Source organism: Podarcis vaucheri, assembly GCF_965113315.1.
Source record: "Podarcis vaucheri genome assembly, chromosome: 1".
Classification (NCBI taxonomy): domain Eukaryota; kingdom Metazoa; phylum Chordata; class Lepidosauria; order Squamata; family Lacertidae; genus Podarcis; species Podarcis vaucheri.
Genome location: NC_138759.1, coordinates 84,856,366 through 84,972,356, shown reverse-complemented (window position 1 = coordinate 84,972,356; position 115,991 = coordinate 84,856,366). Strand labels below are relative to the sequence as shown.

The 115,991-nt window shown below is 46.4% G+C and overlaps 3 protein-coding genes across 22 annotated transcripts; 2 read left to right on the top strand and 1 right to left on the bottom strand.

Annotated features, from left to right (window-relative positions):
- The first annotated feature begins 393 nt into the window (after positions 1-393).
- Positions 394-28,579, top strand: P2RX3 (purinergic receptor P2X 3). 8 transcript variants are annotated; one of them, XM_082211905.1, is made up of 12 exons: positions 394-698; positions 12,600-12,735; positions 19,893-19,964; positions 20,583-20,646; positions 21,398-21,491; positions 22,396-22,473; positions 23,621-23,762; positions 24,349-24,485; positions 25,684-25,777; positions 26,945-27,010; positions 27,555-27,632; positions 28,311-28,579. In XM_082211905.1, the coding sequence occupies exons 1-12, from the start codon at positions 580-582 to the stop codon at positions 28,434-28,436; spliced, it is 1,206 nt and encodes a 401-aa protein (XP_082068031.1). In that variant the 5' UTR covers positions 394-579; the 3' UTR covers positions 28,437-28,579. The 8 variants fall into 8 exon arrangements, with proteins under 8 accessions (XP_082068031.1, XP_082068035.1, XP_082068032.1 ...); XM_082211909.1 differs by lacking the exon at positions 394-698 and adding an exon at positions 11,295-11,372; XM_082211906.1 differs by lacking the exon at positions 394-698 and adding an exon at positions 12,169-12,365.
- A 3,362-nt stretch (positions 28,580-31,941) lies between these two features.
- Positions 31,942-76,773, bottom strand: SLC43A3 (solute carrier family 43 member 3). 12 transcript variants are annotated; one of them, XM_082211555.1, is made up of 14 exons: positions 75,781-75,861; positions 74,278-74,345; positions 51,314-51,538; positions 49,806-49,935; positions 46,601-46,647; positions 44,706-44,782; positions 44,409-44,501; positions 40,703-40,842; positions 39,054-39,208; positions 37,748-37,930; positions 35,610-35,729; positions 35,309-35,495; positions 33,578-33,701; positions 31,942-32,900 (listed from the first exon to the last, which is right to left on the bottom strand). In XM_082211555.1, the coding sequence occupies exons 3-14, from the start codon at positions 51,495-51,497 to the stop codon at positions 32,748-32,750; spliced, it is 1,593 nt and encodes a 530-aa protein (XP_082067681.1). In that variant the 5' UTR covers positions 51,498-51,538; positions 74,278-74,345; positions 75,781-75,861; the 3' UTR covers positions 31,942-32,747. The 12 variants fall into 12 exon arrangements, with proteins under 12 accessions (XP_082067681.1, XP_082067682.1, XP_082067676.1 ...); XM_082211556.1 differs by lacking the exon at positions 75,781-75,861 and adding an exon at positions 75,391-75,502; XM_082211550.1 differs by lacking the exons at positions 74,278-74,345; positions 75,781-75,861 and adding exons at positions 56,894-57,038; positions 59,066-59,187.
- A 12,158-nt stretch (positions 76,774-88,931) lies between these two features.
- Positions 88,932-99,569, top strand: RTN4RL2 (reticulon 4 receptor like 2). 2 transcript variants are annotated; one of them, XM_082211849.1, is made up of 3 exons: positions 88,932-89,632; positions 96,418-96,893; positions 97,802-99,569. In XM_082211849.1, the coding sequence occupies exons 1-3, from the start codon at positions 89,602-89,604 to the stop codon at positions 98,597-98,599; spliced, it is 1,305 nt and encodes a 434-aa protein (XP_082067975.1). In that variant the 5' UTR covers positions 88,932-89,601; the 3' UTR covers positions 98,600-99,569. The 2 variants fall into 2 exon arrangements, with proteins under 2 accessions (XP_082067975.1, XP_082067976.1); XM_082211850.1 differs by lacking the exon at positions 88,932-89,632 and adding an exon at positions 93,678-94,010.
- Positions 99,570-115,991: the final 16,422 nt, after the last annotated feature.

Genomic DNA, 115,991 nt, shown 5'->3' with positions numbered 1-115,991 from the left:
GATTTGGGACTAGGATCCCTCTGTTTTCAAAGCAGGCAGCATCTTGTCAGAATGATTTCCCATTTTCCAATGTCGTCTCAGGAGGGGAATATTATTCAGCTTTCCCCTCCCCCTCTCCTTCCTTCCCCTTTGACTGATGTGGCGAAGGTCTGACACAGCAGGGGCACTATCTGTAGAGCTGGAACACCACTCAGAGGAAATGCAGCAATTGCAGATTCATTATTTAATGCTCAGATCTCTTCCATCTAGGCACTCGCTAGAATCCAATTTGTAATTGATGAGCTGGAAAGCCCCACCTTTCTCTGACTGCATCACCGGGTGTTGGGTAGGGGTGGGGGTGGGGAAAGAGATCTTATAAAAAGGGGTCCCAGCGTCTCAAGCATGCCCAGAGTAGCAGGAGACAACAGCAGGAGGGAGCCAGCAGAACTTCTTCTTTTCAAAAAGCTTCTGAATGTTTTCCCTGCGCAGATTACACCTCCGTGTCTACCACTCATAGACCCATCACAACATCCTTGACATTCCAGTCCTGTCTGCAGAACATCTTGGATTTGCTCCTCTGCGCCCGGGCTTTCCTTCGGCATGAACTGTGTGGCAAACTTCTTCACCTATGAAACCACCAAATCGGTGGTGGTAAAAAGTTGGACCATCGGCGTGATCAACCGGGCCGTCCAGCTGCTGATCATTTCCTACTTCATTGGGTGAGGGATGGCATGTGAATGGGGGAAATATATTCTCACTTGGGGGGGTGGCTGTGGGAGAAGCAAGGTAAGGGCTTACACCCCACAAATCATCATCGCTCAAGAGGTGACAACTTTTTACACAAAGGTATTGGTAGAGGACAGTAGAACAAGGAAAGTGTTGGGGAAGTTACCGAGAACAGCTTGGCTACCTTAAAAATCTTGCCTTATTTTTGATGGGTGTGAGAAACCAGGTAGACAAGGCTGCTAAGTCAGGGCTTTTTTTCAGTCAGAAATCACCGAAACTCAGGTCCAGCACCTCTCAGGTGGGTACCATTGCCATTGTAAGAGAAAACAAGGAAGGTGTTCATGGTGAGTTCTGGTATTTCTTTTTCTAGAAAAATAGCACTGTGCCAAGTGAATGGTTCTAAATGTAACTTGTTCCTGTAAGGGAGACTTGAAATACATAGAGATTTTCACTTGGATTCTCCAAACTTGCAAAGATCTCTAAGGAAATAATAACTCACATAGGCATGCCTGTCAGCTCTGGAAAAGGAATGTGCAGTTGCAGGTGGCAGGAAGGCTTATGTGGTTCCACGAGGCTGCAGACAGTGTTGTCTCTGGCTTGTGGGGTTTGGGTAGCGGATAGAAAATGATTACCATCTCTCACAAGTCTGGAGTTGAGGAGCTGTTTGGAGAGCCAGGAGACTTGGATTCAGGGCCACAGCAAATTTTATTTGTGAAAACCCTGTTTCATCATCCTAAGGGGTTGTTGTACAAATTCATGGGCTTCTGCCCTTTGATAGCCCCAAGGAAATCATAGACAAAAAGGAGCTGCTGTTGCTGCTGCTTTTTAACTGAAGAAGTGCTCACGATTATTTGCCTATTGTGCCATGTGTTTACCTGAGACCAAGTAGCTGAATTCATGTTGTCCCTTCAGAGACTTTGTTTGGACGTGTGATTATGTAGGCAAGCTTGTCCACACATACTGTATAGTCGTTTCTTCCAGCAAAAGAAGGATTCTGCTAACTCTTTGCACTATGTTGTGCCATTGCAAACTTGCTCCCCGAGCCAGAGCATCCAGCCCCACAGAGACTTTACCACATGCCATGATAAAATTTGCTTTACCAGATGGCAAGAGGCTCCTGGTAGTTGTTTTAATTCATTCTACTCGTGGCTTTTATGGGTTGGGTGTTCATTTGAATGTGAGCAAAGAAGAGGGACACGAGCACGTTTGAACAGACATAGATGGGGGAGCTGCGTGTCGTTCCTGGAAAAGTAAATCTATCAGTGTGCTGAATGTGGGAGATCTGTATGAATAACTGAAGCAAGGACGTGATTCATAGGTTAGTGGCAGACAGCACATGATTTGACTGCAGAAAGCCCCCTGCTCCTTCTCTCCACATCTTCAGGGAAAAGGATTAGGGAGCAGGTGATGTGAAAGAGTTCAGCTTGAGACGCTGGAGAGCCACTGTTAGTCAGAGTGGGTAGTGCTGGGCTTGATAGCGAAAAGGTCTGACCTGGTAGAAGGCATCTTCCCACAGTTCTCAGGGGAGCTAGGACGGTTTGGGAAGGAGGCGATTAACAGTTCACTTAGCTGCTTTGGGATGGGTTCTGTGTTCTGTTTTTCCTGAGACTGTTTATACCGGAGTAGTCTCACTGACATCTTAAAGTTGTTTCTGGGAGAAAAATATATATTGGGGGGTGGAGTAAAGGAGGGAAGCCTTTTGGGGGATGACTGCATGGGATGGTAACTCTATAAGAAGGTACATTAGTAGATTGTGAGCAGGCTGACCAACTTTAAACTACTTCAGCAGGAAAGGTGTGTGTGTGTGTGTGTGTGTGTGAGAGAGAGAGAGAGAGAGAGAGAGAGAGAGAGATTGTGCACATGGAGATCATAGCTACAGGAGACAACTACTATATAGGGGCAGAGGTTATGAGTACTGTAGTTGGAAATTATGGAAGCCAGCAGCTACCTAGGGAACAGTGACTGTGAAGGCCATCTGGTGGCAAAAAAAAGAAGTAATATGGAAACAGCTTTTGCTGCACACAGAGAGATGTGGGGAGGGGGCGGGGGGAATCACTGCTGGGTATCCTAGTGCCCTGGGCTTACTCTTATTGATTACAGTTAAATAGGTCCATGATATGGTTTTGCCTTACATGCGAAAGAATGTTAATGTCTCCTAATGGCCCGTGAAGGTCTCTTTATGGGAGATAATTGTTAGGAGATGGTTTCTTCTAGTTAACAGAGAGCTTTCTGGAATGAGTAGAAACGGGAAAGCCAGCGGAATGAGGGGAAGACCATAAATCCTCAGTTTCCCCAGGCAAGGGGTGGGGACTGATGTGAGATGTGTGCCTGTGTATAACAGAATAAGCACTTTTGAAACTGATATTGTTGTGAATAGGCAGCACCTATACTCTGGAGCTTCCCGCCAATTCACATCAGGCAGGCACCTTCACTGTATTTTTTCTGTAAGCAAGCTGACCCAAACAGGTAGATATCAATATGTTTTAATCTCTTTTTAGCTTACTCCTGATTCTAATTTTTTTAACGTTTTTAACTACTTGTTTATTTTTTACTGAGAATGAACATATATTGTCAACCCCTTAGTTTCGTTACAATCAAGCAGTACATAATATTTTTGTAAAATAAATATTTGCAGGTAAGAGGGGCAGGATTAAGCTAACAACAGAAACAAAACACCACTGCTATGAGTCAAGCAATGAAATGGAGGGCCTTGAATTTGGAGCTTTGGGGTTCAAGACTTCTAGTCTGGCCCCACATAGGTCCCTGACTGCAGGCCTCAGTCCCTGATCTGTTAAATGGAATGATGGGTTGCTTGTGAGGGTAAACTCTACAAAGTCTGCAAAGCAGATTAGTGTTGTCTAATTACCAGGAAGTCCCATGGAGATACGGTAAGTGGGACTATCCCTGTATACAGATAGGTAGCCGTGTTGGTCTGCCATAGTCAAAATAAAAAAATTCATTCCAGTAGCACCTTAAAGACCAACTAAGTTAGTTCTTGGTATGAGCTTTCGTGTGCATGCACACTTCTTCAGATATCTGAAGAAGTATGTATCTGAAGAAGTGTATCTGAAGAAGTGTGCATGCACACGAAAGCTCATACCAAGAACTAACTTAGTTGGTCTTTAAAGTGCTACTGGAAGGAATTTTTTTTATTTATCCCTGTATAAACAGTGTTGGGAAGAGGCTATAAAAGTACAATATGAAATAATAATTATGAGCTTTATTCTGGGTTGTGAAAGGGATGGTGAGAGAGGGCAGCTATATCAGCAAGTGTCCTGGTTATATGCAGAGGTGGTAGTAATACGGTATATGGGCGTTGCAACAGTGGACACTTCCAGAGGAGCATTGAACCTGAATTGTTTGTAGGACGATTAGGTGATGTCTGTTCATTGGGTATTCACTTTGATTTGTTTATCAGGACCTTAAGACAACCATTGCATCAAGTGCATTTTCCCTGTCACTTTCCTTATCTCAAAAAGTCCAAACTTTGGGGGTTGGGAGTGGATTTGTCATGCAGGACACCAAATCCACTTTAACTGCACAACCTGAATTTGCTGGTGTGTGATGGAATCCCACCTGAAAATAGATAGCCTGCAAGCACTCAGTGCCAGAAGAATGGTGGGAGTTCATTTGCTTGATGAGGCACAGACTTGTTTCCTGGGCATCCTTCCAGAGGAATATGAACGGAGGGGCTGATGGCAGGAAATAGGTGGAGGCCAAGCCCCCCCCCCCACCCTCTGCCATATCAGCTTGAGTGCTTGGACTGAATTGTTCCCCACCCCAACCCTGATGTTGTTAACCAGAGTTCCATTAGCATGGATAGCCGCTTGGGCCTTGCCCATTACTTTCTCTCTCCCCTATGCATACTCCCCTCTTCCGGGGGCAACACAATTTCTTATCCGCTACTGCATTGCTGGGGGAAACTCGGCTGTAAATCCTGTCTTCCCTCTCCACTCCCAGGGGTCTAACAGACTAAAGAACATTGTTCTTCTTGAGACAATTATTTAGCAGTGCAATAAATGCACAGGCTCTAATCCAGCATTAGTTCCCTATGACTAAGGCTGCAGTCCTAAGCACATTTACTAGGGAGTGAAAACCGTCAAAATATAGTTACAGGCAGGGAGCTGTGTTGGTCTGCTGTAGTCAAAACAAAATAAAAAAATTCCTTCCAGTAGCACCTTAGAGACCAATTAAGTTTGTTATTGGTTTGAGCTTTTGTGTGCATGCTCACGTCTTCAGATACCTGAAGAATCTGAAGTATCTGAAGAAGTGTGCATGCACACGAAAGCTCATACCAATAACAAACTTAGTTGGTCTCTAAGGTGCTACTGGAAGGATTTTTTTTATTTTGTTTCGACAAAGCATAGTGCAACTTACCGTATTTTTCCGTGTATAACACGCACCCGTGTATAAGACACCCCCTATTTTGGGGGACCCAAAATAAAGAAAATAGGCGGAGATTGCCTGGAGTTCTTGAGCTTTTTCGTTCAGAGTCGTTCAGCTTTTGTGGGGGGATTGCTGAAAATCACTTGCCCACCTGAGCAACGCTTCCTATTGCACATGACACAAAAGCCACCAAACATCTGACCGCCAGCAGCTGCCTATCACCTGCCCAATTGAATTGTCGCTGCAGCAGCCAATTTTAAAAAGCCCTTGCCGCAGCCAACAATCACCCGAAATACCACCGCAGACAATCTCCAGCTCCCAGCAGCAACCAATCCCCGATCACCCCTCTGTACTACCCATGTATAAGAACCCAATTTTTCAACATTAACATAATAATAAATAATAATAATAATTTTTTATTTATACCCTGCCCTCCCCAGCCAGAACCGGGCTCAGGGCAGCTAACACCAATAAAATTACAATAAAATGTTTTTAAAAAAACAGTTAATTAAAATATGGGTTAAAATACGGGTTAAAATACAATTTAAAATGCAGCCTCATTTTAGTAGTAGCCCATAAATCAAAACCATAAGGGGAGGGAAACATAAGGGTCAGACTGAGTCCAAACCAAAGGCCAGGTGGAACAGCTCCATCTTACAGGCCCTGCGGAAAGATGTCAAATCCCGCAGGGCCCTGGTCTCTTGTGACAGAGCGTTCCACCAAGTCGGGGCCAGTACTGAAAAGGCCCTAGCCCTAGTTGAGACCAATTCAACCACCTTGCGGCTCGGGACCTCCAAAGTATTGTTATTTGTGGACCTTAAGGTCCTCCGCGGGGCATACCAGGAGAGGTGGTCCCATAGGTATGAGGGTCCTAGGCCACATAGGGCTTTAAAGGTCAAAACCAGCACCTTAAACCTGACCCTGTATTCCACCGGGAGCCAGTGCAGCGGGTAAAGCACTGAATGAATGTGATCCCACGGCAAGGACCCCAAAGGAGCATTCTGCACCCGCTGGAGTTTCTGGGTCAGCTTCAAGGGCAGCCCCGCGTAGAGCGAGTTACAATAATCAAGCCTGGATATGACTGTCACATGGATCACTGTGGCCAGATCAAGGCGAGAAAGGTAAGGGACCAACTGCTTGATACGGTGGAGATGGAAAAATGCCACCTTTGCTGTGGCTGAAACCTGCGCCTCCATGGAAAGGGAGGCGCCGAAGGTTACACCCAAGCTCTTGATGGAAGGCATGGCACTAATTGAGCTTCTGCAAAAGATGGGAGTTGGCCCCCCAACCCCATGTCGTCCCGACCCAGCCAGAGGACCTCTGTCTTCAAAGGATTTAACTTCAACGCAGCCATCCGTAAAAAATCCTCATCTTATAAATGGAAAAGCATGGTACTTCTGCATAAATATGCATAAGGTTGAGCCATCCATCTTATTGAATGCAATGTGACCTCAGTCACAAGTTGCTTCTTATAGTAGTTTCAATGGGACCCATGCTACAATGCTATGGAGACTTCCTTGGGAGTAAGCCCCCTTGAACTTACTAGGATTTACTTCCAATAAACATGCATAGGAATGGGCTATTAGTCACCACACACTGTAGCTAGATCAGGACTACAGTGTTTTACCCATCTGATGTGTGGGGTCCTTAAGGTAGTCCATATTTCAGATACTTAAACTGCAGTATGTTGTCACTGGTAAAAATTCCCCGCATCTGTGCACACACAGCACAATTGTGGGACTTGTTAGATAGCACTTGAAATCTCTCAACCGGCAAGCGAAATAACCATCCTGATTCATTTCTGTGTGATGCTATGAGCAGGGACGATTTGCAGTGGTGTTTCCCAGAGAGTTGTGGGTAGTCTGAAAGATAAGTTGCTGCTTGCGATGAGATTCTCATCACACTTTCACAGCTAGAAATGGGTTTGGGAGGGTTTTGTATAGTACTGCAAAGTTCCTTGATCTTGACACTTTGATTTGCCTGATCTGCTTCCTGACACCACCTTCTTTGAGGCTTCTCACTACACCTGTAGCTGGCCTGCCCTTTTAAACGGGTGTTCAGCTTATCCACTTTGTGCTGCCTTCTGAGCCAGAAAGCTCAAGGGCATTGCTTCCTTACTGGAAGAAGAACGCATCAGCAACACAAACTCAAAAGTGATGCTGCCTTTGGCTAATCTTTTGCCTAATTAATGTACAGAACGGATATACCCTTGGCCACAAGAATAAAGTGCAGTTTGGTAGCAGTCTCACTTAGCGCTGTCTCAGAATTCTGTTGCATCCCATGCAAAATAAAAGGTTAACTATTTCACTAGCCTACTTGGGATGTTTGGCAATAGGTAATTGCTGCCTTGCTATCCAAAAATAATAAATAGAATGTGTGTTTATTATTGATTGATTGATTGATTGATTGATCAATTGATTGATTGCATTTAAATCTCATCTATCCTCCAAGGAACTTAAGAGTGGTATACATGGTTCTCTACAGTCACATTTTGTCCTCACAACAATCTTTTGGGGTAGGTTAGGCCGAAAGATAACAACTGGCCCAAGGTCACTCAGTGAACTTCCTGACTGTGTAGGGATTTGAACCCTGGTCTTCCAGGTCCTATTACAACACTCTAACCAGTAGGTAATATATCTTACCTCTGTGGAAGGAGAATGTGCACGTCTGGCTATGTGTAGTTCTCCATCAGGCCCCAGGATCAGCAGCGCAGTAGAAGGGGAACTCAGGGGAGCACAGTTCCATGATATTTATTCCGAGTAGGATGAGGGCTATCAGGTGCCAGAGTAATTGACAGACTTTCCTTGTTTTGGCAAGTGACTGAGATGACAGTGAGGTTTTCCAGTTTTCGTGTGGCAGAATAACAGAAGTCAGAGAATTAGGGAAATAAGTAAAGAACAGATACTCCTTTCCTTTTCTCTAAAGGATGCCAACTTCATGCTAGTGCTTTGAACTTCTTTGCAATAATGTTTGCATTTCTTTTCTCCCCCCCCCCCTGGTTAAATCATATCTCTTCTGCCAGGCATCTGACAGCTGGATGATGACCTATTCAGGGTGTTTTTTTTCCAGCTGGAGCCAGTGATTTTTTTCCTGGGGGGATGCATACCCCTAAACATTTTGTGAATCTAAGTTTGGCCTCATTGAGGGGCAGTATTTCAATATGAGTAGGAAAATGAGAGTACCCCTAAACATTTTTTAAGGAAAAAAACAGTGGCCAGAACTCACCAGAACTCAGTTCCAGCACCTGTCAGGTGAGTGCCATTGCCATTATAAGAGAACAAGGGAGGCGTTCATTGTGAGGTCTAGCACCTCTTTTCCTAGAAAAATAGCACTGGACCTATTGGATTAAACGTTCCTCTGCTGAGTTTGTGCCTACATTTTTGGGCTCCACTTAAGGGTTTGGTTGTGAACTTCCTGCAGGTATTGCTGCGTGAGCCATCACGACAAGCTCCCACACTTCAGCCTGTGATGCCTTATTAGATTCTGCACAGCTCAAAAGGATATATGATACTCCTGTACAAACCACAATTAGTTGCAGGCTCTATGCAGGCTCTCAAGTTAACACATGTAGATTGGGGATGCTGCATGTCACAGCAATTCTTTACTCACTTAGCATGGAAGGCCTTTAAAAGAGAATTGGACATATTCATGGAGGATAAGGCTGTCCATGAGCAGTAGCCGTGTTGTTGGCTCTGCACTTCCTCCACCGTCGGAGACAGCATTTCTCTGAATACCAAGTGGGGAGAATTACAAGTGGGGAGAGTGCTATTTTCATTCTGGTCCTGCTTTTGGGGGCTTCCCATGGGCATCTGGTTGGTCACTGAGAAAACAGGATGCAGGACAAGACGTACCTTTGACCTGACCCAGAAGGGTGTCTCTTCTTACCGTCTTATGTTCTTACATAGTAAACATGGATTGAAAAGGCTCTTGAGTCACATGATGCAGGTACTGCTAAGCCCCCCTTCGCAGGGTTTCATTTGGCTCACAGCCTAGCGAAGCATTTGTAGTCTGTGTAATCGACATGCTGCTCAAAGCTGGTGCATGGAGTCTAGGAATTGGCATGACATTGATTGTACCACAAAGCATGAAATATGTTCGTGGTCATGGATTCCATTAGCTTCTGAGGAACCTTCAGGAACTTTTACTAAAAGGCAGGTTTGTAACTCGTGATTGTGGGGGAAACTCCATGCTTATGTTCTAAATTAGGGCAAGAAAAAGAAAAGGGGGGCTGGGTAAGTATTTGGGGAGGGGGACTTCTCAGATCCAGCTACTGAACTTTTCCCTACGCAAACAGATCAATCCCATCCCAAGGAAAGGGGATCAAATCATTCCCCCCCCGCTAAATATTTAAATCAGGAGACCCCCCCCCAATGGACAGTTTAAGTAGGTAGACACTTGTAGCACTATGCTCTTGTTAGCCCTCATCCCACACCTTGTTGGTGTCTGTCTGTCTCGGGAGACAGTGGAGGAGTGTGCCTTTGGGGGTGAAGTCAAACTGATAGAAGGTTGCAATCATAGGCGCCGACTCCATGGGGCTTCAGGGGGCCCGAGCCCCCTCAAAAATTCATTTGGGGGGCTCCGCCCCCCCAATAATCTCCGGCACCCCTCCAGCAGAGCGCCATCGCCGCCCCTCCCCCAGCCCAAAATGCACAGGGTCGGGCTGCCTGCATGCCTCCTGCCCTCCCTCCCGAGCAAAAGCTCCACCCAATTTCCTTCGGAGCTGATTAGTAGGCGCAGCACGCTCTCCCCTATTCGCTCACGAGGAGGCGGCGCCACTTTATTTGCATATTCATGAGCTTATTTATTATTCATGAGCTTTCCCACCCCACCCCCCAATATTTTTTATAAGTCCGCGTCCCTGGTTGCAATGCCTGCTGTGGCTGTGGAGAATGATGTGGGATAGACATGTTTTGTTGCAGCTGAGGCAGATGAAGGCGTTTTGTTGGTTGTGCTGCTGCAGATGCACCGTGGCATAAATCAGGAGACACCCCCCCAAACAGAGAGTTTAGGTACGCACGCACTTGAAAGCACTATGCTCATGTTAGCCATCATCCTACAGCAGTAGGAGGATATCCCATCACCCCCCTAATGGAGACAGGATCCATTGCCATAGAAGGGATACAATTGGCTACATTCGCTGGATGGGTATGGTATGGTTCAGATGCCAGGGTGAGGGAAAGTACATGGCCTTCCTAAAATGAAAGGTTCATAAAATGGCAAGATTATTATTGCAGGGTGATAGTATATACCCAGCTTTTACCAATCTGGCCCCCAAATGTTTTGGACTACAACTCCCATGAGCTCTAGCAAGCATAGGCTGATGGTAGTTGTAGCCCAGAACTTTGAATGGGGGCCAGGCTGGTATAACCCATCTAGTGTCTGACTCTCTCTTGCCTGCTGCCGCACTGGAGTGATGTGCTGGGGTTGTTTTTAGCCTCCCTAGTTTGTAACTACCAAGTAGTCAATATAAAACGGTGTTGACCCAGCAAAGAAGTTGTTGTCACCATTTCTGAGCCTCTTGCTGGCAAAGTCCATTCCACACAACAGTTGCAAATATCAGCATCTTTGCTAGATGGACAGGGCATTTTCCCCAGTGACAAAACTGGGGTGGTCTGAGTGCTGGGGAAATGTGTGACATCCCTTCAATAAAAGCTCTTCCTCAAGAGGAGGGGACTGGATCCTGTGCGTATGTTACCTACAACAGCAAAACTCCAGTCTTTGGCAAAGGCAGTAGGAAAGGAGTGGTGTAAGATAGGATAAACCCTTCTACTTCTTCTGAGTTGATCAAACAGAGGGAAATAAATGGACCATTTAACTGAACTGCCAGCTTCATTTCAAAATGACCGTGTGCTTAATGTTGTTAGCATTTTACCAAGTTCTAAGTGGGTATGGAAGGGGGGAAATATCTAATTTAATTTGATCCATTAGTGGCTTCCAACCTTGAATGTTGGCATCTGATACTTCATGAGGGTTTTTTTTTTTTTTTTGTTCTCCTTTGTGATGTTCAAAGGCTGTCATTCTGGTATGGATGGGATGGCATCAGCTGTGCCTGGCTCACATGGTCTTCTTGAGCAAGGGAAGGGATGAACAAGGAAGTGATGTCTCATAGCGGAGGCCATTTTTTAATCTCTAGGCAACCAAAGAGGGATCCAGCAGGGAGATTGAATCCCTCAGACTGGAAATTAGCTGCAAACATTTAGCCGGGAAGATAATTGGCAGTTGGAACAGTTTGCCAATGGATGTGCTTGATTCAGCGCTAGATGTCTGATATCCCATAAAAGGTACAGACACTATCTAAGAATTACTGGAGGAATAATATATGCACCCTGCTGTATGCCAGAAATCAGACTGATGATAGAAAGGCCCTTTACAATCTGTGATTCACTGAAACCCAAATTAGACAAATTGCATTACAGATTGCATTCTTAAGCACATGCTCTTATTGGGGAGCAGGCTTAATTGAAATCAGTGGGATATGCTGTTGAGTAAATGTGTTCAGGTGACATTTTTCCATTTGGCCAGTGCTGATATGCTCCCTGGCTTCCTTCTTGGTAAAGTCACCGTTGTCAGAGCCATCAGCTGCATACATGGATGGCATTTCTATCTATCGCTGTGATAAATCAATATAAGTCTGAGCGCTAGAGGGCAGCACCCAACAAAAAATGAGATGCGAAGTAAAAATTGCCTTACAATTTGGTTTGGACAAAAACATTCTTTTAAACGCCCTCCTACAGGGCTTATCGTCATTTATTGCCCAGCAGGGAGGCCTGTTGTGGGAAACAGCATTTTTTTTGGAAGCAATAACTGGGAGGGATCTACTATTATGGGGCAGGGGGCTAATGGTATAGATAGGACAACGTCTGAACTGGAAAATAGTATGTTTATGGTTCAAACTTCATTTTAAAAGGACCTGAAAGCCTCACATCATCAATTACCCCTGCACTCCAGCAGATCACCTCATCACTCCTTCTCTGAAGAAAGCCCCCAACCCCCCAATTCTCATAACAAGGCAACCAGAAGAGGCTTTTGAAATGCCAAACAAATTCATAACACCTGTACTGACTGCAATAGAAATGGATTACGCCCACAGGGAGGGAGCTGGAGACCCCAAAATGAGATAACCGTCTGGCAACAGCTGGGAGAATATGGAAGATGTGACCTCGCTACCACAGGGCTATGCAGAAGCATGAGGAGAAACTACTTGGCCCCAAGATCTAGTAGTCATAGGAAGCTATTCCATTCACAATGCTAATGCTTAGGACACCAAAACAGGGGTCAGCCGTGTGCTGGACTCCAGCTCCCATTATCTCTGACCATTGGCCATGCTGAATGCAGCTGGAGCCCAACAGCAGTGGGAGCACACGAAGTTAGCGAACCTTGCAGTAAAAGATCAGGGTGGTTTTTGCTCATGTAAATTAGTCCACCATTATTTTCTGTGTCTTGTCATTTCATACAAGGCATTCCTAGCCCCAGAGGGCTTGCTAACTGGTTTATCCCCCCTTCTACAGATGGGTGTTCTTGCACGAGAAGGCCTACCAAATAAGAGACACCTCCATTGAGTCCTCTGTGGTGACCAAGGTGAAAGGCTTTGGCAAGTACAGTAACCAGGTCATGGACACGGCTGATTATGTTACGCCTCCACAGGTAAGCCTTTACGAAGTTCTCGGGGAGGGAGTTGGGTTGAAAGGGTATGGAGCTCTCCTGAGGCTGAAAGATGGGTAGGCCATTTGGTTTGTTGATGTCTGGATAAATTGATCATTTTTATTTTTGTCATCATGATTTCAATTTAATAGTCGCTTGCTATGTAAGGAGTCTCTAAGTTACTTGAGAGCGTAAAGTATAATATAAAATCAGAAAAAAGCAATACAAGCTATACAATAACCCATAGCACAGACCCAATAAAGCAGCAGCAAAACCCTTCAGCAGCAGAGTATGGCTTCAACAATAACTTGGGGTGGGTGGTAATGTGGCTCCCCTCTCAGAAAAATATTCCCTGGTATAGTTTGTGCATGACTGTGCATCACTTTCTGTAAGAGAGATTACTATATACCTGATTACTAGCAAGGGAATGCATATGCTGACTGACTCCATGTAATAACATTGTTTGTGAAGTGATAAGAATGTTCTAGAACTGTGGTTACCAAAATGGGGCACATGCCCCACAGGGGGGCAATTTGATTTTTAAGGGGGGCAATTCGAGAATGAGTTATTAACAGTGAATGGCCTTTTAGGCTTCCTCCACGTGAATATGAGTTCACTTTTTGAATAATAATAATTATATGTCACGGGGGGGGGGTGGTGTCAGGATTTTAGAGATGCTTAGGTGGGGCATGGCCAAAAACAGGTTGGGAACCACTGTTCTAGAATGACCCATTCAGCATGGTCGGCCTGCCCATGAGGCTGGTTGAAGTAGCTGCCTCAGGTGGTGGAAGTTGAAAAGACAGTACCCCATGGGTGCCCCCGGCCATGCCGCCAGAAGAGAAGTAGCAATAGCAGCAGCATCGCTTCTCTACCAGTGGCTGTCCTTCAGCTTCCCAGGTATGGGTGACACGTTCCCATTTCATCTCAGGAGGCAAAACAGGACACACTGCCCCTGTCATTCAGTCATACGAATCACCCCTTGATGTTGCAGCCATCAAGTGATAAATGTGCAGGCATGAACCAGATATACATACTTAATATTTTAATGGTGCAAATGAGCCATTTGTGTTTGCACATAAATAGTAAATGGGAAAGGATCAGGGCCTACGGTGTCTGTATTTTAAAAGAACAAACATGGCTGCACAATTTCAGATGCTCAGTTGTGAGTATTTCTTGCCCTGGGGAATCACACCTGAGTGCAAACCTTGTTTAAAGCACTTCTAAAGGCCTTCTTGGAAAATAAGTGTCTTAATGATTTCATGCTTGCTCACTTGCCACGGCAAACGGTGCCATAAAGGAAGATTGTTGGTAGCAATACAGTACAGATGAAGGTATGAAGAGCCTTTCTTGTGGCTCCAAGGCAGCAAGTAACTGGCATCAGCAGAACTGTAGATAAAAGTTTATTGGAGTCTTGAGTCGGAATATTCTATGGATATGCGTTCAGATTTCATTGTACCTTCAGCATCAAATCTGAGACAGGTCAGTGAGCACAAGCAATTTGTGTTCTAAATATATACACACTGTACTTCTCAGGACCGCAGATAACCCTTCTATGCTGTCCCCCCCCAACCCCATTGGAACTGTAACAGAGTTCTAACGTTGCTCTCATGTTCCCCAACTGAGCAGGAAATTCCCAAAACATGCTCAGGCCCATTAGGAATACAAAGAATGCAGAAGAAGAGTTCCATGAACAGAAAACATTGTGGGTAAGAACATGAGCTGTTCCCACTCCCCACCCCCCAAAGATTATAGGAGCAACTGCTCCGAATTCTGGAGCCACCAACTTCGTCCCAGTTGTTTCTGATTTTTGCTGCATGTTGCAGTGAAACTGATGGATGGGGTGGAATCCAAGAGTAAGGCTTAGTCAAGGATATGGTGTCCTGAGGTCCCTGCCAGCTTTTGCAAGTGGACTGAACCCGGGCAGCTGAATGTGGATCTCTGCCGGGGAGTTGGGGGCAATAGGATAGGATTGTCAAATCGTTTGACTTGGTCAACGCAAACTGAGTTTTCATGGGACGTAATAAAAGAGCGTTCATGTTCATTTATTTGATTTTAAAATCTTTAAACTGCCCTTTGTCCAGACAAATCCCTGGGTAGTGTAGAATAAGAATAATACACTGTTGTGTGCCACCCCAATATCCAATTGGTGTGAGATTTCCGGGGTTCCAGGCGCTTACCCAAGGTTTGTGCTTCCTTTGGAATAAGGGACAGCGGAGACTGTGGTGTTGTTATGATATATGGCTTATTTACACATATATACAACCTGAGCCTACGATGGAACATTAACAGCATTAACACTCCAAGAGGGCCTTGTTTATCCCATAGCCACAGCCTTGCATTCACACACAAATCAAGCATCACTCTGACTTTCTGGCTTCCCAGCATGCAGCATTTTTCCAGCTTCTAGCTCAGACCCTGCAATTCTTCACTCTCACCTTTGTCTTTCTAACTACCAGCAAGTTTGGCATCTGGCACAGATCCACTTCCTTTGTTCTCTTAATGTCTCCATCACCTCACCAGGAAGCTAGCCTGACTCTTCTAGGAATTTTAATCCCTGCTTATATTACACTTGCTGGACAGGGGATAGAAGAGTTTCAGCATACAGCCTACTCCCCGACCTCCCACCACCGGCCAACTCATAACAATACAGTAGAATCAAAACAGAATTCATCATAATAAAGATACACACACCCATTCCTGTTACACCCCACTCGACTCCCTGCAAATACCACATAGTCTTTTTTAAAAAATAAATGTTATTTTCCAATTTTTCCCCAATAGTATTTTGACATAAATACAATCCAATTTCAACAAATATATGCAAATACCACAGTCTTAAACTGGCATCAAATAAATTGTGAAGTCAAGCTTTTGGGGGGTGACGGGGGGGATTGCCATGTCAAATGGGTCCTGTGCTGTTTATGGCCTTAAAAGTATGCACCAGGACCCATCCGTATTTCTTAATGACTTTTTATGGTCTCCTGAATGGGCAGTTTGTCAGCAGGGCTGGAATATGGGACGGTTCTCAGCAGTTGTGTACATGAGAAACAGCACTGGCAATTTAAATAGGCAACAAAAACAGACTGGCAGGATGGGGAGAAAGTCAGACTCTTGTGGTTGGCTGGAGTTAGCTGGAACTGGAACTGGGGTGTTCAGCAGCTGCTACCTACATGTGGGATGTCCGTTTGCCTCCAGTCTGCTTGCCTATTTGAAGGGGGAGGGGGACAAATATTGCAAAGAAAACCAGAACTCAGTTGCTTTTGTACACAAGGAGAACTCATCCCGGCAGCACAGCACCTGAAGCTCTTTACCACTCAGGGAAACAGCAAATGTGTAATCTCCTAGCACACACCTTCCTCAATTAGGGGTGGGGATCAACTGTCTCCCTCCCCCCTTTGCTTGGTGCTAGACCAGGGGTCAGCAAACTTTTTCAGCAGGGGGCCGGTCCACTGTCCCTCAGACCTTGGGGGGGGGCAGACTATATTTTTGGAGGGAAATGAACAAATTCCTATGCCCCACAAATAACCCAGAGATGCATTTTAAATAAAAGCACACATTCTACTCGTGTAAAAACACGATGAATCCCGGACCATACACGGGCTGGACTTAGAAGGCGATTGGGCTGGATCCAGCCCCCGGGCTTTAGTTTGCTTGCCCATGTGCTAGACTGAGCAGTTTGCATTCCTTCATCCTTAAGCATTTTTAGAAAATTATCTGAAGGCATTTCCTGTTCTGCATGGCAGGTCATGGGTCAGGAATGTTGGGTGGCTGTGAAGGGGCCGCCCATCTCCTGGGCCCAGTGCTCCTGATGCTGAAGGAGCTGCAGCCAACATTTCAACTCCCCGCCCAGTTTCTATGGGGGAATTAGGGGGAGGGATTTAAATGGCGGCTCCCAGCCACAGGCAGTGCTTGCCAGCTAGAGCACTGTGTCATGTTACACCCCCAGCATCTGTCACCAAGATGGGGGGGGGTTAAGGTGAAATACACCAGCATGCAAGTTATTGTATTTGAACATCATTAATGGATTATAGTATGCTTTGCTGTTTGTCTTATGGTTCAGTCTTCCTGCACCCCGCCCCCCCCCCCCCACGAAAATGGGTAACACATATATTTGATACATTAACTTAATTTTGTTTTGTTTTTTTAAATAAAAAAAAAGACGGCACCTGAACAGGGTAGAAAATCATTCTGGCTTGCTGCTGTGCCTTTTAACAGCATCTTAATCAGCAGAGATCAGCAAATGAAACCTTTTATGTCCTGGAGATAAGCATAATAATCTGCTAATGTCTTTACAGCTATAGTGGTACCTTGGTTCTCAAACTTAATCTGTTCCAGGAGTCCATTCGACTCCCAAAACTGTTTGAAAACCAAGGCGCAGCTTCCAATTGGCTGCAGGAGCTTCCTGCACTCGAGCGGAAGCCACACTGGACGTTTGGCTTCCGAAAAGCGATTGCGAATCGGAACACTTACTTATGGGTTTTCAGCATTCAGGAGCCAATTTGCTCGACAACTAAACCATTTGAGGAACCAAGGTACCACTGTATTCATAAAGGTACCACTGTATTAAAATAAAGGACGGAGATGATGTACACAACATCACTTTTTGGCTGTGGAAACATCCACTGCGCTCCCACTGGTGTTCAGAACACAGTGTGCACACAGCATTAGCCGCAATCCATATCTTTCCTGCACCCTATCTCTCCCCCCCCCCTAAATAGTGTGTTTTGATGTGTTTCCTCCCAAACCAAATTCGATCCAATATCGATTCAACAAAAAGGACAACCTTGCTGCTTTTTAAGCTGGTAACATGTACACAGTTCTTTTCTCATTTTGGATCGAAGCTGGTTTGGGTAAAATACATCAAAACTCAAGATTTCGTAAGGAACGGCAGGACTGATACAAGATAAATATGGATTGTGGCTAATGTGTGTATCCTGCTTTTCAAACCAGCAGTGGGAGTGCACTCTAAACGGAGTAAAGGGAATGTGCGGGTCAGTGAAGGCTCAGACATGGAGGGGACACCTCCAAACTCCAGCATCATCCAGAGCCGAGCAGCTTTTCAGAGAGCTGCAAGGGGGAGGAAGAATCGGCAAAAAATGCTTTCCCCCTTCCTTCAGCAGAAACACCCCAACAGTGGAACTGTGCTCATAGGAGCTCAAGTTCTAAGCCACATGTTTCAATTTTGCTTGCCGAAAACTGCAACAGGGGAGAGGAACTGCCATAAAATGTTTTGGAAACTCTGAGTAACCTTTTTTCATTGGCAGACGTGGGAAAGTTGTGGTGCAGAAGAGAACTTTCCTTCTTAACTTATTGGAAAATTCAGAGTAATTCCAAGCACAGAAACCAGCTCTGTTTTTGTTTTCCTGCCCAGTCCCGAGGCAGATGCTTGAAAAAGGGAAACTCATTTTCTCCTAAGAGTTGCGGCTTCTTATTTCCAGACTTGACATTCCAGAACATAAGGGCTGCTCTGTGCTGTTTGTTTCAAGGTGGGACCTTGTTTCAGGATCACTTTACGTGGAAATTTAGTTATTTCATTTTATGAACCAGGGATTCCAGGTAAGCTGTGCGGGAGAGGGGGAGATTTGAACTTGCGTCTCCCCAGTTTCATGCCAATACTCTAACCACTACACCACATTGCCTCTCTTTTGTTTGTCCATCTATGTATGCATTGTGAGGAGCCAGGGTCAAGCTCAATTCCTATTGCCTGTGTGAAAAATGCAGCTGCAAGCATTTAGTTTTTTTAATCGTGTGAACACCTTTAGGTATTTAGGCACCCCTAGGTGTGGAACATTTTACAAGTGTGCCATGCAAATCCTTAGATTATATTGATATTACACAGCTTTAAAAAAGTTATTCTTTATTGAAAAATTAAAAGGATTTTTGTACCCAGTATAAAGTTACAAGTGAAAAGAATAACAATTCTTAAAATACACCTGTGAAAAAAGATTGTACTTATCCTAAACTTAACCTAATACTGTGTTTGTACAGATGATTTCTAAATATTGTTAATTTTGTCCTTGGCAAGTCTAGATTTGTACTTGTTTATCTATTCCCAGTAACAAGGGCTGGTGGACTGGCTGGCTGGACTCCCTCGCCCACTTGCTTACTCCAAGGCCACTTCAGCTCCTGGCAACCAGTACCCCCTGGCCAGCCCCAGAGGCACCATTCGCCTGGGGAGCTTGTGGCCAGGGCTGGTGCAATAAACAGCTGTGCAAGCCTTTGGGAGGCAGAGATGCAAAAGGGCAACAGAGGAGGGAGGGAAGAAAAGTCAGAAGAGTGCCACGGCACACTGGTTGAAAACCACTGGTGTACAGGATGCAGGTTCTCTGCACAAGTTCCCTTTCAAATGTTAAATGCAAAAGTGACTGTGCATATGGCTGAGTAGCTGCAGAAGAACAGCCAGAGAAAAGGGAGGGGGTTATTGTTAATAATGATAATGATAATAATAATAATAATAATAATAATAATAATAATAATAATATATATCCCGCCCATCTGGCTGAGCTTCCCCAGCCACTCTGGGTGGCTTCCAATCAAGTGTTAAAAACAATACAGCATTAAAGCTTAACCCTTTCTGATGAAAAAAAATCCTCCCCAGCAACTTTTCTCCCTGGGAAGGAAGGGTACCCCCCAAACCTTTTCCTCCCCAGTGGTGGAAAAGCTTGAGTGAGTGCTCAAGGGAGGGAGAGGGAGGGTTTTTTACAAAGAAAAAGAAAAGTGTTGTTGTTTTTAAAATATATATGCACAATTGCATCTCCTTTCCAATTCGTTGCCTCAGGGTCTTATTTTTAAAATTCTAATCCATTGCAAAAATAGTCACAGGTCTGGTATGGTGAATTTTTGCAAACTTATTGAGAGTTGGTTGCAGCTGACTAACATTGGTCGATGTGGACAGGCAGGCTCATAAAAAAATGTTTGCTTGTCCCGGTCTCTTAGTCTGTGCTTTGATCCTTGCCTGGGTGTTCTCTGATTCTTTCCCACCCATTGCTTCACTTGGCATACTCTTCTTCAACTTGTCATTTGGGTTTAATTTTGCATTTTATTTTCTTGGTCTGTGACCGCGGTAACTCATTTGTTCACCATTCTTCTGTCTTTGTGCCCTTCCTTGCAACAACGTGAACTTTTCCCTCCTTTCCCTCCCTGCTCCCACCTGCTCCTAGGGAACATCGGTCTTTGTGATCATCACCAAACTCATTGTGACGAAGAACCAGTTCCAAGGCGTCTGCCCTGATGTAAGCAGGTCAGGCAAGAGAGGGTGAAGGGAGGTGGCCTGGGGCTGTGGTTTCTCCTGTCATGTCTTCCGTGCTCTAGACAAAAAGGGGCTTAGCCTTTGGTGCTTCCCTCCTTAGCTATTCCTTTGAGAAGACTATCCTGGTGGCAGAGGAAGCTTTGCAGCAGAAGCTGTCAGTGTGGTGGGGCAGAGTTGCATGATGCCATGTAGCTTGCTTGAAGTGGATGTGCTGGGGCACAGTGGCAGCAACGTGGGCACAGCCAATCCAGTGTTCTTGCTGGTGGCAGCTCTGACGTTCCGCACTGGCCTGTTCATTTTGGAGTATAAAAAGCTGCCTTCACCGTCTAGCTCAGAACTGCTCACACTAATTGGCTACATTGGTGGCAGAGAAAGGGGCGGGGTGGAGTTCATGGATTTTATTAATGGGCTCCTTCCCTCCAAAAAAGAAATTTAAGGACTGATGGTGAATGAGACAGGGATCGGGAGCTAAGATATTCTTAGCTCCCTCAGGAGTCTGAGCATCTCGGAACAGGGGGACAAGGTAACTGGGAACTAATATTGGAAACATTAGAGGTTTCTTCTCTCTGCCCATCTCTTCTCTTTCCTGTTTCATAAATAGCCGGGGTACAAGTGCAAGGGGGACAAAGACTGCAAGAAGCCCGTCCCCACCGCCACAGGAGCAGGTAAGCAACAGACAATAGACAAGGAAGGAGCGATGTACAAATGAAAGGCTTGTCTTTACCTTTCATTGTCACTGTGAAATGTAATGGCTTTGGCTCATCATTGGCAGAATGATCTATACACCATTGACCTACTTTTTTTCATACTGAATGGTCTGAGGGCACATGAATGATGCTGTGACAGTAGGGGGGAGGGAGCCAAGCAGGGGCTGGTTGGTACTTGGATTGCTCTGTACAGAATTTTATTTTTAGAACAATTTCTGGGATGACGGGAAGGATAAATAGTTGGAATGTGTGGAACTTATTTTCCCCACCATACGTTCTTGAGTTGTGTTGAAACAAGTCTGGTGGACAGGCATCCAGCACAGGAAAAACTGTGGTTTAAAAAGAATAATGTGGCTTTAGATATTATTTTGATTAAGACTGTCCACAGGCTCCAGCTGAATCAGCTCCCAAACCAAATCAGGCCAATTCAGGTTGACCTGGGGTTCAGCCAGGTTGAGGCAGTCATGGATTGCCCCACAGTGGATTGGATGTGCTTGATTAAAAGGCAGGTGGTTGGGTGGCGGCTGAGGAGTGTGTGGAGACTGCAATGGGCCCCTTATAATGAGCTGGAGAGTTCCATCCAGTTTTGCTATTTGAGGTGAACTACAAATTCTCAAGTAATCTTTGAATGAAGACATGGCTTCCTGACATGCTGAGCTTTGCTTTTTTTTACCATGACATTTCCCTGATGGAGTGTTTCCTTCTGCAGGGATCCTGACAGGCCGATGTGTTAATTACAATTCCACTTTCCAGACCTGTCAGATCCAGGGTTGGTGCCCAGCAGAGGTGGACAATGTAAATGTGTAAGTGCTTGGACCATGATTATTTCAAAGAGAAGGAACATTAACCCCACTGTGAACCTTCAATCAGAGCTGGCGCCCTAGTCAACTGACTAGTCAAATAATGCCCAGCAGACCCGCCAACTCTTGCCTGTAGTCAAATATTTCTTGAGGCCAAAAATGTCCTTGCGTAGGTGGTGGCTTAGCTTTTCCATTTGTTTTAATCTGACATGGAAGGACAGGATGGTTCTTTGACAGTTATCCCAGTACTGATCCAATGCCTACTTAAGACTTCCAGCTTCAGGTGACGTGAGCATCATAACCAGGCCCCAACTGGTGGATGCATGAAATGTCTTAGTGCCTCACAGACAAGTATAGGCTTGTTCCTGATTTAAAATGAAGAAATCCCCCATATACGGCAATTAAAAAAAAAAAATCTTGCACAGAAACCTGAAACCTCAACATGAACTATATTGCCACTATCAGAGATCATGGAATCATAGAATTGTAGATTTGGAAGGAGTCCCAAGGGTCATCTAGTCCAACCCCCTGCAATGCGGGGAAACTCAGCTCAAGCATCCGTGACAGCTGGCCACCCAATCTCTGCTTAAAAACCTCCAAGGAAGGAGTTATTTCATCTTATTTCACCTGGTTATTTCATTTGATTAAAAGGTGGTGATGTGGTCATATCCTTTACCACATCTGAGGCAGCAATCTTCTTCAGGAGGTCAGAACATGCCCCACCAAAAGCACAGACAAAAAGCCCTTGTCCTCCAACAGAGGGAAATGGCTAGCAGGGCTTAGGAGGAATAGCCAGGAGACATTTGCCACTTGAGGCAGTCCCCTCACTTTGCCTAATGGCTGGGCCAGCCCTGCAGTACTCCGCCCTGTTCTAAATAATCAATTTCCTTTACTTTTCTCCCTGCAGACCTGTCATGCTAGAAGCAGAAAACTTCACCCTCTTCATTAAGAACAGCATCCGTTTCCCCCTGTTCAATTTTGAAAAGTGAGTAAATGGGCTCCAGCCTATAAACCTGAGTGGGGATGGCATTCAGGAATGTGGCTCCCGATACACTTGGTCTGAAAGCTGCCCTCTGGAAATTTCCCTTGGCCAGAGGTTTTCCTCATCCCGCTGGAATTGTGTTCTCTGGAAGTTGCAGGAGGGCTCCGTGCAAAGGGTGGGAAGTGGTGGCACAGACTGACAGTGGCTGGGCTGCAACAGGCCTCCTGGGCATAGGGCAGGGGCAGGGCAGGGGCAGGGAACTGTGCGGCTCCCCCACCCCACCCCCACCAATACTCTTGGACTCCAGCTCCCATTAGCCCCAGTCAGCATGCCCAGTAGTCAGAAATGATGGGAACTGTATCCCAACAACACCAGTTCCCTATCTGCAGCATAGGCATAGCCACTGGATGGCATTTGATGAAGTATGTCATCTCTGTCAAGCACAGTCTGATTCCCAAATCTGGTGGCCACCAGGTGATGGGAATTGTAGTCTGGAACACCTGGAGGGCATGGCTAATGTGCAGTGTAGTGGGTGCAGGTTGCATGTCAGCAAAGCAGGCTCTTCCACACCAATATTATTCTTTCCTCTCTAGAGATTCAGGTTTGGGGTTTTTTTTTGCAAACAGTAAGAATGTGAATTGTACCAGCAAGCATCTGTGGAGAAAGAGAGAGAGAGAGAGACCCCTATAATGACCTCTCTCCCTCATAATGTCTCCAAGCAAGTAATTTTTATTTATTTTATTTCATAAAATTTATATATTTAGCATTTATTGATTGTAAGGTGAAACCTCAAAGCAGTCCATATTGACTCTGCATTCCCCTTGGCCACTGGGGAGAGTCAGGGCTCGCTGTTTCATTGTCAAGCAAGTTGTGCCACAGAAGTAGACTGGGAAGGTTCAGAGAGCAGCTCACACATCCAGCTAGCAAACGTTGCAGTTCTTCTGGCCAGTCTCCTTCACCCTGTGATGGCTGTGGCTCTAGTGTCACCTCCAATTACTTCTAGGTGAAGGGAGCAGTAGGGCAGGCTCCTCAGACCGAGTTGCATTGCACCACCAAGCCCAGACTTTTCTTGCCTCTGACTTTCCTCTCTCTCTTCATTTGGGGCTCAGCAGTTCTCGTCTCAGTCTGACTTGCTTTGCCTCCTTCCCAGGGGAAACCTCCTACCCAACCTCACAGCTGAAGATATCAAGAGATGCCGCTTCAACCCGGTGGAGCAACCATTCTGCCCCATCCTGCGCCTTGGGGATATAGTGAAATTTGCTGGGCAAGACTTTGCCCAATTGGCTGACACAGTGAGTATTACTGCTGCCAATACGAAACACTAGGATGGGTGCTCTGTGGCTGCTGTGGGGTAATGGCCAGGATTGCAGTTTTGAGCATTGGAAGCCTAGTTTCTGACCTGAATCTCCCCCTCAGCTATGATGCTTTCTCAGTGGCCTTGCAAACTCACTGATACACAGTCTGTCCTAGCTTGCAAGGTTGCTGAAATTCTAAAGTACAGCTCTGATCTCCTTAGAGATCAGAGCAGGGATATAAATGTACATCACAACCATTGAAATAAATGGTGCAACAGTGGTACCAGGATGAAAGCATTTGCAAACAGAGATAGCAGGGACCACAGGCATGGGGTTAGGGTGGATAACTTTATGGTGATGTTCATAAGATTACACCCCTGTACTTTGGAGATGCCACCCTAATTTGCACAATAAAATAATTAAAGACCACAAAAGCATAATTTAATTAGTATGACGTGATCTTGGGTCGCATGCCTTTAGAATTGGCTCTGTGTCTGTGAAGTTCCTTGTTCCTGCTTAGTGGCCAGAAACTCCCTGCTCGCTTGTAGGGAGATTTTGCCTGAGGGTGTGTTTTTCCGCACAGGGTGGGATAATAGGGATCAAGATCGGATGGGTGTGTGACCTGGACCATTCTTGGGATCGCTGCGTCCCCAGCTATTCATTCAACCGGCTTGATGGTGTCTCTGAAAAGAACAAAGTCTCTAATGGATACAATTTCAGGTAAGTGCGGAGCTTTTCAGTCCTCAATCAAAACCAATACTCGGAATCCCTTCCCCTGTTGCAATGACTTTGCAATTTAAGATTCCTCCCCACATTCTCACCCTTGCTGTGGCTTGTGTACATGCTGTCCTGTGCACTTTCGCACCCACCCACACATCTTCCACCTGCTTTCCCCCCTGTGCAGATACACCAGAGGCAGCCCTCATTATATATGACTTTTCAGCTGCAGAACTCTTCTCGCACATAAGACACATCTGCTCTGTACATAAATGCAGGTGTCCTTACTCTGCCAGCCACACACAGAGAACAAAGGGGAAGAATGGCAGTTCAGTAGCAGAGGGCACAATTTGCATGCAGAAGATGCCTGGTTCAATGCTTGCTATTTCTAGGTGAATTATCAGATAGGTGAAAGAAATAAAAATCTGTTTGAGAATTTGAAGTGCTTCTGTCAGTCAGAATAGACCAACAGTCATCAATATTTTGAGACCTGGGACCCACCTTTAACCCAGTCTTGCATTTGACACCCATTTCTTATCCTTTTTACCACATATTTTGTATGATAGTTGTGCCACTGTTGCAGCCCATCTCAGATCAGGCTGTGAGATAGCAGTGTTTCCTGACACACCCACAGCAGACCAATGGAGTAGAAGGTATTGAGCTAGCGAATTATTAGTGTAGCTCATTTTGAAACAGCTTCCTGTGTATTTTGGGGTCCCAGCACCTTTAACTGTTTCATTTATTTCTCATGGTGTGATAGGAAGTTTTGTAACTATGTACTGGTGTGTTGAGGCACTCAGGGTTCTATCCAACGAAGTTGCCCATTTCCCCAAAGACTTTTGCTTGTGCAACAGAACTTCTCCTCCCTCTCCCTGTACACCCACCCATTCTGTCCCCTTAACCTTCTAGAGCACATGGGAAGTGGAGAGGGAAGGGAAGTCCTTGTGTGAACAGGATGGCTCTGTTGGACACAACCCACAGTATGCAAGTAACAGACTTAGTGCCTTCTAGCTGCTAGCTGGCAAGCATTCTATTGCAGGTTCACAGCCTTCCGACTCTCCTCTTCTACTGTTACAACCATCCAATGGCACCTCACTGTTATGTTTACCTTGCATGGATGTGTATGTACATGCAATTATGTGTTTGCTGTCAGCCTAAACAGAACCATGGACCTGTGTGTGTCCCTTTCCCTCACCCACAGATATGCCAAATACTACAAGCAAGAGAACGGCACAGAGTTCCGCACCCTCATGAAAGCCTTTGGCATTCGCTTTGATGTTCTGGTATACGGGAATGTGAGTGGAACAGGGCAACTGTGCGAACAGAAAGCAATGGCTAGGCAGAGGCCTGATGGGATATGGTGGGAGAGAGTTAAATCTTAACTAATGTCCAGGGAGTTAAAAGCCCAGGTCCTTATGCATTTACAAAGGCAATATGTCTTGCAAGGGGTACTTTTAGCACAATCCTATACATGTCTATCCTGATGAGCCTCATAAAATTCAAGGGAACGTACTTCCAGATGTCCAATTGTAAGATTTCAGCTACAGTATTTTAATGAAAGGAATCAGGTTGATCCAGACTGAAGCTGCAGTCCTGACCATGTCTATTCAGAAGTAAACACTATTGAATTCAGTGGGATTTACTAGCAGTTCGAAAGCACGTCGAAGTGCAAGCAGATAAATAGGTACTGCTCCTGCGGAAAGGTAAACAGTGTTTCCGTGTGCTGCTCTGGTTTCACCAGAAGTGGCTTAGGCATGCTGGCCACATGACCCAGAAGCTGTATGCTGACTCTCTCGGCCAATAAAGCGAGATGAGCTCCGCAACCCCAGAGTCGTCCTGGACCTAATGGTAAGGGGTCCCTTTACCTTAAGTGGAGTTAGGATCACAGCCCAAGTTAGTTGAAATCAGAAGAGCAGCTTTGGGGCGGGGGGGGGGCTTTTTAATGAATTCTATATCAATGAAACATAAACTAAACTAAAACAGTGCTAACAGAAAAGAATCTCTAAAGTAAATAAGAAGTGATAATGTTAGGATCTCAAAGGATATGCATACATTCAAAAATTATTCCTTCAAAACATCACAAATAAAACCCACCTTTTCACAAATGTGTTCAGATGCTGCTGGTTACCCATTCATCTGTAGTATGTTAATTAATCAATAATTCCATATTGAATTATTATTGTGGAACTGTGGATTCTTGACCATCAAAGTGACACCAGTGGCCATGGCCAAGATGGTAACCTGGAATGATTAAGATGACAGTGGCATCCATGATTGCAGCCCTTCTACAGAGAGCTGCAAGCTAAGGTAGAGCTGCTTTCATGAATAGCCCAAGAACGCCTTTCACAACTGGAGGGGGAGCCATTTTGGTGGTATCATAGTTCGCTGACATTTATTCCAATCCTCTGATTCTTCAAGGAGAACCGCTTTTTGTATGCTAACTTTGCCTTGTGTTCCCTCAGGCTGGGAAATTCAACATCATCCCAACCCTCATCAACACAGTGGCAGCCTTCACATCTGTTGGGGTGGTAAGCATTTTGGATTGCCCAAGGTTTTGTCATGTCTTCTCTCCTTTCATTGTTTAGTCCTAAGAACTGATTGGATTTCACTGTTCATGGGTTTCAGTTCTCAGAACTTCACACACCTGATTAGGACAAGGTTCTCTAGAGCAGTGTGGACACTTTTTCAGCCGAAGAGCTACACTTCCTTCTGGACAGCCAGAGAGCTCTTGTCCTTCCTTCCTGCTTGCAAACGTCCCACAGGCATTTGGCTGGCCACTGTGAGAGCAGGATGTTGGAGAGCAGATGGGCCATGGGCCTGATCCAGCAGCCTCTCTTTATGTCCGCATGGATTCTCCGACTGGGGAGGAGAGTGGAAAGTGCTGGGTTTTAGGAAGCTCCGGAGGATCAAGGATCTGAGCTTCCTTTTGGACAGGAAGCTTTTTCTAATCTGAAAATGTTGATTAATGCACCAATCAGTCAGTTATGCCCAGAGTTGCTTCTTCTGCTGTACCCTTTTGCCTGGCCACTTCTCCTGTGAGAGGCCACCTCACCTGTTCTCTTCTCACTTCAGGGGACAGTCTTGTGTGACATTATTCTCCTCAACTTCCTGAAGGGAGCAGATCAGTACAAGGCCAAGAAATTTGAAGAGGTGGGTCTCTACAGTACACAGTTAAGTTCATTGACAGCAAAAGTACCCCCATGCCAGTAGACCTCAGCCTTTTCAGACCAGGACCATCTTATGGTTGTAGTGCTGCTGTTGTAACCCATCTTATGTCAAATGATGACCTAGCAGTGCATCTTGGCCCACCAGCTAAAGATCAGTTATAGTAGACTCTGCTCGCTATGGGGAAAACTCCCCTCTACTCCCCTTTTTACCTCCGCCCCCAGCCTTGTTCACACGTAACACTGAACCAAACCATGACTCAGTGTAAATGAGCAAGTGTGCTGATGCACAGTTAGAACACTGCAGCCTCTTCACTTCTTCCCTGCTCTTGCCCTGTCACAAGGAGCTAAGTCACAGTCTGCCGAGTAGAGCTTGAGAAGAAATGTTCAGAATTGTGCAAGCTAGTGTGGGGCAGGGGTTAGAGTGTTGGGCTAGGCCTTAGAAGACGCAGGATCAAATCCCCACTTGGCAATGAAGCTCATTAGGTAACTTTGGGCAAGTTACTGTGTCTTGGCCTAACTTAACCTCTCTGTGTTGTTGTGGGGAGAACCATGTATGCCACCTTGAGCTCCTTAGAGGAAAAGTATGATATAGAGGTAATAAATGGGAATAATGATGATTCCTCTACAAAGGTAACAGCTTTCTGTCTCTCTCCGCCCCCAGGTGTCAGAGAAAGTGTTGCATCCAGACACTTCTGGAAGCCCCATTTACCAGAACAACCAGACCCTGGGACGCCGTTGTGAGGAGAAACAGTCAACTGATTCAGGCACCTTCTCAATTGGACTCTAACAGACAGACATGTGAAGAGGACATTAACAAATTTCCTACATTGCTCTGCTATCATGGGTGCTGCCCCACATAACAGCCCTTCAATTTGGAGCCTTCTGTCACATCACACCACTGGGGTTGAGGGAACTGGCTGGTTGGTTTCAGTTTACTGTGTGCTTCCCATTTCTCTCTCTCCCCCTCTCTGTTTTTTTCTCAGTTTCACATCATGGCCCACCTCTCCCAGGGAAGCGTGTGAGTCTTAACTTGTCAAAGACTCATATCCCCTCTCACCTCTTCCTTGAGAAAATAGCCACAACAAAAAGTGTTAAAGAAAAGGAGATTCCTGGGTCACCAACACCAGTGCATTAAAAGTGGGTGTGGGATGATCACCCAAAAAAACTCTTAAGAATTCCAGTAGAACGGGAAAATGTATCAGTGGAAAACTGCTTTTCACACTGAAACCATGGGATGGCATGACAGCAGCATCAAATCTCCACCTCGTGAGCTGAGCTGTACCATGTGGTGACATTACATAAGAACACCTAAAAGTCACAACTAGACCAGTATCCTTGGCTCACAGTGGATGCCTGTGGGAAGCACACATGCAGGACTTGTGTGCAGCAGTCCTCTCCCCACTTGAGAATTCCACCAACAGGAATACAGGGGCAGCCAGTGGAGTTTGGACAGAGCCATGATGGCTAGCAGCCATTGATAACACTCACCCTCTTTTAAAGCCATTCAACTTGGTACCATCATTACATCTAATGAGACCAAATGCCATACTTTAACTGTGCAGAATGGAGAAGTTCTTCCTTTTGTTTCTCCCAATATTTAACTTACTGGATGGCTGAGTTCTAGTATTATGAGAGATGGAGAAGTTTTCTCACATGACCTTTGTGTTGATCCATGTGACAGTATTTTATGCAGAGATGGAGAAGTTTAAAAAAACTGTCACATGGATCAACACAAAGGTCCCGTGAGAGGGTGGTGGTTAGGGAGCTTTGACCACTCCTTCGCCTACCAAATGGCCAGGCCTTTTGGGCAAAGTGATGGAAGTTTCTGAATAAAAATAAAAATGCATGCGTAATCTATGAGGCAAGAAAAATGGATGTGCTGTAAATAGTGGTGGGTTTGTTTGTTTTTCATTCTGTGACAACGCTGATAGGTACTCCCTACTCCAAGAACAGTGGAGACAATACAGCCTTTGGAAGAGAGAGAACCAGAGACTGACGATGTCTAATATTGGTTCCATTTTCAAATGTAGAAGCAGGGTCCAGTGGAAGAAAGTTGGCCCCTGCAGCAGACACCACAGCTCCTAAACCTACATCAGGTTCCCCAAAAGAACATTAAAAGCTGCCTTATACCCAGCTAGATCACTGGTCCATCTAGTCCACTACTGTCTTCATTGTTTTGCAGTATTTTTTCAGATGTGAATCTCTCCCCGCCCTACCTGGAACTTGAACCTTCGACGTGCAAATCAGATGCTCTATGATAGAGCTAAGACACTTCCCCAAAGCAGCAGCTTGGACCACTGGAGCCTCTCCTGCTGCTTTCAGCCCACTAAACTTGTAGCTCAATGTACCCCACATTCAAAACTGGCAAGTGCTTTTCCACCACTCCAGCTTCGCTGTTGCCAAGCACTGACCCCAATCGCAGGTGATCTACCCTTTCAGGAAGAACATCCCCCAACTGTTTGCCTCCCCCAGGAAACATCCGCACATCTTCTCATACTGGTAGCAAACACTCCGCCCAGGAAAGGATGGTCATCTGGCAGGTATAACATGGATTTATGATGTAAATTCTTTTGGAAGGTTCATAGCTTGATCAAGTGAGAGCAATATGCGTGTCCTTCTGCTGGATTGGAAACTGTCATGCATGCACAGTCGTTCGCATTTGATCACTGAATGTCATAATCAAGGCTGTGCATGCAACTCAGTACCAGATTGGACTGTCACATAGAGCGATGGAAAAATGGTCGGTGGGGTGCTGTCTCCTTTGACTCTGCTAATCACCTATTTGAGAGGGGTAGGCCCTGCTGGAATCAGCACTTTCTTTTGTATTCTAGAATCCTTCAGGCTGCCTGACTCACAGGCACTAGCTTCTGTCTTTATGAGAGGCAGGAACACAGGCAGAGACTTCAGATGGCACAAATGGTCCCCTTAACTTAGGGCACAACACGATGACACAGGAGATGATGCATACTTTCCCATGCTGCTGGTGCAAGCTTATACGTAGATGAGCTTGCAGAAGAGAAGCATCAGCTCAAAGAATAATGACTAAGAATATTCGTGAATAGTTAGCTGGTGCTTGAGCCAGAAACACAAACATCCCATGTTAACCTGCCTGTAGCAGCAAAGCCACAGTTCTACAGTTAACAGAAATCTCTTTCCGGGCAGTCATAAGAAACTGCTATTGGCAACAGGTTCCCCGGATTCTTCCCCCAATTTGTGGGTGTCTGGCACATGTGGAAGATGTCATGCAGCAGGAGGAGGCCTGACAGGGCCCGTTGCAGCCTCTGGGGGGCCTGACGGGACCCGGCACGGCTGCGGGTAGGCCCAAGGGGGCCTGCGCTGCAGTGGGCATGCTGACATCAGACACGTGCTCCCCTGTGGTGCGTGGCTCCAGTGCAGAAATTTGTGGGTGCCCGGCCCCTTCATGGGGAATGTTGTGGGGGCTTGAGCAACCAGCCCCCCCCATCCAGCATCTATGACTGGCAGAATTGATAAGTCCTGGGCTTTTGAGGAAATGTTCTTGTTTTGCAAAAGCTTCTAGAAGTGTTAAAACTGCTGCATGAAAGACTACTTTGGAAATCTCTCTTCAGCAGGGAGTAAGATCATCACTATTTCATGCAGCCTTAAACTTAAGTAAACTTTGAATATAAACATGGACGTCAGTATGTGTTTGACAGAAAGAACCAGCAGCATATAAGCCGTCTCAACAAGCTTAACTTTTTTAAAAACAACAACAAACCATTGGCTTTATGTCTCATTGAAGCTATTCAAGTCAGAAGAACACAGTGTGAATAAGCTTCCAGATCCATAATCCTACAGGTCCATCAGCCCCATCCATCTCCTGCCCTGTCTTGGATTCAGATTCCCCCTCCTGCCACAAGCCTCCCAACAGGTGTCTTATTTATTTTGAGACAGCACTGGTGATCTGTTTAGTCCTTTAAATTTGCATCTCATCTTTTTTCCTGCCATGGAACCCAAGGCAAGGAACATGCGGTTCCTAGGCATCCTGTCAGGAACCACAAGGAAAGGAGGAGGCTAGAGCCCCTTCTAAGGTTGGCTGGTGAAATGACCCCACCCCCAAGGGATGGTCTGGCAACACAACAAAACCTGCTGTTGTAGTCAATGCTAGAATTGATACCATTATAGTATCCAACAAGTTACTACACTTTCTTGCTGTACCTTGAGAGTTTCTCTGTGATGGGAAGAGCTGTGCACCAGTGTGTGTGTGTGTGTGTGTGTGTGTGTGTGTGTGTAAGAGAGAGAGAGAGAGAGAGAGAGAGAGAGAGAGAAATTGATGCTGAACATCAGGTTTCTTATTCTTCTGCTATTCTACAGTATTTATGAACTTTCATTACAGTTGGGTTCCCTTCTGAATTTAATTTAATATTGGACTTCTTGACTGCCACACAATGCCTGAAACTAGTGCATCTTTCCACAATTGATTTTTATATATATATATAAAAAGACAAGCTTTATTGAAGTATTCAAATGGCATAGGGTGTTGGTTTTTTTCATTCCATGACTTTAAAAAAAAAATTTTTTTTTTGAAGGAATATCTCCCAAGCTGTGTAATGGACTTTGGTTCTGAAAAACCAATATCAAATATATCTATTTAATAATTCAAAACAATGAGGGTAGACTGTTTTTCAACTAATTCAAAAACTTAATGGGAGACAACAATGTTAAGACTTCCACTTTAAAGAGTTGCATTTTCTGACATATTAAACATCCTAACTTGGTACCTGCTCTAATACTGGCTTGTTTGTATGATTCACAAAAATATAGCTCTGTTATTAAACAAAATAAATGTAAGTGAAATACAACCTAAATTCCCACACTAGGAGGATACAATATAGGTTTGATTCCTAGAAAAATAACACTCTAAGAGAGGGAGCAATAAACTGTGGTTTGGCAACACAGATACGTTTAAGTCCATTCGTTTCAAGGGACTTAAGCACACCTGACTGTGTTGGACTGTGACCAGATTTTGCTGGGAATGAAGCTCAGAGAGAGGAGAGGCTTCTTCCTCAGTTCCCTTTTCAAATCTTCTTAAGGTTCCCTTTTGAAAGGAGAGGTTCGCAAAGTCTACACAGCGAAGGGCTCAGATAGAAGACTCCAGGCCTTCCTTCTTGCCTGCAGTTAAGGCTGGGGAGCCTGCGATGTTATGTTCATTCTGCCGCCGCTTGCACTCCAACCACACCATCACTGGGTTGACCAAAGCCAGAAACATTAGGGCTACAAGACCAATATTCACCTGGAAAAAAGAGATGCACTATTAATATGCAGGCGGCAGCTTCTAAAAATGTTCCTTTCTGGGGGGCTCTGGGAAATGTGAAGTGTCTGGGGCTGGAACCTAGCCCAGAGAGCTATCTGGGTCTCTATGCCTGCTCTGCATAGAGGCAGAAGGGAATAGGTGTATGCAAGTGGCAGGCAGAATGAAGGCTTTGAATCAGCCAGGCCTATGGCAGCCACTTAGGCAGCACCAAAAAAGAGAGGAAATGCATCAGCACCACTCCCCGCCCAAGGGACAAATGAGGACAGAGACTTGCATATTTCCATATGCTAATTTATAACTATATGTGCAAGTTCAAAAAACGACTCTATTTCAAATAAAAATGCAATATATCTAGTCCTACTTGGGACAACAGACCAGGTGCCCTGTATGCTGAATTTGCTGTCCAGGTCCCCTGCCCATTTAAACTCGACTTGGACTCATAGACTTCGCTCTGAAGAGCAGGACACACTCAGGCCCAGAAATACCGGTATATTACAATACATGGGGCCTGGCCTTTTGCCTGGTCAACAGAGTAGTATGTCAGGTCTCCTAGCTCCATGTTCGCTACCGTCTGTTCCTCAAAGAAGTAGAGATCCACATTTGGAGTACTGACTGTCACATGGTGAAACAGACTCATTAGGGCACAAAACACTCACATAAAAGGGATCATTGTTGAGTGGGCCCCTGATGAGCGAGAAGCAGGGGTATTGCAGGAGAGACACCACGGCTGAGAGCCCCATCACCAGGCCGTAGAGTTTCCCAAAGTGTTCCGAGGGAAAGCTGCCAAGACACAGAGTGGGGGAGGGGGAGGAAGGAGGACATGGAAATTGTGACACGGCATGTCTAAGCGGACTATCCTCCTCACAGTGACTTGTCACTATATGCTGCTTCTCTACCTCCCATCCTTCTATATTTTAATTTCTTTCCTTTTTTACTTCCGTGTTCCTTTCCTTCCTCATCAGGAGGAAGGACAGCAGACCTGCATCCCTCATATGGTCAAGGAACAGGGCAGGACATTTGTTTACAGCATCTGCATCACTATTTCATGGCACTCACATACCCTCCAACATTTCTCCAATGAAAATAGGGATGTCCCATTCCATAATGATAATTTTATACCCCACACATCTAACTGGGTTGCCCCAGCCTCTCTAGGCAGCTTCCAACCAGCGGCAGAGCATGCTCCCGAGGGGCGCATGGTGCAGATGGTGCCCTCAAAGGGGGTGGAGTGAGCCACTCATGATGGACATTTGGCGCGCCACCCGTCTGCGACTCCCAAGCCTCCCCCAAGCTGTCAAAACAAAGGGGGAAGGGGGGAATGCCGCTGGCAAAGCGGCGCAGCTCCCCCCACTTACCCCGATGGCTCAAGGTAGGCTTGGGAGTTGCGGGCAGCGCACCGAATGCCACCCCCCCACAGTGAGGACACCAGGGGTGGTCCGCTCCCACCCCCCCTTCCTATGCCCCTGCTTCCAACATATGTAAAGACATAATAAAACATTAAACATCAAAAAGTGTCCCTATACAGGATTGGCTTCAGACGTCTCAGGGGGCAGATAACGCCATACCCTCCAACATTTCTCCAATTAAAAAAGGCAAATCGTAAGGAAAAGTGGGACATTCCAGTTTCAAATCAGAAACTGGGATGGCTTCTCTAAATCAGGGACATCCCTGGAAAGTAGGGACACTTGGAGGGTCTGCACCCACACTGCAACAAAGGGCTTTTCATTAAATCCATTGAAGGAAAATTCCATGCTAACATGTGGCCTGCCTCCTCAATGACTAGCTTAAAATGAAAACAACCAGCAGATTTAGCACTCAAACTAAGCCCTTTCCTCATATCTGCTTTCTTTAGTATTTTAAGCCAAGTGCAACAGTAACTTCTCATACACTGCCATCATAGCATAACTGCAAAACATTAAAATGCCAGATAAATAGTTCATCTTGTCCAGTCTCTTGCGTCTGACAGAGACAAGCTCTAGAAAGGTATCTCAGCAGGGTTCTACAAACCCAGAAGACATAAATTGTGCTATGAACTGTGGAAGCTGCTCCTAAAGCAAGATTCTGAGAACTGCAGCCATTTATTATTAGTATAAATTGATATTTTTAGCCCTCTTGCGTGTGGGGAGAATCTTGAACAGCCTCTGTTTCTGCTAAAAAATTCAAAACCAGAGGAGTCGGTAGAGAGGGGAAAAGGATTTCAGTGAACAATTTTCTGTAATTGATTGTTATTCTGCACTACTACCAGTTCCTCTCAGTGGCTCCAAGTACCATTCACTGAGTATCAAAACTTCCTTCTGCTTTCATCCTTCCCTTTCGCTTTCCCCCGCCCCTAATCCATCCCTCCCAAACCACACTTTCCTCTTTTCACGGAGAGGCCAGTTACTTACGCAATGGCTAAGAAGGCAGCATTGCCCCCGTAGAGGAAGGAGCGGCTCAGAACCTGCAGGATAAATGTGGCGTACTGCACAGGCAGCACCGGAATAGAGGCACAAATTGAGAAGGCCACGCACTGCAGCACTGTGATGACCAGTGACAGCACACAGGAGCGCAGGTCCGCAAGGGAATCTGGCACCCCTAGAAACAGAGAATACAGACAGAGGTGAGCAGGACCAAAGGAGACCTCGGGGCATCAAATATCCTTGATGGGCAATCTCATGAGGAAAGCAAAAGACACACAATGGGACGTACCTTGCGAACTCCCTTCCTTTTTATGTCCACGTTTGTGACGGTCCAGGATAAGCCCATTCCAGGGAGCACAGATGACTCCACAGAACTGGGTGAAGGCAAAAGCATTGGTGTAGCTGCTCACTGTTGACAGAAAGAATTAAAACAAAAGGATGACAAAACCCTCTTCCTGTCAGCACAAATATGTGCCAAGATTTTCATACACGTAACCCATTATTAGATGGTGGCAAGAGAGTAGGAGGAATCAAAGGCCAGGAGCCCTTAGTTCTCCAGTAAAGGTAAAGGTAAAGGGACCCCTGACAATTAGGTCCAGTCGTGGACGACTCTGGGGTTGCGGCGCTCATCTCGCTTTATTGTCCGATGGAGCCGACGTACAGCTTCCGGGTCATGTGCCAGCATGACTAAGCCGCTTCTGGCAAACCAGAGCAGCGCACGGAAACGCCGTTTACCTTCCCACCAGAGCAGTACCTATTTATCTACTTGCACTTTGACGTGCTTTCGAACTGCTAGGTTGGCAGGAGCAGGGACCGAGCAACGGGAACTCACCCCATCGCGGGGATTCGAACCACCGACCTTCTGATCAGCAAGTCCTAGGCTCTGTCGTTTAACCCACAGCACCACCCATGTCCCTAGTTCTCCAGTAGTTCCAAGCAAAAAAATTTCAAGAACTACCTCTTCTTTCTCAATAGGAAGACTATCACCATCAGGAGGGGCTTCCCCTCAACTCCTAGCCAGGGCAGTCTCCTGGCACAGCTATTTAGCTAAGTCATTACAACACCATTTTAATTCTATTTCAGCAGCTTTTTCCTGAAGTCAAGAGCACTGCTGAGACAAGATGGCCTTCCTCTCATGGTGAGAGAAAAGGGAGTCAGCAGCACCAAACACAAGAGACTGAAAATGGAGGCATGCCTCAAAATTGTACTGAAATTATGTGGGCTGTATCCACCATTAAGTCATATTTAGCGTAGGCTCATTGCAATGAATGAGTACAACTAATTTAGGTCCATTCATTTCAAGAGCTCTACTTTAAACATAACATACCCTCCAGCATTTCTCCGATGAAAATAGGGACATCCCATTCCATACTGGTAATTTTAATATTTATACCCCACACTTCTTACTGGGTTGCCCCAGCCACTCTGGGCAGCTTCCAACATATAAAAAATAAACATTAAAAAAACTTCTCCGTACAGGATTGCCTTCAGATAACTTGTGGGGGTCAGGTAACTCCATACTCTCCAACATTTCTCCAATGAATAGAGGAACATCCCAAGGAAAAGTGGGGCATTCTGGGATCAAATCAGGAACTGGGACGTCTTCTCTAAATCAGTGACGTCCCTGGAAAATATGGATATTTGGAGGGTCTGACAGAACTTAAGTTGGCTATACTGTATATGGAACTTTGATGGAACACAGAAAAGCCCAAAAGGTTTCGATGGAAACCTTCCTTAGGTGCACAATAATTCAATTTATTAATCCCAATTACAAAACATCTCTCATAGTGCATTTTTTCCATTCTACACTCTTCTAGTCTACCTGCCCCAAGACAAAGGGCAAGACCCAATGTTAGCCATAATTAGAATAAACCCATTGCAAACAATAGATTTAGGTCCACTGATTTCCCTGGGTCTACTATGGCTATGGCTTAGTTGGATCTCACCCAATAACTCTTATCCATCTCCACACACATATTTTTGTTTGTTCCTTACATATCATAAATTTGGGGCTAAATTTTCCCAAAAGAGCCCAGGGGGGCAAGAAACAGCATCAATACAACATAGTTTAAAATAAAGTAATAAAAACACTTAAAAACATAGACACATAGCCTCACAGATAATAATTTCAATAACAACAATAATTTTATTATTTATACCCCGTCCATCTGGCTGGGTTGCCCCAGCCACTCTGGACAGCTTCCAACACATATAAAAACATAATAAAATGTCAAAAATTAAAATAAAGTTTCCCAAGAACAGTATTTTTCAGCTATCAAATGTGTGGGTGGACAGAAATGTTTTAAAATTCCTCCTGAATGTTTATACTGAGGGTGACAGCAAAGGGAGGGAGATTATTCTGCAAACAAGAGAACCTCTTAATCCCCACCTGATGGTTCCCTGCTCCTTTCCCAATACTCTCCTTACCAAGGGTGGCGTCTCTCTTAGCCAGCTGTGTCAGCATGGGGTTGAGGGTGCCAATGAAGAGATAGTGGCGCAGCTGCATCACCGACAGCCACACCAGATGCCAAAAAAACAGTTTGGAGAAGACGCAGCTCCAGAAGGAAACAACAGCTGGAGCCTTGAGGTTTGCTGCAGTCTCAGCATCTCCTAAATAAATCAAAAAGAGGGGACAGGAGGCATGTGTAAAATCTGAAATGATCTTTATGTCACACAGTACCTTGCTACTATTTCACTGCTGACAGTCATACCAAAGTGAGAGCCCTTTCGAGGCACAAATCAAATGCACATCCATTGGTTTTTATGAGGGCTTCTAAGCAATTATCTCCCCATGCAGAGGCCTAGAGAATCTCTCACCCAGGGGTGACAAATGGGCATGCGAAGCTGGTTCTGGTATAGGACTTACATTTTGTCAGTAGTGATGCTATGGATAAACATGATTAAGTATGGCTGAAATCTTCCAGTCATTAATTCACATGCTCTGGGGAAAACCACTAAGAGCAAACAAATTAGTTAACTCTTCCTGCTTGCTTGCCTGCCCACCCAAAAAGGAATAGCTGACTGTGATGCTTTAGAAGACTTGAGGTCTTATTCTCTAGCAGGAATGATGAGCATAGATGACTGCCTGTGAATTACTAGTAGTGCAGGGGTGGGTGCGTAGGATCAGGGCCAGATATAGGTTTGATGAGGCCCTAAGCTACTGAAGGTAATGGGGCCCTTTATATAGCAGGCGGGGCCCATTATTTACATCATAGGAGCCTACACAACACAAAACACTGTTGCTATATGTAGGTTTTATTTTATTTGTTTTTTATATTATATTTTGGAAATGTACATCCAGGGTTTTTTTCCTTTAATTTTTTTGGGGGCCCCAAGAGGGTGGGGCCCTAAACTATAGCTTGTTTAGTAAATCCGGCACTGGGTAGGATTAAGAAGGGTTAAAGGAACTGACTTGACTCTTGAGGTCCCTGGTATTGAATCCCCGCTTGCTCACTGGCTCTGCTAAACACAGCACTTTCAGACATTTGAGGGTCAGAAATGAGGTATATGAGCCTGACTACAGAAACACATAAATGCACACAGAACCTCTTCTTGTAACAAATGCCAAGTGAAAGGTATATCTGACACCCTCAAGCCCCCATAAACTGCACTTACTTTGCAGCAGATTTACTCTATTTTTAAACATATTTTCCCAAATGCAACATTCCCATCCAATATTAAGGCCCAGCTAGAATCTCTAACCACCAACCTTGGAACCGGTCTCAGTCCCTACCTATGCCAACAAGCCCTTTGCTGGTGAAATTTTCTTCGAGTGCTGGGTCAGCATGCAGATTATCTGAGTCCTCTGCATCATTCTCATCCAGGACTTTGGGGCTACGTTGCTCCTCATAGGTGCGATACGAACGGGACCTCTTGTGACAGCTCACTCTGCAGACACAATTAATATGACTGGTATCCTGGGGACTTATTTCCCATACAAAGAATGAAAACCCAAGTTCCACATGTGCAAAGTGAGAAAGACAGGGCGGTACAAATACAATTTATTTGTTCTTTCAGATGATGCACCATGACAGAAAGGTACAAAATCACAATAGCATTGATCATAACGCCAAGTAAATAGAAATTGCCATTAAATGCATAAACTATAAATGGATGATTCAACATATAAGAGAAAAGGAGTACAGGAAACTGAGAACTCAGCCTCAGATTAGTTTATCTCTATTGCAGCAAATACTTTCACCATGTGTTTGAGCCAACAACATTCCTCTCTCTCTTCATTCCTTCAGTTTTCTTATTTGATAGTGGTGAGAAATGGGAAATTTAATTCCAAACCAGTTCACTGCTCACCAGTTTAGGCTGGGAGTCCTCTACAAACTTACTTGGGAGTGAGTTCCATGGAACTCTGAGATTTAAGGCTAAATGACACATTGCACGCAAACAGGTTTAACTATAGCCCAGTGAACCTTTTCGAAGCGGCAATGCTGCTTTCAGGGAGAACAATCAGGAGCATAGAAATGGTAGGAGGGAGGGAATATGTGTTTAAAACCCTACAGGGGAGGGAATTTGCTCCAGGGGGTAATTTGGGGCAGAAAAAGGGCAGGTGGGAAAAAGGCTGAGCATCTTCACATCAGATGCTTCTCTACTCTGGATCACACACACCCCCCCCCAGGCTTTACTGCTTCAAAAAGGGCTGTAGTCAACATGTATTTGCTTGCTGTGTAGTTTGGCCCTTATGTCAATGTAAATTTCCAACTAAGCATGCAGAGGTCTGGGGTCTTAGGGATACCTACCTCAACTGCAGGCATCCTGAAACAATGGGTTCACTTTGGACTATATTTCCTGCATCCTTTCAATGAAGGCCATGCAGATGCTGTTTAATTAGGGCTTTTCTGAAGATGCTACAAAATGGCACCTGACCTGCTCTCCAAACTGGTGTTTTTTCCCCCCAATGGAGCTTGGGATGGTGATGTTGGGAGACAGCCACAGTAAAAACTGTGCAGGGTGTGAATCCTATCTTTATCGATTGGGCAGAAGAAGTTGTTAAACTGCTCTTTTATCTTTAATAGCAGCACGTGAAGAAAGCCTACAGATGAAGCTTTTCTCATCATGGATATAAACATCACCTGCCAATCAAGCAGTATGGTTACAGTGGTCCCTGAAGAGTTGGCAACCCTATACGAATCCCAGAGCACTGTGCCTGCCTGAAGAAGCATTCAGAAAGCGGAACTGTCTTTTAAAAATAACAGTGGATGGAACCCACTGGGGATAGCTTCTTTCTTCTACCACCACCAGGGTTTTAGGCAGCACTTTGCGAGCTTGAAGAAGGAATGGAAGGAGATAGAAAGGGGCTCAGGATCTTAGCGAGGGCACACAGGGGAGAGAGCTGTGTATCAGACTGAAGTACAGGCAAGTGCAGCTTACCCATATGTATATCCTGGGGACAGTGGATATGGAATATGGCTGCGGGGCATCAGAAAAAAAGTACGGATCAAGTGCCAGGCACTGCAAGCAGACATGAAGAGGAACATGGTTCTCAGCGAGAGGCCTTGTTCATACAGCAGCTGTAGACAAATAGCACAAACTTGAGTTAGCCAAGCTCTGCATTGACTGTAATCTGTGTGGTGCACAGATTGCTTGCTTGGCTTTGGGCTTTGTAGCAGATTATCTGCCTGTCTTTTAAGAGTGGGAGACAGATCCAACCCACAGGGTACAATTCAATATAAGCAGCACTACTGCATCTCTTCTGCAATACCCATTCATTTGAACAGGAAAACGTATTGGTGGACTGTGCTCTATTTTTAATTATGATGAATCTCCACCTGAGACACCAAAATGCCTTGGACCAGTCACTAGCTCTCAGGCTCATTCTTTCATTTGCATAACAGATTTATCTGGTCACTCAATTTGATTTGATCTTTTTTATAGAATTCCCCAGGCCCAGCTACTGTTTCTAAGCAGCTTCTGCATGTCATCACAATAGAGCCAAATTATATGCGATATCAAAATGTGTCTGTATTTAATGTGCAGTGTTTAATAGGGGGAAAACACAGTAAAAATGTACTTCTTGAAAAACCTTACTTCCTCATAACAATAGATAGCACAGTGCTTCCAGACACCGTGCCTAAGTACCATAAACCACCGTCAGCAAATCATGCCTCACATTCCCCTCCTAGAGCACAGTTTTGCCATGACCATGCTCTCAGAAACATGGATTTGAGTAGCAACATAAAGGTAAAGGGACCCCTGTCCATTAGGTCCAGTCGTGGACGACTCTGGGGTTGCAGCGCTCATCTCGCTTTATTGGCCAAGGGAGCCGGCATACAGCTTCCAGGTCATGTGGCAAGCATGACTAAGCCGCTTCTGGTGAACCAGAGCAGCGCATGGAAATGCCCTTTACCTTCCCGCTAGAGTGGTACCTACTTATCTACTTGCACTTTGACGTGCTTTCGAACTGCTAGGTGGGCAGGAGCAGGGACCGAGCAACGGGAGCTCACCCCGTCGCAGGGATTCGAACCGCCGACTTTCTGATCGGCAAGCCCTAGGCTCTGTGGTTTAGACCACAGTGCCACCTGCGTCCTGAGAAGCAACATGGTCACATGCATATACAATGCTGAACCACAGCTGGAAATAGAACCCTTGTGAGCTGACGTCTTCCACGCTAACTATAGCCCTGCTTCCTCTTAGCTGAAATCACGCTTAGGATACTGCATCCTTCCTCTGCTTTCACTACATCCCCATATTCTCTGTCCTCATGTGGCTGGATTTTGGTTTGTGTCATCAGGAGTGCTGCCTGCTACTTTCTGTGTGGTGGCTCATGTGCTCTCTCTACAGAGAATGGTGATCCCTTAGCTCAATGCATATCTGAACAGTCTTAATGAAACTGGTGAAAAGAGGCAACTGTTAATCCTAACAGCACAGAGACTGTCTTCCACCAGGTGTAGGGGGCCTATGATGTTGATGTTAAGTATTGCACGTACAGTATCTCCAGGAATCCAGTCAGGAAGCTTTGGGCTATATGAGATTCTACAGAAAGACCCAATTGAGAAAATCAAAGTTGGCCAATAAGTCGAAGGCAAATGGTAAATGAGGATATCCACCATGGTTCAAAAACATCTAGGATATCCTTATTTACCCTACAACTCCCCCTATCCCTGAGCATTGGGCCATGGTGCTTGATGCTGATGGCAGCCGCAGTCTAATGACCTCTGAAAAGCACACTGGCTATCCCTGGGTGAAATGTTGTGATCACACATGGAAATTGAGTTGCTGAGTCCCTGACTAGCTGAAGACACAGGACTCAGAGCCAAACAAGATGCATCAAGCAGATGCATTCCCCCCCCCCCCAATGGTGTATTTGTTATCTTTACTGAAAAATAGTCCAGAGCATTATGAGTTTAAGAGGATGAATGGAAGAGGGTGTTTAACCTTTTTCCTTCTCCCTGCTTGCCCACTCAAAATTGCTGCCCCATCCAGCAGTCCTCCCACCTATGAAGGAAAGAGTGTTCCTCTGCAGGAGAATAGCGGCTGGAGGATATTTGGAGTAGACGAATGCCAGTAAGAAAAAAAAAAGGTTGAACAGCCTCTCTCCCATTATGATCAAGGCAGCATTGTTGTTGTTGTTGTTTAGTTGTTTAGTCATGTCCGACCCCATGGACCAGAGCACGCCAGGCCCTCCTGCCTTCCACTGCCTCCTGCAGTTTGGTCAAACTCATGTTGGTAGCTTTGAGAACACTATCCAACCATCTTGTCCTCTGTGGTCCCCTTCTGCTTGTGCCCTCCATCTTTCCCAACATCAGAGTCTTTTCCAGGAAGTCTTCTCTTCTTATGAGGTGGCCAAAATATTGGATCCTCAGCTTCAGGATCTGTCTTCCAGTGAGCACTCAGGGCTGATTTCCTTCAGAATGGATAGGTTTGATCTTCTTGCAGTTCAAGAACACTCCAAGTGGATTCCCCAAGAATCCTGAGAACTGTAGTTTGTTAAAGATGCTGCGAATTATAGCTCTTTGAGGGTTAAACTACAGCCTCCAGTGTTCTTTAGGAGGGGGGAAATCTGCTTTGATTGTGCTTTCAATGTATGTTGTGTACTGAGTCTAGCTCACAGCTGCCCCGTGCTGGTTTTCACAGGGAAGACAAAGAGTGTTGGAATAACAAGACAGGTGACTGTGCCATATCTTATTATTTGGCCTTGACCTTCAGCTATGACGTAACTAGGAATTAGCTGAAAGCGCAAGGATGACCCTTCACATACAATTTAGCTACTTATCGGATTAATAGTCTCGAATTGTCTCAGGGTCACTACAAGCAGCCTACTTAATTCTTCAATGTCCTGCAGCAAAGTGACCAGCAGTTTGCTACTCTAATGCTCTTGAAAAGGCATGGGTTAGCTTATCTACGGTACAAGCATAATACAACAGCTTCTAAAGGAAGTGTTTTTTATCATTATGTAAGTGGAAAATTAATCAGGTGGGGATGAGGAGACAAATGTGTTGCATATGTTCTTGCTATTAAATGTTGAGAGTTAATCCAATTTAGAAGCCCCCAAAGATTAGAGGAATAAGATACCTAGCACTTGCCAATTCTATCCATGCAGACACCCAGATGTTCAATAAGAAAGACATATCACATGATGTCAGAGAGTTGTAGAATTTTTCTGACCAGAGAGGTTGAAAATGTATCTACTGGAGTTGGGACCTTTTGGAATCTCAAAATCTTTCTCCATCCACCTGTTTTCCTGTCTTCCTATTTTTCCTCATTCTTCTCCCTCCACCCACTTAAATCACTATCTTTCCTCCTCCCTTCCCCCCATCATCTCCCATCCTGGACTGTTTCTTTCTTTCAGTGTCCAAACCAGTTGCCAGTTCAGGCCATTCAAGAGCTAGCCAGTGGCTCAATCAATGCTATTAAGTTAGGTGGGACAAAAAGGTGGCGATGCCTGAGTTCAAACTTCCCTTTCCTGTGAAATTTCTGAGGGTTCTATGACTAGGCTGCTGACTCAACATCTTAGAGGAAGAAGAAACACTGTCATAACACACATCATTTCTTAGGAGGAAAGCCCACAACACAGGATTCTGGTGCTTGTTTTTCCTAAGTGTGGCAATTTTTAATTCTTTAGGAAACAGTCACTAACCTTGATGACAAGAAAAACTGCAGAGGAAGAGTCAAAGGCCCCATTGTAGAGGGTAATGATGGTTGAGCGGTGTTTTCCAAACAGATTCCCAACCTGGAGAGACAAATAAGTTCTCAAAGCAAATTGACTACTTTCCTGGAGGGGATCAGCAGATCACAGCCAAAGGGCCTAGTTGGCGGTGAACTTTAATATGTTAGAGTATGGAGGCAGGGATAGGGTGCCCCAAAGGTTCTCCTGCAAAGAATTTCCTCTCCCAGCTCCCTCCCCATTAGGATGTGTGAGGGAAGAGCATCAAACCTGCATGTTGGTGAGGATAAAGAGGATCCCACCGACAGAGAGAAACGTCACTGCTGGGAACAGCATCAGCGCAGTGGCTGTACCGGAAGAAAAATTGATGGAAGGGCATATCAGCAACATAGGCCTACCATGCTCATAAAACAAGACACAGCTGGGCATCACATCACTCTAAGCAGTGGTGCCACTGCAAACTTTGAACTGCAGGAACTCATAGCAATCCCTATAGCAGGCATGTCCAACAGGTAGATGGTGATCACTGGATGTCTGTGGTAGATCACTGGTAGATAACTGGCTCCCCCCAAAGAAGATCAACAACCCCTGAAAACGGACCTTCCTCCTCCCTAAAAAAAGCTCAGCAACTTCAACCTGAACCCCCCAAAAGGGGGTAGATCACTGCCAGTTTTTAACTCTGAGTAGATTGCAGTCCCTTGGGAGTTGGTCACCCCTGCCCTATAGCAACATCCCCCTAGATATATCACACACACACACACACACTGCAGCAGTACATAGCACAATGCCCAAATTATTAGGACCAGTTGGCAATAATAGAAAAGTGAGTCAGAAAAGTTGTAATAATTAGCATGTTGAACTTTGGCTGTGGAGACCTAGGTTCACATCCCCAATCAGCCTTTAGCTATTAAATTAGAAATACAAAGAAACTTGCAATTAAGTATTATCTAGCATGAAGTAGGAACCCCATCCAAGGAAAGGAAAGAAGTACCCAGCCTCTGCTTTACTGGTTCCCTCTTTTTCCTTCTTTGTTTATCTGGCCCCAAAATGTCTGAAAGCCTTGTTATCACCTTGTTAATTTGCCAGAGAGAATATTAGTCATCCCGACAAATGAAACAGAAGTCCTAGTGCTGCATTCTCCTCTACTTTTGATCCTAAATTTCTTTTTTCCCCTTACAATCTTGCTGGTGTGTGCACACAGAAGCAGCTCAGTACTGAAAAATGAGACATTCCAGTGCAATAAAAGGAACTCGTACTCAAGCCATCTCTTCCTACAATTCTCCAGTCAACATATTAATACAGGGCAGCACACTGTGCTATTTTAAATTTCTATGCCAGCTCAGGGGGCTCAGAATGCAGCAATGGGAAGGATGAATCCAGTTCACTTGCTTTTTGGTGTTTAGCATTTGAGAAAGACTAGCACAACATGCCAGGAGTGTGTGGAAAGAGGCAAAACAGGAACTTACTACAAATATAGATTGTAGTTAAGATCCCACCTCATATGATTCCCCTTTCCAATCTTTAGAAATATTTGGAGGATTCAGCATAATTTTGGGAGACCTACACAAGCAATAATAATAATAATATTGGACTGACAGCTATCTAGCAACACACAAAGACTGAACGTCTCTCAAGATGGAGAGCTATAGTAGCATGATTTCTCTCTCCCTGCAGCCATTGATACAGACATTGAAACTCTTGTACATCACATCATACATGTGTACTTAACACACACACACACACCCTTTCTCTTCCACATTTACAGCCATCCCTTGATTATAGGTGTTGCTAAGGCACACTTCTAAAACTCATGTCCGCACTACAGACACACACACACACACACACACACACCTTCCCCATATGAAGACCCACCCAGTCATCTTTTGCTCCTCCACACAAAGCCATACAAAATGTATTTAATTAGGTATATGTTAAAATCATTTCTACCCCACCAGATGCACTGGATGGGTGTTTTCACATATACAACTCTGCATCAAGCTGACCCAGCTTTCAACATAACATAGTATCATGTCTTTGATTGTTCTGAAGGACAACAGCAACAGTTCCCAACAGTTTCAAGCCTAACACTGGAACTATTGTGTCCATAATTTGTACCCCTACAAATCTACCTAAATAAGCCCAGCTCTTCATCCAGGAACACTCACCTGCTGAGGAAAATGCAATGAGGAGAGTACCAGTGGTGTAGGCAGATCTGGAAGACAAAGAGATGCCCTGAGCTACCAAATGGGCACTGGGCTGCGGACACGTGGGCAGCAAGGTGAACTACTTCCTCCCTTCATCCCCCATCAGACACAGTGAGCATCCATCAGCTTCCCATCCTTTTGGTAGACAGGCAGGCAGCTGTGGGAGCCATGGGCATCAGAGGAAGAAAGATGAATCAGTAAGATGGAGATTGGAATTGAGAGATCATTTGAAAATAGAAATAGACCGGTGGGGAAAAGATGAAGGAAACCATGCTGAGGAACAGAATAGAAACTGAAATTAGAAAAGAGGAGAGACTCAGGCAAAGGCGCAGCCTGGAGGGAGTTGGACCAGGGGCAGATTTAGGGGAGTGTGACTAGTTCTGTTGTACTGGGTGTGGAGTTTTAGGGGCGCTGCCGAGGACACCACAACTAGGATTTACAATGGAGTGCAAGAGGCACTGAATTTTGGTGTCACACAGGGTGCCACTGAAATTTGAGACCCCAAGATCCGCCTCTGGTTGGATCATTAAAAATTGTCCTCCATTTTTGTTTAGGGTTATGAGATAAAGAATGATGATGATGATGATGATGATTTATTACTTATACCCACCCACATGAGAATGTGAATGAGCATTAACTCTAGTTTAGCTTTAGTTCCGATACTGATAGACAAACTACATGAAAGTTTATGTTTGTCTTCTGTCTCTAATATACAGGTTCTTCCTTTAAAAAAGGCAAATGGCACTGGGTGGGTGATAACTATTGGAACTTAAGCAGCTGTGGAGAAACAATTTTAACCATATCCTCCCCTGCTGATTCCTTGGGGAGTCTTCTGATGTTTTTGGAATGCTGCACCCATTAACATTTTTTTTTTTGTACTAGATAACACTAAGCAGATAACACCAGGTTAGGAAAACATTTCCACAGCTCTGCTTAGTTGGCCTCATGCCCTGCGAGGAAAGAGGGCAAGGACCCAAAAGAGCCACCTCAGCACTACTCTCCTGCCCACATGGCTGATCAGTTCACTCACATGAGCCGCATGACTTTGCCCACTCCATTAATACGCCCAGCCAGTTAAGGAACCTCACAAACTGCAGCCACAGCAAATACTAGCTTCCTGCGTGTGGTCATAGGAACCCTTGGACTTCCTGCCTCATAGGCTGGCATAAACATTGCTTCACTTGGGTATCCAGCTCAAAGAAGAGGCACTGCAAAGGGCTCCCTGTTTGCAGCTGATCATACATAAAATCTGTATCAGATAACAGGGCTAGATTGAATATTGACACCTCACTGCTGTAGGCTCACTAACCTCCCATCCCAGAAACTGCCCTCCCCACAATTTGGCATGATCACCAGGGGTTTGATTGGTTCGATTCACAGCTAAAATGTACTTGGGCAGAAGTGCTGTGTATAATCAGCATGTTCTGCAGTGAGTTTCATATATGAATTATGTGCCGCGTGAAGAATCATTTTATTTTGTCTGCCCTAAATCACCTGCCAGTCATTTCCATTGATAACTACACCACACCCAGTTATTTTATGGTGCAAGAGAGGGGGAAGCGTCATTGTCTCCCTGTTCTCCTGTCACTGTCAACTGATAGGGAGTTTAGAACAACCTGTCATCTTCCCTGAAACATCGGCTCAGGCCCTTGTTTGTGAAGGGTGAACTGTGTGCATTTCATGGATGCACCAAGTTCCCCACACAAGTGAAGTATACGGGCATTTCAGATTTTATTTCAGGTAATATTGACTCAGGAAGCACAGCACTTCTATTCCCCACCCTCAAGGTGGAGAAATTAGATTGGTTTTGAAGCCCTGAGTGGTGGAAGGCTCAGTGGTTTCAGTGTGAAAACTGCTACAAATTCAAATGCAGCTAGGTAAAAAAATGTCAAAAGTTTCCAATTTCCATCTTAAAAAAAAGACCAGGAGCTCGTTATACCTGTTGCCCACAGCCTAGACAATCTGTGTCCAGCACATGCCTGCACACTTGCTATGCAGCTAGTTCTGTACACAGCCCAAATAGAAGTCAGAGCTGCCAGATGAAAAACTGCAGCTGCCACAGTCTCAAGGAGTCTTACGAATAGGCCCTCCAAGCCATGGACAGCTGCTAGTTACTTTTCTAATACTTCCTGCTCATCCTGTGAGTCCCTATCTATCCCTAGTCAGCCTGCTCTCCCCTTCACTGCTTCAGTCAAACTTTTTTAAATTTGAGGAGATGAAGGAACTGTCTTTCAGAAACTGAAAACGTCAATGCAAACTAAAAATGTGCATGCATGTGTGCTCGGTTACATATCCTGTTCATTTATTACATAAGAGGGAGGCTGATGTTTTGTATGCAGCAGTCTGCAGAGGCCTCATGCAAAAACTAGCAAAAGTTTCTGACCTTCCTCCCTTGGGTATAACCTCCCCCTTGACAGGAGCAGCAAGCTGTTTATTAGAGTTATGTGAAGATTAGTATTAAGTCAAGAGGAACTTCTCAGTACTCATATGGAGGCAGTCTGGGCTGTTAAAGATAACAGGCATTTTATCATTCTAGCTGTCTGACAGCATGCACAAGAGCATGGGTGGAAGATAAGGAAAGAATCAGGCAGGAGGGAGGGATAGAAATGTGCATAGAAGTGAATTTCTGACCATCACAGTTCCTTTCTGCCCAGCATATGCCAAGTGTTTGGGACTCCACCCATCCCACCTAAAAAAGGGACTGGAAGAACAGATAGTAAGAGTGGCCTGAACCACTTCAGACTACAGGTAGGCATCACATTTTAAATGATAAATAAATGTTGGGGAATTTTTGTGCAGATTTGTGTCTGCTTTGCTCCTCTTTTGGTGATGCTATGTGAGTAGTCACCCTAGGACCCACCCTCCACAACACTTCAGTCCCTGAATCAAGTTTCAGAGAGTGAACTTACTTCAGTCTAGGATTACTCACTCTTAATCTATAAAGTGTTGCATTGCAGGGTGGAATTCAGCAGGTTCTACTTCTCACATCTTCTTAGGGCTGTGGTGGTGGAAGAGTTCACTGCTACCCAGTTTCTCCCCACTACATGACTATCAAAGGCAGGGGAGCTCTTTAATGGCAGGCGCTAGCAATCCTGCTTCAGTTCCACAGAAAAGGCAGAGAGCTCCAAGCAGGGAAAACGAGAAGAGGTTGTGCCCCAACACTTACATGGCAAGCAGACGTGCTGCTGTGGTACCAAAGCGGTCAAAGATGTAGCCTGTTGGGAAGGTCATGAAGTTGTTCATGAAGGAGCCAATGGTGAAGATGAGGGAAAACTGCTCATCCTGAGCACTGCAGTCTGCAAAGGGACAGACAATTCAGATATGGTCCCTAATGCAATTCAGTCCTATGTATAACCCCCCCAAGCACATATTTACTGTGTACAGAGCTCAGACTCAACATACTTTATATTTTTATCTACTGTATGTCTCCCAGCCTAACACACCCTGTCCCACATGCAAAGCAAACCCCTAGCACCATATTGTTCATAGCCAGTACCCAGTTTCCAAAAGGAGAGGTGCCAGGATCAAACCCTCCTGATGAAAGTTTCACAGCTTCTCATTTGACAGCCCTTAACCTCAGATTCCTTAAGTGCTGGAAATGGTTGCAGTTACTTAAATGTTTTGAAAGGGCACCCTGTGGGTATTTAAAAATACTCACTTTATTACTATGGTTGAGCCCTGGCACTGAAAGCCTGGCATGTCCTGGGGAGTATTTGGTGTTGCATTAGACTGAACCTACATCAGTGCTCCCCTTCGAGCCTTCAGTTCAGGACATGGAAACAGCAACTTTCCCTCCACATCCTGAAATGTTCCCTGTTCTGTTCCTTGAACTTTTTGCAGCCTACCCATTCACAAAATGTAACGCAAGAATTATTTACAAGCAAGTGTACCAGCCTGCGGTGTGGAGTGCTTGCTAAGGAGCACATCTGTTAAGGCAGAATGGGCTCCAGCTGCCACTCAGTATGTTAGACTGAAATCCTTTTTTCAGATGAACCAAACCTGCCATTCCAAGCCACAAAGCCTGCATGAGAGGAGCACGGTAGGAAAGTTTGTATCCCTGCAATGAGGTGCTCACATCACAGTGAGGAAACCTATAAAATGAGTGCTGTACTCACAGGGGCATAACTGGGGATGATGTATGGACCACACCAGCCAGTCTCCAATGGTACTTCTGAACCAGCATGAATGTCTCAACACATTCATGAGTTCAGGGGCAGGGAACCTGTGACCTTTTGTGGACTCCAGCTCCCATCATCCCTCTCCATTGGCCATGGTGTCTGGGACTGATGGGAGTGAGGAGTCCAACAACTTCTGGAGCACCTCACCTCTGCCATAATTCATACAGTCTCACACCCACTCTCTGTGCAGTTCCAAACTAACTCCCTATGTCAGACCTGCTCAACATGTGACCCACCAAGCTGAATGTAGCCCACCAGCTATGCATGGTTATCTGCCGCAGGCTTGGTAAAACTCCTTAGTTTCTGTTGCCTGCAAAAGCAGGGTTATTAAGCACCTGGCAGTTCACAATACATGAACAACAGTCTGCATTTGGCTTGGTGGGATTACAAGTTGTGCAGTCCTGCCCATACAGCTGTTTGTGACTCCCAACTAGCCCAGTATGTGTATAAACTCAGAACTTCCCTTTAGAAGCAGACCCCCACCATCTGATCTTACCTGTGACATTGCTTGTTTGATTGGCAGCTGCAGACATACACAGATCCTCAAAGTAGTGCATATCCTTGAGGACGTACACCAGGGATGCCCATCCAAAAATGACACCTGCAAAGCACATGCATTCCACCAGACCTGAGAGTAGCGTGGCCAGACGTTTGGCCATGCTTGAGCCCCGATGCTCCATGGCACTTCCCTGTTGATCCTGAGGAAATTCCTTTTCTGATCCTGCAACCAAAGAGAAAATGTAGCCAGTGAAATATGTGGAAAACTAAGCAGGGAGTATCCAAGTTGCTCAGTAGCAAGCAGCTGCTTCTGCAGTGAAATGTATAACAGCATGCATGAGTTTATAAGGGGAGGCTGGCTGAGGATGCTGGACCTAGTAGAGAGGCAAAGGGGGAAATGAGGAAGCAGATTAGTGGTAATATCATAAGACCATGAGCAAGGACCAAGCAAGCTCTCTACATTTACAACACAAGGAAACAATCATAAGAAGAGAAAGAGAGACAATATAAGAATGTGTAAAATGGACACAGAATAGGTTTGTGAATAGCTACAGTGATACTTGGGTTTTGGCAAAGCACCCTATTTTTAAATAGAGTGCTTGCAATAATAAAGAGAATTTAAAGCTCAGGCTGCTTACAAAAAACAGTTGGGAAGTTCAGTTATGAAGCTTTCAAGGGCAACCAACTTATGGGCAGATGCAGAACAACTTGGCACTGCCATTCTCTATTGATCTGTTGTGAGAAAGCCCTAGCTGCACCTCAGGAGCACAGAAACAAGACCAAACTCGCCTAGCAAGTCAGAGGAGAAAGATAGCTAAACTTACAGGATTTCATGCACTGATATTGGAAGAATCTGGTGACTTGGGACTGGTGCATGTTGTTGAGCGCACCCAGTTCCTTTGAACTCATTGCCTCTCTTCAGTGTAACTATATTGCAATGGAGTTGGGTAAAATCTCTGGAGAGTACTCCATGACATTATAGGGTTCTCCTTTACGTAACTTTGTTCTCCTTTACCTTGCAGTGGGACAATTCACTCCGACAGTGGCCTACCTACTGACCTTCCAGCGGGTAGGGTTTATACCCTACTTCCCACATCAAACACTCAAGCAACCCTACACCACACCATGCCATACAAGCCCTCTTGCGGCAATGACTTTGCCGCAGGATTTCTCCAGGTCTCTGGTTTGTGGTGGTAGGGAAAGCCCTCTGTGCTATTGCAACAAGACTGAGCTGCTGCTGCTACATTGGCTTGAAGTATGCTAGTTAACAACAATGTTTTAATAAATGTTACATTTCATTTAAACAAAAAAAAAATGATAGCTTGGCTTTCATAGAAAAGGTCAACAAAGCTGTATCTGGGAGGGGTGGGGTGGAATCTGCTTGGTTTTTTCTTTTTTCTTTTACTACAGATTCCACCAAAATGTGTCTCTCACACACTTTTCTACAGAAAGGAAAGCTGGTGAGTGATTAACAGGGTGAGGTGGGAAGTCCTTGATCAAATCTCTCCCTGGCCAAGAAATTTTTGCTCTATAAGACTCACTTTTTCCCTCCTAAAAAGGGGAAATATGTGTGCGTCTTATGGTGCGAATGCAGGCTGCGCAGCTATCCCAGAAGCCAGAACAGCAAGAGGGATTGCTGCTTTCACTGCGCAGCGATTCCTCTTGCTGTTCTGAGATTCAGAACATTTTTTTTTCTTGTTTTCCTCCTCCAAGAACTAGGTGCGTCTTATGGTCTGGTGCGTCTTATAGAGCGAAAAATACGGTACTTCTTTGCCTTAGGCAACCCCGTTGTTTTTCAGAGTCAAACAAGATGGGCCCTTCCACGGAATTTTTTTTTAAAAAAGAAAAATGGCCAGCACATGGGGGCTGAGTGAAATTGGCACCAAGGTATCAAGGGGGCAGGGTTTTGATCCTTTGCCTCACCGTAATCACAATCTTCCCCCTTGCATATTTACAGTGGGAAGAAGTTAGCACCAAGGGCCTCTGATCAAGGGCAGACATTGGTAATATGGCACCCTGGGCAAGGACAAGATCCCACCCCACCCTGCCCAAATATGCCTTATTTTCACAATAATTTCTTTTGGTGACTGTACCCATAATGTTTGCACACACCCCAGCTTGGTACCCCATGTAGAGAAAACCACCTGCAGCACCCTAAATCTGGCACTGCTCTGATCAGATCAGGATCACAGTGTGTGGGGTAAGCTTCAAGTCTCCCTCCACACCATGGTTCCAATTATAAATAAACGTTGCATTATATCCTTGCTAAATTTCATGATAGAACAGCAGCAGGCACACACCCTAAAAGCCACTTCGTGCATTACCCTTACACTGTAAGAACCTGCATGTCAGAAAAAGCATGTGTTGACATCACATGTGGCTATTGCACAAACACATTTCACTGCCTGTCCACACACAGCTTCACAGTACTTATACATGAAGCAAAATAAACATGTATACAATCACTGTCTGCAGTGATGTACACCCAAGCTTCACACTTTTCCCTACACACACAAGTCCTTAATACGAAAGAATGAATTCAACATTGGACAACACAGCCACACTTTTCTAATGGTATCTGATATGGAATATGCTTTTGAGTTTTGAATCCACACCCTGTACAGTTCAAGCAAGCAAAGACAAGTCATTGTAACAAAATAATAATAATGCATTTTTATGGTGCCATCAGGGTATTCTTCACTTAACAGAGAGAGACCCCTGCCCTGAGAAGCTTACAGTTTACATTTAGACTATTGGCAGCAGGAGAGATTACAGAGAGATGGAAAAGTGTGACAAGGGTAAGAAGGCATGAAAGATGAGCTTGTGCAGTTACACGTGATAATTGATTGCACATATGATCATTGCTAAACAGGAATGCACCCTCTCAAACTCCCTCCAACATTCACAGATTCACATCCTGCCATCTGTTTAACTTAAGACACCCAACTTTCTGTCAATCACCTATCCTCCTGCTTGACATGTGCCTATGCCACCAGTTATCCCCTCACTTATCTATATTTCTACCATCCTCCTATCTTTTGCTGGCAAGCTCATCACCATGGTATTTCTTCAGTGCTGTATAATAAGCAGAGAGATAGGTTTGGTCTTTGGTTATTGTGGTGGGTTGCATATGGAGAGAGAAAGTGTGTGTGTGTGTGTGTGTGTGTGTGTGGATGTGGGGCATGTTGCATTGTATAACCTTCATAGCTGCAGCTTTGTCTGTGAATCATTAATCACACATTCTTTTAATAAAAGCCTGTTCCCTCTCAGCTGTGGGTGGTGGTAAATGTTAAAAATAATGTTCCACATTTCTGGGGCCCGTTCAATCCAAGCCCTATCAACATGTTCCACCTAAATTAACTACCCAAGCTGAGCTTTAATGGCTGGTAAATAAACTACATCACATCTTAATCACTTAGAAGAGAACTGGGACCCAGGCTCCACAGGGCTAGACCTAGTTTGATCCAGGTACTCTCTGCTCAAATAGAGACTCAGGCTTCTTCTACTATAAACATTGGGACCATGCTGAGTAGGATGTGAGGGAGGAGTACCAGAGCAACAGACTCCCTTTGGGATACTGATCTCACTATAGGGTGTCTCAAGTCAGGAGGATATTGTCAAAAGCTAAATAAAAACCCAAGGATGAATTATTCTACTGGAAACATATAGTAAACAGACTAGTAGAGAGCTAGTAAGCATCACTTCCTTTCACTTATCAGTTCATCAACCCAAATCAAAACATCTTACACATGCCTGCCCTTTATTTGTCTTGTTTTCTTCTCACATCACTCAGCAGTTGGACTCGAAAAGCCAAAGTAGGGCAATGTTTATTCATTTATTTATTGTTAAAACTATGTGCCACTTTTCACCACATGGGTCTCAAAGTGGCTTATAATAAAATATACAATGTACAACATTAAAAACATAATTAAACCTCCAATAAACAAAAATTAAAGATTTTTGACCAGGAGTCCAAACTCAGCAGGGGCAGTGCCCCAGATGTGGGAGGGAGTGCCATAGAGTTGGGCCCACAACACTGAAGGCATGGCTCTTCATTGGCATGTCATGCTTCTGGCCCATAGGGAACCACTAATAGTGCTCCCCACACACAAGGACCTTAGTGACCAACTTGGGTATGCAGGGTAAGGTGGGCCTTAATATACCTTGGGCCTAAGTTATTCAGCTATTTGTACACTAGGACAAGAACCCTGTTTAATCTGACCCAGTTGCAGACAGGAAGCCAGGGCGTGTCTTTTTAACAGCAGCGCCATGTGTTGGCAGTACAGTGGTACCTCGGGTTAAGTACTTAATTTGTTCCGGAGGTTCGTTCCTAACCTGAAACTGTTCTTAACCTGAAGCACCACTTTAGCTAATGGGGCCTCCTGCTGCGGCTGCGTTGCCACTGCACAATTTCTGTTCTCATCCTGAAGCAAAGTTCTTAACTCAAGGTACTATTTATGGGTTAGCAGAGTCTGTAACCTGAAGCGTATGTAACCCGAAGTACCACTGTAGTCTGTTCCTGCCACCAAACTACTGTTGACTGCAGCATTCTCCACCAGCTGAAGCTTCCAGACCAGACACTAAGGCAGCCCCGCATACAAGCATGTTACAATAATCAAGTATTGAGGCTACCAGTGCATAAACCAGAGAGATCAGGTTATCCTAATAATAATAATAATAATAATTATTATTATTATTATTATTATTTATTATTTATACCCCGCCCATCTGGCTGAGTTTCCCCAGCCACTCTGGGCAGCTCCCAATCAGTGTTAAAAACAGAACAGCGTTACATATTAAAAACTTCCCTGAACAGGGCTGCCTTAAGATGTCTTCTGAATGTCAGGTAATTATTTATCTCTTTGACATCTGATGGGAGGCCATTCCACAGGGCGGGCGCCACTACCGAGAAGGCCCTCTGTCTCGTTCCCTGTAGCCTCACTTCTCACAATGAGGGAACCGCCAGAAGGCCCTCGGCACTGGATCTCAGTGTCCGGGCAGAACGATGGGGGTGGAGACGCTCCTTCAGGCATGACCATAACTGACGTACCAGGCAAAGTTGATAAAAGGCACTCCTAGCTACAGAGGCAACCTGAGCCTCAAGTGACAATACTGACTCAAAGAGTACCCCCAAAGTATGGACCTGTTTGTTTAGAGGGGGTGCAACCCCACCCATGACAGGAAGCTAGCCTTTTGCCTGGATGTGAGAACTGTTCTCCCACAAGGCCTCTGTCTTCACAAGGTTCAGACTCATCTTATTGGCCTCATTCAGTCCACCACTCTTTCACAGCCTCTCCTGAGTCAGATGTAATGGAGAAACAGAGTTGGCATCCCCAGCATACTGATGAGACCTTGCCCCAAAACCACCATTCCCAATGGCTTCATATAGATGTTGGACAGCACTGGGGAGAACAGAGTGCCCTCCAGTCTCCCCATCATGCTACTTTCTGGACATGACCCTGCAAGTAAGAACAGAACCACTGTAGAACAGTGCCCCCAATAACCAGCCTGCAGAACCAGGCCAGGAGAATCACTTGCTGAGAGATGCAGCAAAAGAAGCGGGGTTGCAGTCCCCTACCTTTTTCTTGATAAAGGTCATCCATCAAGGCAACAAAGGCTGGCTCAGTCCCAAACTCAGATGTGAAACCAGACTGAAATGAATCTAGACCATTTGTCTCCTCCAGAAGCAGCTGTAGTGGCTCCACCACTGCCCTCGTCGCCATCTAGAAAAATGCAGGGTTAGCAACTGGCCAATGGCTGTTGCATTCCATTGGGTCCAAGGTTGGCTTTTTAAAGAGTGGACACACTACAGACTCTTTGAGGATGGGGGTGGGAAGTAATGTTTTTATTTGGACTTGCTGCCTTTCTCCCACTCCTGCTAAATTGCTTCCTCCAGATTCTTGCTTAATCTCATTTCTTCCACTACCATGCCACCACACACCTCGATATCTCTCTGTATCCCTCAGTTACATTTGTTATCCACTCAATTTGTCTTTTTACTCTTTGATCACCTCCCCTCACTTTCCTGAGTCATTCTCAATCTCCCAAATACGTATCTCTGTTCCTTCATGCCTCACAGCATCTGGTTCCCCTTAGAATCATTCAGCTATTTTCAAAACTTCCTCATATTTTCCCCATAAACATCTTACCCTTGGCTAAGCTCTCATGGGCTGGACACCTGCCAGAGAGTGAAGAGATGCTGCTGACCTGCATATGCGCCTCATGTCTCAGAAGTGACATGGTTTTCCACAAGCCACTCTCAGACAAGACCCGAAAGACACACAGCTGCCTCCAGAGAGTGAGACCTTTGCCAATGAAGGCAGGTCCAGTCAGCAGAATAATGAACAACAGGAAGCAGACACTGGACTGGGACCACATGCAACTTAAGAGAATGCCCAGAGTCTCTCTCCTCCCTTATGTCTCCTCCCTCCTTCCCTAGAGGAAGGAAACAAATGTTGAAAGAGGAGATCCTCTAGTGGAAGAAGTCTCAGTCAGACAAAAAATGGCACTTGTGATGGGTACACTGACACATATTCACCAGTACTGTCACCTTCATGCATAAACTGCTGCCCCAGATCTCTCCTTTACTCAGTTTCTACCCAGATATTTCACACAGCATTGGCTTTTTCCTGTGAGAAACCAGGGCACTTCATGGGAAGCTGAGGTACACGGCAACTTCCTCACCCATAAAATAAATTAAATACATGTGGTGCACTTCACAAGTGATGAAATGCACATTTTGATCTATGGTGGAATTTATCTCTGCAAAAGAAGAATATTTCACCACATAAAACGGCCCCAGAAGACCTTCCTGTAGTGCAGGTCTTCTTAAGTGTGACCCAGCATTCGGTGCTCAAACTGTGTGAAAGGGGTGCCAAAACCTCTAGCTTCTAAACGTAACACCTTCCTTAAAGATTATGGCTCAATATCTTGTTCCCCCAAATGCTGACCTTTTTCTCAGAAAATTGAAAAACCCTGAACTCTGGGCTTAATTTGAACAGGAGCTTGATTCTGCAATGGTTGGCGATTATATGGCACAACTGTGGAACTCTAGAGTTGCTAGGGGCAACATTTTACAGATGAAATTACACATTGCTGAAAGCTCTACTCCAGATCTACTGCTTTTGTTTGTTTGTTGTTGTTGTTGTTGTTGTTATTTCTTAGTTGCTTTATCTTGGCCAGGGCAACCCAAAGCAACATACAACCAACTCTACCCAAAATCAGCAGGGTGTTGGATTGTTTGGTTTAAAATGTCCTGCAATATGGTATCAACAGTTCAAAAATGCACCTTAAGCAGCTGCAGTGTGTGTATGTAAAATAGCACAGGACCTTGGTGCACACATGCATGCTTTGACATCAGCGGAGGGCAACTTGTGGCTCTTGGCATAAGCACCATGCAGGTGGCAAGGAGGAGGAAAACGAGGGGAAAGGGGGAAGAGAGAAAGGAGTTGCAGAAAGAAAGAAAAGGGGCAGCTCCAGCTTCACACAGATTTGAATACTAACCCACCCACCATTGGTTTGCAGAGCCTCCCCCCACTGAATGTGGACCCTCAACAGATTATTTTTTTAAAGGATTCACCACCCTAATTTACATGGATGCATGCTAGAGGCAAGGTGCGTCCCCCCTCCTCCCCCATTTCTGCAGACCTGGAGTAGGCAGCTGAAACTCCAAAGGATGGCATATCTAGGAACTCCCCCAAACAAAGTTCAAATAAGGCATTTCCCCAACAAAACAAAAATGGGCACTTACCAGGGGCTAGAACAGAAGGAGGGGCAGTCGGCATGTATGCAGAGGTGCTCTGAGCAGGCTCAGAATGCCTTCTGTTCAACAGAGCTAACGTCCCGCAAATCTAACAACTGCCAAAACTTTCCCCTGGCTTTGCTGCTTCTCCACACCCTTCCCTTAGGTCTACAATATGTGGAGTAGACAAATTCTCTGTTCCTATCTACCCAGACCCAGAAGTCTGCAATCCCTCTGGCTCCTTATCTCAGCCACTTGACTAGGCTAGCAACCCGTTATGTAATGATGGGCTGGGCCAGCCCCAGCACTTGACAGAGAATCATAAATGGGCAACAAATTAGATACCTAATTTATTATGGTATTTTTTTTAGTGCCGGGGAGTGGGGCAGGGAGAAGTACAGTGGTACCTCAGGTTACATACGCTTCAGGTTACAGACTCCGCTAACCCAGAAATAATGCCACCGGTTAAGAACATTGCTTCAGGATGAGAACAGAAATTGTGTGGTGGCGGTGCGGCGACAGTGGGAGGCCCCATTAGCTAAAGTGGTACCTCAGGTGAAGAACAGTTTCAGGTTAAAGAACGGACCTCCGGAACGAATTCAGTATTTAACCTGAGGTACCATTGTACTTGTGGGATTTTCTGCTGCAGGTGCCAAAATAACTCAACCAACCTTGAATACTAGGCACCTTGACTTGGGAGAGGGGTGCTGTTTTGCCACTCTGCCTCAGGCAGCAAAATGCCTTGGCCTGACACAAAAGATCCCACAGACAGAAGAGAACCTCTTGCAGAAATTCCTCCAGTTTCATTTACAAGGCTATGATCTTAATAGCATTTGCCTTAGAGGTCACCAATGAATTACTGATGGATGCGCCCCTTAGCTTCCTGCTATTTCTCTTGGGATTGTTTAAATTAAAATGAGATGTCAAGCTCAAATGGGTTGGAGGGCTCAGCAACAAGGGCACAGATACATATATTTTCCCATAGACAAAAGAATTATAGCTGTGCCCTTGTACATCTGCTAGTCAGTACTACATGAATTCACCTCCATTAGATGACAAGTTTGAAATAATTTTAAAAGGTTTGGTGCCCTGCCCTATGGTTTTGTGGGTACTTTGTAGAAACATGTCACATAATGTGCCCTTAAGGTACATTCCCTGAAACATTAGCAGAAGGATAGATACAGAGGTTAGGGAATTTTGAATAAAATCAGTATATTTTTTGCATTTTTAATTGATTTTCAAATATAATGTAAAATCAAAACAGAAGGAATGAACAAAACAAGTCTTTGAGGCTTTACAAAGTCCCAGACTCTTTACTGCTCAATTTGCCCTAAAGTCACAAAGCAAAAAATTGGTTAGGATTTAGGTGGATGAGTTCCTCCCAAAAGCAGTGCAATTGAAAGTGAAAGGAGAGACCTGGTAAAAGTCATACCTTGACTGGCAGCTAGAACTGCAAGTCACAGAATCCCTCCCCTACTTCCTGCCTCTTTTGTGTCTGGTGTTTTCAGTTAATAAAGAAGTAGGACAAGGTTACACCTTAGGAGACTTCCCAAGATTCTAACACTGTTCCAGAGCTTTGGAGCTAGGCAGCTACACCCTAGACTGCCTTGGATCCAAGCTATTTTGGATTCCAAAGTGGTCCAGGTATCTCAGAGATGAAGATCTGCAAACTCTGCCTTTTCCACAGAAACTACATACTATCTCGACTGTTCACAGAACTGGGACTTCAAGAAGTAGGACTGTATTAACATGGTGTGTGATGGGCATCCTAACTCTCTTACAGAGGAGTTTCCAAAGGAGACATAGTGATGACCAAATAAAGTTTTAAGTTAATCTACCAAGGTAATGAATTAAAAAACACTGAATTTGTGTACACAATCTTTAGTGCTTAACTGTGAACTATCGTAACAGAGACTACATAGTGTGGATGTGTGGAGGAGGGGAACAGTGCAACCCTTCACTCTGTAAGGCAAGTGTGAGTAACCTTTGGCCCTCTAGACATTGCTAAGCTATAACTCCTAAGCATGGCCAATGGACAGGGATAATGGGAGTTGTACTGCGACTGCTGGCCGACCAAAGGTTCACCACGTCTACGCTATATAGTGAAGGGCCAGTTAATAATCTTTTGTGCCTGTGAGTGTGGATCCAGCTCACCATTTATTTTCCATGATCTGCTCTTCGTTGTCACACAGACCTACTTAAAAGGAGTGACAGCTACCATCAAGGCCACTATGTTGCAACCCAGCCATGAAAATTCTCCAGATATTCTCTTTTGCCCTCACAGAAAACAATTACTGCTCACCCCCTCCAAGAGGGGGGCAGGGTTTGCGACACCGCACAGCGGTTCCCGGGACCAGGGTGCCCCCCACCTTGGCTACAGGGTTGCCATCTCCCCATCCCCATCTCAGCGGGTCAGTGAGCTGCAGGCTGGGGGCAGGGCAAGGGTCGGAAAAAGGCCGATGCTCTTAGGCCCAAGCTCACTTTGTTTTCTTTCCAGGTTCACCCCCCCAACCCCCCCCCTAAAATATAGCACGGTCTTCTTTTGCAAGCTAACCTCTTGCTTTCTAGGTCAGTGGGTGCTGCTATAGTTGTAAGATGGTTGCTGTGTTCAGAACCGGGAAGGAATTTCCCTGCATTGGCAGGTTTTGCCTTCTCCATAGCAATTTGTCACAACTTTGGTGGTTTTAGGCCTTGGTCGGTATTCTATAGTCTTTGAGATGGGGGTAGCATCTACATGCACCCCCATGCGGCAGCAGGATTCGTGAAAGGGTTGCTTGCAGGAGTCACTGGTGCTGGAGCGGCAGCATACAGTCAAACTCCCAGCTTGGGCGAAGTGGGAGGGCACACTGTGTAAGTTCACGCTTTACAGGCCCCTCCCACAACACATGACTGGCCTGCACATCCTCAGCCTATGAGAGGGATACCTTCCAAGGCCTAAGCCAAGGTTCCTACACCTGAAATTCGATAAAGTTGTGGCCTCATTTAAGCCCATACATTGTTGCCATGTCTCATTCCTGGCAAGTAGGCTCCAAGGACAGGGTTTAGCGTGTGGGCTCGCAACATAACCCAGACTGCAAGCATCACAAACTAGATAACAAAAAGTCAAGGGGTTAGGCTGCTTCATATCTGCAACTTAGAACTTAATGCATATATCTTCCACTAAATAAATATGCAGCAAGATGCCCACTCTACTTCTCCACCCATATCTCCACACCAACAATTCCAGGATATTTGCATTTTCCTGATTACTACACAGGCGGTGCAATCCCTTCTGCCTTAAGAGCCCTACGGAAAACGGTACACGTGCATCAGTTCACCAAGCAACAATATGTTTAGACTTAACAGTTTTGTCATGGAAATGAGGGACAGAAGACAGCCCACTTTGGTGGCACTTGGAGCTTTTCTGTACAAAACCACATCCCTTTCCTAGTACACAGTAAGAATTACAGTTGTAACATGCCAATTGACCTAAACCTGGGGAAAACTTGCATGCACCTCAAAAGACGACTAGCCTCTCTTCAAAGCTGGAGATGTACCTACGTTGCTTTGTGTCTTCCATTACGCTGCACGTTCCACCATCTGGATGTCTTAGCTCAGGCATGTCCAAAGTCCATTTGGGGGCTTAATCTGGCCCGCCAGTCGGTTTAATCCAGCCCCAGCCCCAGTGGCAATTTATTTCCTGGGGTAAAATCCTTTAAAAAGCTCAACTACTTTGGTCGGCCCTCACATATGTTCACTTCATCAAATCTGGCCCTATTTGAAAAATGTTTGGGCCCCCCCCTGTCTTAGCTGAACTCCCGCATGTGTGCCATTAAGCAAATCTCATGGGGGGGGCATGTGTGTGTCTTCCAAGCCATTAGCGCTGCTCCCACTCCAAGCTGCAAGAAGCAGGGACAAGCACCTTCTGCTACCGCTTACAGTTAGAAAGACCTTTTAATTCCTAACGAGACTTTGCACCTTACACTTGTTTATTTAACTTCCTTAATGGACCCTTAATGGAGGTACATTATTGCAAGGGCTTGTGAAAAGTCCACTTAATTATGCCAAAGGAGTTGCTTTCCAGCACTAAAGATTAACTTTGGCCCAGAACTATCACTCTTTCCATATGCCTGGATTTCCCTTTCCCACTGCATTGATTGTGTGTCATTATTGACACCAACTATGCCAGCATTTGTAGGTCACACTTTCTAAAATCATTATGATTCCCTCAGTAATTTTTCTGTTAACCTTTCCGTCACATCAGGATTTTTCACAACTATGCAGCTGGCATGGCAGAGTGATGCCTGCACTTTGGTCCAAGTTGGTTTAATTTACCACAGTTTAGGGACAGACAACACATATATCTGAGATTAAAGTGTCAATGGGACACACACTCCCCCTGTGGCATAATAAACTGTCTATGCATGGGATACACAATCCTACCCCCTCCCCCACACACACACACATCTTGTTAGCATCTCCAGACAAACACAATGCTTATTTAATGGTTAGTATAGTGCTTCAAAACCTGGCAAGACCTGTTTGACCCAAGAAAATAGAGCAAGCATATTATTTATTAAATAATATCCCACTTTTCCTCCAGAGAATTCAAAGCAGCATATAGATCTTCCCCATCCCTCACTCTAATTTAATCCTTTGAGGTAGGTTAAACTGAGAGATAAGGACTAGCCTGAGCCACTTCGTCCACTGAACACAGTGCCTCCTTGCACAATATTAAAATACACAGACAAAAGAATACACTTTTTATTTATTTTGTTTAAATATGTATAAGCACGCTTTCATATAAAATACTGCAAGGCAGCATACAAACTAAAAATACAATACTATAATAAAAACAAGAAAAACACCAGGCATACCAGCTGATTGGCAAAAAAAAAATCTCAGGTTCAAAAAGCCTGTTTTTCAGAAGATGTCTAAAAGCGAGCAGATGACTCCTGCTGAACCTCTACTGGCAAGGAGTTCTGCAGGTCAGGGTCTGCCACACTATAGTCTCAGTTTGTGGTGAAGGCCAGCTGAACTGGGGTTGGCCTCCTATGCCCCATCAGAAGACCTCAGTGATCAAGGTGAAGCATAAAAATGTGATGGCATGGATGGAATAATGTCTATTGCTATAGTGCAAGTACATTTTTCCGTCAATTTTAACATTGCACTCAATCTTTTCTATTGCTATGCATCAAATTAATCTAGGCATTCAGATCATATTCAACCTATTCTGAGGACCAGGCCCAGACATTTAGGTACACAAGGCAAACCACAAAATGGTGGGGGGCTCTGCTAGGAAAGAAGGGGTGAGTGAAGCTCTACATCCGGGGGGGGGGATTTACATTGGGAACAATGGGGGAAGGAGACCAGCAGCCCCTTCTATTCGCCAAGAGGCCACTCTAGAGCCAGCATAGGAGGAGCTATTGAGGAGGTGACAGATTCAGCCTCCAAGGAGTGCACCACAGTTTTTGCTGTCACGGAGATGGCGGTGGCAGCAGCAGACTATGCATAGAAAGTCAGATCTGCTGCCTCTGTGGGATCCTGCTGCCTGAGGCAGTTGCCTCCCCTTGCCCAATGGGTGGACCAGCCCTGCCTATTCTGCACTGATTCCAAGTCATTTCAGAGTGCTGGCTTTGGCTTTTTAAACCCTAAACAGTTTGGGATCAGGTTATCCAAGGACCACCCTGATCTCCAGCCTGTCACTTGGAGCTGTTAGATTGCTGGGTAACAGATATAAGACCTTTTGTCCCCACACCTTTGGAACTTCCTCTCCATGAAAACACGTACTATTGCTTCATTATTTATGTTTTAAAAGAAATCTCTGAAGATGTTTTTATTCCAGTCTGCACTTGATTAATTACCGTAATGGGATATGCCTGAAGGTTTTTAGTTGTTGATAGTTTTCAGTTACTATGTTAATATTAATGATTAAACTGCAATCACTGTTATTTTCAAGTGTTTATCACCTCGGAAGGACAGCGTGTCCTAAAAGATGTGATACAATTTCTTTACATACACATTTATGTAGATTTCATAATTATAATTATATAAAATCATTTTGAGCAAGACTCTTTATAGGAAATGCTCAATTATGACTCTTTAAAAAGTTTTTAAAATGTGTTTGTTAATTACAACGATAACAATTTTGTGTTTTTGGTCTTTATTCTATGCACTTATACCATATGCAGGGCTTTTTCAACTGGAACTCAGTTCTAACACCTCTCAGGTGGGCACCATTGCCATTCTAAGAGAACAAGGGATGTGTTCATGGTTAGTTCTGGCACCTCTTTTTCTAGAAAAATAGCACTGGCCATATGCATATATTATTTGAAGTTTTGAAGTAAATTAGGTGTTTTTTTATTAAATACCTTTTCCTCAAGTATATTGTCTTTCTATAATTTGGTAGTGTAAATCCTGCCAGAACCCACTGAGAAGGACAAAAAAGGTGCACTTCCTTCATAGGTGACCTTATATTGCCATGTTAGCTGATAACTTAGTGTTATCTAGGTACTGGGGGGAGTAAGAATCTCACTGGGAGTGGGGGGGGGGACAGAAATACAATACAGAGAACTTGTCAAACACCTAGTAGTCACAAAAAATAGGTGGTATGTACATTTCCCCTTCATGGATCAATGCCTTGCCATGGTGAAGGGGCTTGAATAACTCAGAGAAGCTATGAGCTATGCCATTCAGGGCCACCCAAGATGGACAGGTCATAGTGGAGAGTTTTGACCAAACGTGATCCACCTGGAGCAGGAACCAGCAAGCCACTCCAGTATCCCTGCCAAGAAAACTCCATGGACAAAGACAACAGGCATATAAGTGCCTGGAGTGCTCTGGTCCATGGGGTCACGAAGAGTCGGACACGATTAAACGACTAAACAACAACAATGCTACATTTAACTCACTGGGTCACAAGTAACTGTACAAGTCTGTAACAGTTGGGTGTATGAAATCCATGGTCAGCCTTACAGCCAGACTGTTTGGTTCCTCCCTTGAAAATGGGAAACAGCAGCTGGTCCAGAATCACAGCTTCTTGGTTAGTGGTCAGGAATGGACTGCAGAGTTTGTGCAGTGCTAGAAGAACTGCACTGGTCTGGACTACAGGTTAGTTTCCAGGCACAATCCAAGGTGGTGAATGAACTCAGGCTTGCTAGAGAGGTTAAAAGCAACAAAAAAGGCTTTTATGGGTATGTTCGTAGCAAAAGGAAGAACAAAGAAACTGTGGGGTCACTCAGAGGAGAAGATGGTGAAATGCAAACAGGGGACACAGAAAGGGCTGAACTACTCAATGCCTTCTTTGCCTCAGTCTTCTCCGATAAAGAAAACAATGCCCGACCTGAAGAATTTGGAGCAAATGATTCAGCAAAGGAAACACAGCCCAGAATAACTAAGGAGATAGTACAAGAATATTTGGCTAGTTTAGATGTATTCAAGTCTCCAGGGCCAGATGAACTGCATCCAAGAGTATTAAAAGAACTGGCAGATGTGATCTCAGAACCACTGGCAGTCATCTTTGAGAATTCCTGGAGAACAGGCGAAGTCCCGGCAGACTGGAGGAGGGCAAATGTTGTCCCTATTTTCAAAAAGGGGAAAAGAGAGGACCCAAATAATTACCGCCCAGTCAGTCTGACATCAATACCAGGGAAGATTCTGGAGCAGATCATTAAGCAAACAGTCTGTGAGCACCTAGAAAGGAATGCTGTGATCACCAATAGTCAGCATGGATTTCTGAAAAATAAGTCATGTCAGACTAACCTGATCTCGTTTTTTGACAGAATTACAAGCCTGGTAGATGAAGGGAACGCAGTGGATGTAGCCTACCTTGATTTCAGCAAGGCATTTGACAAGGTGCCCCATGATATTCTTGTAAAGAAGCTGGTAAAATGCGGTCTTGACTATGCTACCACTCAGTGGATTTGTAACTGGCTGACTGACCGAACCCAAAGGGTGCTCATCAATGGTTCCTCTTCATCCTGGAGAAGAGTGACTAGTGGGGTGCCACAGGGTTCTGTCTTGGGCCTGGTCTTATTCAACATCTTTATCAACGACTTGGATGATGGACTCAAGGGCATCCTGATCAAATTTGCAGATGACACCAAACTGGGAGGGGTGGCTAACACCCCAGAGGACAGGATCACACTTCAAAACGACCTTGACAGATTAGAGAACTGGGCAAAAACAAACAAGATGAATTTTAACAGGGAGAAATGTAAAGTATTGCACTTGGGCAAAAAAAATGAGAGGCACAAATACAAGATGGGTGACACCTGGCTTGAGAGCAGTACATGTGAAAAGGATCTAGGAGTCTTGGTTGACCACAAACTTGACATGAGCCAACAGTGTGACGCGGCAGCTAAAAAAGCCAATGCAATTCTGGGCTGCATCAATAGGAGTATAGCATCTAGATCAAGGGAAGTAATAGTGCCACTGTATTCTGCTCTGGTCAGACCACACCTGGAGTACTGTGTCCAGTTCTGGGCACCACAATTCAAGAGGGACACTGACAAACTGGAACGTGTCCAGAGGAGGGCAACCAAAATGGTCAAAGGCCTGGAAACGATGCCTTATGAGGAACGGCTAAGGGAGCTGGGCATGTTTAGCCTGCAGAAGAGGAGGTTAAGGGGTGATATGATAGCCATGTTCAAATATATAAAAGGATGTCACATAGAGGAGGGAGAAAGGTTGTTTTCTGCTGCTCCAGAGAAGCGGACACGGAGCAATGGATCCAAACTACAAGAAAGAAGATTCCACCTAAACATTAGGAAGAACTTCCTGACAGTAAGAGCTGTTCGACAGTGGAATTTGCTGCCAAGGAGTGTGGTGGAGTCTCCTTCTTTAGAGGTCTTTAAGCAGAGGCTTGACAACCATATGTCAGGAGTGCTCTGATGGTGTTTCCTGCTTGGCAGGGGGTTGGACTCGATGGCCCTTGTGGTCTCTTCCAACTCTATGATTCTATGATTCTATGATTCTATGATCTTTTACAGTCCTCAATGTCCTGGACAAGGATACCTCTGGTAGCACTTTTCCCTACATAAACTGCCTTGTGTGCTCGATTTGTTTCTCAAACCCCTTTCCTGGCCTCCACAACCAGGGCCAGCCTGAGGCTAACCTGTGTCTCCTCCCTCCCTGTCAGGGAAGATGGAGTGAGTGAAGATATACATGAGGAATAAGGGGGCAAGAAAGATTGACATTGGGATCTGCTGCCCCCAGGGATACTGTCACCTCATCTGGACTCATGGGCAGGTGAAACCTGGCCACAACTCTCAGAGGCAGAACTGGTAGCTACAAGAAACAGGCCCTTTTGGGCAGCAGCACATATGCCCTTTAGAAATCTGTCCAGAGGAGCCGAGGTCCAAAGAGAAGTTGGCAACCCTAACCACCACATTTCCCTGTTTAGAGGGCAATGTCTCCAGGCGGAAAACATAACTTTCAAGCATAATGGAGCCCCAGTATTTTAGAAATGTACTGTCTCTTTTACTAATTTTTCAGAGGAGAGCTCTTTATTCCACCGCATACCCTTCCTGTACTGTCCAGATGACTAAACCAGGGTTGTCACATTTCAAAAGGTGAAAATCCAAACACAAAAGTTGTTGTGTGTTTTTTGCATTTTTAAACTATTTTTAAGAAAAATCAGCAAAATGACACTGCCGCCATGGGTTGCCATATGGATTTTCCAGGACATTTCACCAATTTCTGCCCAGACACTGCTTTCAACTTCAGTATTCTGGGTATGTCCAGGAAAATCTGGACATATGACAACCCTAACTAAACTTTCACGTAGTGTGTATACTGTGTTCAAATAGGTAGAATGGGTAACATCTCAGTTGTGGTGCATATATTTTCAGGTTAACAGATAGCTAAACAATATGTGTGGATTATCAATAGGTAATGTGCACAGAAAAGAAATTCTTAAGAAAATGGTCTCTTGGAGAGGTCCAATGCAATTACATATGTCATATCACAGAATCATTAATGATGACTTTTCCTAAGATGTTTGGAACCTGATGGATCTGCCTGCTGTTAACCAAGTAATTTCTAGCACTAATTTCTCATGAGACTATCTCTAGAGCAGGGGTGGGAAACCTGAGACCATCCAGATGTTCCTGGACTACAGCATGCATCATCCCTGAACATGTCAGCTGGAGCTGGTGGAAACTGGAGTCCAACAAAATCTGGAGATACACAGATTCCCCCGTCTCCCAACATATTATGTCACAACAGATAGAGAGGCTCTGTTGTGCAAGGCCCTTTAAAATGCATGGGAGTTGTATAGCAGCACAACTATGTTTTATCACTGCTCACATCCATTTTAATTGGGCTAAAGGAACAGGAAAACATCCTAGTGTACAAACCATTTTAACCAATACATGTGGCAGGTGTCTGTTTTGTCTTGAGTTGCAAAAAGGCTGTAGCTATAAAGCTAACCAGATCCACCCATTAGTTTTGAGAGGTGGCGGAGGAAGGGAGACAAGGAAGGTGTTTGAAATGCATTCATCATAATCACCCAGATTGTTTTGCTTGCAGAAAAAGCCAAAGAGAGAAGAGGTAATAAGGCTGCACGGCTGGGAAGGAAGACTGAAAGGAATCTAATCACAAAGTAAAACAGAATCTGTGTGCAAGGTATAGGAGCAGCAGCAAATAAGTCTGACATAAAGAGCAACATGCTGATGACAGTACTCTGTCATTTAAACCATGAACAGTCAGTGGGGCTGTAAAACAAGAATACTTTTGCGGTAAATTATCTGGAATTATCTGGGAAAGCTACAGTAGAGGCTGCTCGTTATACAGATTGATTGTTTCTATTTTAAACGTTTTCAGGCACGCACACACAAAGCCCTAAGGCCACTACTTATGCACCTGAGACACTCATTCAGGAATGCCGACTCAGGTGCATTGCATTTCAGCAATCCCAGCGGAAGCAGAATCAGTTCCTCAGTCATCTTTGGGGGAGGGGATGCTTCTTTTGGGCTGTGTCCCACAAACCATAATTTCAGCATTTTCTCCCACTTCTCTGTTTTGTTAGTACTGTATTGTGTAAATCAAATAGTAGTAGGGACATTCATTTCATTTCATTTCATTTCATAACTTACATTGCAGGTAAGACATGTTGAAATGCTGGGTTGCCAACTTTTTAAGGGCCCTGTTCCCTTCTTGGTAGGGGCAGCCTGGTGTGGGGGGGGGGAGGCTATGTTACTAAGTGGAGCTTTCCTCATTACTTTTGCCTCCTTGCTAGGAAAAGTTGTTAAATTTCTGCTCATTAGACTGCAGTTAAATGGTCAGGAACAGGGCTGGTATGAATGTTGGCAACCCTAACAGAAACCTTCAGATGTTCCTATACTGTGCATAACAAAGCTCTTGCTTGTTTGTTTATGAGGGGATAATCATTTATACAAGAACAATAGTAAGTTGCATTTAGAGAGAAAAGACAACCCAGATTTACCCCCAAAAAGAATCTTGGACCTGTAAGCAGAACAAACAAACCCTGGGAGAGTACAGTTTATGGTCTCTTTAGGGAAAATGAGGTACAGCTTGTGGATACCAGGGCTGAAGGCAAACTCTCTACCATCAGCCTCTTCGCCAGTCCAAATTCACATCTCTTTTGGATATAAAAGACTAGCTCATTAAATGCCAAGCATGACACTGCTGGAACAGACCAAAACTGTCCAGCATATGACCCCAGGGACTGGTTTCCTTGGATTATAAACAGCCTATTCATGGTGCTACAATGCACACCTCCCCCTCTCAGAAACACTTCATAGTCTTCTCATTCCATACAGAGCTCCCTTCTGTGCTACAGAGACGGACTCTCTGTCCAAAATCAGTCTTGCTCCTCCTCCTCATGAAGTACAATCCCTCTTATGCATCTGCCCATATCACTGGCTTTCCAGGTCTCCATTTTCTCTTTTTACTGACCCTATATTTGTACAGTACAGTACAGTACAGTACAGTAAAAAGGTATGTGGCAAATAAGTAGATAAAGTTTTTTCTCATCACTTGTATCTCCTTATTTGTTTGTTTTTAAAAAATCACCGGCAGACTTTCTGCTTGCCAGGTGTTCAAGGCAGAAGAACATGATTGTCAAAAATAGTTGCTGATCATGTTAAGACTAAAATAAAATTTAAAAATTGGTGCCTTGAAGCATTCTAATATAAGGAACAGAACCATTAATATGTATGCAGAGTAACATAAAAAGAGATCATTAATTGATTTGAGTTTGGGAAGAATTCACTTTCAATTTGTGAATAATTAACTACATAAAACAGAATAGAGAGACACGAAGGTCATGAGTAGAAATGCATTGAACAAAATGCCCTTGCTGGTCAGTAGGTATGCTGCTAAGCAACAACCAAAGGCTCTGATTCAGCAAAGCATTTAACTCAAATCCAGCAAACTTAGCAAGCCACACTGTGAAGCACCTCTCCTTTAAAAAGCAGGTGTGGAGCAGGAGGTGAGGGGCTTGAAGTGGGCTGTGGGGAGACAGGTGGCTGAGGTGTAAAGAGAGGTGTTGGGGAAGGGTAGTAGACAATATCGGCAAACAGAGCAAACAGGGATGGCAGCTCCTTGTATGTTTGATACCCTTTTAACTGGCCAGGGGAGGGGAGTCTGGCTGCTGAAAAATAGCCCTGGGAATTGCAGCTTGGCAAGAATGCTGCAAATAAAGTTAGAATTCTCTAACCTCTATTTACATAGCAATTCCTTAAGGAGACATAATTATGGTTAGGGAGAATCTTGTCTTAAACCAGCTGAGCAAGTAGCCTTACCCTTTTCCTCTGCAGAATATCAATTCTCCTCATAGAGGCAGCAGTACAATCAAAATTATCTGCAGAGAGGGATCCTATGCAGGCCTACTTGGAAGTGTATTCTGTTGAGCTCAATGAGACTTGCAGTAAAATCCTATGCATGCCTACCTCTAGAAGTAAACCCTTGATTTTAATGAGCCCTACTTCCAGGTATGTGAGTATATTACAACCTAAATTCCTAGTAAATGCACTTAGGATTGGAGTCTAAAGACAGGGCTATATTGACTTAAGGTCAATTCAAACTATAAAGTATCTAACAAAGACAGCAATTCTACACCCACTTACATGGAAGCAAACTGCACTGAACTCAGTGGCACTCGCTTCCAGGGAGACATATATAGGATTGCACTGTTCATTCCAATTACATTTTAGCAGTTGTGTGATACTCTTGGAAGTCCCTTTTCTGTGACAATATTGAGATATCTTATCCACCCAAAATTAATAAGAGGTGGCAATAGCCTTACTGCTGCCCTTCAGCGATTCTGAAATGTGGGATCAGACCTACACAGCAAAACAAACTAACTAACCCTCCTTAAAAGTTTATTATGGCTCTTATCTTCAGTGATAGCCAAGGTCAAATCCACTAGGGATTTGCTTCTTGACTAGCTCCAGGCCTCATTTATTTTATCCTTGTTGCTAATTTCAGCTGCTATGTTGACTTTCCAAACAGTGGAGTGGGGATAAGGACATTTTCCAAGCTTCAGACTCCCCCATCTCCTGGGTCAACAAGAATAAAACTTTCCACAGGAACTCTGATTTCACAATATATTGTCATGGCTATCAGATCGAAAAGAGAAGAAGGCCTACAGCTTTAATTATCTCACAGAAGAGCTTTTCTAACCCCTTGCTGAAATCCCCTTTTTCAACAGAAACCCTCTCCTCTTTTACATCTCACCTAGGGCTTTCAAAGATGGAATTGAGGGGGTGGGGGTGGGCGGGGGAGAACAGTTTTGCAGATTTCCTTTAAAAATGCTTTTGGAGTATCCTGGTTTTTACTTTTTGAAATATGGCAACCCTGTCTCACCACACTTGCATTCTGTTTATAGAATGGGGGGAAATATGTTGCAATTCAGTAGTGTCAATGTGACTGTTTTGTACTCCCGGGTCTTTACAGTGTAACCTATAAACTAATAGCAAACTGATTTTATAGTCAAAATGGCAACATTCACACACAAACAGGTTTGGGGAAAACCCGAGGTTTATAGCAGTACAAGAAAAATATTTAGAGGGAAAGCCCTACAGGGATGAGGAGTAAACACACACACAGGGGACAGGGGGGGGAATGTTCAGTGAGGGCTGAGCATGGCCAGTATGCACAAGATGCTGACTTACTGTTAAAGAGAGAGAGAGAATAGAACAGAGTATCCTAGAAAAGGTTAGCTGCTGGCATCCAGCACACCACATTGCAACATTTTGTTGCAGGTTCCACTTGCTGACCACTCATTTGGGAGAAGAGTTTTTCCATGCACAACTATCTTTCTCTACACTTAGTACCACCAGCAGTCAAACACATTTACACAGCCTGCCACACACCTAAATAATATTCACTACACTCTTGTGTATGCATGCCTGCACATCCAAGTGCACCTTGTTTCTGCAAAGAGGGAGTGAAGGGAAGGCCCAGGCACATTTCACAGCATTTTGGCTTTCTAAAGCAAATAAATGTACAAGTAGCTGTGAAACATGTTTTTAAAAATATGATCTAAGGAAAAACAAACACCGCCTAATTATACCTGCGGTTTCCTCAAGGTCTTGGTCATCCAATGAGAGAGCTTTCTCCTTTTCAAAGAGGGAAGTTAGCTCATGCTCAGAAGCATAAGGTCCATTCAGAAATGTCCACAAGCAGTGGCGAGGACCTAAAGGAAACACAAGTCTAGGGGAATTGACAACTGCTCTAATACTCCTAGACCATACTCCCATTTAATTCCATTTTCATCCCAGCAAGCAGATGAGAAAGTAGTAATTGATGCAAATTGTTCTCCTGCCGATACAAAAGGGAGATGCTTGGATATTTGGTTAAATTGATAAAAAGACAAGGTTCTGTGCAGTTTCTGACCACCTGAGGCATAGACACAGACGACACTGTCCATTTCCTGAGCAGCACAAACTGCAGGGCCTGTATAAACTTTTAGGTAATAATTGAGCAAGTGGAAGATAAAATGAGGACTTTGCGAAATATATGATTCACCAGACCTCAGTAGGGCACAAAATCATGTGTTCTTGCTTATGAGCAAGAAAAAGAGGCAAGAGAGAAGTCTGCAGATATCAGACAAAGACTGATTCTTTTCATTATCTCCTTGCCTGCCATTTCAGGACCACAAACAGTGGACAGGACCTCGGATAAATGCTGGAGGCAGTGTTTTTTTGGTTTTGAAAAGAGGAATAAGGCTGCAATGCTGCACACACTTACAAGGGAGTAAGTCCCACTGTACTCACATATTGCTTTTGTCCCACTGTTGCCTCTGGTCAAACAGTTGTTGAAACAATACGAAATGCTGCAAAACCTGTTTGTCAGACATAACAATGGGATGAGTGCATATGTCCTACTCAATGGCATACTCTAGCTTCAACTCTGAAAAGCAAGCAAAACAAATCACTTGTCTCCCACTAAAGAGCTTCTCTTGGGATTCCAGAGACCACTTCTGAGCAAGGCCTGTCTTTACCCAGAATCCTCCTACCTCAATATTTCACAACAAAAACTCTTCCTCCTTGTCCCAGGGGTCTAGAACACCACCAGGTACTCACCTGCTCCAAAGGATACATGCTAGTACTGCCAGCTTTTCTCTAGAGAGCCAGGCCTGCCATGAATTCCACATCTACTTATGCTAGTCAAGGCTGTTGACTTTCAGCATCCCAAAACCACAACACGGAACAATTTCCAGGTGTGCTGTAAGTAGTGCATGTTTGGCTTTCCTTTCAGAGCAGAGACAGATATGGGGGCTATTTTAATTTTCTGTAGAATTTTATATTGGGTCGAGATCTTGGCCTATTCATCTGTTTTCAGTAATGACACCTACCCTGGAGACAAGACAATTAAGAAACCTAAATAAATGCTCAGCACGTGGGATACAAACACTTCCTCACAACGACACGTCTGCTCAGAATTCATTTGGGTAGCCCACCTCTCATCTCTGAATAGTCACTACCTGTATCCATATAACCTCAGGCAACCTCAGGGCCATGAATTCGAGCCCCACTTTGGGCAAAAGATTCCTGCATTGTAGGGGGTTTGGACTAGATGACCCAAGTCTACGATTCTGATACAAAAAGCAAGAAACACCTCCCTTCTATTCTTTGACCACCTTCGAGAGCAACCTACTCCCAGCTGCTCACACACACCTGTACAAGTCAAACTTTCTGATGTCTTCCTATGAAGTTAGGCGCCGAGGCTGCTTCCCTCCCCACATTTTCACGGCAGCAGTAGCGGCCCGACACGTGGCTCATTTATTCAGAAGTCGCCGGGGATGCATTCAAGGTAGGCAAGCTCGAGAGCAACCAACTTCCAAGATCCCTCTAACAAATAGGCGCTTTTAGGCGCTCCAGACATACCTCCTTCCTAAGGCTCAGGGCCCCTCTTCCACTCAGTCCAATGCGAAGAGGGGGACGTCGACTAGCCCCGTGTGGCCAAAGGACAGGCTGCTCTGGAAGAGACCACTATCCGTGCCCCCCCCCTTGGAAGAGACCACTATTCCTCCCACCTGCAAATATGCGCTCTGGCAACCTCCCTCAGCTGCAGGTACTTTCCCCTTCCCTCCCCACGCGCCCGGAGGTGTCAGTCACCGGCCCCGCCCCCGCCCTGCCCCCCCTGGGGCCCCTCGCCGATTGGGTGGCCGCCTCTCCCTGCCTACTCCCTCCCCTGCTCGCAGGAGGCTCCCGGAGACAGGCCCGCCCCAGCCCCACATGAAAGGAAGCCGCGCGCATTTGCTCCCGCGGACTCACCCTGCCCGCGTCAATCCGGCCGGCCGACTGTTGTCATAGCGGTGGGTCGTGCAGCCCTGGCCGCACGCCACGGGTGTCCTCCATAGGCAGCGCGGGGTGCTCTGACGTCAGCGCGGAGACACGCCTCTCCCGCTCGCCGTCTCTTCAGGAGCCGCGTATTGGACCAGCCCCCGCCCCCCTGGGCCGCGCCAGATGAAAGGGATTGTTCTACTCGACACCTTCGGCGCGCCAAAACAGCCGCGCTTTTCGCCATTAGCGAAATATATAGGCTGCTGCAGCCCTATTGGGGATTTACCTGGGGGGGGGGGGCGTTCTCAAACTTGGGTCTCCAGCTGTTTTGGGACTACATCATCCATAGCTAGCAGAACCAGTGGTCAGGGATGATGGGAATTGTAGTCCAAAAAAAAAAAAAACCCAACAGCTGGAGACCCAAATTTGAGAAACCCTGATCCAGTACATTTTGCTCTCTGAGGCAGACATAAGAAGCTGCTTTTTACTGCGCCATACCATCGGGTCCATCTAGCTCAGTATTGTCTACACTGACTGGCAGCTGCTGTCCAGGATTTCAGACCAGGATCTCTCTCAGCCCTACCAGGAGATGGTGGAGATTGAGCCTGAAGCCTTCAGCTCATAACGGAAACGCTGTAACTCTCCCCTAAGTAATTTTGGGCACATCAGGCAAAAAAAAGAAAGGAGGCCATTTCCCCCTCCTTAGTAAAAATACAATAATAAATAACACTTTGCTTCCCTGCCAAATCCGCCACCTGAGGCAGCTGCCTCACTCCGCCTGCAGTCCTGCTTTTCCTGTGTGCTAGTTTCTTGTTTTCAGGGATTTTGCTCAAACTGGAGGTCAGGGAGAACTATTCAAAAGTGGAGTCCCATACCTGTTGCCAGAAGTAGTACAGAGTATTTTACCACCTCCGCGTTTGATGTCCTACCATGTAGTTCTGCTGCGTGTGCTGAAGACCCAGTACTATCTAGAGATCATACTTCTGTCACCCCACCCAGGAAAAGCAAGTGAGGATTTGCTGTTTTGATAACTGTGTGTGCCAGTTTCCTACACGCATGTGCCAAAGTGACTCACAACACAAAAAACAATGATACAATAACTGCAGTACATATAACTGTTACAAAAAGGCCTCCCTTTAATTCACTTGAAAGGCAATCTGGCAGGCCACCAACTGCTGGGAAAGGAGGGGAAAGAGCATCCAGCTGTGTAAAGGGAGATAGGAGCACAATTCTTAGTGAGCCCAACATATTTCAGATCCAGTTTATCCTCAGGGGTGCTCTCAAATCAGGATTGTCAATATGGTATTGAAATACTGCTACAACTCGCTAACCTGGCACTCTGCATTTTTCATGTTAATTGAATCTTTTTCATGAACAGTCTGAAAAAACTTGGACCGCCATTCATAGACTCATGGAATTGTACAATTAGAAGGGATCATGAGGGTCATCTAGTCCAACCCCCTGCAATATAGGATTCTTTTGCCCAGTGTGGGGCTTGAACCCATGACGCTGAGATTAAGAGCCTCATGCTCTTCCGACTGAGCTATCCTTGTGATTCATCTGCTTTTACATAAACTGGTTACTGCTGAGAACTCTGTGAAGTTCTCCCAGGTTGGAAGTAATTGTACAGGAAAATACACAGGAAAGCAGATAAGGAGAGACAAACCAAAGAGAGCCAGATAAAAGTGACCAGTGGCCCCTGATTTGTTGTAGGTTTGCCTATAACGCGCCCACATTTTCTCTATCTTTCTTTGGGGAGGCTCCAGAATGTGCAATGATCAGAGCCCAGTATACACATGTCTGTTTATTGGCATGGAGTGTGTAATGTGTAGCCATCCTCTTGAGCTTGCAGTTTATGTTGAGCAGCAAAGCTGAGTATGTTTTGAATTGCTAAGAAAATGCTAGTGGTTATGATGGGCAGAGTGTGTGGCAGGTAATCTAAGAGTTAACCGGCCAGAGAACTATTGTTATTGGTGGCTATAAATATATGTGAATGAATGAATGAAAGATAGATAGATAGATAGATAGATAGATAGATAGGATGAGACAAGCTGCATCAGACCAAAGGCTGTCAAGTCCAATATCCTGTTCCCATATTGGACAAGCTGAAGCCTATTTTGGAAAGCCACATCCAGATATGAACACAAAAGCATTATCCCTATTATATATAATATAATTTGGAGACCTCTGGGAAAGTGCACCGCAACCCTTAATGGAACCCTTTTCAGTGAGAGCCAGGTCACCCAATGTCAAGGTGAAGGGTATGTTTTGCTCTCACCACAATAGTATCAAATACAGCACTTTGCCTAGCAAGCATTCACTTATATAAGTGGGGCTAGGCAAAAACATTTTGCTGCCTAAGGCAAAGAACAAAATGGTAATGCACCCATTCCACATACAAAAACCTGACAGGACTGCCAGCTGAATCTTCTTTCAACATTGGTGGTGGGACAACATCTTCCACCATACACAGCTTAGGAGGTACAGGACTAACTTGCTTAGGAAACTCAGGAATGGAGGTGGGAGTGCACCTACCTCCTGACATCTTCCACCTGAGGCAGCTGTCTCATTCTGCCTAATGGTAGGTCTGGCTCTGTGTGTATAAAAGGGGATACCATCAAGTAGGGGCTAAACCTTATGCCTGCTCTTATATTCACATCTCCACCTTTCATATTCACATTCCTGATTCTTAACCTGTGTAACCCCATCCTGTGTTCAGTTTCACACTAAACTGTGATAGTGTGTTGGAGAATGGGTTACATCTGTATTTCTACCTACCTCAGTGCAGCTAATGACCTTGTTATTGTATATAATATGAGACCTGTGTCCTTTAAATAATTCACCAAAAAGAGGACCACACTTACGGGAGAGAAGGCCAAACCATTTGACTAGTCAATTGTGGAGGCTGCAAGGTTTTTTATAGTTAGGAAACCTGAAAGAAATATACAATTTTACATCTGTTGAAGTAGTAGTGTGCATAATGCATAAATGAATCCAGTGGGTTTTAAAACAAAAGCAAAAAACCTGCAATCAATAAATAAGTAAATAACCTCCAGAACTATTTGAATACTGGCAGAGGGGACAGGTAACAAAAGGATAAATTCTCAGCTGATCCAGAGGTAGGGTTGTCCTACTCCCTTTAACACAAAGAACAGTTGGTGTTATGTGGCAAGGCTTATAAAAGGGATTAATCCAGCTGATCTAGAATGTATACTGATGTCAGTATGGTTTGGATTTTACTACTCCACTTTGAGGATTGAATGCGATGGGACCTAGTGTTGCAGTGAGGGTTAGATTTCAGGGCCATTATCCAGGGACCCGGGGGCAGGGGGAATTGCCACTCAGGGCATGGCAGGTTATGGTGGCAGTGGCAAACCTGCCCCATGTTAGCAGCTAAGCCAGTATGCTGGGGCTCACCTGGACAGGTGATCACTGCTGCAGGATTCATTTTTTCTTATTTTAATTTTTTTATATAGTTGAGAGCTGTGATCCATCCTTAAGCACTCCCCCTCTCCAGCTCCAATACCAGAAGGAAGCCCAACTCATGGCTATGTACACATTGGTGCCTTGAAAAGCAGTGAGGTAGCTTCCCTCCTCACTGCAACTGACTTTCTTACATTGCTGTGTACACTGGAGAGTTTTCTTCATCCCAGATAACATTGGCTGATTTCGTTCCCCACACTGCATTGCTGCATATATGCAATGCACACCCCTCTGCTTAACCTCGGCTTTCTTTTATTCTCATCAAATGGAAGCTGGTTTAAGGGGAAGTGCATCAAACAGGAGTATTCCTTAAGAAGCTGCAGGATTCAGATGCATCATGTGTGCTCAACTTCAAGCACCAGCAGTGGGAGTGCAGTGCAGTCAGAGTAAACCATAATGTGTACAACAACACAGCCTAAGAGAAAAGTGTCTGTAGCAATAGGAGAGGCACTGCCTGGGAGGATCCAATTTCCCTCGCCCACATGCTTCTTGAAGTTAAAATCAGAATTCACTCTCCCTTTATATGTGTGTGTGGTCAGAACAGACACATCTATAAACAGATGCCCTCATCATATCCACTTTGGTTCTCAGAAGAACTCACTAAGTTATCAGTAGCAACATGGATGGGCAAAAAACCTCTCCTTACTGGCTCTGGTGCTGAAAACCTGACAGATTCTGACTGAAAGCCACAGCTGCTTCCACTGCTGAGCTGGGCTATCTGTCTCACCAAGTCGCATTCTCCCAATACATCACTGCAGAAAAGCCACTGAACCCAGAAGCAGGCAGACAGGGAGCCGGGCCAGCCCATGCACTCTGGCAGCCACTCTGCATGTGCCTACATGGCTATGCTCCTATGATGCATGCTGGCCTCTATGGTTGCATTGGGGCATGTGCTGGAGCAGTGAGCAAGTGGCAGTGAAGTCTTGGAGGGCAGAACTTTGTCGCCAAGAATACTCTGCACCCCCTTAGGTAGCCTGATTCTCTCATGGGTGGTAGAGGACACTGTCCTGTTGCTAGTGCAGAAATAAGATTCAGCTACCAGTCCTGAATAGGCTTCTGTACAAGCCATGGGTTTATGTGGGGACAGCCCTGTGCTTCACCTTAAGGTAGCAAAGTGCATTGATCTTGCTACTGTGAGCCAGACATACAACAATAGCATATGCTCTGCAGTCCCCTGCACCATCATGGGTGAAAATTGCACATGTGCCTGTTTTGCAATTATAACATATCTTTGGGATATATATTTGTTATCTGAAGAAGCATGTATGCACACCAAAACTCATACCAATAACAAACTTAGTTGGTCTCTAAGGTGCTACGGGAAGGAATGTATATATTTGGAAGTAACTGTAGCTGATTCACACATCTCCCTTTCATATAGGAGATATATATGCACTATTAAGTGTGAAGAGTTCATGCATGTTTATTTCACTTCATGAGCACATAGCAGGACTGTGGTTGAAATGAAAAGGCATACATGTGTTCCTCCCTATATGATAGTAGAGAAGTACTGCTGGCACATCCTATTTCCTACATGAAAATCATCAGTTCAATGTGTGAAGCATCCTTACAGCTTGCAAAATCCTGTAACTGAAGCAAAACTGCTACTGAGCTCATTCAAGAGGGTATGTCTATGTGCACATATTTTCCATGATGTGTGGGTGTTTTTTCATATTGAAAAAGAAGTTATGCATGAAGCAGCCCCAGAATGAACACCAAGTATTGAAAACAAGAAGAGTCTTATGATACCTTAAAGACTGAAAGATTTATTATGGAAAAAGTATTTAGGGACCAAATAAATGTTATGTCATCATAAATCTGTTTGCCTTTAACATGAAACAAGATACTATGTTGACTTTTCTCCAGTAGACTTGGCTAACCCCCCTGGAAGTTGTTGCCAAGTTTTGAAATTTTACCAGCAGCCAGCAGAGGGGGCCTTAGGCCCATGTATATGTATCACTGCAATTTGACATGCCCTTTACCTAGTCTGTCTTCTGCATTATGCATAATCAGGCAAAGTGCAGAAGGGTGCAAGCATGTATTTGAGGCTTGAAAGGTCTAAAACAGGTAAGTTTGAGAGATGTTACTAGCAAGATTTACATCATAGTTCTTCAGCTGAGATCTGGTGCGCAGCAGAGGAACTCCTTGCAGATCCAACGATGATGGTGGAAAAAATGCTGGGGATGGATTGATGGCTCATTGGATGCATAGTGGGTGCCCAAAAAAAGAACCACCTGTTTGGTGCAAAGTACTCTATGTGCAGTATGTAAAAAGAAATACCCGCAGTATCAGAAAGCCTACTTGTTATTCATTTGTCTGTAGCTTTTATTTCTTTTTATGCTGCATTGTAATATTGTACACCACCACAGTTGTTTTCAGATGGTGGACAATTAATAAAATTATTTAAATAGAATATGCAGATAATCCATTACATGGACAGAAGTCCCATTGAAATGAGTTGGCCTTTCTTTGAGTAAACATGCTTAGAGTTATTGTATTGCACTTGTTGCACACGAATCAGAATTTTTAAAAATGGGAAAGTGCAGCAATTCAGAGGCAAATTGAAGGACTATGTTGGATTCTGTGGACAGTGGAAAGATGTAGTTTCAGATGGACCCCCGATGTCTTCACAGTCAGGTTTTAATGATTGAATGTGTAGTATGAGAAGAGAAAGCCTGGAAACATATAAAGAGTACATTTTCAGAAGAGGAGGAGGAGGAGGAGGAGGAGGAGGAGGAGGAAGAGTTTGGATTTGATATCCCACTTTATCACTACCCGAAGGAGTCTCAAAGCGGCTAACATTCTCCTTTCCCTTCCTCCCCCACAACAAACACTCTGTGAGGTGAGTGGGGCTGAGAGACTTCAAAGAAGTGTGACTAGCCCAAGGTCACCCAGCAGCTACATGTGGAGGAGTGGGGAAGCGAACCTGGTTCACCAGATTACGAGTCCACCGCTCTTAACCACTACACCACACTGGCTCTCTGCATCATTGATTAGCAGTAGAAGGGCCATAGCCAAGTGCTAGAGCATCTGCTTCAAATGCAGTACGTCCCAGGTTCCATCCGAGGCATCTTCAGGTAGGATTTTGGGGTATCTCCCATCTGAACCCCAGAAGACCCATTAAAAGTCAGTGTCGCCATTGCTGAGCTAGATGGATCAGCGGTCTGATTCAGTACAATGCAGCTTCCTATGCTCCCATCTCTGGTGAGGGGCAGGGCTTCCAGATGAGATAGTGTGGTTTAGAAGCATGTTTTGTGCAAGCATTGAAGAATCAGAACAGAACAGACATTCCCATCGTTTCATGTTAGTTGACAAGTCCATTCCAGCCAGGTCCTTTCAGAATCTGCATAGAGATGAATGGTGCTATTTAAACTCATTTTTGAATGATCTCATACCATGGGTTGGATAGTAAGATAACCAAGTTTGCAGATGGCATCAAATTATTATGGATGATAACATCAAACAGACTGTGAAGAGCACCAAAAGGGTCTCTTCAAACTGAGTAACTGAGCAACAGATGGCAGAGGAGATTCAACATAAATAATAAGTGCAAAGTAACATACATTGGCTATTGGGGAGTGGGAACAGTTCCAACTTCACATATATATTCCAGTGGGGTTTGAAATGACTGCATTCATCTGTAAGAGATCACGGGGTCATGGAAGTAGCACTGAAAAAGTCAGTCCGTTGTGCTGTGGGGGTTTTTTGTGGCTTTGTTTTAAAAAGGCAAATGTGATGTCAGGATGGTTGGGAAAGGGCCCAAAACAAAAACAGCAGATACCACATGGTCATTATATAAATCTCGTGTTCCCACATTTAGAATCCTGAAAGCAGTTCTGATCGCCCCCACCTTGGAGATGGTGGAGAGCTGGAAAATAACTCGAACGGAGGTGGGGTATTGATAATTGAAGCGTCTTCCCTCTAGGAAAAAGTCTCGGGAATGTAAGGTTTTGTTTTGCTTCTTTAAAGAAAGGAGTAGGATTAATAGGGTTATCCTAACTATGTCTACTCAGAAGTAAGTCCTATTGAATTCAGACTCAGAAGTAAGTCCTATTGAATTCAGAGGGGCTCACATCCAGGTAATTGGGGTCAGGATTGCTTCTTTACTCTGAGATTTACACGGAGGTTTATAGTAACCATACATGAACGGCGAGGGGTGGGGTGTTTTTCTCTGAAAGCCCTAGGACACTGATGGACAACAGGTTCCTGGCAAGCAAATGGATTAATTTATGGAACTACAGTAATGGCCACAAGATGCGGTCGTGGTGACCTGCCTAGATGGTAGAAAAAGAATTGGCCACATCATTGATGATCAACCATCAGTGCTTATTAGTGCTAAAACATACACACACCAACGGTTAAACAGCCGCATGTCCCTGTTTGTCAAATGCTAGAGACAAACGACAGGGAATGGGAATGTGGATCACGTTCTGCTTCTGAACTTCCAGGAGACATCTAACAGGTCACCATGGTTGGGCAAGGATGCTGGGCAGCAGAAAACCCGTTTCTGTGTATTGTGGGTACACAAGTGTCTTGGGGGCGAGCACAGTCCTTAGAAGTTGCAACGAATTGGGATGGTCAGGTGAGAGTACCATCACCTGCCTTGAGCAGACCAGGAGAAGAGCCTTACCTGTGTGGGAAGCGAAAGGGGTGTGGGATGGCTTTATGGGCAGCTAGCTTGAGGGACTCAATGCAGGAAAGAGGGGTTCTGGATTTAGAAAGCTCTACAGAGGATGGAGAGGAAAGGAAAGGAGGAGGGAAAGCCACGCTCCTGATGCCAGGTGCCCATGCTTGGTTGGCCCCAGTGCATTGTGGGAGCGATCCTCCCTCCCTAAGCGAGCCGCATATGGCCAGCCAAGCGGATGACGGCCCCCCTGAGTCAGCCTGAGCTACCGCCCGCCACCGCCCACCTGCACCCTCACCGTCTGTCTCTCCATCTTGTGATATTTCACTCCGGAGGCAGCGAGGCAAACAAACTCGGTGCCAGATTGTACTGAAGAGCCCCTCCCCAGCCCTCCCTACGCTCTACAGAGCTCTTCATCAACACTGGGTGGTAGAATCTTATCTCCCCCCCCCCAACTAACACACACACTTTCCCCCTGGACCTCCGACTTGCCTCCTCCTCCCAAGCCATGCCAATCAGAGGCGCATCTCCTTCGAAATGACAATTGCGGCCCACTCCTCTGCATCGCGCGATGAGGTCATTTACACCGAGAGCTCTTTCTCCCGTTACTTAATGCAGATTAAGAAGATCCTGCGTGTACGTTCTGTCACTCGATTAAAAAAAAAAAAACAACCATTAAAAATTGGCATGTTCCAAGTTATAATAACTAAAGCTGTTCGACGTGGGTTGATTTTTGGTCACAAGCTAGCATTTTTGTAAATCCTAAAATGTTCAGCTTTTGCCAGAACTTCCAAGTCTATGACACAATTTGACTGGAGGGTGTTTTTAGTTTGTTTGTTTTGCTTTCGCCCAGGTTTCTGGTAACCAAAATGGACCAAACCCACAAATCTTTCGTCTTCAGAAACGGCAACATTTCCATTTTTAAACCCCTTTCAGTTTACTTGCCACTGCATAAGCTAGCCATGCCAAGGACTTTTAGACGGATCCGTCGGAGTACCTGATCCCACCTGCGTGAGCGTAAAACAAACTTCCAGTCTTCAGTCTTACGCATATTATTACCTGGAAGTAAGTCCCATGGGTCTTATGAGACTTACTCCAGATTTCAAACATGCATTGGATCGGTTGCGTGGCTATTAGATGGCGATCCTAAAGCATTTACTTACGATCCATGTGATTAGGGATGGGCTGCGATCTCCAGGCATTTTAAACCCGCTACTTTGTATGGCAGTGGCGCAACCTGCCTTCTTGAGGCCTAACTCATATCCTCCAACATTTCTCCCCTGAAAATAGGGACGTCCTATTCAACAACAACAACGCCACAGTAGTTTCAGGAATTTCGCCTAGATTGGGTTGGCTCCAGATTTATAGCGGAAGCTCCACCATGTCTACTCGGAAGTAATTCCTTTGGAATTCCATGGCCTTGCTCCCAAGTAAGGGGGCGGGTCAGGATTGCAGGCTTAGTCCTGATCAGAACCGACCCATGGAAATGAACAGGAGGTAACTAGCTTAGACTCTTGGATTTCACCGAGCCTACTCTAAGCACGACTAAGTCGGCCTCTAACCCATCTTCTCCTAGCGCTGCCCTACACCAACCCTGCGAGCTTGGCGCGAAGGAAGGACAATGCTCCGATCTGCTTGAAGCTAATCGAGGACCATCTAGGCGAGAGTGGTTTTGGCTCTGAACCCAAAAGGGTTTGACCTTCAGCTCGCACACCCTTACACCCGATCCCCCGCGCGTTGACTCGGGTGTAAAGCACGCCAGGATCGCAGCTCTGACCACTCCGCGGTCTCCGCTCCTACACCGGTTCTCCGCCTTCGGTCCATGGGCCTTTGCATAGAAGCGAACTCCTGGGAGCTGAGGTCCCTTCGACACACACCCCCAATAAAATATTCGAGGGGCTGCCCCGACCCAAAGTTGATGGGCATTGCCATTCAAATAGTGTGCGTGCACCCAGTGGCGTAGCGTGGGTTGTCAGCACCCGGGGCAAGGCAAGTAATTTGCGCCCCCAAACCCGTGGATTTGCGCCCCTAACCCTAACCCCCAGATGTTGCGCCCGGTGCGGTCGGGCCCCCCTGCACCCCCCACGCTACGCCACTGCGTGCACCGCATCTTATGATCGATTATGCGGGGCGGGGTTTACCTGCCCCCCAAAAAAAATATCCAAGAGCCTTTGACATACGAATCGGTTATTTTATTTTATTTTTTAATGCCTGATGGAGAAAGTCCTGCGAAGGGAGAATCCTGACTTTTGCCCCCGCCCCCATTTCACGTGGGAATCGAACTGGCCCGAAAGCGAGCAGGAGCGAGATAAATAAGGGAGGCGGCGGCGGCTTCCTTTCCTGGGAGAGCAGCGATTCTTGGCAAGGGAGTCTTTGGCAGAGCTTCGGCCAGCTGGCGCCTCTTCCAGGTTGTCAGTTGCGCGGGCTCCTTTCTCCTTCTCCTCCACCTTCCTCCCGCTCCTTCCCGAGTCTCCCCTTTGGTTTTGGCCCAGAGAGACTCCGTTTTCTTGGCTGGCGTCTTTCAGGTCCTCCTCGATCACCCGCATTCCGCCACAGGGGACGATGATGGGGGGGGGAGGGACACGGAAACCTGCCCCGGGGGAGCCTGGCCCCTCTCGCGGGCGAAAGTCCCGTGCTGTCGTCCGCTTTCCTGGTTTCCTTTCTCCCCATTCTACCGCACAACAACCCCGCAAGGTTGTTTAGGATGAGCACTGGGGACTGACGGCTCAGCATCGCTGGGTGGAAATTCATGGCTGGCCCGCATCCCGATGCTCTAACCATTGCACAACACTGCCTCCCCCCTCCTGGTAGGCGCTGCATCATATGAGGACTCTCCAGGTTTTGTCACGTTCTGGCATGACTAGACAACTGGATCTAGCGCGGCGCCGCGGTGCAGTTAGGTACCGTGAGGCTTTGGGCTGAGTGGTCTTGCGCCCTCCTCCGCCCCTGGGATCGGGTTTAACCTTTCCGACCCTGCTGCGCTTGGAAGTCCTGGACTTCTGTTCTGCCCCCAAAGTCCCACCCCAAAGGCAATAGTGGCCGGTGACAACTGAAACTGGTAGGGCGGGTGGCAGGGAGGTCACCAGTAGGTGGAGCCAGAGCACATGGGAGCCAAGTCACTCTGGTTTTGCCCCGCTCTGCCTCCCTTGCTAAAAGGCAGCGCTACCTCCTGGACTGGAGGCGGTAGGCAAGTCGGAGGCTGGCTGAGAGCAGACTGAGGTTGGGGGGCACTGCCCCATCCTATCCGCCCGAATGGGTCGCCAGTCTCCACTGCAAAGGCACCTCAGCTTCCTGTGTCCATCACCGCTGACTGACTAACCCATCCCGCAGAAGATTCCTGCATTGCAGGGGGTTGGACTAGATGACCCTTGGGACCCTTTTCTAAGTGCGTCTTTGAATGTCTACGACGTAGACGTTCTGCCTGTGCTCTCCTCCCGCCCATCGTAAGGACGAGCGTCCTGCTGTTTAACTATCCCGATGAGCTTTTTCTATCTGGGAAAGGCAAATCTTGTCGAGAATGTATCTTCTAGTAGGGGACGCTTCGTTTTGCACAGTAACCTGTCTGTGTGTCCCCCCCTCCTTCTTAAGTAAACAGCCCTGGGGACGTCTGTTGAAAGGCGGTAGAGAAATCCCAATTGCACCGAGGTTGGAATCCTGGACGCACCGACTGTGGGAGCAAGCGCCATTGAGCGCAGTAGGGGCAAAGGTGCCGCCGCCTGCTCTCCGCGCAGACTTTCTCTTGGTTCGCGTTTCCTGTTTCCATGCTCTTCCCATAGGGCAAATTTTCTGGATGAGCCATGGGATGAGGTTCCACTCCCATCAGCCCTAGTCAGTATGCCCTGTGGTCAGGGATGATGGGAGCTGGAGTCCAGCAACATTGGAAAGGCCGCAACGTCCCCACGCCTGTACCCAGAGCCCCGACGTTTACACGAAAGAACTGCGTCCTTAAACTTGTTTCAGCCTTATATATCGGCTGTTTTTCAGTGTAAGCGACTTCCCATCTGCTCCAGCTCCATGGAGCTGCGTTTTATTCTGCCCCGAACCTCTCCCGCTAAGCGTGTGTGTGTTTTGGGGAGAGCGAGTTGGCGAGGTCACTTGCCCAAGTACGGTACTTCGATTTGGGGGAAGTAGGCGCTGGTACTCCGATTCCCCACCCCCACCCCGCTCGCTCGCTCTGTCAGGCTGCTGAGAAATACCTCGAAATCTTTCCAATGGAAACGAAACCAGATTTCCCAACCCTAAAGAACAGTCCCGCTTTTTGCAGTGAGACAAGCACGAACCAAACACACCGGAGACTAGAAACTTCTCCCCACGGTTGCTCTGTTCAAAGAGAGGGTGCTGAGGAGGTCGCGCTTCCTCGACAGCCGTGCCCTCTAATCCCTCTAGCCCCCGCCTTCAGCCAAATCCAGTTGCAGTTCCTAGGTAGAAGGGAAACTCTGCACATGCTCAGAAGCACCCTCTTTCTATGATCACCTAGCGTGCGGCGGGCTAGGCTTATGCCCTGGCCTCCAGCCGCTTCTCAGAAAGTGCCTGGCTACACAGTTCATCTCCTCCAACCTCCGCTTCTCTGTGCAGGAGGCGCAATCCACGTTTGAAGCCATCGGGAAGGTGCGCGTCGGAACAGGTGTAGTGGTGGGGGCGCATGCTCAGATCTCCTTAACTTTTTCTTTCCCCAACCATTCATTCACCCCAGAAAGCACCGGCTTCAATGGGAGCTTACTCCCAAGTAAGTGTGCACGGGGTGGGGCAGCTGGGGGGAGTGTCTCCCGTGGGGACTGAAGCGAGAATGTTTAATTCGTATTAATTAATGCGGAGCGCAAGGTCTGGGCGCGTGGCGCCTCTTGTTGACTTCCCGCGGGCGCCCCGTCCCGCCCCCCGCCCCCCGCCCCTTTCCAGGGGAAGGGCAGGGCATGCGACCCCCCGCGGAGTCCAGACGCGATGACGCCTGCAGGGTGGGGCGAGGTGCGTGGGCGGGAAGCAGGTGGGCGGGGCCGAGTGAGGGGCTGCCGGGCAAGGTGGGCCGGGCGGCAGTGGGCAGAGCAGATCGGGGAGGACGAAGGGGAGGACGACCCTCCGCCCGTCCGTCCGTCCCGCTCCGAAAGGGTTAAAGCGCGGCCGCGGGGGGGCGGAGCCCCAGCCGGCCCTGGGAATAAGGCGCCGCCGCCCGGCCGCCCGCGCTCCCTTTCGCAGAGTGGTTGGCTGCGCCGGGGCGGCGCGCGCGCGCTGAGCCGAGCGGAGCAGATGGAGCCAGGTGGCTCGTCCGGGATGAAGCCTCCGTCCGGCAGCTCTCGCCGGCGGAGCGGAGGGTAGCGCCGCCGCCGCCGCCGGGCCAAAGGAGGGTGGCTGGCCGGCCGGCCGCTTGGCTGGCTGGCCCCAGGCGGGCCATGATCCCCCGCAGACTGAGCCCAGAGGCGCCCGGGCTACCGCGACCCCTCGCCTTGCGCCCCGTCGCGCAGGAGCTTCTCTAGGGAGTCCCGGGACGCCGAGCGCGTTTGCTCTCCAGCGAGGACTTCCGAGGCGATCACGACCCTCCCCGCCCCCCACCCACCCACCCGCCGCCGCTACTGCTTTCTCCTCCCTCCTCCTCCTCCTCCTCCTCCTCCTCCTTGTCTCTTCGTTCATTCCCTTTCTTCTCCTGAGGTTTTGTCTGTCTTTCTTATTTTTTGCCGTTTTCTTCCGTCCCTCCACCGAGCCTGCCTGGCACCATGCGGCTCCGTCTAGGACCCACCCTGTACGGTAAGTGAGGAGCACCCACCTCCACCCCCTCCATCCGTTTTCGGGAGGTCTGGAATGCGGGACACGAATGTTTTGATCGTGAGGGTGGGCGAGGAAAAATAACTTGTGGGGTTTTTTTTATTAGGGGGCGGGGAGATGAACGGGACCTCGCGTGCAAACTGGCTGTCAAAGCGAGGGAGGAATGGGGCACGATCGGTCAGGAGTCCATTTGGGGGTTGTTCCTTTGAGTTCAGAAAGGAAAGGGAAAAGCGAAGCTTTATTTCCCATCCCCTTGAGATGTCCCTTTCGAGAACACGGGAAATATCTCGTGGGAATATACACGCAGGCACACACACGCAGGCACTCGGTTGTTTGCCCACTCCAGCCCCAAGGCGACCTTGAGGTGGCACCATTTCCAAAGGCGCTATTATGCTCACGTGGACTGGAGATAATGGGCGTCTTCTGGGGCTGTCCAGTTATTCTGTGCGTTGATTGTTCTGAAATAACTGCTCTTTCCCCGATCCGGTGCCTTACTCATGTGGAGGCACACAAGCACCACACACTAGCGATGATGTCCTGGCGAAGGACGCTGTGTGTGTATGTATGTGTGTGTGAGAGAGAGCACTACTCTTCTGATGGTTTTAACCACCTCGGATGGATAGCCCCAAGGAAGATTACAGGAGTGGTCTAATTTGCCTGACTCAAAATTGCTCAGAAAGCCTCATTAGCAGCCCCCCCCATGCCACCTGGACAGGATTGTGCAACTTCTAGAGGGGTATCCGTTCAAAAGTGGCTCCGGAGGCTAGGAGGTTGGGTTCTGTAGGCACAGAGGAAACTGGAGACCTTTCCCCCTCCAGCTCAGCAAGGCCAGTTCTCTTCTCCAAGCAAGGTGAAGTGTCCTGAAGTTGGAAGGATGTGCACCGCTTCTTCTTGGCATTGAGAGAAGATTGACTCTAAAGGTGATGGACAGGGCCAGTGTGTGTGTGTGAGAGAGAGAGAGACTGCAATGGGCTTCTCCATCTCTGGAGGGCTGATCAGTGCTGAATTCATAAAGGACGGAGGATGTGCGCTGCCAGCGAATGAGGCAGGAGCCAAGGAATGGCAGGTGCTGCAGATCTCCCTGGCGCTGCTGTCCTGCAGGACAGATGCATGGCCCATGTGGGTCCCGGGATCAGGAGACCGGGCTAGAGTTCAGACGAGGCAATGGCCCTGCCTGGCTGGCTGGAGGGATGCCGGTGGCTTTCTGCTCTACTCTGCTTGTTGCCATTTATAGCCTGGCCCCCAATGGGTTACGCAACAACAGGCAGCTGCTTATTTTGGGGGTGTTAAATTATGGACGAAAGAGGAGTTGGGTTGTTTTCAGCTTTATCCGCGTCACCAGCTACGTCAGACCTGCTACCTCTGGCCCCTCCCAGGGACACTTGTCTTAACCCCCCCAGCCTACGCACAACTGAGTTGTCATTTCTGATCTCAGCACCCACCATGGTTCCCCAGATTTAGGAGCAGGGCTTGAGTGTTGCCTGCCTTGGTATCCGATCGCACACTGAGTAGCGCTTCCTGCCAGATCCTGCACTGGAACACACAGGCACCCCAGCTCCCCGGATGGGCCCTACCTTGCTTGTCCTATGCAGCTCTGCTGATTCTGACACAGGATTCTATAAACACTGGGACATGCGTACCTGGACCAGCCATACAGACAGCCACAAACAAGGATGTATGTGACCAGGGGTGAAAATCTGGACTCAGTGAGCTCCCCCATAGATCATGTCAACTTGTAGCTCCAGATGGAAAATTGTTCATCGTTAAGCAACCAGGTCTAGAGGCAAACCATGTGATGTGGTGAGAGGGAATCTGTGGCATTCTGGAGTGCATTATTTATTTATTTATTTATTTATTTATTTATTTATTTATTTCCTTCTGTCTGACTGGATAGCATGCACAGATCTTTTGTAAGCACATATCTTCTGATTCAGTTTATTCTTTTAATTTCAAAGTTAATTTCCTCCATGTTTCCCTTTTCTTGTAATCTACACTGCAAACATAAAGAGAAAGTTCAATGCTGAGGGAGGGGGGACCCTCCCCAAGACAACAATAGCTAAGTAGGCTGAGCCTGCCCACTGTTTGCCTCCCACCTTGAAAGCAGGCCAGTAAACAGATATGTGAAGCCCTGACCAGCCATTAAACCCCTTGGGGATGGAAGGAAGAAGAAGCATTCCCTCTGTGAATGGAATCATGCTGGAGGGCCAAATCCTTGACTTTTCTTTCACGGAGTGGCCTGTTGCCACTTTAACTGCAAATAGGTTGGCAACTGGCAAGTCAGATGGCACCCCTCTCGGGTCTGGGTCTGTCCAGCTGCCAATCTTCCAGCTTACAGCTACCAATCCTTCCTGTAAGGGGTCAGCAAAGGCTCTTTCCAAAAGGGCAGTAATGGTCCATAGTAGGGGAGAGTTCTGGTGTGTTAAGACGGGAATCAACACTTGATTAATGGAGCACCAGCACTGCTGCTATCACGGCATGCTGGACCCTAATCTGGCGCCAACACATTTAAAAGATCTCCAAGGTTCAGAACAGGCGCTGGGGGAGGGAAGCGATGGGATGATGAGCTCAAAAGGCTGACACAAAACATGGCCCATTGAATATAGCCGCCTTTTTCAGGAGAAGCCCTTTGCACCCACTATTTGAGTATTCATCAGGATGCTATTTGTTTATTTAAAAAAAGATTTGAGAACCTTTAAACCTAGTTGACTTTTCCAGCATTAAAACTTTGGATATCAGCATTACTTTCTTCTGGCAGAGGAAGACAAAACCAACAGCTGGCAGCCAAAGGAGCACATAGGCCTCTCTCTCTCTTCCTCTCCCTCTCTCTCTCTCTTAAAGCCAGGGTAGCTGTACAGCATCTAGAGGAGGGAGGGCAAGGCTGCGAGAAGAGGCTCTCCCCCTTGGAGGATCCCAGTCAATACCATGCCCTGATTTTTAGAAGAGATGTTCAGCCTGCAGGAAAGGTGGTGTGATGTGTGTTTCTGTAGTTCCTTCCTGCTTGAGAGAGAGCAGGTTCCTCGTGAGCTGCAAGGATCAAGAGGTGGAGGTCAAGATAGGGAGGAAATGGTGTCCCTTAAGAAGCCAGACTTTCTGCAAGAACTGGAAATACTGTCTCATTTCATCCCCTTCCTCCTGGGATTGAGAGCACATCTACTGCCATTGATTTCACTCCTACCTCTTGAGTTAAAAATGGAGCCAATCTAGCTGTGCATCCCAGGTCAGACCATGCTTTCAGTCTTGACGTGGTGGTAGAAAACTTCTGTATTAATCCTCCCCCTCCCAAGTTCTTCCTGGCTAGTAGGCACAGATCTGATTTATTTTCGGTTTTGATTATTTGTTACCATTTTTATCTTGCCTTTCCCGCAGCAAGTTGATTCTCCTCTCTTGCCCCCACAACAACCCTGCTGCATGTGACCCATGCCCCCATGCTCTTCCTTCCCATCATGGGGCAAGTTGTTCCTGCACCTGCACCTTCCTGCACCTTCCCAAGGGAATGGTAAAATCCATCCATAACAGTGTTTAAAAGCCAGAGTGCATTGAGGAGCTTGTGCTATTCGTAGTATGGACTGGAATCCTCTCACAAGGTTAATGAACATTTGGTGAAGTTTTCTTCTGAGGGAAGGATCAAGGGTTTTAAATCTCAGGAGAAGCAGTTTAGGAAGGAGAAATGTCTTTAAGAGCGGGGGTGGGGGTGCTGGTGTCGGCTTGGATGGGGATTACAGGGCACACATTCTTAGTGCTCCAGCCAAGAACATCTCCTCTCATTGCAGTTTAGCAACATGGGTAGTAAAATAGCTTTTTTGGTCTCATACAAATGCGCTCGGTCTCGTCTGAGTCGTTCAGCTTTTCACCTTGAAAATTATGAATGAGCACCTCTTGCATTTGCTGGGGGGGAGGAATCGAAGCAAAGCGTCCCCCATACGATGATTATTTTGTGGGGGGGGATTAGGTTGGAGAGGGGACCGGGAAGGTAACTGTGGGTGGGTAATTCCTGAGAATATTGGGGAAATGTGGGGTGGGTGGAACTGAGAAGGAATTTGCTGTGAAAACCCCCATGAGATTCAAGGGTGGGGGTGTGAGAGTTGGCTGGGATGGGGCATAGGGAGGTCAGCAGTATCTAGAACTTGCCTGCAAGCCTCCCTTCCCCCTAAGATGAGGCAGAGAGGCCAGAGGGCTTTTATGGGGAGAGATGTGGAGCTTCCAATCCCTTTCCCCTCTGCTTTTTCTCTGCCCAAGCTCCAGCGAAAAGCCACAGGCCTGAATTATGGATGAGACTCCTTGGGTTACAGCCGGTTCCACTGCACCAGAGAGAGAGAGAGAGAGAGAGAGAGAGAGAGAGAGAGGAGTCCAGAGACAAGAGGCAAGCAGTCAACATTAGTAGCAGCTGCAGCTCCCTCTCTTCTCTGCCCCCACCCCTCTGCTCAAGATAAAGGCTTTTTCCCTGTTCTCCCTTGAGGGAAAACTGGCCTGCCATTATTGGAGGAAATGGCCACTGCTGATGGCACTGAGGAAGATAGGCTTCCTTCCACCCCACCCCAGGGTTTTAGGGGAAGTGTTTGGGCAGGAAGGGAGCAGGGAGGTCAGGGCAGATTTCCCTCCCTACTTCAGGGGTGAAAAACAGGTCCTGCAAACAGAATTTTGCCTCATGTGTCTCTTTGGTTGTGGAACATGCATGGTTGCTGCCTACTCAAAGCCATGCTTTTGGAGCTATAAATCGACATGTATTTTTGTGACTATCAGTTCTGTAATTTGATTCACAACCTGAATCCCAGTCCTGCCTGTGTCATATCCTGCCAAAGTTGTGCCTGTTACTGTCACGAAGCCACCCATCAGTAAAAATGGGGTGGGGGGTGGGAGAGACACTCCTTTCCTTGGCATGGCATATGTTATGTAAGTTAGGACTTTTTTGTTGCTGAAAATTTATGTTTCTTTGCTACCAGCTTGCGGTAATAGTCCAAAACTGATCACAAACAGAATTCTTTTAAAAAACTGGGAAGAGGGGGAAGAATTGGATTCTGTGGTGGATTTGGTGGGGGGGGGCAGCAGCATTTCACCTTGGCATCTGTTAGCAGCTGTCTTGCAATTCCCTCTTGTCCCAGTGGCCATTCAGCTTGCCCCTCCCCTTGTGTTCCTGCTCTGTTTAACTGGGTCAGTGCAAGACTTCTGCTTGTAATCTTACAGCAAAAGGAGGGGTGGGGCAGGGGGTCCTGGCCTTTTCAGGTGCCGCACTTGTGAATCTCCTGACCTGTGGAGTGAAACCCTCCCTTAAAGAATTCTGAATGCTGGGATTTGTAAAGGGCTGCTGGGAATTATAACCCTATGAGGAGGAAACTGCAGTGCCCAGAATTCTTTGAGGTAGCGAAATGGGCTTAAATTGTGCTTAGTGTGTACACTACCCCTATCTCCCATCTATGACTGGTGTAGCCAAAAGGAGGCTTTTCCCAGTATGCTTCATGCAAGTCCCAAAACAGTGAACGTATCAAAACTATAAAGTTAAGCTGGCAGAGGAGTGTGTGATTTCAGGTGTCTCTTATTTGAAGGGACATGGGGACTGTCATATTCCTGCCCTGGGGGGGGGGGCATTTACAATGTTGTTGATGTTGGTAAAGATGGAGCTGTGTCGAAGCATTCTGGGTGTTGGCGAGGCTCCTTGAAGGACTCCTGCGTTTGTGCGGAACTTGTCATGAGCAGCATGTAGGCTGGAGAGAGTGGGAAGGCAGTGTAGGGCCCGCGTGGAGGTGGTGTGAACTACCGAAACGGATCGGCAGCTTGTGTTACTCGTTTGCCACGTCACACTGCCCACACACATGCATGCAGAGGTTGGGGACCATGCACACTTGCACGGGGAGGAGGGGTCTCACGTGAGAAATTGCGTGCGAAGGATGACATCTTTGGCTCTCTTGCCTAGGGGAGCATGCCTCCTCATGTGGGATTGCGCCTCGCAGGGTTGCCAGCTCTGGTGACTTGTGAGTCTCACAGTTTGGGATCTCTCTCTCTGCATCGCAGCTCTTGAAAAGTGGGAGGATTTTGGCTTTCTTTCTCTTCTTTTCTTTTAAATCAAAGTAATAGCCAGTAAATCAAAGATAAAGAGCTGGAAAATGTAACTGACCCATCAAGAACACAATGTTGACATTCTGTTTTGATCTTTCAAAATCATGTTTTTAACTGGAAGCCTGACAACTGAACCTTTGAAGTATCTGGGTAGTATGTGTGTATTTTGGGGGAGTACTAAAGAGAGCTAGTGTGGTGTAGTGGTTAGAGCAAGGGTGGGGTGATGATGAAGATGAGGAGGAGAATAATGGGAATAGCCCCCTTAAGCTCTCAAGAGGAAAGATTTTAAATCAGGGTTTTGCAAACTTAGGTCTTCTGATGTTTTTGGACTACAACTCCCATCTTCCCTAGCTAGCAAGACCAGTGGTCAGGGGTGATGGGGATTATAGTCCAAAAACAGCTGGAGACCCAAGTTTGAGAAACCCTGTTTTAAATCATGAGTGGGAAACTTATTGCCTTCCAGATGTCATTGGACTCCAACTCCCAGCAGCCCCAGCTAGCATGTCCAGTAGACTGGGATAATGGGAGTTAATAGTCCAACAAAATCTAGGCGGCCACAGCTTCCCCAGCCCAGCTTTAAATAAATAGCTGTCTTGAAATAGCAATGTAGTGGGTGGACAGGGAAGGCGGGACCACTCCTAGGATAGTCCACATAAGGGCGGGGGGTGATGGTTGCTGAAGGAAGCATCTCATTGCATGTCCTTCTCTGCTTCCAGGCTTGGCTCCCACCTTCCTGCTCCTGTTGGCCTTTCCTCTGGTGGCCGCCATGTGCCCCATGCTTTGCACCTGCTACTTTTCTCCGCCCACGGTCAGCTGCCAGGCCAACAACTTCTCCTCAGTGCCACGGGTCCTGCCCGCCAATGCTCAGCGCCTCTTCCTGCAGAACAACCTGATTGGGACCCTGCGGCCTGGGATGTTTGGGCCGAGCCTCGTCACCCTTTGGCTCTACTCCAACAACATCTCCTCCATCCAGCCGGGCACCTTCCGCCACCTCCAAGCTCTGGAGTGGCTGGACCTGGGGGACAACCGCAATTTGCGCACCCTGGACGCAGACACTTTCCGCGGGCTGGAGCGGCTGCAGTCTCTGCACCTGTACCGCTGCCAGCTGAGCAGCTTGCCGACCACCATCTTCCGTAACCTCTTCAGCCTCCAATACCTCTACCTTCAGGAGAACAACCTGCTTTGCCTGCAGGTAAGCCAGAGTGCTTGGTTGTGGGTTAGCGTCAAACTTGGGCCACTGTCTTTGGCCTCTAAGGGGGAGCTTTTTCCCAGGTGGGCCGTGGAGGTATGGACCCCTTTCTCCTCTGGTGGTCCTCTGGGCTTAAGTTCCTTTTGACCTTGTGGGGCATATTCTCAAGGAAAGATGATGGGAGTGGGAAGGAAGAAAAATGACTGGCAGTGGAGCCTGAGGACAGATGGGGAATTTCCTCTGAGTTTCCAGCAAGCAGATGGATAGGAGAGAGTCTCACTGGGCAGACCCACAGGGAGATGGGTCGATGAGGTGAGGTGTTGACATGTTTCCACATAGATGGTTTAAGATGTGCCTTCTGAGAGGACAAATGGAGGCCTCTCCGCCATTTCTCTCTGAAGACTGGCAAGGAACTGGTGCGCTGCTCAGCCTTCCACCCCCACATGGCTGGTCCTCCCCTGAAGGCAGGTTCTCTGTGCCCTGCCAGCGACTCACTTAAAAACCACATGCCTATCCGGCCTCGGGCGCGCTGTGGCTTAAGAGTAGGGGAGCTGCAGCCTGGCCTGCAGCAGCAAAAATGCATTTGCAGATCATGCCTCAGTGCTTCAAGCCACATCCTTAGCGAGGGCGGGCAAAGTTTGTGGGTGGGGGACTTAGGAGCCAGCCTGTATCATTTCCTCAACCAAAACGCAGGAGTCAACTTCCTCATAAAATTCTGGCTTTGTGTCCAGCAGTAAATCCTGTGTAGCTGTGTGGGAGAGATCTGGAAAGGTGGGGAGACAGCAATGAATGTCTACAGTCTTGAGTTGACAATCGGCCTAGAATCTCCCATATGGAGGAAGAGGCCTTTGGGGCTGTTCCTTTTGCCAGCGGTGTCTTCACAGCTTGTCCTTTCTTCCTCCATCTCCCAGGACGACCTTTTTGTGGATCTGGCAAACCTAAGCCACCTTTTCCTGCACGGCAACAAGATCTGGCAGCTATCCGAGAACGTCTTCCGGGGTCTGTCTGGATTAGACCGCCTGTTGCTGCACAGGAACCGCCTGCATGCCGTTCCGACTTGGGCCTTCCGCGATCTGGGCAAGCTCACCATCCTCTACTTGTTCAACAACAGCCTGACCACCCTCTCCGGGGAAACCCTCTCAGACTTGCCGTCCCTGGAGTTCCTACGCCTCAACAACAACCCGTGGGCCTGCGACTGCCGGGCCCGATCCCTCTGGGCCTGGTTCCAGCGCACGCGCGTCTCCGTCTCGGACGTCATATGCACTTCTCCGGCTGACCGCGTGGGGCGCGACATGCGCCGCCTCAACGAAACGGCCTTCCGGGGCTGCCCGCCGGGCAACCACCACCCTGTAGGCTTTGACTGGGGTTGCAGGCCCGAGTGGGAGAATGGAGCAGCTCACCCCCACCCCCACCCCCGCCCTCACTCCAATGGCTCATCCAATCACCTCTATGGCCTCGGGGGGTCACCTCCCGCCGACCCCTCCTCCTTCTACAGGGACGTGCCGGCGAATGACATCCGCAGCCCCAAGTATGACCCACCCACGGAGGACGGCTACTGGGGGGGCTATGGCAACGAAGAAGGGGGGCAGCTGAAAAAGGGGTGCCCGGGACCTGGCTGTTCTTCTCTGGACTCTGGAGGTACCAGGAATGGCTTCCTGTTGCTTCCCTTTCCCTGGCTGCTGATGCTTTGGGGACCTTCCTGGTTTTGACAATGGAGGGTGGCTGCTCTGCTGGATGCTAAGCTGCCTTTTGAGAACTGACTCTCTGGGAGATCCAAGCCAGGATGGGTCCCCACCCAGCTCTTAGCTGAGGCCAAAGGGATTAAGCTTCCTCCTGCTACAGGGACAAAGGGAGACTAGATCCGTTGCTGCTGCTTTCCTGGCCATTTGTGAGACTTAACACTGGAGCCACTTTCTGGGTGGTATCTGACATATTTTGTGAACATATGGCAAGGGTGCCCCCTTTTTATTTCTGGGGTGTTGCATATTTCCGCTAAAGATGTTCCCTTAATGCTACTGCTATCCAGGGCTGTTACGAGGCCTTCTGTGTTTTCCATATCCTGGAAAGAGCAGGGATCTCTTCTGTGCATGACAAGGAAGTGCGGAATGAATGAGGATCTGATCTTCAGAGGTTCTGTTCTTTCTTCAGTACCCTACCATGCACATAAGTACCTGCTTTGTCCAATCGGATAGGATATCTCAACTCAGAAAAAAAAGAAAAGAAATACCATTCTCCTCCTGAGCCGCAGAAGGCTACAGGAATCTTGGGCCCTTGTCACTCTTGACTCCTCTCCCATTATTTGGTATATGTTTTGGGGTTTTTAGTTTAAACACCAGGGGACCAACTCACATAATCAGTTCAGGTAATAATTACCAAGTGCAATGTTTCACTCGGTAATCTAATCTTCATTGGCAGGGATAGTGTCTACATGATGATGAAAGTGGCTGTGTTGGCTCTTCCATACTACCAAGTCTTAGACAACAGTTGCAGTTATCTCATGATAAACATGATCATGTGAATTGGCCCTTGCTCATAACTGCTGGTCTTCATTTTTTGTGTGGCTGTGTCCTCTCCCCACCCCACCCCTGGTGCCTCCATGTCTTCCCCTGCCCCTATTTTCCCTTGAAAAAAAGGCCAAAAAATTGGTTGGTTGGAGAACTATTAAACTATTTTAGTATGGCTTGGTGGACTTGGTCACTCAAGGAAGTTTGTAATGGGGTACGCGGAGAGAACCATGATGAGGTGTAAGAAGTCTGTAATGGTTGGCTGACTGGAAGTTAACTAGAAATGAGTAGCTCATTCTTCTGTCAAAGGCTACTCATTTCTCACTACACATTCCTGTATGGATACAGCCCTGGAGTAGCCCTTAAGCCAGTCATTTGGTTATTGAAAGAGATCCAGTCCATTCATCCATGGTTTCTTCAGAAATTCTGTTATTGCAACTGGTCTTCACTCGCATTGAAGTTGTGGCCTATGTCTGCTGCCGTGTAACCTGCGTTTGCTGCAGAGTGCTACACTTGACAAAGAAACACAACTGAGTCCAGCTTCCCAATGTGTGCCTTTTCTTATACAAGTGTTCTCATTATCACATGTTTACTTTATAAAAGTGTACCTGCTTAAAACAGGCCCAGAGCTTTGGAACAAGGGCTCCTTTCAGATACATTAGTCCACAGGTCTTTCTAGGCTTAGTTGGGTTGAAACAGCCTCTACTTCTGTCTTAGCCTGCTGCATAGCTTATTTACAGTATTTATTTATATGCTGCCTTTCAGCAGAAAGTTAGCAAAGTGGTTTACAAAGCAAAAATGGACAACAATTAAAACACCCTAACTCTAAAGCTTTGGCTACACTTTATAATCCGCCCTCTTCCATCAGTTGAATGTTACTTGAAGGCCTCATTGGAGAAATTCCAGCAGTGGATTATTCTCACAAATCCTAGATATAGAGGCTGTCAGAGATGCTGATGGGAAGGAAGACCTGAAGCCATCTCCTGTTGCTGTTGTAGCCTGGCTGGCCCCATAGTAACCATATAGTGTGGTCCTGGAAGTGTTGTTGCATATATAGCCCAAGAGGTTAGTGTCCGAAAGAGCTAGGGGTAATATAAAATCTGGCTGGGACATAGCAATTTGGAAGAAATTACTGGCAGCAAAAACAAGAGCACTGTAGCATAAAACCCAAACACATTTATTTTGGCAATGGATAATACTCCTTAAGGGTTTATGCTTCCACAAGAAGCAGTGATTGCCACCAACTTGGATGGCTTTAAAAGATGATTAGACAAATCCATGGAGGATAAAGCTATCAATGGCTACTAACTCTGATGGCTGTTCTCTGCCTCGACTACTGTCAAAGGCAGTATGCCTCTGAATAGCAGTTTCTGGAAGCTGGTTGGCCACTGTGAGAACAGGATACTGGACTAGATGGGTCACTTACTTGATACAGTGGATGGGCTCTTCTTATGTTCTTAGGCTGTAATAAATGTGTTACAGTATAGTCTTTGAGGGGTTGGATGGACCCTTAGCCTGTTTAGCAGCAAGAGCAACACCCTGCTACCTCCACTGAAAGTTGCTTCTATAAGCAATGTGGACCATAGAGAGAGGAAGCTATGTCAAGAGGGAGGGTCCTCATAAAGGCAGAGTTGGACATACTCCTGATGTTGGGGGTCTTCAACTCCTGCCAGCCTGCCAGTGGTTAGGAATGAGGAGTGTTGTAGTCTAACAACATCTAGAGAGCTACTGGTTCCTCATCACAAGGTTTTTCCCATGGGTGTATGAAAGCTTTTGGTGGGAAAGAATCCTTTCATTTTCAGAGCATCCTAATAATTTGTTCTGGCCCACCCTGAAGAAAGATGGCCTGCTCTCAGATTGAAGGGAGAGTCCTTCCAGTCCTGGAATGGGCATCAGATGTTCAGAATGCCAGTAGTACTTACCTCCCTTTTCCTGAGCTCTTACTCCTGTTATACAGTGGTACCTCAGGTTACAAATGCTTTGGGTTGCAAACGCTTTGGGTTACAAACTCTGCTAACCCGGAAGTAGTACCTTGGGTTGAGAACTTTGCCCCAGGAAGAGAACAGGAATCGTGAGGCGGCAGCAGGAGGCCCATTAGTGAAAGTGCGCCTCAGGTTAAGAACGGTTTCGGGTTAAGAATGGACCTCCAGAACGAATTAAGTTTGTAACCCAAGATACCACTGTACACAGTTATTGTATATGTTTTGGGTATAAATACTTGTACAGGGTTAATATTCTAAACAGAGAGGCTTGTGATTGATAACTGGAAGGGGATCAAAAATCGTCTTTTAGGATGCCGTGTTAAATTGAAAATATTCAGTGTTGGTATTCCTCACACAGGTTTCTTTTTTAAAAGGACATGTTCTGCTTAATTCTTTTGATTATTTGCCGAGAGAGTCCTCCTTTGGCAACATGATATGCTTTAAAAAAAATAGCATTTTCTCCTTTCTTGTCCCCATTCCCCTGTTAAGTTTGCCAGCAAGAGAACTATCTGCATCTTAAAACTCTCCAAGTCTCTGCAACCAGTCCCCCCCCCCGTTTTTTATTTTTAGTTTTCGAAATAGGCTGCAAGTATGTTTTGTAAAGATAGGAGCGATCCCAACCTTCCTAAAATAAAAATTCAATAGAGCCCTGGGGTATGTGTACAGGGAGAGTGTGGATCAGGTGGCTAGCACCAGAATGCTTGGCTTTATAGTGCTTAATATTGCCCTGGGGTGCCTGCAAATTGTGATAGAGAGAGATGGTGCTAGAGAGGCTCTTTTTTAATATGTGGAAAGAAGGGCGGGGTTGGGGTTGAAGCAGCAAGAAGAGCGTGTATATTATCCCACTCCGAGGGCAGCAGCTTTCTTAATTTAACTTCACATAAGGGAGAGAGAGGATGTTAGAGCTGGAAGAGTGGGTTATTTTTAGCAGGTAGAAGGCTGCTCGTAGCCAAAGTTAAATGTGAGAGTACAGGTGTGAGGTTTGCATACGTGTGTGTACGTGTGTGTATGTGTTGTCTGAGGCAGGTTAAATAGGCAGGTCCATTGAAAGGGGTTTTAGGAGCTGGAAGGTGAGGAGAATTGAACACACACACGTACACGTTGGGGTGACTGAGCAACAGAACCAGCTCTCTGGTGTTCCTGTGGAAGGGTGGGCAAGGGAGTGAATGAGTATGAAGTTAGGGTTAATTGGCAGGGGTGCAGGCAAAGGCCAGAGCTGCAGCGCGGGCCATGCTGAGCCGTGAAACGGGAGGAAAGTGCCATTAAATCTGCCAGCAAGACTCCAGCGGGCTCAGTCTTTCCAGGTCAGGTAATTATCCTTGTGAAATATTCATGACCCCTTATCCCAGATGCTATTTCAGAGCAGCAGGGGGGGGAGAGAGGGATGTGAGAATGAAGGCTCGGGAAGATACAAACACACATACGCATAGCTACATCGCAGCATGGAATCTTTACAAATTACACACCGCCTCGTGCCTCCTGCCCATCCTTCCTCTTAAACACAGGCAAACATCCACGAGATTGTGCAGGCAGGGCTTCCTGTCCAGACAGAAGATGATGGGGGGTGACCTGCTATTGTCGCGGCAGCCAGCAGCCCGCCTCATCTTTGCCACAGCAACAACCCCCCGGAAAACCTAGCGTCTCTCTTGCTTCTTTTGTGCGGAGCCGCTGTGGAAACTGGAAGACGCGTCGTTCCAAAAGGCTTCTGGGGGCTTGGCTCTCCCCGAGAACTGCCACCAACACTGGCCTCTGTTTGTGTGAAGAGATGCGCCGAACTTGCTCTCATTAGTAATCACAGCCACTGACGTCTGGGTGACCATTTGCTCCGGTTGCTAACCTTTAAGTCCAATTTGCTCCTGAGCTGGGCATGGGCAATCCTTAGGACGAGTGGCAAAAATCTGTTGTGCTGGGATGAGTCACAAATTCCTATGCCTTGCTCAGTTGCAAAGGTGGACTTTGGTAACATGGTGCCCTGAGCAAAGGCAAAAATTTCCTCCCCCCCCCCCGCCCAATATTTCTTATTTTCTCAATATTTTCCTTTGGTACAGTTGCCTATTTTATGGATCTTCTTAGTAGGTACTCATATAAATACATTTGTTGTTGTTGTTTGTTGTTTTGCACCTACTCAACTTGGCACCCTGTGTGGGAAAACCACCCACATTACCCTGAAACCGGTGCTGCTTGCTTGCCATGAGGAGTGCAGTACCCCATATAGGGCAGTGGCAGGGAAGCTGTAGCCCTCCATATGCCGCTGGGTTCTGAGACTCCCAATTCCTAGCTATTGGCCATACTGGCTGGGGCTGATGGGAGGCAGAGCCTGATATCTTCTGGAGTGCCAGAGGTTCCCCATCCCTGCCATTGGGCAAAATAGACCTCTGTCCTCACTTTCTCCTGCATGCTGAACTATTACAGCAGGGCAGTTTGGGGAATGGGAAGCTAAATGCTTTGCGTACCTTACCTCAGCCATCTTTGCAAGAGCCTTGTTACTCAGGATGCTTGCCAAATTTTAGGTTAAAGGGTATGGCTTGATGCAGGGGTTGATATTTGAAATTGGGCTTGCTGCAGCTCAGGTTCTGTATTTGCTCTTAAGATACCTGGCAGCAACTCCTCCAGACAGGTACTCCTGCATCGGGTGCTAATCCCACACCTTGTCGACCTGCTGTTCCTATGAGCTCTCACAGACTCCTAAACAGAAGAAGTATTTGTGTACCACTGCCCTGCTTAGACACAGCTCAGCTGCCACAGTCAAAGGACTGGATCCTGTGACCAGAGTCCTGTGTGTGCAGCCTGTCCACTGGGTGTGGCGTCTACAGTTGGAGTGTTCTGCCCTGGACAGGGCCATTGGTGGACCTAAATTCTGGGGGCCCTAAAGCTCAAACAGTTATGGGGGCCTCTTTACAGAAACAAGGTCTGGGTAACCAATGTTATCTTCTTCAATGGGGTTGTTTACAACATCTGTGCTACTGACTCTCAAACTTTGGGATTGTGTGTTGTGATCCATTAGAGTCATGCAACTCAGATTGGTTCTACTAGACCCAATGTTTCTAAGCAAGTAGTTTTTGCCGCCCTATAGAATTGGGGCCCTGAAGCTTAGACTTCATTAGTTTCATAGTGGATCTGCCCCTGGGTAGGGCCTACTGAAGGGCTGTAGCTCAGTGGCAGAGAATTTGCTTAGCAAGCAGAAGGTCTTGGGTTAGATTCCCAGCTGGGAGATACCCCTGTCCTAGAGAGCATGGTATCAGGCAACTTTCTATGTTGTTCCTAACTAGGGAGAAGGAATAAATGATGCAGACGAAGCCATTATTCAGATTGTCTTGTTGTGAACAAGTGAGTCAGAAACTGCAGCTTGTATTATTACCTTGCTGTAGAATTTCCTTTTGGGTGCCTGCACAGCATCCCCAGCACTGCCTGTGCTTATGTCCCTTCCGTAAGGGAGACCAATTCCAAACACTTTGAAGGGAAGCATATGGAGAAGATAATTAAGGAGCGATCTGTCCATTCCACATTGTTCCGCTTTCAGTTGTTGGAAGAGAAAATAGGAAAGCAGTGGAATATGAGGCTGCCCCCTCTGCGCAGCCAGCTTAACAAGTGAATTAACTAGTCTCTCTCTCTCCTCTTTTTTAATCCACTATTTACTAATGGCGGTTATCAGGCTTTACAGAGGGCAAAGTGACCTTCCTTTCCTCCCCAAGCGCTATGTAAATAAATGAAGGAGTGAAAACTATTGACATTTCTCCTCTTCTAAATGAAGCCCTGATGAAATGTAGATTGCCACTCTGAACACCACCTCTTTCTTCCCATTGTTAAAGGAGGAAAGAGGAGGCTCTGTCCTTTTTTCCACAAGGGCATCTTGAATCAGCCAGTGGTAACTGTCCTGTCCTATGCATTCATCCCCTTACCTCTGCCCTTCTGGACCATGCAGTGAGAAATTTGCAATATCCTGGAGTGACTTGTTTCTGTGCAGCTCCCTAAATTCCCTGAATCAGCCAAGAGCTGCATACATTCAAAGGAACCTGGTGTTACAGATGGAGAAGTGCCATTGGGGAGAGCTTGCTTGAGCCAGCCCTGGTATTGTAAGAAATTAAATGCAGCCAGGTGTTCTAGCCATCAAGATATTGTTTTCCTTTCCAAGCTTAACTGAGCTGGATCGATGCAAGTGCCTTATCCAGTCCCTTTGCCAAGGGGTCCCATTAATGGTTAGCACTGAAAAACTGCCAGTGCCACATTTAGGAATCGACAGTGATGGGGAACATTGCTTTGTGAGAAACTTTCCAGGGGCCACATGCCAGTGGAGGGCAGGAGCAGAGGCAAAAGTGGGTGGAGAAACTCACCTGACTGCTCTGTTCCAGGCACATAAAAACCAGGAACAAGAGGCAGTGATGGCCACCAACTTGGATGGCTTTAGATGAGGACTAAAGGAGCCTGTCATTGGCTGCAAGCCAGAATGGCTATCTTCTGCCACCTTCGTTGGAGGCTCCTGAAAACCAGTTGCTGGAAACCTCGGGAGGGAGAGTGCTGTTGCCCTCAGATCATGCCTACAGCCTTCCACTAGGCAACTGGTTGGCCACTGTGACAACAGGATGTTGGACTAGATTGGCCATTGGCCAGATCTGCCAGGGCTCTCCTTTTGTTACAATTTTCACTGTTCAGGGACATGCTCCAGCCAGGCAAAAGAAGTCAAGGAGGGAGCAACACATTCTTGGGGATGTGTGGTCTGGGGCATGCCCTGACAGCTGGATGGAGAGGCCTGGAGAGCTGCATTTGGCCCCAGACCTGAGGTTTCGCATTCCTGCCTGTTGTCCTGAACTTTAAGGCTCTTAACCCATGCCCTAAAGCAGTGTTTCCCAACCGGTGTTCCGCGGCACACTACTGTGCCGTGAGACGTTGGCTGGTGTGCCGTGGGAGGGAGGCGGGTGAGTCGGGCGGTGAGAGGCGGCGGCGGCGAGGATCCGCGTCGAGCCAGGGGCGGCTCCGCGGTGGTGGTGCCGAGCGGCGGGGCAGCGCGTGCAAAAGGGAGGAGCGCGAGACAGCGGAGGAGGAGGAGGCCGGCATGTCCGGGCAGCAGCAGCAACAACAGCAGCAGCAACTCCCGGCGCCGCCCCCTCCTCCGCCCGCTATCGCCGCCACCACCACAACAGCCGCCGCCGCCTCAGCTGCCACCGTCCCTCAGTCCCTCGCTCTGCTGCCTCCCCACCCCCAAAGCTTGGAGGTTCCCCGGCAAGGGGAAGGGAAAAAAATTAAAAACTTTCACTTTTGTGCGTCCCTCCCGGCGTGACGCTGCGCGCTGACGTCACGGGGCTGTAATGGTGGTGTGCCGCGAGATTTTTTTCAGTAAACAGGTGTGCCGTTGCCCAAAAAAGTTTGGGAAACACTGCCCTAAAGAGTAAGCACCACAGAACTTGGTGGAACTTCCTGCTGGGTAAAGATGCATAGGATCAGCCTGCACAGAAACAACCTGGATTGCAAACTGCTTCAATGCTAACGGTGTCACATAATTTGAGAAAATATATTGATCTAGCCATTCTATTTTCCTTTTCTGAAACAGTAAGCTAGAAGAGAAAGCCTTTTCTCTTATTCTCCACATCAATATGGTGCTTTGCAAGCAGAAAGTTAAACTGGGCTTAAGTGCAGAGCTTCTTGGCGCAGTCATGGAGCAGGACTTAACTTGAACCTGCGATCACTACTGGAGCCTACCAAGTGGATAGCTAATGCCTTTGTATCGGTACTTCAGATCTGGGTTCATCTATATAGAAAATGGGCTCTCCGTGTAAGGTGCAAGGCTCAGCTCAGAGAAGGCTTTATCTGGTATTTAGTGGCTTTGTGACTCTAGCAAAGGGACAGTCTCAGTGGAAACTCAATGATGCCAATTACAGAGGCCAGATGTATGGCCCGCTTGCGGTTAACATGTTGTGTACATATGTCACTCACTCGATAAAAGAAAGCAAATTCTTCTTTTTAGCATGGAACTGCATTCTCTGGAAGAGCACTGCTGTGCTTTGTCAAACAAAGCAAATCACCGCTGAGTTGAAAGGTCAAGGATGCATTTCAAAGCCTGACGTGCTTAAGTAACAGTCAAGGCTACCGAAAATAATCAAAATTGAAATGCATGTGAAAGACCCCTCTTCGTTCTGTCTTGCTGATTGGGTCGCAAACTCTTTTCCTAGCAAAGCACTTGTGCCTTAAACTGCTTTCTGACTAGCATGTCAAAAAAATTCCGGTCGTGGTTATCTGCATGCTGGGGGCAAGGAGCTGATCTACGAAATTTCTTCTTTTTATGCAGCTGTTTAAAGTCATATTTGGGGTGGAGGGGAAGCTGGCAACTCAACTTCCCAGTTCCCAGAAGACCGTGTCAGAAAGGAGTTGAACCACTGAACCTTTGGTGTTGTGGTGTTTGGGCTCAACTGTGACTGAAGTTCTTCTGGTCTGGTTTAGAGCCAGCCAGATTCTTAGCCAGAGGGAGGCAGCTGCCTCAGGCAGCAGATCCAGAGAGGCAGGGAGCAGTGGCAAGGTGGTGTTGAGAAAGCAGAGTTGTGCCTGACCTGCAACTCTTAAATCAGCCTGCTTGTCTCAGCTGTGATGGCAGACCCTGCCAGTGTTCAAATAAGATTCAGTTGCCAAATCAGTCCAGTTGGCTTTTGAGCATACTTTTGATAATTTGTTTTATATTTGTAAATGGCTTAGAAACCACCTTGGCAAGTTGCAGTATGTAAACGATAAATAATAAAAGAATGGGGGAAACACTATTTTGGCCTTTGCTTTAGGCAGCATAATGCCTGGGGCTGGCCCTTTCAGTCTTGCAGGGGGTCAGCAGAAACAAAGCAAAATTAATGGATCTAATTTGTTGTTTCTCTCAGAGCTTCGAGAGGGGGAAACTGCTATACGAGATACTATAGACATAAATCAGCATAAATACACCCTTTGGCAGGGAACTTGCTGTTGAATTAACAACTACGTGTATGTGATTCTTGCATCAAAGGTGAAAAAAGGGTGGTTTCAAACTGCTGTCCTCTCCCAGTCATGGGACTGGCATTTGGAGACTGGCGGGAGAAAGGGAGAGGAAAGGCAAGATTTCTGCCAAATTTAGAGACCTGACTCTTTGCTAGATTTGACATTTAATTGCCCCTGCAAAAAAAGCATCCTATTTTAAGAGTGTGTATGTAGTTACATATTTCTATCTCAGTATAATAAGAGCAATAGGATCATTACATGCCAGACAATACACCTTTAACCTTTGTTTTAAGCAGAGGGATTTGCACTTTGGCCTGTTTAGTTATAAATAACAATTCTTCAGCAAGAACAACTGCATGTGGTCAGCACCCGCTCCAGCTTTGGGGAGGGAGGAGGGAGAGTCCCTTGGGTGAGATGCCCTCAGTGGACGTCCACCTCTGATCAGGTCCACCTCTTTTTTGCCGCTTGCCCCACTGCCCACTTCCTTGCCCTCCCCGCAATGTGGCCAGATCTACACAAATGCTTGGAGAGTGTGAAAGCCCATGCAGAGGATGCTACTCCTCCTCCATCTGGCAGCTGCTTCTATCCTCAGAGAGGGCATATAACAGGCAGAGGAGGAGGAGGAGGAGGAGGAGGAGGAGGAGCAAGATCAGGAGTTCAGTGGAGGGACCTCTGCTCAGGAGGGAAGCCTCAGCAGGTACCAAGTGATGCTGACCCTGCCCTGTCTGAATGGGGGAGGGAGGAGAGACCAGAAGGATTGGCTCCTCTCCTTTCTCCACCTCACTGTGGCATCTCTGCCATCGACCTGTTTGCCTGCCTGCTATGGATATCCATCACATAAAAGCAACAGGACTCTGGCACGCCTGTAGTTTCCCAGAGGGCAGGTACCGATGGACAAAATATATATTTGAAAAGAACCTCCCCAGACTCTCTGGTTGTACATCTCCATGATGCTTTCTGATGGTTATTAATGGTGTGCCATCAGTTTCTATTTCAAGTCAAGCCCACACGGCTGAATCCGTAACCCGATGCCTTTCCACAGCTCCCATTTGGGTTCAAGGAAGTAATTCTCAGCCTCACACAACAAAATTTTTATCTGTTTTTTCAGTTCAGATTCTCTCTTTGTCAGGCAGCTAATGTGGCTGCAGCGATCCCTGCTTTGAGCATCGCCTTTCAGTGGAATAGCTGGAATTCTGGCCTTGGACCTGCATATTTCACATCACTCCTTATGCTGGGTTTTGCTGCTGTTGTTGCTTTTAAATCTAAACGCTGGCTTCAAGGAGTGTGCAGACTTGATGCATGATTTTCATACTTCAGGGAACTGGGGGCCTGGCTTCCAGATCAGAGGCCAGCTTCCCAGAAGGCTTCTCCCCACATATGGCTTTTCTCTCTTCTGCCCTGACCATATTCTTCTTTTACTTTTCCAATGCAAATAGTCTGCATAGTGCAGGGGGAGCCAGAGTGGGGATGCACTGGTTGTGGTGGTGGTGAGCTTAAATCCTCCTGTGTTGTTGTTGTTGTCATCGTCGTCATTAGCATTTTCTTTACCACCCTTCATCTGAGGATCACAGGGCAGTTTACAATATAAAAACACAAAAATACATACCATAGCAACAAACGGTAACTCCAACACACACAGTTTAAAAGACCACTGAATGTTTATTTACCCAATGGCCTGGGCAAAAGGGAAAGTTATTGCCTAGAGATAAGTAGTGAAGGTGCCAGGTGAGCCTCCCTGGGGAGAGCATCCCTGTAGCAGCAACAAAGAAGGAGACTGAGCTGGACCCAGCTGTAAGTGACAATCCTTGTGTCATTGCCCCATCAGGTCTCCATGTCTGCTCTTTACTTTTAAAAGCCGTTCAAATAAGTGCTTCAAGGGCATAAATGGCATTTCATCTCGTTTGGCCCCTTGCATGAGGGAAGCAGTTGCCGCTTTTCTCATCTAGGAAATAAATGCATGATGCATTCACGGCTGATGGGCAACTGAGGATACAGCTGCTTACGCTGTTCTTTGAAACACTCTCATAGTTCTTCATCCTTGTCCTCTGCACATCTGGTTTTAGGAGGAAATGAATTGCCTCTCTTGAAATGGCCATTGGGTTCTTGTTTTGTCTCTGACGCTGACCGATTGTGTGCTCTTGGGTCTCTTTCCTTCCCCTCCCACATGCATTTGGCACCACTGAGGGAGGAGAGTCTTTCTCATTCTCTCCCACCACCTCTTCAAGGACAGAGTGTGCTGCTATCTCAGTTGGTGGGGACTGAACTGCAGCTGGTCATTGCTCAGCGGCTCACACCCCTCCTGCCCTGGTTCCGGGGTCAGCAGGAAATTTGGTCCCCTTGCCACAACTCATTGGGTGGTCACTCAATCTAAGGTTAGTTGCATTCCAATTTGCTGGAAGAAACAGCTGTTCGGAGGGGGATCAGGAGGATTAGGCAGCAGGAAAGCAGAAGATAAAGGCCTTAAATGGTTTTGTATCTTAAAGACATAAGGCTATTAAGATGCTAACATGGAAAGGGAAAGATATTTCAAGAACCCAGGACATCAGACAGCAGCGCCGAGGAATCCGGTTAGCCTAGACGAGAAGGTGACGAAGGCAGAGGCAGAAGCAGAGTCCCACCTTTGTAAGAATGGGGATGCTGTTTGCCTGGGCTGACCTCACAAAAGGAGGCACTCATCTTTTAGGCATGATCCAGGCTATTGCCTTTGTCATATCACCAGTCATACAGATCCATGTTTTCATAAAATGATCCTTTGTAATCCAGGGATTCCAGTCCAGTTTTTGATAAATGCACTTATTAGGAAGCCAGGTTCTCTGCATCAGCTCTGAGCAGGTGTTGCTGGAGTGGCCAGGTGTCCTGTTTTTACAGAGGACAGCTCTTTATTGGAAGGGCTGCCTGGTTCAATTTGATTTGACCATAGGAAGAGAGGGTGAGCAGTGTTTGTGTGTGTGTGTGTGTGTGTGTGTGTGTGTGTGTGTGTGTGTGTGAGAGAGAGAGAGAGAGAGAGAGAGAGAGAGAGAGAGTGTAGTTGCCGATCAACCTCACATGGATGGTAGTAGACTGAGCAAGTCACAGTCTTCCATTCTATGGTGGGGATTCTTCTGCTTCTATTTAAATGATGCCCATTATTACTAAATCTGCATTTATGCAAAGTAGCAGACAGGACAGAAACCTGTTCTCTCTTGTCCTTGCTTTGGTAGGACCTTTCCTCTTTTGCAGCAAAGTGTGAGAGGCTGCCCTATTAATATCAGGCAGAAACCCTCCCTGGGTCATCTTGGCTCAGAGACCCTCTGCTGAACCATATGCTGGGTCCTCTCCCACCACCGAAAGCCATGCCATGTTTGTGCAGCTGGCACCATTCATGCCCGCCTCTGCCCCTGACCTGAAGAACTTCTGCAGCCCAGAGTGTAAGCCAGCTGCTGCAAAATGGCTTTCCCCCCACTTCCTGCCCTCCACAGCGGCTCCCCTTCTTTCTCTGCACCCTCCTGCCCCCCTGCAAAATTTTCTTTCTGCAAACCCTTCAAGATGACCCCATCCCTGCTCTTGATACGAGAACTTTTCCCTCTTCTGACACACAGAGAGATGGAATCCGAAGGCGAGGCGATGGCACCTGGCTCCTTCAAGCTCTCACAATGTGGAAAAGAGACAGAACTGTGCCACTAAATATTGGATAGGCCCTTCTTTGTAAGAGAGACGAGAGGGGAGGGGAGAGCCCACTAGCTGAACCACAGGTCAAGGTACCTGAAGGCCTGTCCTGCTGCATTCATTTGACTGGGCTGTCGCCTTTCTTTCCCCTTCCTGTCAGCCACCTCGCTCTAAGAAGCCGGCAGATCAACCCAGGCATGATTCAGCTGCTGACAGAGTTTATATAGTACTTAGGGCAGAAGCTTGCAACTACTGTCAACTCTGCTGGGCTCAACAGGGCTCTATAAACACAAATAAATCTCAATGATCCCGGTGGCAGGAACACTCCGGCCAAATCGCAGCTGGAAGTCCTGCATTTGTGAAAAGCCTACAGGCCGCTGCATTCCCTTCCCTTCCCGCTCCAGCTGCACAGGAATAATGCAGGCTCTGTGAGAGCCACGCGACCCGCAGGGGTAAGCATTGATTCCGGGAATTCCCCCCCCTCCCCGCCTCGGTTCTTGGGGTCACTCTGGCAGGAGCGGCAAAAGGAGATTGGTCTTCTGGGGAAGGCGGCCAGGATGAGCGAGCAGGTTGGAGTGGAGAGGAGCGTAGGCTGGCAGGCAGATGCAGGGAATGCCAGGAAGCCATTCAAGGGAGCTTTCAGAAAATAAATCAATCGAGAAGTGAGAGAGCGGCCTACGAAAAGAGGGCTTGGGAATGGTATGGAACTGGACTCCATGCTTCCCCTGAGCCTTGACGTGACAGCCAGCTGTAAATTTGACCTTCCCAGAGACATCCGCATGATGGATATTAAAAGAACATGAGGCGCTGGGAAGTAAGTCAAACACATCTATTTGGAGCAGCAGAATTACTTCCATTCCCAAGGCAGAAAACATGTGTGCAACCTCTCTTCTTGCGGGTGGAATGGCACATTATCTTGGCCAAGTCCTGCTGAAATCCCTTCATCCACATGCAGAAGCCGTGTCCTCTTTTACATCTGGGCACCGCAGGATAAATCAGTGGGTGGAAGAAGAGAAGGGTGCTAAACTTCTCCTACACCTACACTAAATTTTGAAACCTAAATGATTTGGAATGCAGACATTGCCGTCCAGCACAAAAATGACATGTAGTGCTTAAGGACCAAACTAACGTCCCTAAGTCTACGCTGAATTAGGTGACTGTTAAGCCACCATGAAGTGAGAGGTCCATGGACTGGCTCTTCTGACATCTTTTTGTTTTCTTAAAAGCAGCCATATAGAGGAGGTGGGGTGGGAGGCATTTGGGTCCGGGTTGCTGTGCCATGGAAGCAAAGTTGAACATTTCCCCCTACAATGTTTCCATGATTTTATCAAATCTCACATGCCCAGCTGCTGTTCATCACAGAAGGGAATAGTAATGCCTGTGCTTATTTGACTCCATGGCTAATAACAGCATCTGGGGGGTGTCTTATTTGATCAGGGAAACAGTGCAGGAGGAAGTGGTCTTTCCCCCTCCTTTCCACCCAGCACTGTAACCACAATCCAAATCCAAACCGCTTCTTCACAGATGTTTTTAAGCAAATGAAATGAAATTACTGAATCCAATTTCCCATGTCATGTGTAGTTTGTTGTCCCTAAGACATCTTTGAAATCAATGGTCTTAAATGTGCCTCCTTCTGAACTGATCAGGGGACGCAGGTGGCGCTGTGGGTTAAACCACAGAGCCTAGGGCTTGCCGATCAGAAGGTCGGCGGTTTGAATCCCTGCGACGGGGTGAGCTCCTGTTGCTCTGTCCCAGCTCCTGCCAACCTAGCAGTTTGAAAGCATGTCAGAGTGCAAGTAGATAAATAGGTACTACTGCGGCAGGAAGGTAAACAGCGTTTCCGTGCGCCGCTCTGGTTTGCCAGAAGTGGCTTAGTCATGCTGGCCACATGACCCGGAAGCTGTACGCCGGCTCCCTCGGCCAATAAAGCGAGATGAGCGCCGCAACCCCAGAGTCGGTCACGCCTGGACCTAATGGTCAGGGGTCCCTTTACCTTTTTACTGAACTGATCTGTTTTCAGTGGACAATGGATATTTGAAATCCACTGCCATAGGATTTGGTGAAAGACAACCATCTTCAGTGAAAAGCTAGACAGGTAGGTATCAGCAAAGATGTTCTGGGAATTTCCTGTCTTGTGGAGGGTTAAGCATGAACTACTGGATAGAAGGAACGTGTGCTAGAGACCTGCTAATCTGTATTAGTGCTCTGGGCTGCACTATGTTTCTTCCAAGGAAGCCTGCCCTAAGCTGGTACCTTCCAGATACTGTAAGACAGCAACTCCATCAGTGCCAGCTGGCATGGCCAGCGGAGGTGGGAATTATAGTTCAATTACATCTGAAGGGCACCACGTTGAGGATGGCTGTCCTAAGGCATCTGAAACTGACCATTATAAAGTGCAAGACACTGGGCTTTTCAAAAATCTCTTTCTCATTTAAATGCAGGCTGCTTCTGGAGTAGGGGATACACGGCTTATTTAACAACTGGAGATGCAGTTTGGAAGTATGATTTTGTATTCAAGTCATCCAGCACTCAGACATTTTCCTCGCCCAAATGATTCATACACAACACTTTCTGAGATAATTTCAAATGTATTTCTTGCTGTCGTTGTTTTTTAAAGACCTGGTGGTTTCAGAAATATGGCAGCCTTTACATTCTTAAAAGTATGGAGCACCGCAGGATAAATCTCACTTCCACCCAGGTCCATTCAGACACAGGCCCTGCCACACCCCCCTAAGCTAACCTGTTGCCTTTGGGTGTGATGGAACATCACCAGACTAACATCGGACTGGATTCTGACCATGAAATGGTCTCATGAAATGGTTTTTTTGTCTCAGGTAGCAAAATGCCCTGTAAACACCTTGTTGTTGTTGTTTTTTAGTTGTCTTAGTCATGTTCGACTCTCCGTAACCCCATGAACCAGAGCAAGCCTTGGAAACTCTCACTTTCTTCTCAAAGCTTCTCCTTTTTATGTCCATGGAGTTTTCTTGGCAAAATTCTGGAATGGTTTGCCAATTCCTTCTCCATCTGTAAACACCTACTAAATACAAAATTATAGTTACCAATTGCCTCTGAACTTTTGCTGGACAAACTCTCCACAGTTCATTTTTGAACCGTCTCAGTTTTTACACGCTTTCTTGGGGTTGTGGGGTGTGGAGGGGTGGTGGTTGAAAGCAATATCTGTTTCTGGATCCTAATGTTGTTTGTCACATGCATTCTGATGGTGCCAGGCACACAGACCTTATCATATTCATCCTCTGGGGAATTGCAGTTCCCTGCATCATCAGCCATGGTTCATAGCCACTTGCAAATGTAACCACCCCTCCCTTGCCAAAAGCAGACTCCATTCAGTAGCAAGATAGGGTGTTAGATCTAGATGGGGGACAGCAAGCAAGTGAAACACTTGCAACAACAGAGAGATGGAGAGACCCTCTTCCTAAGCAGAAGACTGCTTGGCTGGCTAATTTGGTCACGTACTTCACAACAATCAATGAGCGTTTCATTGAGAGTAAGGGGCAGGCATTAAAGAATTTCTGCACATAAGCTATGAAGCAGCTGGCTTTGTTATTCACATAGTTTCATGGTGATCAATGAGTTTCGCTGAGAGTATGGGGATAAAATTAAAGAACTTACGTGCATGTGCTTACAAAGCAGCCTCGTCAGCCTAAACTCTGACTGCCCATGTGCAGAAACTCATTTTACATTCTGACCCAGAGAAGATCTGGAGGAAGTGACTCTCGATTTCTAGTTGAGCATTACAAGCCGGACAAATTCCTATTCCAAACCAGGGAATTAGGAACTCGGCCAGCACATCTCTGCTCCCCAACCCACATTGATTCATAGTTTTTTCTCTTGCCACTAGGAAAAGGGAATCCTTTTCCTTTAAATGTTTGAAGGTGTCAAACTTTTCAAGTCCACAGCTGGACTTGGCCATAGCAGGGCAAGAAACAGGCTTGCCAACAACATTCTTGCCTCACTGAAACAATATTATCCATGTTTGAAGTAGGTTCCGTGGGTTTATTCCC

Coding starts and splice junctions, on each gene's coding strand:
- RTN4RL2 (XM_082211849.1), top strand. CDS start 89,602: ATGCGGCTCCGTCTAGGACCCACCCTGTACG. Junction 89,633..96,417: donor TCTAGGACCCACCCTGTACG/GTAAGTGAGGAG, acceptor CTCTGCTTCCAG/GCTTGGCTCCCACCTTCCTG. Junction 96,894..97,801: donor ACAACCTGCTTTGCCTGCAG/GTAAGCCAGAGT, acceptor TCCATCTCCCAG/GACGACCTTTTTGTGGATCT.
- P2RX3 (XM_082211905.1), top strand. CDS start 580: ATGAACTGTGTGGCAAACTTCTTCACCTATGAAACCACCAAATCGGTG. Junction 23,763..24,348: donor TTGCCCAATTGGCTGACACA/GTGAGTATTACT, acceptor TTTTCCGCACAG/GGTGGGATAATAGGGATCAA. Junction 27,633..28,310: donor AGGCCAAGAAATTTGAAGAG/GTGGGTCTCTAC, acceptor CTCCGCCCCCAG/GTGTCAGAGAAAGTGTTGCA.
- SLC43A3 (XM_082211545.1), bottom strand. Junction 46,648..49,805: donor GCAGCACGTCTGCTTGCCAT/GTAAGTGTTGGG, acceptor TTTGTCTTCCAG/ATCTGCCTACACCACTGGTA. Junction 40,843..44,408: donor CAGTTTTTCTTGTCATCAAG/GTTAGTGACTGT, acceptor ATTTGTCTACAG/CTGCTGTATGAACAAGGCCT.